The following is a 144,179-nucleotide window of genomic DNA, read 5'->3' on the forward strand; positions in this document are numbered from 1 at the left end:
CCTGGCAAGGGTTTGAAACTAAAATAATAAGAATAGGTATAAAAAAATCCAGGTAACTGGACACCGAATCCAGAAAACAGTTTTTAGTAAGACTAATTTCAAGTTTTTAAATTTCCTGTCAAATCGTGTGACCAACATATTTTATCTAAGCGTTGGGGAATCTCGTTTTCAAGCTTTCCTTCCTCAGATTTAAGCTTTTTTTGCCTTGAGAGCATAGGAGATGAAAGCGCTCAAATCTGAGAAAAAAAGCTTAAATCTGAAGAAAAAGCTTAAATCTGAGAGATGTGCACCACACGGATTGTATAACGTTGCCGAGATCTGAACAACACACCATGCATCCTCCACTTGTTCCTTGCGTTAGTGTGAGTTATGTTCAGCAGTGAAATCTCCCTCCGCTAAATTTACCACATGGGCTTGGCCACAAACAAAAGCAAAAACCAAAACAATGTTTTTGAATCAAACAGCCCGCTAAAGTGACCGGTAAAAAGCGAATCGAAATTTTTAAAAAAGTTTGTGATTGTATATTGTTAGTAAATTATTACAAAACAATTACAAAACATTGTGAATAATTTGATAGCGAGTGGTCGAATAAACGCCAACCAAAAATGTACGAAATAATCTCATGTGCCAAGGACAGTCAGCTGCACAGCTTCCCGGCATTCGAGTCGCTCTGTTCCAGCGGTCACGTAAACGAAGATGGAAGCGATCTGCAGTTTTTCACCGACCGACGGATGTTTGCCCGGGTCAACAAGAACTGGGGCATCGAGATGATGCGCATCAAAACCGTGGAAGGGAAACGTGAGTCCTGTCTGAAATTTAGGATTTCAATTTTAATTTCTATTTTTAAAAAAGTTCTTTAAAACATAGATCCTTGAACATCCGAAGGTATGAATTTAATCCATTTCATTTGCTTACAGCTGTTTTTGCGAATGTGAAGAAAATCCTCACCGACAACCTGTACTGTGTGGCCTGTCCGAAGGCGGACCGGGAGGAAATAGCCGTTGGGCTCACTTCCGGTGGCATTCGCTTGATGGGTTACAAAAAAGCGAGCAGCGCCAAACGTCTGGAGGCTGATCGCATAAACAACGGTGTCACGTTTATGGATTTCAATGCGACCGATGAGCTACTGGCCGCCGTTTACGAAAACGGCAGCGTTAACGTCTACGGTATGAAGACCTCCAGTCGGTTGTACAATCTGGCCTTCGATAAGAAGTAAGTACTCTTAACTTTATGTTTCTCTCTATCTATGGTATCCCAATTTCAGTAATAGAACCCCATAAAATTTAAATTACCTGAATGGCATAATGGAAGAGAAAATTTTTTTATGAAAGGTAGGTAGTCGAATACTGAAGCCAAGAAAGTGGTCACACATTTTTGAGATTTTAGAGAAGATCAATCTTTATTATCTTTTGAATGTAGGTCTAAATTTATATGTTTTTATGCAATCAAGGCCACGGATTATTTTTATTCTGTAGAAATAGTTTCATTCTTGTTGGAATATGCGTATATTCAAAACGCTGGTATCCACAAATGAAAAAAAATGCACAGACTTAGGTAAATAATCTGTTACTGTTATTTGCAAATATTTTATTTTTTCGGGCACTTTAAAATTTCGAGGAGCCCTGAACAATCACCTGAAACAACACAAACAAAGCAATTTGGGTTAATTTTAAATTTCCTCGTTTTCCTAACAGTACACAGGCAACATGCAGCTTATCACGGCAGTAGTAGTACTGTTGGCACTAACTTTAACTATAATCGACACCAAAGCTGGCCCGGATTCAAACCCGGAATTGCCTGGATTTGTCTACGACTTTCAATCGTGGTTGAAGGAAACGAAAACATTGATGGGCAATATTTTCAATTTCGTTAATAAATCTCTCTCCGGATAGTCGTTGCATTTTTTACTGTTTATAGGCAATCCGAAAAAGTGTTGCATTTTTACCGGATTCTTTTTTTTTCTTTATGGGCGGTCGAACATGGTTTTATCGAAGACAAAATAAAAAGCTTAATGTTCTTATTGTCATCTTAAAACAATAAATAAGTTAAAAGACAAGAAAAAACTCGAAAAAAACAAATCAATAAAAACAAGAGTAAAAATTGATTTGAAAAATAAGAAATATCTCGTTATATTATAACGAGGTAACATTATTAGTTATATTATAAGAGGAAAAAACAAGGTAATATGAAACAAAATTAACTATTTAGAAGTTAACATAACACAAGAGGCACAAGATAATACTAAATAAAATAGGATAAACAAGATAAAAGAAAATAAACCAGAATAAACCTAAAGGGTGATAAGGTCAAAATTTGGTCAAGGGAAAACGCGTGTAAATCGGTGAAATCGTTTATTTAAAAAATCAAATTAAATTTCTTTTTCAAGTTTAATTAGTATAAAATTCAGGAAAAATATTCAGTTAGGCTTCCGCTTTTCCAAATCCGAATTGCCGGGCCTTACCCCTGCCATCAGATTTTGTACAGCCACCTTGTCCACCTTCTTCGCCGCAGAAAGCCAGTTTGCCTTGAACTGCTGCTCGTCCTTAGCAGTTTTTTGGTCTTCTTTAGATTCCGCTTGACAATAGCCCAGTATTTATCAATTCGGCGGAGCTCTGGCGTGTTGGGAGGGTTCTTGTCCTTGGGAACCACCTGCACGTTGTTGGCGGCGTACCACTCCATGGCATTTTTACCGTAATGGCAAGATGCCATATCCGGCCAAAACAGTACGGTACAACCGTGTTTCTTCAGGAAAGTCAGCAGACGTTTATTCAAACACTCTTTCACGTAAATTTCTTGGTTGACAGTCCCGGAAGCTATGAAAATGCTTCTTTTCAAGCCACAGGTACAGATGGCTTGCAAAACCAGATATTTCTTCGCGAACTTTGTCAGTTTCATGTGCTTGAAAATATCTGCTACCTTTCCCCTTCCTTTTGCCGTATAAAACTCTTGTCCCGAAAGCTGCTTGTAGTCGGCTTTGACGTAGGTTTCGTCGTCCATTACCACGAAGTCAAACTTCGTCAGCATTGTCGTGTACAGCCTCCGGGATCGCGCTTTGGCCGTCGTATTTTGTTTATCATCGCGATTTGGAGTCACTACCTTCTTGTAAGTCAATAGTCCGGCTCGTTTTTTGGCTCGATGCACGGTTGTAGACGATACACCCAGCACCCAGCTTATTTGCGGCATCTCGGAGAGAGAGGTTAGGGTTTCGCTTGAAACTACCGGCAACTCTCTTTGTCGTCTCAGCGGCTCCCGGTTTTCGATTTCCCCCCGATCCAGACTTCCTGGCTATCGACAAACGTTCCCCAAACACTTTAATTACATTTGTAACGGTTGATTTGGCAACTTTTAGCGATTTTGCCAGTTTTGCGTGCGAGTAGCTCGGATTTTCGCGATGCAAAATTTTGATACGCTGCTCTTCTTCCTTGGACGGCATTTTGACAACTGAAGAGTGAATTCCAAAATCAAAATAGGAGCAACATTCTACACACACACACAACTTCAAAATGAAGGATGTTCAGGTTTTTTAAATGCAAAATTGAAAGAAATACTTCAAGTTGATATTGACCAAATTTTGACCATATCACCCTTTAGAATTTTGGACGGATGTTTTTATAGGAAAATCCTATTTTGTGTTTAACAACCAGTAAATCTATTTCAACCAAAAATTCAAAACAATATCGCGAGATTCTGATTTTAAAACACAAATGGATCATTTATTCCATTTTTTCGTTTCTTCATTGCTTTTGCCAGACACTTTTTGACTGATTTGTAGATGGAAACGATATTGCTCTCATGAATCGTCCAAAATTCTATAGGAATCGCATTTTTAGGTTCATGCCTGAAATATTGTACCTCGTGTAACTTTTTCTCCCATCGAAAGAATTTTTCAAAAACTTCAGACATGCTAACTCAATATTTCAACAACCACTCTGCAAAATTCCAATAAAAAATTTAGCGTAGTTTCTGAGCTATTGCAGTTTGAATGGTCAAAGTCCAAAAAGTCCGATTTTCGTAGAATTACTGCATCTCAGGCCACACAAACTCCAGAAAGCTCAAATTTTGTGCTATAATAGTGTGATAGTTGATCTATCTAACGCAGAAAATTTGATCAAAAAGTATCATCAGAGTAAAAAGTTATGAAAGTTCAAAGCCGAAGTGACAGTGTGCGTGCTTCCAATTTCTATATAATTATGAACGGTACTGTAGATAAAAATGTTAAAGCAAGAAAAAATAAGATACGAAAGATGAATTTATGTATATACAACAAGATAAAAAAAAACTTAATATACGATAAACTGTGATCAAATAATTTAAACAGATTACCCAAGACAAAACAAGGTGAAAAAAGGATAAAACGAGATAAATTAAATTTGTAACAAAATAATCAGGCTAAATCTAGATTCAAATGAAACAACATAACACATGATAAACAAAATAAAACAAAATGGAACAAAATAAATCAAGATAATCAAGATTAAACCAAATACCCGAGATAATAAGATAAAACATAAGATAAAATAAGATATGATAAAACAAAATGAACATGATGAAGAAAGAAAAAACAAGATAAAAGAAGACAAAACAAAATGAACCAGCATTTAGTAAGTGTTAAAAACAACAAGATAAAGCACGATGAATCAAGATAGTAAGAAACTAAAACTAGATTAAATGAGACTTCCTTCAAGAATATTTCTCACCTATTAAGTCGGTATAAAAATGCTATAACTTTACAATACAGTACTCGCTCGTTAATCGGACGCACACGACTACCGAAAACGTTCGATTACCAAGTATGTCATGACAGAAACATTATTTTGGTAAAAGGTTTTGACTCAAAATACTGTGACGATTTATCCGGGGGAAGGACGTATTTCGATTTACGCTTGAACCAACACGATACATGAGAGGACTCTACCGGATGTTAGAACTAGAATACCGGGAATTTCGGGTAAAAGATCCGCGGAGGCGTAGTGAATAAATAGCGTGGTTTTCGTTTAGCTTTTCAATTAACACTGTCTTTTATTTTTATCCGTCATAATGACATATCCCAACCGGTTTAACTTTTCGGTTCTAATCGGTTCTTCTTGGACTTACGGTTTATCTTTAAATTCCGTAACACTGTCCCCCTCTAAGATCCCAGTCGTCCCGACCTGGGTAGCGTTGAAAGCTGCTAATCTGTCGATGTGTACAATCTTCTTCCTGCCAACGGTTTTCTCGCGACGTATTTCGTACACCAAATCACTTATGCGCCGAAGAACTATGTAGGGGCCTTCCCAATCTCTTTGCAATTTTGGACATCTTCCCACTTTTCGCTGAGGGTTATACAACCACACTAAGTCCCCTTCGAAAAAGTTCGGTTGATTGGATCTCAGATCGTAACGCTTTTTCATCGATTCCGCTGCAATGCAGATGTTGTTTCGTGCCACTTCGCACACCGTTTGCATGGCTTCTAGCTTTTCCTGTACAAAGCTTGCAACTGGCCTGATTTCATCAGGTGAAGAACTTCTCCAAAGATCAACCGGTAGTTGTAGCTCGCGACCTAGGTTCAGAAGTGCAGGACTGAACTTAGTCACATCATGAATGGCTGATCGGTAGCTTAGCAAAGCAAGTGGGAGCAATTTGTCCCAGTTTTTCTGGTCATGGTCAACAAATTTAGCAAGGTAATCTAGAAGGGTGCGATTGAATCTTTCTGCTTGGCCATCAGATTGCGGGTGTAACGGAGTGGTCCTTGTCTTCCGAGAACCCAGTCTATCGAGCAAGCTTTTGAAGACATCACTCTCGAAGTTGCGTCCTTGATCGGAATGGATTTGCTTGGGCACTCCGTAACGGCAAACCAGGGACCGAAAACAGCACGAACACAGTAAGTGCAACACAATTTGATGACACGGCACATCCGAAACGAAACTGTGCTGTGTCTGTGTTGATCTTCTTTTGTTGCGTGTCGGTCGCAACACAGCACAGTACTGCATGCGACACAAAATCCGACACAGTTGACGACACAGTGTGTTCGTGTGCCGGTCCCGAAACGATGAGATTTTAATTGTTGCAAATCTGCCAGCAGGCGAACTGGATAGATTTTTTTCGTTTGCTTTCAAGCTTCTTTCTCGACACAATGTGAGTGAAGAACTTCGCCATGTGAAATACGGAGAAATGCTGTCCAATCAAGCGCGACGGGTTAAAATAGCCTTTCTCGTAAAACACACTGTGTTGCGTGCTAAGCACAACTGTGTTCTTCTCGACACGACACAACTGGGAACTGTGTCGTGTTGATTTGATGCAGCACAACACAATTGAAGTGCTGTGCCAAACCGAAGTGTCGCACACGAAAATTTATGTGTCAGCACTCCAGGATTTGTGTTGCACGATATGTACTGTGCTGTGTTTGTGTTTTTTGTCGGTCCCTGCGGCAAACGACAGACCCTAAAAGTTCTTCGGCAACAACGTCGGCGGTTTGAGATGGAATAGCTGAAGCCTCAGGCCATTTGGTAAAATAATCCGTCATTACCAAAATCCACCTGTTTCCTTTTTCGGTTACGGGAAAGGGCCCCAGCACGTCGATGCCTAGTTTTTCAAAAGGTTCTCCTACTATCGTTGGCTGCAACTCGCCCCGCGATCTTCTTGAGGGACCTTTCCGAGCTCCACACGTTTCACAGGTCATACAGAAAATTTTAACGTCTCTACTCATCCCAGACCAATAAAAACGTTGTTTCACTTTCACTAATGTTTTTGTTATGCCATAATGTCCACCAGTAAGACCACCATGTATTTGTTGTAGCACACCCTTAACTTCAGTTTTTGGAACTATAACTTGTAAGTGGTGACCAACATTGTTCATCAACTTACGGCAGATAACTTCATTTTGAATTGTCAAACAATCGAACATCGTCCAGTACGTTTTACAAAGGGGTGGAAGATGAGATATTTCTTCGAGTTTCGGTTGAAAACCCTGTGAAAGCCAGCCGTTCACAGCCTGTAAACAAGGGTCGCGTTTTTGAGCATCCCGCATGGAGTCGGACTCAGCAGCGACCAGGTTGCAAACTAAAACATCTTCGGAAGCTCGCAGCTGTTCGTCACTTGTTTCCAACTTGGCACAGTGTTTGCACCCCAGCTCCCGACAAGGTCGTCTAGACAATCCATCTGCATTGCTGTGCTTCTTGCCAGGACGATGTTCACTTATAAAATCGTATTGGGAAAGTCTTTCGATCCACCTTGCAACTTGCCCTTCTGGATCCTTAAAACTCCTAAGCCACGTAAGTGCTGCGTGGTCTTTTCGAAGTTTAAATCGTCGTCCGTAAAGATAATGGTGGAAATGTTGTACTGCTTTCGTAACTGCTACTAGTTCCTTCCTTGTTACACAATAGTTGCGTTCGGCTTTGGACAAAGTTTTGCTATAGAAGGCTATCACGCGCTCTGTTCCTTCTTGGATCTGTGAAAGAACAGCACCAGTTCCACAGTAAGAGGCATCGGTATCCAAGATAAACTCGACGTTTGTTTGAGGGTAAGCAAGCACAGGAGTTCTTACTAACTTGGCTTTCAAAGATTGAAAGGCATCTTCACATTCACTGCTCCACCCAAAAGGCGTATTAAGCTCTGTCAGTTTATGAAGAGGTCTGGCTATTGTCGAGAAGTTTTGGATGAACTTCCTGTAATATGCGCAAACTCCAAGAAAGCTTCGAAGTTGCGACTTATTTGAAGGAACAGTCCATTCGTCTATTGCTTTTGTTTTGTCAGGGTCGGTTTCAACACCTTGGGCTGATACAATGTGTCCGAGGTATCGAACTCTTTGTTGCATGAAATTGCATTTCTTGGGGTTCACTTTGAGGTTTGCTTCACGCAGTCTTTGGAACACTTCCGATAGATGACACAAGTGCTCGTCGAAGTCTTTAGAGTGAACGATTATATCGTCCATGTAGATTAAGCAAAACCTCCAGGACAACCCTTGTAGGACTAGTTCGACCAATGTGGCAGGGCTGTTACACAGGCCAAAAGGTAAAACGGAAAATTCCCAAAGATCTTTCCCTGCCGAAAAGGCCGTTTTCTCGCGATCTTTGTCGTCCATCGCTACTTGCCAGAAACCACTTTGGAGATCGACCGTAGAAAACCATCTTGAGCCGCTGAGCGCATCTAACGTCAGATCAATCCTGGGAAGTGGATAAGAATCTTTTTTAGTTAATTCGTTCAACTTCCTATAATCAACACAAAACCTTTGAGTTCCATCCTTTTTCCGGACAAGTACAATCGGCGAACACCAAGGACTTTGCGATGGTTGGATAATTCCATTCTCCTTCATTTCTTCGATCATTTTGTCCACGCATTCTCGTTTCGCCAATGGAATTTTCCTTGGTGGAACCTTGATTGGCGAGTGGTCGCCGGTGTTGATGCGATGTTTGACCAAAGTAGTTTTTCCAACATCTAGTGGTCCTGCACTGAACACATCGCTATTGTTAGACAAAAACTGAGCGAATTTTTGTTTTTCAGTGTCGTCGAGATTTTTGGTAGATTCCTGAAAAATAGCTTGCAATTGAGGTGACTTACACGGAATCTGATCAGGATTGGTAATTACCTCTGCTGTCCAGCCGTTTGCAACTAGAGTTCCCGCAGCAATGGTCTGTGCTGTCTCAGAAACGTTCATAATTCGCAAAGGAATGTATCGTTTGTTGACATTTGTCACAGCTCGAGCAACAAACAAGTCATTTTGTTCCAGCGCTCCCTCGACGATGATTGGTGATGATGATTCACTAGAACAGCGACCACTTATCACAGCTTCGCTCCACGCCGGTATCTCAACATCTTCTATCACACTCACTTTATACACACTTACTTCTTCTTTATCCGTTTCTTCCGTTTTTAATTGCACTGATTTACCGTCCGAGATATGCAAAGTGTTTCTTATGAAGTCGACGACACAACCTTGTTTGGTCAAGAAATCACTTCCTATTATGCAGTCTTCTGCAATGTCGACGACCCAAACGTCATGTTTCACTCGATGTTTGTCGAAATTAAAAACAACACTTGCTTCGGAATACACAGGTAGGAGTTCACCCGATACAGTTCGAATGAATTTCTGGCGAGATGGTGTGGGTTGCTGATTAAAGAGTGACCAAAATTTCCGACTCACTATAGTCTTTCCAGCACCACAATCAACAACCGCCTCACATGGAATCCCATTCACACTAACACGAGCGAGATAACTACCACGATGTCGGTTCAAAGAGTGCACAAATAGAATTTTGGGGGGAGCATCACTAACACTTTCAACCAGTTTATGCTCCTCTAAACTGGTGTGGTTTCGTTTCCCGAGTTTTTCTTCTTCCGGCGCCACTTATTTTTATCACTCCGACGATTTTCTCTCGTTTGCGTGGCAGTAGTACGCACACCATAAACGGGCTCCTCGCTACAGTAGGAATCTTCGTCAGATTCCGAACATTCCGCCTTGCAGCATTCGAACAGGTCTCGATATAGCTCGCGTTGCGGTGCGAGAGAGATGGTACTGCAAAGATGATTGCAATGCGGTTTCCAGCGTATTGGGAAGACTGAAACGGACAAGATCTTGCAGAGTCGGATCACTCAGTCCGTCGAGAAAATGGTTCAAGGCAATTTTATCTTGAGCCTGTGGACTGCAGTCGAAATAAGCAGACGCGACCAGACGACGGATGTCGTCAGCAAACCGAGTAAGATCTTCTCCCTTTTGCTGTTGTCGTGAGCGCAATTGAGCGTGGTGCAATGCCTGATGAAGTTTCCCGCCGAAACGTTTATCTAATGCGGATTTGAGAGCTCCGAAGTCATTCTTTTGCGGTGCTGGAAGTATGCGGTAAACTTCTAGTGCAGAATCACGCAACATTGCAGCCAAATATTTGCACTTCAAAGCATCGTTCCATTGGTTAACTTCAGCTATAAGCTCGAATGTTAACAGATAATCACTCCAATTTTTTGTACCATCAAACACTTCAGGAGTAAGTTTTGCACGCGCTCCAAAATCACTATTCTGCTGGATCACACTAGTTGTAGCCATCGTTTCGTCGTTCGTAATTTCAATTGTTTCGGAGTTGCCTCCAACAGTTACGCGACGATTGTTGGCTGCTGGAGAACTTCCAGCCACAGGATTATCCGAAAACTGAAAAGCATTCAATGCGGCGTTAAATTCTCGCTGATTCTCCCAAAGGCTGACTTGAATTTTCACGTTTTCGAGTTCAAGGCCAATGTCACGAATGCCTGTCCGAAGCTCTTGCACGTTTTGAGAAAATGTCATGCTTAATTTGTCCATCTTCCTGGACAGCTTTGCAGTCAGGTCTGTAAATTTTTCAGCAAGATCCTCTTTACCCGGTCGCTGATCTCGGTTCTCGGACCATTTGGATCCGGCGAACACATCCGAAGAAGGAGTTTCGAAACGTCTTGTCCCGGGCGCTTCGTCCATAACCTCAACCCCACTTCTGACACCAGTGTGACGATTTATCCGGGGGAAGGACGTATTTCGATTTACGCTTGAACCAACACGATACATGAGAGGACTCTACCGGATGTTAGAACTAGAATACCGGGAATTTCGGGTAAAAGATCCGCGGAGGCGTAGTGAATAAAACGCGTGGTTTTCGTTTAGCTTTTCAATTAACACTGTCTTTTATTTTTATCCGTCATAATGACATATCCCAACCGGTTTAACTTTTCGGTTTCTAATCGGTTCTTCTTGGACTTACGGTTTATCTTTAAATTCCGTAACAATACTATAATATTGAAGATTGAGTAATAAATAGTGAGAAAATCTAAGTCCAATGAGTTTTAAGAGCTACAAACATTTGATAACAAATAAGTATATGAAAACAAATATTGCCTGATAATAATCGAGCAAAAAAAAAAATCATCGAATAATCAAACTGCTTTGGAATAGCTTTGGAATCACCTCCCAAAAACGTCCGATTACCGAGGTTATTCGATTAATCGTCCGATTAACGAGCGAGTGCTGTTCAGGCCTTGTTCGATTTTTTCAACACGCTCGAATACTATGTGTTGCGAAAATGGAACGTTTTTTCCTAAACTTTTTAACTTGTTACTAAAAATAAACTATTGTCAATGTAATTAGTGTAATTTCTAGTCAATTTATGACAATTTTGATTGTTTTTAAACATATTTTAGACACATTGAAAACATTCTTTGTTTTGTTTATTTATAATGTTTGTTATCATTTTAATTTTTTGTTTTGTAATCTTATTTGTATTTGTATTTGTTTTTGAATTTTATAAATTTGTTGTCATATTTGTCGTTTTTGAGTACTATTATTATTTTTGTTGTTGTTTTTCTATTTTATCAACATTAAAGAACGTAGAAACTTATTGGTGATGTTTGTCTAACTATATTGGTCCTTTAAACTGGAAAATATATGGTATCTAACGTTGTTTCAAGTACTTCTTGAGCAGGATTCACACTACATAAAGCAGCTGAATATCGCTCAAATTTTAGTATTTATGTATCCGAATCTATGACACAACTTGAAAATAAGGTTTACTATGCAACGCTAAATCAACCATGCATTTTGGATTCAAGCATCACCTTCTGCCCGATTCAGTTGAGGTCAATACGCGTTTGAACCAGGCAGCCATATTTATAGCTGAATTGACTCATATTGTAACCAATGTTGTCATATGTTTCTCCGTGAATTTTAATTACGCAATTGGTTATCTCTATTCGCTATTTTTTTTTATTTCAAGGAGGTGTACAGTTCAATGATACAAACTGTTAAAAATCTGCAAAGTTCGTAAATCTCAGTCGTGAACAAAAAAGACGCGCCTTACACTGATTGATAAGGTAGAGTAGTTCAGATTGGATTTTATCATTTAAAGTTTAGTTTTAAAAGTTCTCGGAAATATGACAGGTTCTTAAAATCGTCGGATTTGTTTTTTGGTTCCGATTAGCGACATTTTTCAACGATCAGGTGGTGGACTGACATTGAAAACACATACAAAATCAGTTTCTCATATATTCTGAAAAAAAAAAAGAAAAAATATATTCTGAATAAGTAGGTAATAGCAATAGGCCCAAATTAACTGCCGATACCATGTCGCATTGGCTGAAATTTATACAACTGAAACAACAACCGTCTGTCGGGGGTTGATGGTTATAAATCTAACCAATCGCATTTCGGCGCAAAAGTTTCGGGCAACTCAACAACAACGCAAGCAAAAAGGATGAATTCGGCGGTGATTTTCTCGGCTGTGGTACTGCTGCTGGTTGCGGTCTCAACGACTGAAGCACAAACATCTACGTCGTCAACCATTTCGACTACCATCAGTACTATCATCTCAACTATCCAAACATCACTGTCCAGTTTGCTGACCACGATCAGTTCGATACTGTCTACAATTCTTACCTCGTTCTTCTCGCTGTTTACCGGATAAATCAATTCGAGTCTTTGCCTTCAACAGAAAATGTGACCATCAACAGATATTATAATTATAGTGTGTTTTTTTTTAATTTTCCATAATCCCTATATCAATCATTTCGTTCAGTCTTCTTCACAATGAAATAACCGGTAGTCGTTGTTATTACTTAGTTATTATAACCTACAATAATTGTGCATCTTTGGTTAAGTTAAAATTTTGAAAACGAAATATTTTTCTTTCAATAGAAAACCGTTTTCCAGAGTTAAAACCAAAGATCCTAAATTCATTAAAAGTTCAGGAGGCCGTAGAAAGATCTGTCTAAGGGTGAAGGTTTTTTTATGAATAAATTTCAATCGCTTTTTTATTATTTTTTACTTAATAAAAAGGAAGATTGCATTTAAATTGTTTTTGTAAAATAGTTACAATATTTTCGTAAAACGTTTTTCATTGAACACATTTAAAATTTATAGTTTAGACAAAATGTTTAAAACTATTTTTTTTTTTCATTATTGAATAAATATGTCAACGAATTCTGATTAAGTTCTAAAGCAAACTTAGAGACTATTTAACCCAAAAACTTTCTGTGAACATTTGCATTGAATTATCAATGGTAACAGTAAGTATGTACCTAATCAAAAATAGACTTAAATTTAATTAGGCTGGTTCGTCTCTTCAGTGCATAGTGCATTGTTTACATCCTGTAAGTTTTGAAGGCCTGTGATCAAAATTTGCGGAAATGGAGTCTAAAAAATAGCTCGTATGTGATAAAATCTTGCGCATTCATCGCGAGAACAAGGATCTCTCGCATCTTTCCATCGCTAAAACTATGGGAATTGCAAATTCCACGGTGTCGCGAGTGATTAAGCGGTTCGAGGAACGATTGACCACCGATCGGAAGCCCAGAACTGAAGGAAAAAGTATTCCGTACAACACCAAAAATCACAACGCGTAGTTTGGGGCCTTCAACCGAAACCCGAATGCCTCCGTTCGGGATGTGGCTAAGAAGCTGCACCTAAGCCGAAGTTTTGTCCAGAAGGCCAAAACTAAGGGGCTGTTCACTAATTACGTAAGCACATAGGGGGGTGGGGGGGTTTCACATTTGCTACGATCTCTTACTAGGGGGGTAGGGGGGGTTTCCAAAAATCTTACGTAAGAAATATTACATTAAAAATTCATCACAGCCACAGCCATACAAAACCATATTACTCAGGTCTTATTTTACTCTCTACCTATTTGTTGGTTAATTTTGATGTTAGGTTATTTATCTTTTGATGTCTTTGAATTAATAAAAAAAATTACATGTTCTATAAAATTTATAGAGAATCAATTATCAACTTAACTAAAAACACTAAATCACATTATTAAAAAAGATCGTCGCTTTCCGCTTTTCATCATAACAATCTTCTCAATTGAGAAATTTATAGAAACAACAGGAAAATAACGCGTTGTGACACCACGACTTGAATCCATCATATTTCGAAAATGACTTCATTCAGAAAAAATCTTTAAAAATCAATATAAGGTGCTTTAAATAATGAATCTCTAGACAGTTTTTTCAGTGATAGACACTACCAATTCTACATTTTACAAAAGATTTACAAAAAAAAAAAAACCTAAAACTTTATCGCTTACCACTGAATGAGTCTGAGCTTTTACGTGATTGTCGTTAAACATTTTTGCCTCAATTCTAGTAGTATAGAATGATATTTATGATTTTCTGGTAAAACACATAACAATTTTTTAGGGTGCATTAGCACAATGTACCTGACCTCTCTTTTAGAAATCGGAATTTAAATTTTATATCGTTTATTAGATTGTGGAAATTTATTGAAAATTATTGTTACCCCAAACATGTCATGAATAATGATTTCTTTAATCGTTTATGACATTTCATCTGTTGTTTTGTATAGATTGTGATTTTCAAATTCAGTTTTTTTAAATTTTACTTAAAAAGTGCTTTGCTTTGAAGTATGTATGTCACATTTTTAATATTTTCAAGCTATTTTTGAAAAAAACGTGTCAACGTGTCTACCACGAATGCCATAATGCTGGTAAAGTGCCAAAGATAAAACCTAAAAAAAAGTGTAAATTTCTCAAAGAATAAAAAACGTAAGATCTTACTAGGGGGGGACGGGGGGGTTTTGAAAAATCTTACTTTGTCTTACCAGGGGGGGAGGGAGGGTTGAAAATTTCCAAAATCGTGCTTACGTAATTAGTGAACGGCCCCAAAGGCTGGGCTTCGAACGTTCAAGGTACAAAAAGCCCCTAATCGCGACGAGAAGCAGAACAAGTCCGCCGAAACCCGTGCCAGGAAGTTGTACCTCAACAAGCTGACGAAAGTTGAATGCTGCATCATGGACGACGAAGCATATGTGGAGGCCAACTTCAAACAGATCTCCGGCAACCTGTTTTTCACGGCCAAGGATAAGTTCTGCGTTTTGGAGCATGTCCGCACTCAATTCCTGGTTTGACAAGCCTTTGCACGTGCGGGAAGCGGATTGCACCTTTCGTGACCCAGGACAAGATTAACGGACAGGTGTAAATGAAAGAGTGCCCCCAGAAGCGGCTGCCTTCTCTCCTGAAGGCCCACAACGTCTCAACAATCTTCTGGCCGGATTTGGCTTCATGCCACTACTCCAAGGACGTGCTGAAGTGGTATGCGTGAATAAGGTCAATTTCGTGCCGAAAATGTTCATCCCTCCCAACAATCCCGAGCTCCGCCCCATCGAGAAGTACTGGGCGATTATGAAGCAGCACCTTCTTAAACGACCTAAGGCAGTGAAGACAATTGAGGAACTGAAGAAAGTATGGGTTTACATACAAAAAACGGTTAATTCACAGGTTGTGCAGAATCTTATGGCCGGGGTTAAGGCCAAGGTGCGAGAATTTGCTTATGGACTGTAAATAAAATTCGTGTAAAATGGTAAAATGAAGTTCAATAGTTAATTTTGAATACTAGAAAGTTTGATGGTAATCGGCAAGGTTGCCGAAAAAAATTCTGTGTTTTGACGAAAAAAAATTCTGATTTTCTGTGATTTTTCCCAAAAATTCTGTGACGATTTTCTGTGAAGCTTTTTCCATTAATTTCATTCAAAAGTCATGTCAAATTGCGTATTTTTTACATTTTACTTCAGAAAAATCAATTAACATTATAAATTTTATCATATTTCTCCAATTCAAAGATAATTATCCAAAATTTAAATTGACATAAAAAAGTAATTTTGAAAATATGTATAAAATTTCAAAATTCTGTGAAATCTGTAAATTTTCCAAAAATTCTGTGTTCTGTGACACAGATTCTGTGAAATTAAAGATTTTTCTGTGATTTCGGCAACCTTGGTAATCGGATGATAACTCGGATTTTGCGAATAAATTTTGTGTGTGGCAATTTCCTCGTGGACACCCTTTATGGGACCAACTAATAAAAATCATGTTTAGAGTCTTCAGGAGAAATTTAGTCTTGATTGAAATTTTAATAAAATCACGATGTTTGTTTGAGGAAATAATAATTGTTGAAAAACCAGTTTTAATGCTTCTTCAGAACACTATGTCTCAGAATCACTGTCACATTTGAGATTCAGTGCAAACCCTTCCCGTTGTCAGTTATAGCTCAAATTTAGCAGAATGCCATCTGATAATTTCCTTAAATCATTTAAGTCTTTTTTTACAAGTATTTCGATTCTCAAGTAGGTACAGTACCGTTCATAATTGTATAGAAATTGGAAGCGCGCGCACTGTTACTTCGACTTCGAACTTCCATAACTTTTTACTCTGATGATATTTTTTGATCAAATTTTCTGCGTAAGATAGATAAACTATCACACTATTATATCACAAAGTTTGAGTTTTCTAAAATTTGTGTGACCTGAGATACAGTATTTCTACGAAATCGGAGTTTTTGGACTTTAACCATTCAAACTGCAATGTCTCAGAAACTACGCTAAACTTTTTATTGAAATTTAGCTGATTGATTGTTGAAATAAAAAGCTAGCGTGTCTGAAGTTTTTGTAAAGTTCTATCGATGGAATCAAAAGTTACGCGAAATACAATTTTTCAGGCATAAACTTAGAAATGCGATTTCTATCATCTACAAATCAGTCGAAAAATGTCTGGCAAAAGCAATGAAGAAAAGAAAAAAATGGAATAAATTTTCCATTTGTGTTAAGAATTTCGCGATATTGTTTTGATTTTTTGGTTGAAATAGATTTACTGGTAGCTTAACATAAAATAGGCTTTTCCTATGAAAACATTCGTCCAAAATTCTATAGAAATCGCATTTCTAGGTTCATGCCTGAAATATTGTACCTCGCGTAACTTTTGATCTCATGTGTAGATTTTTTCGAAAACTTCAGACAGCTTTATATTTCCACAATCACTCAGCAAAATTTCAATGAAAAGCGTAGCGTAGTTTTTGAGATATTGCAGTTCGAATGGTAAAAATCCAAAAAGACCGATTTTCGTAGAATTATTGTAACTTGGGCCATACAAACTTTAGAAAGTTCAAACTTTGTGGTATAATAGTGTTATATTTGATCTCATGGCCGTAGGAACGGGGTGGGTGTGTGTTTTTAGGGGTTAAACCCCCCCCCCCCCAATGAAGGTCCAAAAATGCCAAGAGAATTTTTTTTGGCTTAAGATAAAATTTAAAATTTCTTATTATATTTTGATGAACAACTTAAATGATTTATGAGTAACATTAGTGTACTAATCTCGACTCCAAAACCACAAAATCTCATTCCAGGACCACAATTCTACATCAGTTTTTTAAAAATGGGCTTGAGATATAGCTCAGTTGGCAAGTCAGTTGCTTTCTGAGCAGATGTCCGTGAGTTCGAGCCCAAGAGTAAACATCGAACACAGTTGTACCGGATAAGTTTTTCAATAACTTTCCGCCAACTGCAACGTTGATAAAGTCGCGAATGCCACAAAGATGGTAAAACGACTATAATCGAAACAAAAAAAAAAAAAAAGTTTTTTAAAAAATTTCTCACTTGTTGATTGTAATTCAGTCCCAAATATTGAATCCCAATGAAGTTAGACTAAGCTTACCAGATTGTCCGGATTTTGACCAGAATTTCTCACTCAATTTGCAAAATCAAACGAAAATTTCAATAAAGTCATTAGAATTATGAATCTTGCGTCCAATTATTTTTTTATAACAAATTTTACCAAAATAAACATAAACCATTTTTGGAAACCTTAAATATGATTCTGAAATGACTGATGTGTTTTAATTAAGGCAGTTTTCCACGTGTTCTTTTTTTATTTCGATATAATTCCGTAATTCGCATGCATATTGGCCAGATTTTTGGGAAAATTATGAAACAATATGTCCTCATTTCGCAAGGTTTTTAAATAAAATTGCCTGGATTTTTCCAGCCCAGATACATGCGGAAAAATATCTAGTAAGTACCCAGTTTATTGTTCTCGATTTTCAGTTTGCATCATCTTTGTTAAAGAATCCTGCTTCGAACCTTGGTGATACATTTCAATCTAAAATATGATGAATTTTTAAGATTCGAAACTCACAATTTCGGAATATGAATAGAAAATATAAAAATTTCAAATCATTTTTGGATCTGAAATATTTTTCCTCAATTTTTATGCAAAGTTGAAACATAAGAAAGTTCAGATTTGAAAAATGTCAAACAATTTCATCATTCAAAATGCTGTCTAAATTTACAAGTTCAATAACAAATAAAAAATTGAAAAAAAATCATATTGAAAACCATAGATTCAGAATCAAATATAAGATTTTTGGTTACGAGTTCTGATACAAATTTTGCTTTTTGGTTTCAAATTCTTAGGATTTCTTATCTGGAATTTAGATTAAGGATTTGATTTTGGGTTCAAAATGCAGAATTCAGACTAGGAAATAAAATCCCAGGTTTATCTTCAGATTTAGCTCAAATTTAAGTTTTTTATCAATATCAAAATATCAATGTTTAAATTTCACTAAGTATTCAAATTGGAGGAGATCGCAGTTTCATAACTTTGATTCTTGGTTCAATTCAATCAAAGGAAACACAAACCTGATGAAAGTCACACATAAAAAATAAGTATAGATTCATTTAAAAGAATGTGTATTTTCAAAAATCTAGATTTAAATTTTCACAGGATCACAGGATTATAATTATGAAATATTAAAAAAAATTAATGATAATTTTTTAACTTGGTTTTTATTCTCAGGTAAAATTTCAGCTGGTGATTTTATTTAACATTATTTACATATATTGCAGATTCTTTATTCTTCAACATCAATGGTTCTAACTAAAATCTTAATTTTTAATCGAGTTTACAAAAGTAAAAAATAAACCTTATTTGAACAGTTAACCTAATTTTTTACTTTTATTGCTTTGCTATTGCTTTATTGATACATTTTCACTCATGCTTAGAATGGTTATGCTTGTGGTTCAAAAGAATTACCTCCCTAAAGTAATGAGTAAAAAAGTTTTTTTTCTAAATGAAGCGTTCCAAATCCTTTTTTTTTGTTTCGATTATGATAGTAGTTCTTACAGCATTGTGCCATTCGCGATTTTTCTCAACAATGCAGTGGGCACACCAATCACTTAACTGTGTTCGATGTTTACTCTTGGGATCAAACTCACGGACATCAGCTCAGAAGGCAACTGATTTACTTGAATCATTTGTACTTAGTACATATGTACACATTTTTTCACGTGTGTATGCAATGTTCAAGCAAAAATGTTATAGAAATAAAAAATTGTTGTCCCGCTGACTTTCCAGCAAAATTTCCAGCAATTTAAATTGCTGATAAAAAAAACAGCAAACGTTAATGCTGGTTTCTAGCAATTCAAATTGCTGGTTTCCAGCAATTCAAATTGCCGGAAAATCAGCAATCCGGATGGCTGGAAACCAGCTATTTCTTTCAAAACAACCTGCTGTATTTAGTATCAAATTTATTTTTCATTCAAAATTAAGAATATTGGCTGTGCATATAATGAGCAATAAGAAACAATTACTTCCTTCCATTTTTCTTTCAAAACAACCAGCTGTATTTAGTATCAAATTTATTTTTCATTCAAAATTAAGAATACTGGCTGTGCATATAATGAGCAATAAGAAACAATTACTTCCTTCCATTTTTCAATAATGTTTGTATTTATTTCCAAGAACTTTTTCTAAAAATTTTACAACAACGGCTCTGGAGTGGCAGCTTTGTGCCAAAGTGTTGATCATTCGCCACCTGAGAAAAGAATTCTGATTAGTATCTTTTATGAGATATCAACCTTTCAAATAAAAACTTCCCCTTTATTTGATGTCTGGTGGCTAGAATATAGGGGAAAATGAAAATAAATACATTAATCTAACCGAAATTCGTAAAATAGAGTCTTACCTTGCATCAGCATACGAAAACAAACAGACTCCAATTTGACAACTGGATTGCTGATTTTCCAGAAAATTGCTGGAAAGTCCAGCAATTTGGAAACCGATTGCTGATTTTTGACAAGAACACAACCGAATGCTGAAAAATCCAGCAATTAGAAAACCGATTGCTGGTTTCCAGCAAAAATTTGGATTGCTGAACGTTTCCAGACATTTTTTTTTTGCTGGAAATCGAGTCAAAAATTTCCTGTGTACAGTCTTTTTTCTGAAGCATGTTTGTTCGGATTTTTTTTCTTAGACTTTGAATTACGGAAAATTGAATTTTTGTAGGTGAATATTGTTTGAAAAACATATGTGAGTTACATTACGATTTTTCCAAAACTATAAATTTTATAAAAAATTCAGGAGTGTATGAGGGTTAAAAGGTAATACTAATAACTTTTTTTTAGACTCCGTTTTTCGAAACAACCTTGTATTTAAATATTTATTCTACCGATCGTCACTTGAGAAATCCTGTTTTGTCGCTGCCGAAAATGTTGCTGAGGTCAAATCGTAGATCATCATAGTCATCAATGAAGCAACTATGAGAAATTTAATAACAACCAAACCTAAACCCATATTCAAATTAACTTCAATTAATATCCAACTCAAATGTCATATATCTCAGAAACTAATGAACCAAATTCTACAAATTTAATATCTTTGAGTTACCAAACGTGTTGTTTTCAACTTTGTCAAAATAGTTTCTTTGTTTAATTGATAACACAAGAATTATGCTTCTTAGTGTATTATACTCGCCCGAGCGAAAAAACGAGATATCTCGTATTTGGTCGGCAATGTGTTGATCACTCACTGGGAAGCGATTGGAATTGGTATAACGAGTCTATGAAACAAAAATTTACTATCGTTTTGAGGCTCCAAACCTTTTTTCGAATAAGTAGAATGTTTAAAAATAGCTCTTATAATATAAACTGTTGGCGTCAAATTCAACAAAACATAACATCTGAAACAACAACAACACTTGGGAAATATTGTTTCAGTTGTTGATATGTTCTGACCTATAATTTAAAATCAAATCAACTTCTGTTTATCACGAACGTTTCGAGCCAGTTAACAACAGCAGGATGAACTCTTCGGTAGTAATTTTTTCGGCGATCGTACTGCTGCTGGCTGTGGTTTCCACGGCAGAGGCGCAAACATCAACCTCAACCACAACGTCCGGCACTTCTTCAACGATCACGACCATTCAGAGTGCCTTCAACAGTGTGATGACCACGATTAGCACCATATTTTCATCGATTCTGGCGTCGATTTTGAAAATATTCAGCGGATGAATGTAATCTTCGGTTGTACTTTGCTCAGACATATCACCTGGGTAAAATATGTGTAATAATTTGAATATGTAACCATATTTTAAGCTAATTCCCTAATAAATCAATATCAAAACATAAAGGTCATTTTACTTTGGAAAAGCGAAAATAGAGTATTCAGACTCAGAATACTTCATACAATAAATAGAGTAAGTGTACTCGAAGTTGTCATCTAGGGCTATAGCTTTTCTTAAAGTTTAAGCATTTCTGTAAAATACACCCTTGGATATCCTGTAAAAATATTTTTTTATAATTATATAAATTTTAATTATTTGAGATAAAGATCTCTAACGGAGCTTCTTAAAATCTTGACACCCTGTTCCAAATATTGACAGTTTCGTAATTTCTTTAGTCGACTCTGTATGATATCACGAACCTAACCCAAAGAATTGAATCAGGATGCAATAAAATGATAAAACTATGCTTACGTTTTTTTAAATCTGTTTTTATTTTTATTTTTATGTGAATGAATGAAAATGTTAGTTTAGTAGAAACCAAACTATTCCACAGTATAATACATTCAAGTTAATAAAACAGATGTTGCCAGCAAGATTCGGGATAATCCCCCTTATCATCGAGCCACTGGTAGCGAATAGGAGAAACGTCAGGATTATACTTGCAATTATCACTATCACTTCATTCAACTTTAAGCACCCCATCAAACGTGCGTTTCAACACATTTCAACTTAGTTGTTAACAATTATATAAAAATTCCTAAAATATATAAATATTTTCTTGTGGAAGAATCACTATAAGGAAACATAATGTAAGTCATTTGGAAAAATTTGTTTAAAAAACTGTATTAAAATATAAGATTAATTTACAGCTTTGAGCTGACTGCAACTAAAACCACATGCGAGTTTGCTCCAAAGAATTCCGAAAAATAGTGTCCGCAACAACAGATATGACAACAGATAGTTTTTTTTTTATTTTAGTGCCATCAACAACTATTTCTTGAGAGAATTTAATCTAACATCTACATTGCAAACTGAGGAAACCCAAAAAAATTCTGAATCTTAAAAAACAGTAGTCAAATAAAAGGGCTAAAAAAACTCAAAATTCATCTATTTTCCGATCATCCGATTTGGGTTTTAATTTTGGTCATATTTTTCAACCCACTGCTGATAACGAAACTGATTTGCTGCAGTCCATTGATGAAAGCGTTGGCCAAGAGCCCCAGACCTCTATTGGTGATCGGGAACAGTGTGGTGGTGGTTACGGGCGCCGCCGTGGTAGCCGGAGCTGTCGTAACTGCTGCGTATCCAACATTCCCCGAAAGGAGAACCGCACCGAAGATACAGCAAAAAATTATTGCGAAGCGCATCTTTAGCCAATTTTACTATAAACTTGTAGAAATCAAGGAAAGATCTGTTTTCATATTGAATTTGGACCTATTTAAATATTTTTAAACGAATACTCGTTATTCTCGTTAACAGGTTATAAGTTTGGCTTTTTTTAAATAGTCTTACATTGTAGTGAACAGACAGCAGTTCGGACCTTCCCCAATACTAGAGCAATTAATATACTATTAATTGTTGGCGTTATTAAGTAATTTACCCGAAGGAGTTGATCACAACTTCTACTTTGGATCTATTTTTGGCCTCTGGACGATCTTATTGTTAGAAAAAGTAATTTAGGAATATTTGTGCGTTCAACATACCCCTGCCACTTTCGAAAGTCGATGTTTTTTTGTTTTGGATAAATCAATTGTGAGCTTCTCAATGCAGCCTTTACTCCAATCATGAGTATTCGATATTTCAACGTCATTGGCATAAGATGTAAACGCGATTGGCGATGATACGATTAATGAGACATTGCTTCGAACATTTTTTTTTGAGCAGGGAAAAGCTCCTGGGAGTGTAGGCCACTTTCAGGCCACTTCTCCCAAAGGCATAAAACCTCCTCATTACTTTATTATAAGATTTTTTTCCGATGATTTTTCTACAACATTTGGTTTTACAATTCAAGCTTTCATATAACGACAGATTGATATAATGCACTTTATTATTGGGCGATACGGTTTCGGTGGATGGCAGCGGTGTTTTGTGGCGGAGGGCGGTGGTGGTGGGCAATGGCGGCTGGTGGCGAGCACCTCGTTTGTTTATTTGGTAACAAATCAACGGATCACATGTTGATCCCAATGATTAAAAGTATATAAAACAAGTCTATTAAAATTAAATATTAAACACTACACAAACTACACAGTTCTCAACGTAATTAAAATTTTTCTCCTGAATAAATCCCTCGATTCATCGAATTCAAAGTGTTCAGAAAAACGGTTGAACGTCCTGATAACGCCGATCAGTGCACTATTACCGCCGTAGTTGTTCTGACGAAGAGGAGTGTAGAGCAGTAGATTCCGGTTTCGTAGTCCTTGGGGTCGAACACTTAGATTAACCGATTCCAAAAGCGAAGGACAGTCAATTCTCGAGGCCAGGATATCGGAGATAAGTAAGGCCCGTGTAGCTGCTCGGCGGGCTTGTAGCGTGTCTAGGCTTATGAGGTTGCAGCGGTTCTCGTAGCTTGGAAGGTGGAACGGATCAGACCAGTTCAAATGGCGTAAAGCATATCGCATAAAACGTCGTTGCAATGCTTCGATCCGATCAGCACCATTCTGATAGAAGGGGCACCAAACAGCCGACGCGTACTCCAGAATGGAGCGAACTAAGCTGCAGTAGAGGCTTTTCAGGCAGTACACGTCTCTATAATCCCTCGTCACGCGGAATATAAAGCCCAAACATCGGGAAGCTTTATCAACTATGTAGTTGGTATGCGTCTTGAAGTCAAGTTTCTGGTCAAGAACCACGCCTAAATCTTTTATGTGGTCCACACGAGCGATTAAATGGTCCGAAAGGAAATAATCGGCGAGGATGGGATGTCGTTTGCGCGAAAATGTTATGATGGAACATTTACTGCGGTTTAACGCCAGGCAATTGTTGTCGCACCAGGTAGCAAAAAGGTTGAATTGTCTTTGCAGAGAAACAGTGTCTTCAGGACCTTTGATTGCGTTGAACAGTTTCAAATCATCGGCGTAGGCGAGTTTTGGTCCATCAAGCAATAGGAGAGCGTCATTGAAATAAATAAGAAAAATAATCGGTCCTAGGTGGCTCCCTTGCGGAACTCCGGATGTGGCAGGGAACTGTCTGGATAACGAATCCGCGGATTTAACGGTTAGCTTTCTCCCAGTAAGGTAACTACGGAACCAATCTAATAAGGAACCACAAATGCCTAAACGTCCGAGTTTTGCAATAGCAATTTCATGATTGACCTTGTCAAAGGCAGCGGACAGGTCTGTATAGATTGCATCGGTTTGGATACCCGCTGTAAAGTTGTCTTGCACAAAAGATGTAAATGTTAATAAGTTCGTACTCGTTGAGCGCTTGGGCATAAAACCATGTTGATCATTGGAAAAATATTGCTTGGAAAAATAAAAAATAGGATCCAGGATTACCAGTTCGAACAATTTAGCAATGGCACATAAGGCGGAAATTCCTCTGTAGTTATTTACGTCCCTTTTGTCCCCTTTTTTGTGAACGGGGAACATATAAGCATCCTTCCACAGCGAAGGGAAAACAGCTCTGTCCAGCGATGCTTGAAATATTCGCTTGATAGGAAACAATAAATGAATCATGAAGCGTTTCAAAAAAGTGGCGGGTATTCCGTCCGGGCCAGAGGAAAGAGAGTTTTTTAACTTAGCAGTCGCCTTCAAAATGGTGTCCTCTTCTATTGCAATGTTGTTTAGAGATGAGTTCAGGGAAGGAACGTTCTGTGCAGCGTTAGTTATTTGATCAGCAGAAATAGGTCCAGAAGTGAAAACACTAGAAAATCTTTTTGCTAGTAAATTACATATGTCTGCATCCGAATTTCCCATCTCGTCGTCCAAGAACATGCGAGTTGGTAATCCCGATTCTCTTCGTTGATCCTTGACATGTTTCCAAAATGATTGAGGATTTTTCTTGAAGTTTCGTTGCAATCGTGTCAAATAGTTCTTGTAGCATTGAGAGCTAGCTTTTTTATACGCTGAATTAAGTATTCGGTAGTGGTCTTTAGTTCTTTGTGATTTGTTCCTATTATAATTGCGAAAGGCTTTGCATTTCAAAGTTTTCATCTGGCGTAATTCTTTGGTTATCCATGGAGCTCTAAAGTTTCCAGTTATCAAACGTTTTGGAACGTGACGATCAATAATGTAATTGATGATGTGAGAAAACGTTTCTGCTGCGGCGTTGGGGTCCGAAAGTACGAGCTCAGATTCCCAGTCGATGGAGTCTAACACAACAGAAATAGCGTGAAAATCAGCGTTTTTATAATCGTGAAAGAATGCAGCTGGTTTCTCGGAAGAAAATACCGAACCGGAAACCTCAATCGAGATAAGTAACGCAGGATGATGACGAACTAATTTGACCAACGGCGCAGGAGCTAGTTCAATCGTCGGCATACTAATTCCTTCATTCACAAAACATAAATCAAGCATACGACCGTTTTCATTTTCAACGCTGTTGATCTGCCGGAGAGTAGCTGTGCTCAAGGAATCAAGAATGATTTCGGAAGGTACCGAGAACGAGGAACGAGCTGGGTCAGGATATAAAAATACGCCATGGGCAGGAGACCATTTGATATTTGGTAAATTAAAATCGCCGATGATTAACATGTCGTCTTCAGGTGAGGCAAGCGACATAACTTTGATCAGGCACCTGGAGAAAGAATCGGCAATACTCACATCTCGCGTGCGATCTGGAGGAAAATATACCACACACACAAATAGCTTCCGGTTACCGATATCGATGCAGACCCACACTATTTCCAAATCATCCCAGGAATTGTCGTCGATAGACACGACGTGCAGTGTAGATTTCACGGCCAGTAAAACCCCGCCTCCAGTTGACTTCCGACTGTTGCAGGGGCTACGATCGCAGCGAAACACAACATAGTCAGAACTAAAAGCCTGACTAGTGAAGGTCTTGTCGTTCAGCCATGTTTCGGTCAGGGCAATAACATCGTAGCAGCAGCAAGAGGTGGCCAGCAGATACTCGTTTACGCAAGAGTTAATGCCTCCGACGTTCTGGTAAAAAATGCTCATATAGTCGCGACGCCCAGAAAGCAAACTGGGAAGTTGCACTCTAGAAGGTAAAATTTCATCACTAATAGAAGAACCATTTGGAGCTGTGTACTTGCCTGCGGGTGCAAGCTGGAGAACCCCGTCGCCGCTATCGATCTCAGGGCCGGGACGACTGCTGACGATGGCTGGAATCAGCGCGACTGAGTCGATGGGTTCAGGGGACTCCAAAATGCCTAATTCGTTGCGTCCCGGTGTAGTCAACCCAGTAGAAATGATGATGTTTTGTTCCGGCGTTTCATAACATTGAAAATGAAAATTTTCAATCGGCGTTAGTTCGGTTTGCCTAACAGGCAAGCCAAACTCAAATCTGCAAGGTGGAGGACGATGACTGGTCGAATAAGAGGGTAAGGGAGTGCACTTGCCTGCCTGCACAGGCTGGACAGCCCCGTTGCCTTCTTCGAACACAGGGCCGGGACGGCTGTTGACGCTGGCGGGAAACTGCGCGACTGTGACGAAGGGCTCGGGGGCGTCCATTGTGCTAAGTGCGGTGCGTCCCGGTGATCCAATAGTTTGACGTTCAGCATGTTGCTTTGATAAGTGGTTTCCACGTGCATTAATCGGCTCTTTTTCGGTACATTTCAGGTGAAGATTGTGATGATGAGGTCTGCAAAATGATGGGCAGTCACTGGACGAATCGAAAATTAAACTAGGATACTTGCCTGACTTCGGCGGTTGGAAAGCCCCATTGCCTTCTTCGAACACAGGGCCGGGGCGACTGCTGACGCTGGCTGGAATCTGCGCGACTGTGACGAAGGGCTCAGGGGCTTCCAAAAAGCTAAATTCGGTGCACCCCGGGGATCCAAACAGGAGATGTCGATCATTGGAATCGTGGGCGAAACTGATAGTTTCGGTCGTAGTTGACAAACTCCCGAAAACTCAGTCCATTTGGCCAGGTTTCAGGGTCCAAAGCTAAATCCTTAAGCTCTGGATTAACACCAACTTTAAAAGACACGAAGCGCATAGTGCTTGTATCGGTGCCTTTGGGTACGAGCTTAACCACGTGCGTGGTATCCGTTTGAAGGTTGGCCTTAACCATCGAGGCGACGTCGTCCTCACTCACATCAGTTTTGATGCGCGAAATGTACAGCCAAAACAAGTTCTCGTTTTCGTTGTTGCATATGGGAACCGAAACAACGTCAGCAGAAGATCGTTTTGCACCTAATTTGCACGGTTCGCTTATCGGTGCATCTGGAGCACGAGGTCTTTTAAGCGCACGACGAAAGTCAGGACGGGCAGGTGTCAGTGTTGGTATTGGGGTGGAAGGTTGCTTAGTGCAGATTTGCTTAATTTCCAAGCGGAGTTCAGAAATAGCTTCTGTCAGTTGAGCTATACCTTTTTGCTCAGGAGGGGGTGCAAAGGCGAGGCTACGAAAGTGAGCGTTTTCGAAAAGCCCAGCGCAGTCGTCGCACATCCAAAACGCGTTTTTGGAAAGCGATTTTAAGCTGCGGGCTGCGGCATTGCTAACGCCAACACAAGTTAGATGGAATTCCTTTCCGCAAATACCGCGGCAAACCATGAATTTGATCCCGTTGATCGTGCCGCAACAACTAGAGCATGCTTTCGCCACATTCGCCCGGAAGGTATGCAATAGGCAACGAAAAAAAAAATTGAATGCAAGATTTTTGCTTCCAAATTTTTACACAAGGTGTCGCTTCAGTTGCGGAGAAAAAGAAACCCGTATGAAGAAAACAAATGAGGTCTTCCTTGAACAGAATCGCCGCTCCGGGTGATATTCACAACACGAAATCAGTACACTTTAAAAGTTCATAGGGACAAACTAAATCAATATTTAGTCGAACACGCACATCTATGGTACCAAAAACACTTTTTCACAAATTAAAATGAAGTATTTGCATGAAAAATATGATGATTAAAAATTGATAAATGTATCACATAACAACATCAAAGCAGTGTTGCCGTTATGCCACCGCAGTGTTGCCGTTTGTGCATGAAAGTTTTGCAAAGAAATCCCAAACTGATGCCATCTATACCGATCTGTCTGCTGCATTCGACAAGGTGAACCATGATATTGCCATCGGAAAGCTCGCGCGATTAGGATTTTATGGATCTCTTATTGGCTGGTTCCGCAGTTACCTTACTGGACGTAAATTGACAGTTCGTACGGGTAACTGTTTTTCCAGGCAGTTCTCAGCTTCATCAGGCGTGCCTCAGGGAAGTCATTTAGAGCCGTTAGTATTCCTAATCTACTTCAATGACGTGCTGCAACTCCTCGATGGACCAAAATTGGCGTATGCCGACGATTTGAAACTGTACTACTCTATCAATGGCTCCGAAGATGTGAACTTCCTGCAGAACCAGTTAAACCTTTTTGCTTTCTGGTGTGATGCCAATCGCCTACCTTTAAACCGTAATAAATGTGTAGTAAGATCATTTTCCCGCAAACGACGCCCGTCCTCAGCCGTTTATTTCCTTGGAAACGATGCAATCTCTCGAGCTCAACACGTGAAAGATCTTGGTGTGATCCTCGACGCGCAGTTGGATTTTAAGAATCACACCAACTATATCGTTGACAAAGCCTCCAGAAGCCTGGGTCTTCTTTTCCGCATGACGAAGGACTTTAAGGACATCTACTGCCTGAAGAGTCTTTACTCCAGTCTGGTTCGATCGATCCTCGAATATGCTTCTGCGGTTCGGTGCCCATATTATCAAAACGGTTCTGATCGCATCGCAGCCATCCAACGACATTTTTTGAGGTATGCCCTTCGACACTTAAACTGGCAAGACCCTTTTCGACTTCCCAGCTACGAAAGCCGATGCCGCCTGATCGACATCGACACGCTGCAAGTCCGCAGGACCGCCACTCGTGCTTCTTTCGTCGCTGATCTGATTTCATCAAGAATCGACTCTCCCGCACTTTTGGAAGTTCTTCCACTTAGCGTCCGATCTCGTGGTTTGAGGATCTTCAGCTCTTCATTCCTGTTAGACTAAACAATTACGGGGCCAACTCTGCAATAATTGGCGTCATCAAGACTTTTAACAGCTTCTCAGAGCACTTTGATTTTGACGTCTCGAAGGTGGTATTCCGAAGAAGAATTCTTAGTGTTCTAAGTTCAGTATAGATTTGTATTTGTAGTTAGTCTCTTAATTTTTAAATATCATTTGGATCAATATATGATCTGTTGATTTAATAATAGTAAATAAATAAATAAATAAATTAGTGATGAGACCCTCTTTTAAGGGAACGCAGTCTGTCAGGTTACCGGAAACCGGACTATTGGCTTAGATCATTGGATGTACGTTTCTAAATTAGATCTAATGTGCCTCTTAATGAGCACTGAATTTGGCGATGTTTCTTTCAGATGGTATATGTGCCAGCAGTCGATTATAACAGACTTTACCATAGTAGGTAAAAGCTTTCTTAGAAAATTCTGAAGTGGGCTGTTGTACGTACAGGCTACTTTGATGTCTGAAAGAATATCAGTTGTCTTGACGATCGTATTGCAGATTATGTTGTGCAAGCCGTTTCTGTACCTAGGTGATTGTGGATGATAGATGCAGCTTGTAGTTCTCTCAATGCATTCAGAGGTAGAGTAGATTTTTCTGCTTCGTGGTAAAGGCTCCTATAGTTGGATACAGCCAAGGCCGCTTGTATACGGCCTTTAAACAGCGCTATACGGTCTTTGAGCTATCTGTAAGGGTTTGATACTCGTTTTGGATGCGGCTTCCCAGATAGGTAAATATCAGGTACTGTAGTTTGGATTGAACAAACGTCTGGTACATAATGGAAAGTTGCTTTTGGAGTACGAAGCTTTTTATTTTCCAGAAAAGCCCGCAAGCTGCGGCAGCTTCATTTTTGAGTGTTTTAATATGATGTGTCCATTTTAAAGCTGAGTCGATTGTTAATCCGTCACTTGTTCGATTTTAACTGATTCAACAAAAAGCTCACATTGTTCAGTTTCAGCGGTTCGAAATGGATTCAAAATCATGTGCTTCGTTTTGCATAAGTTCAGAGACAACATGTTTTCAATGAAGTATTCCTGGAGGAGTTTCATATCTTCAGCTTTGTGCTGGATCATATAATTGAGATTTGTTTCGGAATACAACAAACAGGTATCATCAGCAAATAATCGTGGTTTTCCGTAGAGCTGCAAGTTTGGCAAGTCATTGACATAGATGAGGAACAATAAGGGGCCCAAATTACTTCCTTGAGGCACTCATACTTTAAGGGGGCTAAGATGACTTTTAAATCCGTTCAGCATTAAATACTGATTTCTGTTAGACAGAAAGCTTCCGATGAGATCGTGCGCTTGTCAACGAATTCCATAGAGCACTCTGTCCTTTTTGATGATTGGCCGTGGCAGAAAGATTATGGCCAGTGACGATTGTCGATTCACCCAAGTCACTCGATTCCAGGAGCCACTTTAGATGACGAACATCACTTTGGAGAAACTTTGGGAATCAACCTCTGTCACTTCATTCACACCAACTAAATCTCAGCATCCTGTTGGCCTTCTCGAGTACCGCAGAGTAATGAGGCTTAAAAGTCATATGACTGTCCAATAAAACTCAAAGATCCTTTATCTGATCCGCGCGTTGCATTGACTCACCCAGTATGCTGTATTCATATATGAATGGATGTTTCCTCCGACCAAATGTAATAACACAACACTTGGCAACGCTTAAAACCAGTAAATGATCAGCACACCAGTTCACAACCATCTCCAGGAATCCTTGTAACTCGTAGCAATCAGCTAAACTGTGTATGACTAAAAATATTTTTAGATCGTCCGCATACACGAGAACTCCACAGCCAATGAGAAGCAAATTAATGTCATTGCAGAACATTGTGAACAACAGGGGGCCCAATTTGCTGCCTTGTGGAACCCCACACTTTGGAATAAAATCAGTAGATTCTGCAGAACCAATTCTAACAACTAAACGGCGATTAGTGAGATAACTTTTTATCCAAACACATAGTCGTTCAGAACATCCCAAACGTTGCAATTTTTTCAGGAGCATATCGTGATGTCTATAGCTATACCGAAGTGATATATTATAATCTGTTTGACAGTTTGGAGATGAAAAACGTGCTCAATATCATGAACTAATAAAGTAAAGAACCCAAAATTTGATGATATTTTTTTTTCATTTACTCTATTTATTGCGCTGCCGATCGCCGTGGTAAATTATATACCGTTGGATAGGCGAAAGCCTCATCAAAAACATATCTTAAAATCAGCTGCTAGTTTTTGCTATATTTTGTATACAATGTCTTTGAATAGAACGCTGTTTGGTTTAAAAATGAAAATTTTAAAGTATTTGTACAGAGTAAACCATGAATCGTTTGCTTCCATATATATATATGCAACTTCAACATAAAACATTAATTTAGTATTAAATAATCCAATTAACCTAGAGGAATTTTGGAGCTCATAATTAATTTTAACAAAAATATTCATAAATAATTGAAAAAAAAATCAATTTTCCAGTATGAAGCTCATACCCCGTTTTGGCAATTATAGGAAAAAAAGAAATTTTTAATTAAAAAAAATAATTTTTTTTATTTTTCTCAACTTTTCGCCTATAAACTTTAACAAAAAAGGTTTTTATAAATTTTTTCCATTTTTTTATTTTGAACCACTGTGAAGCGGCAAACCCTTACCCCCCTCCCCGGTTGTCCACGTGAACAGGTTTGAAATAGTTTTTTTTTCTAAATCTAATTTTCTAATCTAAAGAAAACACTGCTTTTTGCCTATTTGTTATTGAAATGGCTAATTTAGAAAAATGTGAATATGCGTTTCCTGATATAAAATAATTTGAAAATTTTTAAATTTCTAAATTATTCATATTCATCACTTGCTTTCAAGTGACTACTAATTGTTTAAACTTAAACTAGAAAGCTTTGCAATTTTAAGATTTTTTTTTTTGAGATTTTTATTTAAACTTCTTAATATTTATTTATGGACATTTCCCCACTCTCCCGCTTCTCCTAAGATGTCCACGTGATATATGAACGGCCCCTTATCAGAAGGTTGTGGTCTGTGGATCGATCTGTGGGATGAATTGCTATGAACCAAAATTATCAGTAAACGCTGATTTCGAGAAATATCTTCTTTAGAAATGGGTCAATCTGACCATAAAAATAAACATTAAAATTTTATTCTTTGTTTCTTCTTCCAGCACCACTAAAGCTCGCTTCCACCCGGCAAAACGGTTCCTACTCTCAGTGGCCTCCTACAATGGGTCGGTTCTGATGTACGACACTCACCAAAAGAAGGTACTTTTCAATCAGGTGGAAGCACACACCGCTCCCTGTCGAGATTTGGCCATGACAGCCGCCAGTCCGGATATGCTGTACACCGTAGGTTACGATAACGTTATCAATGTGTTCGATACCCGCAAAAAGCAGGCTCCCCTGCAGATCCGATCGAATTATCCGTTCGAATCACTGGCTGTTTCTGAGTGTGGTCAATTTTTGTGTGTAGGTAATTTAAAGGGATATTTGTATGGTTACGATGCTAGAAATTTGTCTAAACCGCTGAATACGAACAAGTGTCATGATAGCTCGGTAACCAGCATTCTGTTCGCAAATTCTCGAGATGGGGAGACGGTAAATACTACGGTGGCCGGAAAAAGTGTCAAAAAAGTTAGCATCGTTGAAGAGCCAAAGATTTGTCACAGTTCGGTGTCCGTAAGTTCGGTAGATGAAGAACACCCAGTTGTTGGTAAACCCGAACACGACAGTTTTATGAATGAAATCGATATGTTTTTGCAACGGAGAGATTCCATGGATTGTATGTCTCGTTTGAGTACATCCTCAAGAATGAGTTCTGGGTCTGCCCGTGCCAGTATGGGAGGAGGAAATAATCTGATGAGCTACCTGGATGACATCGATGACAACTTTGACTCAGAACAAAATGCTGAAGATACTCAAAGTCCAAATTTAGATGAAAGCTATATCAACACTAACAGACTAGTGAAAAGAAATGCTACCAAGAAGCAACCATCTTTAGAACGTCCTCAAAAGTCCAGTACCAACTTGGAGAACATAAGAGAAGAATCGGATGTCGACAGCAGTCGGGCTCTCAGCGAAATACCACCGGAGTTCAATGGAGACCAGTCCAAGCAAGGCTCTGCTATACCACCTTCTAAGCGTGTCTCTTTACGCCGTTCGACCAATGCGGAAAACAAAGAAAACCAATTCTCACCCGTTCCAGATAGAACATCTACTCCTCAATCGACTCAGGAATCTACCCCTGTGATACCCCAACACCGAGATAGTACAAAATTATCAACTGGAGATTCGCTACCGCCAACAGTGCAGGCCGCCTTCCAAGAGCTCAAACTAGAGATGGCAGATCTACGCAACGAAATGAGAGCAGAGTTGAAGGAACATTTTTTCCAGAACAACGTCGATCGTAAGTACACTGCCATGGCCACCCGAAGTCACCTCTGGATGGGTACCTTCAATCTGTGGCAAGAAACACAACAGAAGTTGGAACGCATTGATGAGGTTACTCAAGCGGGTTTTGGGTTGCTGCTCAGCAATGATGAGTTCACCCAACGGTATATGGCTCTGCAGAAAGAAAATGAACAGCTCAAACGAAGAATCTCCGAGCTGGAGAAAGAAAAATCCGGTTCGAAGAAATGAACATTAAGTGCGGGGTTTTAACGGTAAGTTTTATTACAATTATTTTCTCTCCACTCGAAGTGGTAAGCGTTTTTGGTGATTAGATAAGATCGTGTTATGGAACTGAATATCTTTACGAAAAGACATTAAACATATTATCAACTTTAGGAAGTGTTTTTTTTTTAATAGACCTATTGAGAACTAGGTTTCTATCGGGGTTTTTAAACTACAATTCGCTGGTTTGGATAAGATCTTTTTGTTCAGTTGGTCGTGATTGACCTTCGTCTGGTGGTGAGAGTTTTTCTTCTGAGATAAGTTTCAGTTTTTCCGAAAGCTTGTCCAGTTGAATTCCGGCATTCTCATCATCGGATTCCTGTGACTTAGAAAACGGATAATTATTGATTCACCTGAATATTAATAGCATTATTTCTTACCATGTAACCATTTCCTCCGTTTGTTACATTCTGTTCAGCTCCATCGAGGTCTCGCTCCCGCTCTTGTTCCATGTACTGGTGCACTTCCTCCAAAACTTCCTCTAAACGCCGAGCACTGCAAAGTGGTGTATCGACCGGTTCTACAGCATCAATCCTCTCATTGGCGGCAACGTATCGTTCACTCCGAACATCAAACTGAATAATATTTTCAAATCGATGTCCCCAATATATTTCCCCGGGTAAATACGAAGTCCTTGCTTCGTTCACCTGTCCGGTAGTCATAGTTCCTCCAGTCAGTGTTACCACGATCTCGAACTTTTTCTGTAGCAAATCTTTGGCAGAAACATCAAACAGCGGGCTATCTCTGTCGATCACGTGACATATCGTCACTGGCCACATCAACAGTATTCGTCCTTGATTTTCGAGCTTCATGTAGGATTCATGTTTCTCGATCAATTCCCCCTCCAGTGATCGCCGCTGTTCGAGCATGACCGCAGATATTTTCGTCTCAATGGCATGTTGCTGCTTGATATCGGACAGCCGAAAAACGAAACACAACTTTCCGTCTCTCTGACAAATGACAGCTTTCCGGCTGAATTTCATGTCCGAAATCTTCTTTGGTGGTCGCACCAGTTTTGCGTAAACAATTCCAACCATCGCAGCATCGATCACGACCCCTACGATAATCTGAACCGTTAGCAGAAACATAACTTCCGGACACTCTTCGGTGGGAGTTTTAGCACCATATCCTGTCGAAACCTGAGTCTCAATGCTGAACAGCAGGAAAGCGGCAAAAGTTGTTGCACCTTCAACGCAAGGCTGGGAACCTTCGCCCAGCCGTTCTCCTGTTTCGGGATCAAAGTTCAAATCTCCATGCGCATAAGCTATCAGATACCAAAGGATGGCAAACAGCAGCCAACTGCCGAAGAAGCTTAGCATGAATACGGTCAGCGTGTAACGCCACTGCACATCCACCTGAAATTGTGAAAATAATATAAAATGTTAAATGTAGGTATAAACTGAAAAATAAGAATCAATTTCACAGTTCAAATTCAGGTTTGTTTGTGGGTTGTTATCGGTTATCGAATCGAAATTACTGAACGAATTTCACTCTGAAAACTGTTTTTCTATAAAAGACATCTTATCCAAAGGATCATTAAACATACATTTGTCTTCAAACGACCTCTTTATTGACCTAGTAACAAAATCTGTCCCGAATCAGATGAAATCTAATATAACTCAACTGAATTTGGTGACTCCATGATATGAAAAACTCTGCTTCATCAATACTGAAAAACTTGATCGGCTATTTTTCCTCGAGCGGCTTGATAAATGCACCTTAAAGTATTGTTTGGAGTCCAAACTTTGGACTGAACACTAGCTCAGCTCTTTTGAGACGATGGGTGTACACCAATTTAACCCTCATCCGTCCCTGAAATTTTTAACCGTTACAGTCCCTGGAGTGTTATTTTGACACTCCTGACTTAAACCAATATAGGTCTCTCCTTTTTCTCAACCTATTTTTACAATATTTATAGTTTTGGAAACCTCGTAATTTAGCTCAAATATGCTTTCCGTTCAATTTTCAGTAGCAGACTTCAGTTTTCCGTTTTTCAAAGTCTGAGAAAAAAATCCGAAAAAACATGCTTCGGATAGACTGTAGATCAGCTACGAAATTCTCCAAAAATATATCACTTAGTGTCCAAGAAACCTGAAGTAAAAAGCTACACATTCCACATAGGGATATATTTCTTGAAATTTTTTCATGACCACAGAAAATGTAAAAATGTGGTGTAAAAACCGAACTTTTCAATCAAGTATGTCACACCAGATAAATTTTGAAAAGAAGATTGACGTAATTTGGCACATTTTTGCATTCGCAGCTTGAGTTAATATATTCAAAATCCAGTGCAAAGTTGTATTTTAGTGCGAGAAAATTTGAAAAAATTGCAAATTGACAGAAAGTTTGGAAAACAGCTACCTTTGAAAATTCGTCAACAATTCTGTGTTTCGTATTTTAACAATCTAAAATGCAAAAATGTGCCAAATTATGTCACCTTTTCAATCCTATTTTCACAATTTATCTGGTGTGACTTAAACAATTTTGACGGTCCATTGAATTGAAAATTACGGCTTTTTCACCACGTTTATTTACTACCACAAAGGTTAATATGACCTATAAAACAATTAAAAAAAAATACATCCATATGGGCACCTTATAGCTTCTAACTTCAGAATTTTTGGAGACTAAGTAAGCATTTAGTGGCTGATCTACAGTCTCTTTTCCGAAGCATGTTTTTTTGGAAAACTGAAGTGTGGTAGCTGAATATGTCTGAAAAACATATTTAATATTTGAGCTGAAAAATTGCTGAAAAAAATTAGAAGTTTTGGAAACCTCGTAATTCAATTGTAAAAATCGGTTAAGAAACAAGAGAGCTATAGCGGTTCTTAGCGAGGAGTGTCAAACTTAAACTCGAGGTCTGATCAGGGTTTTTTTCCTGGGTTGCGTCCGGGTGCGTCCATAAAAAAGTAATGATGCAATATTAAAGATTTCGAGAATTCATTGAGGGTCCCCCAAGAATTGTTTTTATTTGGATGCACCAGAGTGCCTCAAATGACCCGACTTTTGTAAAAGTTATGCGCTGCAGTCTAAAATTGATCCCTATAGGCTTAGTACCAGATCTCCTGTCAAATTTGGGCCAGATCGGATCACGGGAAGGGGTCACTCAACAAGTCTGTCATTTGAATGAGATTTTGAAACATTTTGTTCGGAAGGACATGAAAATTCAGTTTTTCACCAATAACTTTGGTCCTCGACCGATTTCTTTTGAATACAGATTTTCTTAAAGCCTAAATTATGACAAATATTTCATCCGAAGACTGCATTTCGATTCGAGTTAAGATAAAAAAGTTCTTAGACTTCAAAAATGGGCTAACTTTTTTTAGAGTGATATTCATCACTGTTAATACTGCGTGATTTTTTAAATATTTCAGAAAAAGCATGTTCGGACTTAAAAACTTGGAATCAAATGAGATTTATCTAATTTAATCCGAGGAATCGGATAATGGATCGGAATTTGAACCATCGCACGATTCGGAAAATTGAGTTATTGCTGTTTTGACTTCAATTCCCCAACATTTGTTTATACAATTTCAGAAAATGCATGTTCGGAATCGAAAATTTTGAAGAAATTAAATTATTAAAATTGCATGTTTTCATTTAAAAGGGCAACTTTTCAACATTCATGAGCATATTATCCTAGATCGACCAATCTGAACTCTGATTCTGAATCCAAAATCTTAATACTGAATGCTGATATGCAATTCTAAATTTGAATTGCGAACCTGAATTTTGAATGCTGAATATTTATCAAAACCGGTTATGCGAAATGAATTCGATTTTTTGTCAGATTTCGTCTATTACCTCTATTTTTGGTAATATAGCGTTTGCAATTTCTAAAATCGATATAAATACTGAATACTGAAAAATACTGATTCGAAATCAATTTATTATCTTCAATTCGAATTTTTCATTTCTCACTTATTACCACACAAACTAAAAAAATTGACTGATAAAAAAACTAAATTTTCAAAACATATCACAATGAAAGTTTAATATATTCGGTAAGTCATGATAATTTTTACAAAAAGATATACTTTATTCTAAACTATAAATTTGTTTGAAAAGAATTTCTAAGCAAATTTAAAATAAACGTTTCCAAAACACAGAGTTTAAAACAAATCTGAATTCCAAAATAAATGTCCAATCAGGTACAAAACTAACCATGATGAGTTGTTGGGAAAATGATAATAATTGATAATTGTTATTCATCTTAATTTGAATTCTTTTCTTCATTTGCAACTGAAGGGTTGATTGAAAAATGTCACTGTAGTATTTTGAATTTGAACAAAAAAATTAATCACCATTTTGAACAGGAGAATTTATTCAATGGTTGATGGTTTAATTTAATTTGAAAAAAAAGAAGAATATAATGATTATTATTTGGGATGTGCTAGTGATAGATAGCCAGTTTTAAAAAAAAATCCTTCAGTTATCAAAATAAACGGCCTTAACAGCTCATTTTTGAAATTACAAGCTCTGAGTATTTTGTTATTTTCGATTAAAATATTGGGTCCTGGAAAGAACTGAAGGTTGAAACTATGTTATTCTTATTAAAAATTTAGATTTATGTTTCTCTGGATTCAGTTCCAACAAAATTAAAAATCTAGTATAAGAGCTTGAAATTAAAGAAAAAACAAATAAAAATGAAGTTCCAAAAGCTTTATACCTAAGAATATGATTTCGATGATCTTATTTTAGAATTAAATTTATATTTCAAAACTGAAGAATTTGAACAAGCATTAATAATAATTCGATATTTTCCAACAATGATTCAGCAAAATACTTCAGAAAAATAATAAAATATTCAGTTTTTAATTCATAGCAATTATTAACACTAAACATACCGACACTTTGTATATACCTATTCATACCGCGAGCGGTCAAATGACGGCAAACACCGTTTTCGCTAAAACTCCCTTGTTTCTCAACCGATTTCTACCAAATTTATAGTTTTGAAAAGCTTATAATTCGACTCAAATATGTTTCTCAGACAATTTTCAGCTACAATCAATAACTTTAAAGTCATTTACAGTACAAGAAAAATTTTATGAAAAAACATGCTTCAGGAAAAAGGTTGTAAATCAGTTATTAGGTGCTCGAAAAAAATTTCACTTAGTGCCTGAGAAAGCTGAAGTTAGAAGCTATATGTTGCACATATGGATTTTTTTTTAAAAAATTTTCTAAGATCATGGCCACAAAAAATGTAAAAAAGTTGTGTAAAACCCGTACTTTTCAATCAATCAACTGCCAAAGCTGTTCCTGTTACAGTAGAAAATTTTGAAAAAGTGAATTGAAAAGTAGACGTAATTTGTCGCATTTTGGCATCTTTAGATTTTTAAAATACTAAATACATAATTTTTGACGGCTTTTCAAAGGTAGTTGTTTTGCGAACTTTTTATGAATCTGGATTTTCTGAGACAATCCCTACACCCAAATTCAGCTTTGAACTGGATTTTGAGTACGTTAACGTATAGTTTAGGCAATAAAACTATATGCAAAAGAAAGCAAATTTCATGCCGGTTCTAGTGATGTAACTGCATTGGCGGTGCAATGCTTTACAAAAATATAATAAATATATTACTGAAAGTAAAACTAGAAAATTTGAGCTAATGCTTGTTTGTTTTTTCGATTCTTTTCATCCGTCTTCGTGTGCAAAATAGCTTTGAGATATTACCACCCACTGCGCCCGTCTGCCAAGCAAGAATTTGTGCTGACTTCTCAAAATTCAGAAACTAGTTCACTGTTTTATTTATCATATTTTTGCCAAGCATTGCACCGCCAATGCAGTTACACCACTAGAACCGGTATGAAATTTGCTTTCTTTTGTTTATAGTTTTATTGCCTAAACCTTACGTTAACGAACTCAAAATCCAGTGCAAAGCTGAGCTTAGGTGTAGGAATTGTCTTAGAAAATCAAAATTGATAAAAAGTTCGAAAAATAGCTACCTTTGAAAAGTCGTCATAAATTATGTACTTCGTATTTCAAAAAATCTAAAGATGCCAAAATGTGACAAATTACGTCTACTTTTCAATTCACTTTTTCAAAATTTTCTACTGTTACGAGAACAGCTTTGGCGGTTAATTGATTGAAAAGTACGGGTTTTACACAACTTTTTTACGTTTTTTGTGGCCATGATCTTAGAAAATTTTTAAAAAAAATTTCCATATGTGCAACATATAGCTTCTAACTTCAGTTTTCTCAGGCACTAAGTGAAATTTTTTTCGAGCACTTAATAACTGATGTACAACCTTTGTCCTGAAGCATGTTTTTTCATATTTTTTTTTTTTTGTACTGTAAATGACTTTAAAGTTATTGATTGTAGCTGAAAATTGTCTGAGAAACATATTTGAGTCGAATTATAAGCTTTTCAAAACTATAAATTTGGTAGAAATCGGTTGAGAAACAAGGGAGTTTTAGCGAAAACGGTGTTTGCCGTCATTTGACCGCTCGCGGTATGAATAGGTATACCACATACGTTATTCGAAAACCGTAACACTTAAAAAAAATTTAAATACGCAAAAATACTTGCATTTCAAAAACAAAAATAGTCCTGTCGTTAAATTTGCGAAAAAACAATTATATAAGGCGTAATCATCGTTTAAAGTTCAAAAACCGTCATTTGACCGCCTCCGGTACGTTTAGTGTTAACAAACACTAATAATTGCTTATACTTTCAATATTTTCAAACTTTTTTTTATAATGTTTGAATTAAATAAAAACATATTGAATAAGGAGTTGATATCTGAAAGTTAAAAAATATTTCAATATTTCAGTGAAAATTCATAATCAATTGCAATTAAAATAACCAAACTTTCAGATTAAGAGTGTTTTTTTTTTAACCTAAATTATTAAGCTGGATGTCTACTCAAAATTTTAAATATTATTGTGAAGATGAGCTGAAAACAGTATCGGCGATATAATTGATGTGAATTCTGAAATCCAGTCTTGTTTGTCAAAAATTAGAAAAACGTCTTCCGAATGTTCAACTTGAGCAATTGCCTTGTTTCCGTGAAAGTAGTCGGGGATGACGTTACAGTTTCACCTGCGAAAATTAAAACATAGGCAAGATTTTGAGCCTATGCTTTAAAAATTGATTTCGGAAATAAATTTCTAAACTCGATTTTAGATTTTAGATTAGTTTCAGAAGTAGTATTTTCAGTATTTTTCGGAAATTGAATAGATATTAGTTTTCATTAGAGATGTACCGAATAGTGCGAATGTATTTCAAGTATTCGGTGAAACGAATATTCTGAACATGAATAATCGTAAATAAGTTTAAAATGTGTTCAAAAGTACCGTTTGCATCACTTAATATTCTGCAAAAAAAAACCATTGTGAGTAATATTTTAAAAGTGATGATAGAGTTGCAAAGCAAAAGTACTAATCAGAGCAGATCAAAAACACTATTTTTTCATGCTTTGTATAGAATTTGAAGCATAACTGTTATCAAGTTTCAACCAATAATCTTAGTTTCACATTAACTTTAATGTAATTTTTTATTGCCATAAAATCCCCATATCTAAATGAAATTTATTTTTATTATTTTAATCATAGTTTGGTCTCAAAACAGTTTTATCGTAACCATTTCTTACTAATTAACTTAATTTTGAAAGTTTTAAATTAAAGAATGGATTTTTTTATGAAAACTATTGATGATTATTGAAATAGTTTAGTTGTGAAAACGGCTCAAATTGTATGAGGCCCCAAAGGGGTATAAGTGCATAAAAGCTAATGAAAGACGTAAAATATCACAATAAATAAGCCTTGGAAAGAAAAATCAATGATATTTCTAAAAAAAACTTATTTCGAGAAAACACATTTTTAATTTGATGTGTTTGGCCATTTTTCATATATTTATCTAACAAATTTATTTCTTTTTCAAACTTAAAAGTATGTGTTAACAGATTATCACCGCTGGTTTTTATGATTTAATTGAATGATTAATGGCATTTCGGTGAACTAAACATTCTAATAGGAAGAATATCAAATGAAAGTAATGAAAATTATAGACGGATAGATTAGATAAGGAAGCATGAAAAGATGTTGAAAATGAGCCAAGAGCGTGATTTGAGAAAACTTCTTGCCGCACAAGACCATTTGTCCCACACCGTATTATTGTCTAGAAGAAGCAAAGTTTCCAAATGCGACAGTTTTCTCTGCAAAGCTCTTCGATAGGTCCCACAATGTTTATACTCTGTTTAAGTTGGATCTGGAATTGTGATATTACGCAAAAACGGTGGTGGAGTGATAAAAAGTCAAATATGTTGTTTTTGTGCCGAAGGACGACTATTGTCTAAACTGGTGTTGATTCTAAACAGAAATGGTCACTGTGAGATAAACGCCACGTTAGCCCCTTTGTATTGTTTTCTATGTTGTGATCTGCTGAGTGTTGCCAGTTCATAGTTTAAAGAGTTTTTGTATCCCAATTTTAAGCGGGAAAAACTGTAATGCTAAGCGAATGCAAAATAAATGCTCCTTTTTATTTCAAGTCGTTAACGCAAGAACAAGTCTTTCTGTCCATCCGCAATGGTCTGACACAACATTTGGTGCCGTGACCAGGATGGGAAAGTTTTCGCCAGGAGTTATCGTTCCTGACATTCCCGCCCGTGATTGCCTAGCCATGATTCGAATCATCTTGTATTGTGTGTGTAACCCGTGTAACCCTGAGCTGAACCGATCCGTAACTGACCATTGGCCACTGTTTGACCCAGTAACTGCTCATCCAGTGACACAAGGCCAACCCTGTGACCCGAGTAAGTTTTCCCCGTTCCCGATCAGTAATTCGACCCAGATGGGAAGTACTGGTAGGTCCAATACCAGCCATCTGGGTACTTGCCGTACTGTCTGCCAGGCAGTACTAACTTCCAATAGTACTCACCTGATACTTTGGAAGTGACCACGCCAATTGCTGATCATTGGTCAATGGTCCCACCCCCGTACCACATATGACACATTGTTGATTCTCAACACTGTTGGTCGCTCTAGAAACGAACGTCACACCAATCTTTAGTGAACCTTCATACAAGAGAAGCGACATCTGATCCCTTTTAAAATTAAGTATGTGGCAACATCGCCAAAATCTTGAACAAAAAAATCCTCAGCACTGTTTTCTGGCTCAATGTTCAAGCTCTAAAGTGAACGCTCCTTCAATCCAACAAAACAACTTTGAACTCGATGCACAAAGGATCGCGATAAACGGTATGAATGACTTGAATTTCGTTAACAATCAGATAGTTTTCTAACAAGAAACACGATTCACCAAAGCATTGAAAAAAATTGCACCTAATCATAAAGTTATCTGTTTGAACTATAACAACAATCACAATACCTTCCTTGGTTGAGTTTTCAATAAGAAAGGTAAAAGATCTGCGACAAATGCTCGGATCGATTGGAATCGATTTTGACAGTTGTTCTGTATCGATTGGAATTTTGTGTTTCAGACGTCGCTTCTCTTATATGTAGGTTCACTACCAATCTTGTAAACAACGCGCGAAGCGTTTGTTGTTCATTTTTTATTAAGTGTTGCCAGTTTTAGATTTAATTATTCGTTTTGAAATACAATTTGCGCGCGAAGAAATGTAATTATGACTAAAATTGAAATAAACGATCTCTTTAGTTTGGGACGTCCTACAAGAAACAAGTTCTTTATTTTTATCCGTAAAGGTCCTGAACAAAACAACTGATTATAACTTCGACCTAATTCAGAATTTTGAGTTCTTTTGAAGGTAATCACGTAATCACAAACAGCCTTGATTTGAAAGAAAGGTGGTTCATAGCATGCATTATAGATGGTACCAAGGTTGCCGAAAAAAATTCTGTTTTGACTTTCTGTGATTTTACCCACGTGATTTCTGTGATTTCTGTGACGGTTTTCTGTGATGCTTTTTCCATTAAATTCATTTGAAAGCCATGTCAAATTACGTTTTTTTACATTTTACTTAAGAAGCATCCACCAACATTACCAATTTTTTTCCAATTCAAAGATAGTTTTCAAAAATTAATATTGACATAAAAAAATAAATTAAAAAAAAACATCAAAAATTTTAAAATTCTGTGAAATCTGTGAATATTTTTAAAATTCTGTGTTCTGTGAGATTTTCCTGTAATTTCGGCAACCTTGGATGGCACACAAATTTCTTCATTGAACGCTATCTCAAAAGCCACTTGATAGAACATCACAAAAATGTGCAAATGTAAACGTTACATTACCAGATAACGTCGCTGAAAATTTCATCAATTTACATCCATGCATTCGAAAATTATCTACAAAGCAAAGTGTTGCATTTTTTTCGAATACACTCCTTATAAAGGGTGATACGGTCAAAATTGGGTCAATATCAACTTGACGTATTTCTTTCAATTTTGCATTTAAAAAACCTGAACACCCCTCGTTTTGAAGGTGGGTGTGTGTGTGTAGAATGTTACTCCTATTTTGTTTTTGGAATTCACTCGTCAGTTGTCTAAATGCCGTCCAAGGAAGAAGAGCAGCGTATCAAAATTTTGCTCGCGCATCGCGAAAATCCGAACTACTCGCAGGCAAAATCGAACTACTCGCTGGCAAAATCGCTAAAAGTTGTCAAATCAACCGTTACAAATGTCATTAAAGTGTTTGGGGAACGTTTGTCGACAGCCAGGAAGTCTGGATCGGGGGGAAATCGAAAACCGGAAGCCGCTGAGACGACAAAGAGAGTTGCCGGTATGTTCAAGCGAAACCCTAACCTCTCTCTCCGAGATGCCGCAAATAAGCTGGGTGTATCGTCTACAACCGTGCGTCTAGCCAAAAAACGAGCCGGACTATCGACTTACAAGAAGGTAGTGACTCCAAATCGCGATGATAAACAAAATACGCGGGCCAAAGCGCGATGCCGGAGGCTGTGCACAGCGATGCTGTCGAAGTTTGACTGCGTGGTAATGGACGACGAAACCTACGTCAAAGCCGACTACAAGCAGCTTCCGGGACAGGAGTTTTATACGGCAAAAGGAAGGGGTGCTACCTTTCCCCTGATATTTTCAAGCACATGAAACTCTCAAGGTTCGCGAAGAAATATCTGGTTTGGCAAGCCATCTGTACCTGTAGCTTGAAAAGCAGCATTTTCATAGCTTCCGGGACTGTCAACCAAGAAATTTACGTGAAAGAGTGTTTGAATAAACTTCTGCTGCCTTTCCTGAAGAAACACGGTTGTTCCGTACAGTTTCGGCCGGATTTGGCATCTTGCCATTACGGTAAATAGGCCTTGGAGTGGTATGTCGCCAACAACGTGCAGGTGGTTCCCAAGGACCCAATTGAGAAATACTGGGCTATTGTCAAGCGGAACCTAAAGAAGACCAAAAAAACTGCTAAAGCCGAGCAGCAGTTCAAGGCAAACTGGCTTTCTGCGGCGAAGAAGGTGAACAAGGTGGCTGTACAAAATCTGATGGCAGGAGTTAAGCGTAAGGCCCGGCAATTTGGATTTGGAAAAGCGGAAGCCTATCTGAATATTTTTACTGAATTTTATACTAATTAAACGTGAAAAAGAAATTTAATTTGATTTTTTAAATAAACGATTTCACCGATTTACACGCGTTTTCCCTTGATCAAATTTTGACCGTATCACCCTTTATATCCGTTCAGAAACTCGTGCGGTGTCTGAAACTATGTCCAATCGATCATCCGGATATTTTCACCAATGGAAAGTTTATTTTCATAGATTTGGTTTGTGTAGGAGGGAAGATATTGAATTTCTTCGCCGTTTATAGACTTTTTTCCCATGGTTCATTGTTAGTTAGTTGTGACAATTGTAAAACTCCGCCACTTTTTTGAAGATGTAAAGTCTGTAACGGTCCGTAGTAGACAAAATGGTTAATATCCGTAGAATTCCAATACATAATTTGTTCATGTAGCATGTAAGCCTTACTGTGAGTTGATCCCTGTGTAAGCGAATTAGGAACGAGCCGGTAAAATAGAATTTCCACCAAAGGACTTCAGAATAACTTATCGTTATTCTTACAGTCGTCATTGGTTACCAATGGTGACTTTCCTAAGCAGTGGGGGAAATGAAGGTTTCTTGGAAAGTGAAACAGAAAACCTGGGTCTTAGCCATTTTGGTCCTAAAGCTATTGAGTCGTGAATTTTAAAGTAAGTCGGGAAAAAGTATATTTTACAAGGCGGTATTTACTCGGTCTTCAATTATCTTTACCCGTGTGATTATTTTCTTAGTACGTGCGATAAGAATTCGGATAAAGTTACGGAAAATTCGTCCAATCAGTAATTCGACTGTCGGTGGTGAAAAAAAACCCGTATCAAGGCCTAACGGAAATAAACCCCGGTCCGTGGAAGTTTTCCGGCGGTGGCTCAGTGTGCAGGTGAAAGAACGATTTTCTCGGTAAGTGACCATTTCAATTATACTTGGTGTTACAAACTTTAAGCATTGTGTTTGCACTTTTTATGCTGCGGAATTCTACGGCTATTACCATTGCGTCTAAGTGCGTGTACCTGCACGACATACCCTCATTTCGCCAACCCCATTTTGTATAGTTTCGTTGGAATCCCACCCCTGGGAAGAAAGTCCGGGTTAAAAGCGACTTCAGCACATCAACTCCTTGAGTTGTTGGCGCTTAAGTGCTGGAAGTTCATTTGCGCAAATTTTGCTCAGAAATTTACTTTCTCATTTCACGAAGTGGGTGTAACAGTGGTTTAATAAGGGATTATCGTTTGCAGAAGTTATTTTACCATCTTATTCCAGCTTTAGATTCTGGAAAGAAACGAGACGGTACAAGTCATTATCTTGAAGTTTAATGGTACTTTTCGAGTAATTTCATTTTAAAATAGCTTGTTTTCAGGCATCAATATCTCAGAAGGTTGCAAACATTTGAAAATAAAAACATATCCATTTAAAGGGCACCTTTTTAACATTCATGAGCATGTTATCCTAGATCGACCAATCTAAACTCTGATTCTGAATCCTAAATGCTGATTTGCTATTATGAATCAGTATTGCGAATCTGACTTTTGAATGCTGAACATTTATCAAAACCGGTTATGGAAGATTGGTGTCCTGAATTCAAATCTTTGTCAGATTTTGTCTATTACGTATACTTATTGTAATATGGCGTTTGCAATTTTTAAAACCAATAAATTTCAAGTCTAAACATTAAATATAGTAACAGATTAACAGACAAATACATTTTATTATCTTCCTTTCGAAATTTTCCTTCTCAGGAAAAACTGCAGCACAGTTTTTATATTGAAAATTTCAATTTATTTAACAACTTTATTGAAGACAGAAAATCGTTTTTAATAATGCTTAAAGAAAAAACACAAACTTGTGAAGAAATCTCATTTAGAAACAGATTTCAAAATTTGAATTAAGTTTCAGATTTTCATAATCAGATTTTAGGGTCAGACACAGAAAGTAGAACTCTGATTCGTAATTCAGATGTATGGATTTAGATTTCGATTTCGAATGTACATAAATTTATGAAATATAAAGGTTTCTACTCACAAGCGTGGTCACCAAATCCTTGACGAATCGCACCGACTTTTCCGGAAGATTGAGGAACAGCACATTGCGTTCGCCAGCCTTGTTGATTAGCCGCCGACTTCGGATAGCCCGCGTTCCCTGGTGTTCCGGATCAGGCCGCAACCGGTGCCGGATGTGTCTCATGTTTCGAGCACCTTGCAGCACGATCGGAAACTGTAACCACCGGGTATCGTCGTGGTAGATTCCCTCTTCAGCAGTCGTTGGGATTCTACCGTCGTAGAAACGCTGAACCGGCTGATGATGATGATTGAGTTCTTCTGCTGCTGCGGGGGAAGATAGCGAACAGAATAATGTGGTTTCGAAATCAGTTCAACTCAACGTGTATTTAGTGTTTAGTCACTGGACGAGATAGGTTGATTTAATTTCTGATGCTACTGCCTCTTCGCATCCTCACTCTTGATCGCGTTTTTATGAACTGCGCGCGATGGATGGCATCTTGGATATCGTGCGACGGACAGTGCGTCTCTTTTTCTGGCCTAATGGTCCGGCAGCAAATGTGATTATCTCGTTCAACAGCCAACCTACATCTAATCTAAGTATCTAACAGCATCTTTACTACTGTTTGTTTTGTCTACTGGAGGATTAAAGTTTTATGTTAGCAGGCAAGGTAAAGGAACAGAGATAACTGGCGCAATAAGGAATAACAAGGAACGATCTAAGTTTAATTGATATGCGCTGATAACTTAAATTTCATTGATGCAATTTTTTCTATAAAATCCCCTTCCACACCATTCGAACGAACGAAACATATGGCAAAACATTAGAATACTTTTTAGACCCGAATGACAAAATTTGGATTTCAGTTCTCATCCTTAATTCTGCATCAGGCTTTGCGTTTGTTTATAAATAAAAGTTTTTCTTAATTAAATTCGTTAAAACCAGGCATTGAAATACTAACTCTGCGTTACACCTTATCAATTATAATGTCACCTTTTGACTGTAAAATGCTGAATCGAATTTAAACCTGAAATGATTTAAGAATTGATCTTTTGAATGATTTCAGACTAAAATTCGAAATTTCAGCATTTAATAATAATTTTTAATAATAATAATAATTTTAATTTTCCATTTTTTTGCTATTCTCTATTAGGAATAAAATTTCGTCTAAATATGTCTAGTTTGAGGAAGACTGCGCTTTGAAAAAAATCTACATTTTTTGAAAATTGAATAGATAACATTTTTGGCAACACTAAGATCTTAGATCAAACCTTAAATGAAACCGTTCCAATCGATGTGAGTGACCACAGTCTGGTGTTGACTACGATCAATTTAAAAAAAACCTAGAGTTTATCGAAAGTTGGAAAATGTGATTGTACAACATGAAAAGATCAACGAAGCCTTCCGAGTTGAATTTCATAACATACATGCGAACAGTCCCACAGAAAAGTTAGAGAAGCTCAGCATACTGTATAGCCATCTGAAAGACCGATATTCTAGAACAGTTTCAGCAGAGGTCAAAATCAAAGGTTACTGCCCGTGGATGTCACTTGATGTATGGAACTTGATTCGAATCAAAGAAAAGGCCATTACGCGTTGCAAAAGTACCCTGCAAACGATGAATTAAAGGATATCTTGTTACAAGTTTCAAAACAACTTAAACATGCCAAAACTGAAGCGAAGAAAAGCTATTATCATAAACTTTTTCAAAAATCATCCCAGAAAGAAACGTGGAAAAGTTTAAACAACTTAATAGGAGCACACAATGCGGAAAAGGTCTTGCACTTCTTGAAGCACCATAATATACTATACAGCCATCAATACAGTTTTCGCGAAGGGTCAAGTACTCTGACAGCAGCAACTGAGCTAGTAGACGCTATTCACAATGCCCTGGATAACCGCAAGCTTATGGGAGTGCTATTCTTGGACCTGGAAAAAGCTTTCGACACGATTGACAATGCTATTCTGCTTCGAAAACTGAATTCTTTTGGAATCAGAGGTAACGCATTGTCTCTATTTGCTAGTTATCTTGCTAACAGAAAGCAGTACGTCCAAATCAATCAGTCAACTAGTGACTTTGGAAACCTGCCTGTTGGAGTCCCCCAACCCCCAAGTAACCTTGGACCACTTCTGTTTATCCTTTATGTGAACGATTTGCACCAGCTACGATTACATGGTAAACCCAGATTATTCGCAGATGATACATCGTTGTCTTACGAGCATCACGACATCGGAGTAATTATCTCTCAAATGTCAAGCGACTTGGTAAAACTGAAAGCATACTTTGATGCGAACCTCCTTTCGCTCAACCTAGAAAAGACCAAATATGTCATCTTTAGTTCAGCTCATCGGCGCACCACCAACCACTGTCAGCTCGAACTCGGTACAACGGTGATTGAGCGAGTCAGAACTTTTAAATACTTGGGCCTTAATTTTGATGAACACATAAGATGGGACAAACATATAGATTGTCTCAGGAAGGATCTGGGCACCATACACAGTATAATTTGGAAAATTTCGTGGTTTATTCCCACCAAACAACTAACAAGCCTGTATCATGCATTTGTGCAATCGAAATTGCAATACATGGTCTCCATTTGGGGAGCTGCAAGGAAAACGGACGTTAAACCACTTCAAGCTATGCAGAATCGATGCCTCAAAGCTGTGTACAAACGACCCAGACTTTTCTCCACGTACAACCTATTCCACCAATCCGCGCCATCAGTATTACCAATAGCCGCACTAAGGGAACTCCAAAGTGTTATCCAAATCCACAATATGCTACACAACCCAGTTTTCCACCACAACCAACAAATCCACCAGATGAACCACAGATTTCCCACACGAACGAGGGAAAATCTGACACTACGAAGAGCAAACACCGAAAAAATGAAAAAGTCACCTGAATACTTCAGCAAATCAAAATTTAACACGCTTCCGGCATACTTAAAAATCATACCCAACAAAGTAGATTTCAAACGCCAAGTAAAAGTCCACCTCAAAACCAACTTAGCAAATTATTTAGTATGACCTACAAATAAAACAAACTGAATCGTGAACGAACCTATTAGCAAACCAGTTCGTAAAAGCCCCCTTAACAGAGAGCAATCTCACTGGGGGTTTTGAAGAAGTCAAATTCCTCACTCTGAATATACCTACCACTAATTCCCACAATACGACTGTTCTCTATATTCCTTCTCTGCCAGCCACCGCCGCCACATAACTGCCCACCACAAAACCACCCGCCACCAAACCGCCACCACCAAACCGCCACCACGAAACCGCCATCCACAATATCGCCGCAAATAACAAATCAAATAATGCAATAGTGTTAAAAAGAAGAAATGTCAAACTTGAAAATTATCATATTGTTTTGAAAAAAAATCAGAAAAAATCAATAAATATGTGAGGAGGTTTTATGCCTTTGGGAGAATGGTTTTTGGAAATAAACCAACTCCCAGGGGCTTTTCCCTGCTCAATGAAAAAAAAAAGTAAATTTATAACTTTTGATATTGATCTGTTTTATAAATTTGATGACTTATGCTTGAAAAAATATCTAATAACAATTTTGCTTTAAAATTTTGTTAATACAATGTCAAATTTGCCATATTTTTCAGAACAAAAAAAAAACAACATGAAAATTCCAAAAAAATTCCCGGGAGTCGAAATTACACGCAGACGTCGGGAAGGTTTATCATTATGTTAACACTTTTATTTTCCATTTCTTTTTTTGATATATTCTATTGTTTTACCGAAAAGTGCACAAATTTTTCAAACGAATTTTTCCCAATTTTCCAAAGTTATTCCGATACAAGAGTAGATAGAAAAAAATGAATCTTTTGATTCAACGCCTCGAAATGAATAAAAACCAGTTATCAAATTCGTTGCAGCTCGGAAAAATATGAATTATTTTGCCTTGTGTTATCCTTTCTCGATTCAATAAATGTTAACGCCGGAATCGGATTTCGAATTGTTTAAGATTTCAAAATTAAGAAAAAACCAACTCAGATTTCATCTTCTAAAACTTCAATAGAAGAATCTGATTGCATCAACAATATTTGAAAATTATGTTTTCAATTTGAATTAAGAATATTTAAAAATTCTATCAGTTTCCTTTAAGTTTGTCTAATATACGCCTTAATGCCTGATTTTGTACACACCACTCACCAGATCTATGAAGGATCAGACGTCGATCTCAATGTCTTCGTTTAAGAAACAGACTAGGTACGCAGTATACGCAAGCCATTTTTGTCCTAATAAAAGTGCAGCATACAAACATCAACCTTCCGCAGCCGTTTCTTGCCCAACATGACGTCTTGACAGCTCAGAAAGCTATGGTTCCGTCAAAAAACATGAGGTTGCCCGATTGCCCGGTTTTGTCCGGGTTTGCCCGGATATTTAATACAAAATTTGACAAAAGTCCGGTCCGGCCCGGTAGCCCGGATTCATTCACTTTATTTGCCAAAAAAAACAATTTGTGTTATAATTTTTTTTATAAATGCGTCTAAAACGAAATTTTTGAGCAAGTTTTATAAGAAATATCATGAAAAGTTTTTCGAAAGTCTAAATTACGAAACTGCTGATCAAAAAAATATTTTTTTTCAATTTTTTTTAAATTGTGTTGAGTAATTCCTAGGTTTTGACCAAAATTGGCCGGATTTTTTGTTGACATTTTGGAATCAATGGCCCGGGTTTTGACAGGTTTTTACATAAAATAGCCTTGGTAACCTTAATCTAGATCCACTGCAACTTGTCGAGATCTTTGAATAAATAATCCTCGCGAGACCTTATCCAGGATTTATTCATGAGCATTAAAAGGATTTTACCTATAAATTTTAAAATTATGAATAACATTAATTTCGAGCTCAAGATAAGATTCGGAGTCATGATTCGAGAATTTTGTTCAAAATCCCGTACCCAAATCACGAGCTCATCATAATTCCTAATCTGGAATGCTCAAGAAAAAAGTATTTTTGATCAGGAGAACAGATTTAAAGCCTTCATAAGAAAAATCATAAGAAATGTGGATTATTTAGTAAAAAGGGAGTGACGTTTTTGATTCAAAGTGAGTTTCAGTTTCAAGTTGAAGTTGAGTCACCGACGACATAAAAAGTTGCATGTATTTTTAAAAATCACAATCAAAGCACAATTTTATTTAAGCTTTTTCCTTCCTTTCCTTAAGCTTCCTGACGCAGCACTGCGACGCTTTGAGTTCTAAATAATAAACAACTTTATTTGCATCCCAGACCTTATAAGTTTCCATAGCTACATTTGGGCGCTTTACACTTAACTCCGTGATGGCGTCGTGTTACGTCACAATCGTTCATAAACGACTGCAAGGAAGTTTTTGGAAGTTTTTCTATAGATAAAAACCAAGGACAAGATTCCGATGAACAAAAACATAAATGTTGTTTACGAAATAACATGTCGAGGATGTAGTAAACCATATGTAGGAGAAACGAGCCAGTTTTTAGAAAAACGTTTGAAGCAACATAAGACAAATGTATCCACAAAACAAATAAGTACAGGTCTAGCACAGCACTGTCTAGAAACTGGGCACATTTTTGATTTTGAAAATACCAAAATGTTGGAAAGAGTTACTGGATACAATGCTAGAATAACTGCCGAAACATTTTACATCAAATTGAGAGGTGACGATATTGTCGTTAATAGGCAGAGAGACTCGTTAAATTTTAAGACCGCTTACGACCCCATAATCGCAAAAATTGACACAGACACTGACAAACAAATGTAAACGCAAAACAAAACAAACTGTCCAAAATCAAAATAGTTCAGACGATGGCCAGTCAATTGTAAGTTAAAATTAAAAATTTAGATTTAAAGTTTATTGTAAAAAAGTAAAATATAATTTTAGTGTCCACTGGGGAGGAGCGAATGCCAGAGTAGCTTGAAACGTATGGACAACTGGTAAATCTGTTTATTATTATTAAAACTCACCGAAAAACGTCGATAATTTCGAAGAACATCTATAGATAAGGTGACTGTACAAAATCTGATGGACTTCAAAAAGAAAGATACTTTGATATTTTTAATAAACAAATAAGGTACACCGGGGCAAGTGCAAACGGTTTTCACCAGAGTTCAACTTTCACATGTCCTAGAAAAATATGAAAATCTTCAAAAATTATCAATTATCGTTCGTTGCATCACTAAAATAGTTCTCAACAAATTCCCGTTGAAAGTGAAAAATTAAAAAATGTTGATAAAAAGCAACGGTACTTCTGTCAAAAAATTTCTAAGTTTGCCTTTGCCCCGTTTATGGGGGCAACGCAATGCTTTTTCCAAACTTATTTAAAGATGTGTCAGTGTATCGTTACTAAAACAAATTTAATACAGATACAACACTTTGGATACCCCTTTTGACCACTCTAATCTAATGCTGAACCATTTTTGAGATGATTTTTTTTTTAAAGTCTGATGTAACATGGCTTAAAGGTGCGTTTGCACTCAGGACCTCGGTAGTGTCGTTTGCACTTGCCCCGCAGTGTGGGTTGACAGAAGTGAATATTATTTTCACAATTTTCAGGGTCTACTGAAAATTTTTCATAAATTGACAGTCAAACAGTGCCGTGTTTTTAGTTAATAATTAAAAGAAAGTTTAGTTTATCTATGTCAGATTGTTTGTTTGGGCATAAACAACAAATTCTAGAAGAAGAAATGTTTTTAATTTTTTTTGTTTTCACTTGTACCGAGTTTGCACTTGCCCCGGTGTACCTTAATCGATTTACACGCAATTCAGTTTGACCCCTTTTCGATCCGAACACAGTAAGGGGAAAGGTAGCAGATATTTTCAAGCATATGAAACTGTCAAAGTTCGCGAAGAAATATCTGGTTTGGCAAGCCATCTGTACCTGTGGCTTGAAAAGCAGCATTTTCAAAGCTTCCGGGACTGTCAACCAAGAAATTTACGTGAAAGAATGTTTGAATAAACGTCTGCTGCCTTTCCTGAAGAAACACGGTTGTTCCGCACTGTTTTGGCCGGATTTGGCATCTTGCCATTACGGTAAAAAGGCCATGGAGTGGTACGCCGCCAACAACGTGCAGGTGGTTCCCAAGGACAAGAACCATCCCAACACGCCAAAGCTCCGCCCAATTGGGAAATACTGGGCTATTGTCAAGTGGAACCTAAAGAAGACAAAAAACTGCTAAGGACGAGCAGCAGTTCAAGGCAAACTGGCTTTCTGCGGCGAAGAAGGTGGACAAGGTGGCTGTACAAAATCTGATGGCAGGGGTTAAGTGTAAGGCCCGGCAATTCGGATTTGGAAAACCGGAAGCTTAACTGAATATTTTTCCTGAATTTTATACTAATTAAACTTGAAAAAGAAATTTAATTTGATTTTTCAAATAAACGATCACCGATTTACACGCGTTTTCCCTTGACCAAATTTTGACCGTATCACGCTTTAACAACAAGTCGGCTGGGAAGGGTGGCAACGCAGCTGAATTCATCAAAACGGTCCCGGACATGTTGGCCGATAGCCTACACAGGTTGATGGTCCGGATCCGGATCAGAATAGCTACCGGAGGAGTGGAAGGAGGGGGTAATATGCCCCATCTACAAGAAGGACGACAAATTTTGACAGTGGAAACTACCGAGCGATAATTGTTCTCAATGCCGCCTAAAAGTGTTTTCCCGAATCCTACTCCGCTGCCTAACACCACAAGCAAACAGAATCGTGAGAAATCATAAGGTCGGCTTCATGGAGGGACGGTCTGCGACTGACCAGATCTTTACATTAAAGCAAATCCTCCAAAAAGGCCGTGAAGACCATGTCCCTACGCGTCATTTATACATCGACTTCAAAGTCGCTTACGACACGATCGACCGTGACGAGCTATTGAAAATCATGGACTAGAACGGCTTTTCCGCAGGACCAGGCCGACTGATAATGCGATTATGGATGGAACGCAGTGCTGTTTACGAATTTCGGGTGAATTGTCCAGTTTATTCGAATCGCGCTGATTCGACAAGGCGATGATCTATCTTGCATAATGTTCAACGTGGCGGTAGAAGGTGTTATCCTACGAGCGGTGGGAGAAATGCGGGGCACGAGTTTTAACAGATCCAGTAAATTTATCTACTTTGCCGACAACATTGACAAAATCGCAGAGATCTGCGGCGGTGGAAGGGATCTAGAGAATATGTTGGCCTGCGGGTCCAAAATCGATCGAGCCCACTTGTCCGACAAGGTCACGATTAACGGCAACGAGCTGGAGATAGTCGAGGACTTTGTCTATTTTGCTCACTGGTGACCACAAACAATGACACCAGCCGTGAGATCCGGCGGCGAATGATCAGCGGAAGTCGTGCCTACTATGGACTCCACATTCTACAAGCAACTGTGGTCGAAAAGACTTAGTTTTCGCATGAAGTATAATCTGTACATGACACTCATTAGACCGGTTATTCTCTACGGACACGAGATATGGCTATTGTTCGAGGAGGACCTGCGTATACTCGGAGTATTCGAACGACGAGTCTTAAGAAACATCTTTGGCGGCGCGCACGAGTAAAGTGTGTGAAAGCGATGGATGAACCACGAGCTTGCGCGACTCTGCGGCGAACCCAGTATCCCGAAGCCTGCGAAGGCTGGCCGGATACGCTGGGCAGGATATGTTGCGAGAATGCCGAACGACTGTTCTGGAAAACAGGTGGTCTGGCGAATGTGGGATGTCCGAGAAATTCGAGACCACTTGCCATGGACCGAGTGAATTTTAGAAAATATCTTCATCAAATTATGTCGTGAGACGGAAAACTATGTCAATAAAATTAATAAATAATTTATATAGGTACCGAAAATGTGCTAAAACGTTCATTGCGCAAAAGACGATATGATCGGTTTCCCGACTACCAACATAAATACTCGAATTCTCGAAGATAATCTTGCAAAGTGAAATGACCACTACATTCAAGCTAAACAAGAATAACATTTTATGGGATGAAATACAGCGCTGGCTTTCTGGTATTTGGCTAGTAGGTTATTCCATCCTCCTGTCAAAGGAGTCCTTAGTCTTGTGAAGGGAATGGGCATAGGAATGGATTTCCATTGAAAGGGAATTGGACTTGAGAAACTAGTAGGCGGTGGTTTAAAACAAGAAAATGTTTTTTTTTATATCTGTAGTTTTTTTTAGCGCGCGCCGCCTTTACATATAGGTACACGCTCAGTACTGACCGAATGGATCAGTTCATTTCTAGGTACTATAGGGTGTCTCATTATGTCTAAGCACGATTTGATACAACACTGCTCATTCCGGATGACGTTCAGACAGCTGATTACTGCTGGGTTTTGTTGTTCAACTTAAAACTCTGTGTATGGTAAGTTCCACTTTTCATAATTTTCGTGAAAATGAAGTGCATTTCCCTGAAAAGAGTAAAAATATCGTGCACAAATGGTGTACTATCCCCAACAATTCGCTGAGTCAGTTGACGAACATGGAAGAAAAGCATTGGTTGGAGCGGTATGAAATTGGATTCAGAAGTATAGGGAGGAAAGTAGATTCGTGGACAAAAAAAAAATCGGGTGGAAACCGGGTTCGGTGGACAAAAATTTGAACCAGAAAGTCATGCGTGCTTACGCCAGTAAGAAAACTGCCTCAGTTTGGGATGTGGACAAAAACGTGGATCCTCTCTCAGCACTGTCTATCGTACCAAAGTGAGATTGGAACTAAATATACATATAAAAAGCAGAAGAAGCCGAACCCTAGTAAAAAACAAGCTGCTTCCGTCATACCAAAAGTGTAAAATACAATGAATACAGCTGATTAATTCCGTGAGTGCCTTAACCGTTTGTCTGCTTCCCATGATCTTGTGATGGGATAGGGAGGGACGTGAAAATGCTTTAATTTTGCTTCTTTCAATTATACGCAATGCGCTTGTGCTGAGAGGACAATGCCAGCGATCAGTAATCGGATCATTGTCAATCGCGTTAACATCTTATGGCAATTGCGTTGAAATTTCAAGAATTCATTATTGGAGTAAATGCTGAATTTTGGGTGTAAGGAATTCAGTTAAATTGTGCGTATTCACTTTTATTTTTCCTTGGCGACTGTGTAAAATAGGTTCAACTTGTTCTTTCGGAGGTTTTTAACCACCGATTGCATTGCAAAGATCTCATGATAAAACTAAAAAGCTGTTGGTACAATAAGTTTCACGTTGGCTCATTCGGCTCAATTGCTAACATTTATTTTCATCCTTGAGTAAAATTAATTTTTATCAGTTTTCCTACGACTCAACGATACTGAAATTCCACAAAAGAATTTGCGTTCGATGCCTTTAGGTTGACAAATCTCAGTAAAACTTGTAATTGCGTTCAGTGATTATTCTAAAACTTCTTTCATTTTTAGAAGACGTTCACCAATGAACCTTCAATACTTATATTGAATTAATAGTTCATTTTAAAATTTAATATGAATGCTTCCTAGCGTGTCTCTTGAATGTTATATTGTCTCAATCAATGATACATTTTTCCCTACATGCCACATAACAGCGATCGATATTAACTAACACAAACCTCGCTCCGGAAGATTGTGACGATGGAGCTCCCCCATTCCGAGCATTTCCCGTGAATAGTGCTGATTATGTTGCCTCTGCTCTCCGTACTGATGCTGCAGCAACGCGTTGTCAAGATACGCGATGTCATCATCGTTATCATCGTCGCCATTATGTTGCTGTCCACGGTGACGTTGATGTGGACTTTTTGAATTCAAATCCGACTCTTGGCTGCTCTTCCAATGGTCATCGTTGTGCCCAGCGAGATCATTGTCAATTTCTGGCGGGGACAGGTCGTGCCAGCGGTGTTTTTGTTGTTCTTCTACCCTGTTTTTTTTTGTATGGTGAGAACAAAAAGTATGATAAGATAAGAGATATAGGAAAGCGTTTAAAAGAGGCTTGGAAGGAAGTGATCTTGAGATTATTTTGAGACTGCGTCATGAGCAGGAGTATTTCTATTTACAAAACCTAAACTAATTGAATGACAAACAATTATGATTATGAATTTTCATTAATCCGTGTTCAAACTGACTCAAGCGACTTATCATATCCCATCGATTTTGAAGCGGTTTGGACGTCACAACAATTAACTGATAAAACTGTTGATATGTACATATATCAAAAGCATCATAAAAATCAAAACACACCACTGCCGGCTACGTTCGAAAGCCACCGGTTTCCGGATATGGTACGGAGATCTCGGTGGTTTTGTGGACATCTCGCAGGATTCCTGTCGATTGTAGTTGATGATATTTATTGGACGGGAATAACGATTCTCAACACCATCATCACCAAGCTGCGCAAAATTTGCCGAAACTGTATCTCCCTGACGACGCCACTGTTTCCCGTGAGCATACGGACTTCCGGCTGATGATGCGAGAGTACTGGGGTAAAAATTAAAAAAAAAATGTTTCAGCTTTTTTAACTTCTAACTTTGGAATTTAACAGTGTCCATAATCGACGAAAAAGAAAGTAAATGTCAAATTGAGAAAGACTCTCGTTATTATCCCTATTACTCTTTACGAATCACATGCTAAAAATAAAACTAAGAAATGTCTTCATTATGATTGATAACGGTTTTGTTGATATTATTAATATGTCATGTCAATGTCATAAATTTAAATCGTCTTGATTTAACGGTTCCACGGTGCTTCATTGTTTGTAGAAAGCTTAAAAATCACTGTTGTATTTCACAAGTTAAATCAAGAATCGTTAAGAATGTTCTTCACAATAAAATAAGCTTCTCCTTTATTGAAAACAATAAAGCCGATATTATTACGGCGAAATCTGTCAAAGCGGCATATCAACGATGCTTTATTTTTTTCTCCTTCCTCACTCCTTGGATACTCACTCTAAGCTCATTTCTTCAATAAAATTGTTTATTAGTTTGTGACTTAGTTCCTATATGAAGAACCCTTTGAAAACAGTTCATGACCTCGTACTTGAAATAGTCATCACAATTTACGAAAAAAACCCACCGGTTCTTCAATTCCGCGAGCGGATCTGTATGGATTCGCAAATTTCGAGAAACTGGCCATATTCGGGTTCGTTAGACATTTTTGCCAATCTTTCTGCTCCGTCGAAATGTTATCTACAAACTGCCGATAAGCCATGACGATAAAGGTGTTCCCCTACCTTGTGTGAAAGAACACACAAAATCGATAACCGCATTATCTTCCAGGGCGATTGATAGCAAATATTTTGGAACGCTTAGATTCAGATGTTTTTACAAAATGTTCGTGTATTCGGTCAAATTCTTATGTTGTAAAAGGCCCAAACAGTGGTAATATTTTCAGTTGTCTCTTCATTTCAATACTTACTTAATTTTAACTCTTCGCATTTGGAGAAACATTAAGTTCTTCAAAATCAAGCTAGAAACGTTATATAGTTCAATAAGACCCAATTTTTGAAAATCGCTTCAGTTATTTGCGAGTTAGATTAGATGTTTGAGCAAAATTGCGTATTTGGAATTTTCTTTGGAAACCTCTAGTCAGCTGTTAAGGAACTTAAAAGGACGTGAATTTGGCAACAGAAGAACTTTCCAAAAATGTTGTTGAAGTCCTACTTGTAGACAAAATAAATATACGATTGAAGCAACAATTCCAGAAAATGTTATTTAGATTTCTGGAGTGACCTGTAGGTCTTTGGACCCGTGTCGGTACGGGAAGTCTCGATCGCACATTCTAATATTGTTCATGCTTAACTCGTCAACAATAATTGCAGCACTACCAAGGGGTCCGTTACCACTGACTTGGGACAACTTTTATTAGCAGATGTGGGGACGCAAGTAATAAACGTGACTTGCTTTTAAGAGAGTTCAAACAAGAGTGAAAATTTTATTGATTGGTTACGCCTAGTTACATTTCCAAAATTGCTACGATCATTATAATTAGATCAGTGCTTACTATTCTAATACTCCTCCTTAAGCTGATCTATTCATTTTGATATTTGCAGGATACCCATCTTGATTCGATTTCGCTCCAATTTTATCCGCTGCAGGGGTTTTGTCAATCCGTCAGCAACTTGTTGATCAGTGCTTACGAACGACAACGCCACAGTTTTGCGATCCAGCACGTCTCGGATGAAATGATGCCGGATATCGATGTGCTTCGTCCGAGGTGTGTATCCAGCATTTTTTGCAATGCAAATGGTGCTCTGGTTGTCGCATTTCAGCTCGATTGCTTCCGGTTGATCGAATAGAGACAAAAGTCCGGACCACCAACAGGCTTCTTGTACGGCAGCTGAAAGTGCCATATATTCGGCTTCGCTGGTCGAGAGTGCCACCGTAGTTTGACACTTGCAGCACCAGGACACGGCTCCGCCTTGTAATAGGAAAATGTATCCGCTTGTAGATTTCCTATCGTCTAGATCTGCTGCCCAATCTGCGTCGGAGTAACCCATGAGTTTCGATTCGCCTTGCCTTGTATACCGCAGCTTGTACTCCGCATTCCCTTCAGGTACCTCAGCAGATGTTTAACAGCCTCCCAGTGTTTGAGAGAGGGATTGGTGTTGAATCTGCTCAGCTTGTTGACGGCAAACAGGATCATCGTCCATATTGAAATGCTTCAGTACAGTTCCAAAATATGCTTCCTGGTCTAGCATCACGGAGCATACCAAGACAACTTTTTGCTGGCCAGGGATCCTTCATGTGGAAAACACTACTAAGTTTCTTTCTAAGCTCATTTTTAGTTTGATTGTCTTTGCTAAAAAGATGAAATTAACCACTTAGATAGCAACAAAGAGAATTTAGCCATCTTTTATTCGGTGATAGAGACATGGGTCGTACCTTGAAGCCTTCAGATCCATCTTCTTCAAAGCTGCGTCTAGCTTGATGTTCCAAATCCGGCTGGATTGTTTCAGGCCATAGAGCGCTTTATTCAAGCGACACACCTTCGTTCGACTTAGGTCTTTGAAGCAGGGGTGCTGCTCCATAGAAATTTCCTGCTCCATTTCGCTTTGCAGGAAAGCGGCGATGGCGTCCATCTGGACCACGTCGAGGTTGTGTTTGGCAGCCAGGGCAAAAAGGTACCGGAGCGAATTATGAAGGACAACAGGAGAATATGTTTCGTCATAATCCACCCCCTTTCGCTGTGAGTAGCCCTTTATAAGCAACCTTGCCTTGTAACGGTCGATGTTCCCGCCTGCATCGTGTTTCGTCTTGAAGATCCACTTGCATTTTATCGTCTTCCGACCTTCCGGGAGATCCGTCAACGTCCAGGTGTTGTTGCTCATCAGGGCCCCGTATTCCTCGACCATCGCCTTTTTCCAGCGATCGGAATCATCGCGGGATAAAATCTGTGACCAAGACGGATTTGAAGATTGTCGCGGTGGGAGCACGGTCACGTCAGTTACAGTTTCATTGGAGGAATCACTTTCAATTAGTGAATCCTCGGAACCAGCAGCTGTGTCGTAGTCCGTGTTGAAATCGTCCTCGTCGTCATCATCGGCTTGAGGAGTAGAACCAACTTCTTCATCGGGGGACAACGGAGTACTCTCTTCTGGATCCAGTTGAATAACCGTTGTTTTTCGTACTTCCTGGGATGGCGGCTTGCGTTCACTTTTCGCTTCGTTGATGAATTGGACCTCTCGACTGACCACTATCGACCTGGTTTTGGTGTTGTACAGACGCTCGACTTTCGTGTTTTCATCGATCCATAACCTATTAGGATATATTGACAGTTTTACACGAACACCACCTTAGCAGGAGACCTCAGCCATAACCTCAAACCATAGGAGAACAGAATCGATTTTTGAGAAGGGCGCAAGATAAACGCGTTTTTCCGGTACTCATATCGACAAATTCGTCCTGTGGAAAAACGATACACGGTGTTCGTGTTTTGATTTTTTTGGGCGTTCAGGGTTACCAAGTGCATTGATATTTGGAAAATAATTAAATTTTTTAATTGCATTGTTATTGAAAATCCTTTTCAAAAGTACTGAGAATTTGCAATATTCCCGTAGATTTCTAGAAAAAAAATGAAATGCAATTAAATGCGTAGAAATTGATTGCAACGGAAAAACAACTGCCTGTATCGCACACTTAAACGATGTAGCGAATTATGTGGATTTGTTTAAAATAATCAGAGCATGCAGGAGATTATTTTCAAGGACAACATAAACGGGCTTTCATTAAATTTATTTTTTGTAACAGTTAATGATTTGGCATTCGTTTAGAAGATAGAAACAAATTTTGAATCTATCAAGCAGTATATGAAAACATATTTCAGATGTTTTAAATTCACCTTGAAAATTCATTAGAAAAATATGGCTTATCTTCATCGATTTTGGGACGCCTCATAATGAATTTAAACGTTTAGCTGTTGACATTTAAAAAATTTAATCAATTCAATCAATATTATAATTAGTTGAAATCAAACAAATACTGATTTTAGTAACGCACCTAGCATCACTGGTGAGGCCGCCAGCAAATCAAAGTTTGAGGTTATGGCTGAGGCCAATTTTTCCCCAATACTATCGTTCGTATATACCCTTATTAGCAGATGTGGGGACGCAAGGAATAAAAGTGACTTGCTTTTAAGAGAGTTCAAACAAGAGTGAACATTTTATTGATTGGTTACGCCTAGTTACATTTCTAAGATTGCTACGATCATTATAATTAGATCAGTGCTTACTATTCTAATAAGTTTAACCTACTTTACTCTCTTCCAACTGTCCGAAAGAGATTAGGAATTCTGAAATGGTGCTCAAGTACCTTCCATGATTAAAAAAATGGGTGAGATACTCCAGCTGGCTTAAATCCACTAGCCATTGTACATACATCAGTTTTCCGATCGCTTGATGACCCACAAATTCCCAATAATAGATATGGCCTTTTCCCAAAATGTCAGGATACCAAAGCCGGTCAAAACCCATGAGCTGGATGTAGAGGTGTGGATGAACTCGATTTGCCGTGGTATAGGTGATCGAAAAAACGTAAACATTGTGTGTATTACAGTGATGACGTCATAACATCATCGGGGCTGCAGTTCGTAATACAGTTTACTAGAAAAGTTGGTCAAATTAACATGATTAAAGTACTATAATACTGAAAATAGTGAACGCTCGTATAAAAGGCGAAACATATATCCTTGTTGAGTGAATTTCCCATCTCAAAATGAGTATTGAATGGCTTTTTTCAGCGTGATTCGGTTGTTACAGAACGCGTTTTTTTACCGTGGATTGTTCCGTCGTCGTGGAATAACCATCTTAGAAGATCATTTATTGTAATCGAGGGCGATGACTTCAACTGATCCCCAAGTTTGCATTTCTCTGTAGAAATTCTTCGACCACTTGCTTCCGGTTCCAAGGTTTTGCTCTGATGGATCGAGCAGACTCAGTTGGAGGGCAACGAACGGATGGCAAAGCTGAGAGAAAAAAACGAAACATAAAGAATATTGCGACAATGGCCCAAGTTAGAAATACTTACCAGATTTTATAAGAACCCTCCTTGCGTTTTCCATATAAACATTGAAAAACTCCGTCAATTCGAAATGCTGGGAGCACACGTATATGCCCATCCATCCTTAGGTCGAATTCACAGTGCGCGCGATGCGAAGTGCGAAGCGAATGTCTAATTCGCGCGAAAAACCGCTTCTCATTGAAACACGTTGAAAAAAACATCGACCGGCCACAGTGCAAGCGAATTCTTGTGCGAAGACCCGGATCGATCGCGTGAATTCATCCTGTTCACCCGGACATACACTGAAAATATTCTCTCGGATATTTTGTATCGCCAATGATTATTTATCAAAAAATTTTTTTCAAAAGTTTATTTATTTAATTATCATTGCCGAATCTGTGTTGGTTATGAAAAATGCACGGTTTTTAGCACGGATTTTCGAAAAAAACGCGGTTTCATTCTTTTTCAATTGAAACAAATTCTAACTGGCAATAAACGACCGGTGGTGAAACAAATTCGAACTGGTGAAACAAATTCTAACTGGCAATAAACGACCGGTGGTATGAAAGCCCCACAATATGTATATAGGGTGAAGGGGCTGAACGGATAGAAGTTGAAATTCGTTGTCCGACGCCATCTTGAAATCCAATATGGCCCCTTCGACTCAACTTTAAAATGCTGGAAGTGACTGAAAAGCACATGAAACTCCCACAATATGGGTTTTAGATGAAAGTGCTCAATAAGTAGAAGCCGAATTTGGCTGTCTAACGCCATCTTGAAATCAAAGATGGCGATTTCCGCTTAATTCAAAATGTAGTAAATAATTGAAAATCGCATGATCCATTCACAATATAAGAAATGAGTAAAAGTGATCAAAAAGTAGATGAAAAATGAATTACAGAAGTTTAACAAAAATTTTGAGAAAACTGCAAAAAATCACTGAAAGAAATAAACAAAAATATGACAAGTGTTATATAAATGAAGTAATATTGACAAAAATATAAGGGTCATTCCATGTCAAGTGTGCACAGCGAAAAAAAAAATCTTATCGAAAATTCGCCAAACTTGCCCTAAGGACTTTCTGAGGCCTACAAAACAAATCCTCAATTTTTGAGAATGAACCGCCCACCCCCCGTTACAGGACCCTCCCTTCTTTTTTTCAAGATTTTCAAAAATTCATCATTTCTAAAATACAATATCTCCGGACTCCGGACTGATCAGTCAATTAGTTAAAAAATGTTATTGTTCAGTACTCCATTCGGTGTCAACAAAAAAAAATCTGCTGTGATTGCTTTGAATCAATAAAGGCGATATACAATGAACAAATGCTGTGCGTCAATAGTCAGTATTATTAGATCAGTATCGCCATAATTCATGTAAGTTCAGTAGGTAATCAACAGACCAGCATATTCTTGACATTTATACATTTTCTGTGAATAAGTTTAACAGTTTTTTGGAATAATGAACCAAATCCTCACATTTATTCATCCGCAGCATCCGCTAAGGAAGCACTTACTTAATGATTTAAAACAGTGTGAAGAAGTAAACTTCAATATGTATGCTGATTTTAAATTAAATTCGTCCAGAAAATCGTGAATGGAATTACCAAAAGTTTAAGGGGATACTGTAAGAAAATATTAGATGGACAGTAAAATTTAAATCTTTCATAACTCGAAAACAAGAAATATTATATTGGGATTTTGGTTGGTTCTTACGTAAAATTTTCTCAAAAAAACAATGAAAACTGCGAAAACTAACGTTTTATTTTTAGAGCTATGTTTTGACGTTGAAAACGTCACTATTTCAGAAAATGAATAATATCAAATGATAGATTTTAATAAAATCTACACAACGCATATTTTATCATTTTGGTATGATTTTCCAGTCCGGAGATATTGTATTTTAAAAATGATGAATTTTTCAAAATCTTGAAAAAAAGAAGGGGGGGTCCTGTAACGGGGGGTGGGCGGTTCATTCTCAAAAATTGAGGATTTGTTTTGTAGGCCTCAGAAAGTCCTTAGGCCAAGTTTGGCGAATTTTCGATAAGATTTTTTTTTTCGCTGTGCACACTTGACATGGAATGACCCATAACAAAACTGTGGAAAAATATGAATAACTATTACTAAAATTTGAAATATGACAAAAATATGACAAACAATATAGTGACAAATGACAACACTTTGAATAAAACACTTCAAATGTGGTAAAAAAAAATATGACAAATATTACAAAATTAGACAAAAATATGAGAAAAAAATCACAAAAATGGCAAAACTATGATAAATGAGAAAAAAATATATGACAAAATTATAATCAAAATTTGACAATAAAATGACCTGACAGAACTAATTTAAGGATAAATATTTGACAACAAATAATAATTAAAAATTTACAAAATATATATATATATATATATATATATATATATATATATATATATATATATATATATATATATATATATATATATATATATATATATATATATATATATATATATATATATATATATATATATATATATATATATATATATATATATATATATATATATATATATATATATATATATATATATATATATATATATATATATATATATATATATATATATATATATATATATATATATATATATATATATATATATATATATATATATATATATATACACAGCAAATTTTTTTTTGCTGGAAACCAGCAAAATTTTGCTGGTTTTTGTCCCGCTGACTTTCCAGCAAGCAATTTCAATTGCTGGAAAAAACAGCAAACGTTAATGCTGGTTTCCAGCAATTCAAATTGCTGGAAAATCAGCAATCCAGATTGCTGGAAACCAGCTATTTCTTTCAACACAACCGGCAGTATTTAGTATGAAATTTATATTTCAATTCAAAATTAAAGTTTAATATTGGCTGTGCATATAATAAGCAATAAAAACAATTATTTTCCCCCTTTTTCAATAAGGGATTAATTTATTTTCCAAAAAAAAAACTTTTTTTCACAACTTTCAAACACCGGCTCTGGCGTGGCCGCTTTGTGCCAAAATGTTGATCATCCGCCACCTGTAAAAATAGTTTTGATTAGTATCTTCTATGGAATATCTACCTGTCCAATAAAAACTTACCCTTGACTTGATGCCTGCTTGCTAGAATATAGAGTAAAATAAAATAATTATATTACCCAACAAACATTTTTGCTGATTAAAAACGCCAATTCTTTGATTGTATGCTGTTTTGAGGTGCTGATTGCTGTTTCAGCTTTCTGGCTGAAGAAAGAAATATTTCAGCGCTGTTTCAGCGTATAAGGAAGTTTTATTTCAGCCAATAGAAAGTAGGGGAAAATTGGCTGAAGAATAACTCGTTCAGCCTTTGTCCAACCATTTTTGACACCTTCAAATTTGACAGCCGTCAGCTGTATAAGGGTAGCGTCGAAAGCGTCTTTCAGCAATATCAAACTTTTGTGTCATGACGAATCAAAATAATTATCTTTTGATTCGTCTAATGATTCGGAATTTCTCATTTGGCATGATAAAATGGCCTTGCCGGGAAATTTACATTTTATTCTCATAGCAATTTCAATTTCTTCATTTGAAATTGACCTTGGTTGAGAAATATTTTGGTCGCTTAAGAGCGACAGTTTTCTGTTCCTTCGCAGAATGCATGGTTGGTTGTGCCTTCTGCGGCATGAGACTAACAAGTCGTAGGTTCAAAGTTCGAGACGAGTTCAAATGAAGAAAAAATAACACGTGAGGGGAAAAGTAGCTGGCAAACATCGGACATACATCGGTCAACATTCTTTTTGTTTTTTTTTGTTGCTCCGTCAATTGACGTTTCATGTGGTTTCATGTCATCTTTGCTGATTAATTTCTCCAGATCTCGATGTTTAAGGGCTGAACAGCAGCTTCTCTCTAAATTTGGGTTGCCTTCTTTCAGCAAGATAGCTGATTTAAAATTAGAACTAAACAATGTTTCAGCGGTTGTTCAGCAAAAAATGTTTGTTGGGTAATTTAACCTTAATTCATAAAATAGAATCTCACCTTACTTCAGCGTATACGAAACAAAAACAAACTCCAAATTGACTCGATTGCTGATTTTCCAGCAAACTGGATCAATTGCTGGAAAGTCCAGCAATTTGAAAATCGATTGCTGATTTTTCAGCAAAAATGACAAGCACATAACCGAATGCTGAAAAATCCAGCAATTCGAAAACCGATTGCTGGTTTCCAGCAAAAATTTGGATTGCTGAACGTTTCCAGCAATTTTTTTTGCTGGAAATCGAGGCAAAAATTTACAGTGTATATATACACGCAGAAAAATATATTTTAAAAATAATAAGATTTCGGCCAAAAATAATAAAATTTTTGGTTGGGAAAAGGCACAAATATATTTTTGGCCACACTGAATAAAAATATCGATTTGATTTAAACTTATCGTTTGATTGAAAATAAAATACACCCTTTTTAAAAGTGATACATAATTTCTATCAAAATAATAAAACTTTGGTACGAAATTAAAACAAATTCGAATCGAGACAAAACAAAATTGTTATTCGATATGAAAGCAGAAATTTGATTGGTTTCTATTTGGATGCATGTTATTTATTGGATTTCGATGAATGATAAATAATTGAACAAAAATTTATTTCAATTTTTCAAATACGTTTAATGAAATTAAAACATGATACTATCACTAAAGCTGCATATGCGTTTTGTTGTCCACCAGTGCTGATTCCCGATAATGCTGCCCATCTTGCAGCAGCGGCAGGCGGCAGTTCCACCTTCATAACCGGCTACCTTCGGGAGAGCAAGAAGGTGCTGATGTCGGCCGAAGGTCGGGGCAAAGCGCCCATTTGCCGAAATCCGAATAGCCGGCCGGCATAAGTTCAGGACATTCACACACCAGCTAAAAAAAAGCAATTAGGAGGCATTTTCAAATCTAAATCAGTAGCTATATTTACCTATGGCCCGGGCCAGTTTAGCGTACCGGACATCAGCTGCAAATTAAGCCGACTGCTGTTGAACATTCTTGCCGTCACCGGGGTCTACGGGAAACGGACTTGGATGTTTTTGACATTTCATCCATCTCTGCAGCAGTGATGATAACTTCCAGACTTCATTTCGGCCTTGGAATCTACAAACCATTAATATTCCTGAAAACAAAGACGTAATTAAAAAAAATCAATAATACAGTTTACCATTAAACCTTACTTTAACTGGAAAACTTTAAAAAGGAATCGGTTCCATGAGCCGGCGGACCAATTTTCGGATATTTTTTTTTCTTGTTTCAACTGATCGTTTTCAATTCACACGATTATTGTAATAAAGCCTGTTTCGCTTGAAAATAACTCAAATTACAATTCAAGGTAATAAAAAATATGTGTGTGCAAATAACTATTTTTTATCATTATTTCTATTCCATTATTTTGTGATAGCTGTGAAGAAATCTGCATTTAGAATATAAAATAAATTAACAAAACGTTTTCTTGAAACGCCTCCCTGTTCTTTTTCTGCGTGTGTATATATATATATATATATATATATATATATATATATATATATATATATATATATATATATATATATATATATATATATATATATATATATATATATATATATATATATATATATATATATATATATATATATATATATATATATATATATATATATATATATATATATATATATATATATATATATATATATATATATATATATATATATATATATATATATATATATATATATATATATATATAAAACTATGAAAAAAAATATTATATAGGTGGTAAAAATATGTCAAAAATTTGACATAAAAATGAAAAAATACAGGCTAGAATATGATAAAGTTCTTAAAAAAATATGACAAAAATTTGACAAAATAATCACAAAAATCTGACAAAATTATGAAGAATGAGATAAAAATATAACAAAATACTTTCAAATATATGTAAGAAAAAAGATAAAATGACAAATACGACATTAAAATAACAAAATTTCACCAAAAAAAATGACAAATCCGAACATATAATGATGAATATGTTACAAATATTTGGCGAATATGACGAAAAAATTACAAAATCAAGACAAATCTATGGGCTTGTGATATGTGTAACTCAGTTGGCAAGTTAGTTCCCTCCTAAGCCAATGTCCGTGAGTTCAAATGCAAGAGTAATCAACTATTACTATAGTAACTATAAAAAAAAAAATCAAATGAACAAAAAATCTGACAGAACTATGACAAAAATACGACCAATGAAAACATGGTAAAATTATGATAAAAATTAAAGAAAATGACAAAAATCTTACAGTACTATAACAATCTTTGCCAATTTTGTTTTTTTGATCATAGTTTTGTTACATTTTTATCATATTTTTTTCAAAGCTTTGTTACATATATTTTTATTATATTTGTAATATTTTTGTCACCTTTGCCATATTTTATCAAAGTTTTGTCAGTGTTTCGTAATTTTTGTTGTTATAATATTGTAACTTTTATCACTTTTTCCATATTTTTATCAAAGTTTTTTCAGCGTTTCGTTATTTTTGTTGTTATAATATTGTAACTTTTTCCATCATTTTGTTATGTTTCTGTCATAGTTTTGGTAGATTTTGCGATTTTCAGTCATTTAAAATATTTTAAAGTTGAGCAGAAGCCGCCGTATTGAATTTTAAGATGGCGTTTCATAGCGTCAGACTGCAAAATTCGACTTTTACTAATTGATTCCTTTCACCTAATACCCAAATTATGGGTGTTTTTCGCGATTTTCAGTCATTTAAAGCATTTTTATGTTAGGCTGAAGCCGCCATCTTGGATTTGGGCGTCAAAAATCTATTCTCCGACGTCCTCATAAAGTCCAGGCACCTAGTATTCTTCCCAAGCAACCAGAATTCCCTTAAAAAGTTTCCATAGAAGCTTAATCAGCTCTCGTTTGTATCTGAAGAGAATGCTAATCAGCCCAAAATTTAAGTTCTTAAAGCTACTTTCAAGTTCGTTTAGGTGGCTGTAGAGAACGCTATTCAGCTTCTAAGAGAATGTCAAGAAACTTCTACGCGCCGAAAAAAAAATCCGATTGACAAATCCCAAGTAACCAAAAGTCTCATAGATACTTAACCCTGTACATTAAAAGTTCACATTTGGCTGAGTAAAAGGTCCTCGAGAGAATTGAATACAAGTGCTTGAATCGGACTTCTGAACGAAATTAAAAAGTCTAAAGAAGTAGCATAGATAATTTTTGTGCTTTCCAAGTACCTTTAAAAATCCAGGATTCAATTCGGACTATCGTGCTTCGTAACGAACTTCTTAGGAATTTTTTGGTTCCATGAAGAACTTCTTACGAACTTTTCGGTTCCATGCAGAACTTGTTACGAACGTTTTGGTTCCATGTGAAACTTCTTAAAAACTTCAATGCAAACGTATAAATTATTTACGAAAAATAAATGAATGATTTGTTTTACTGTCTCCGTCAGCGATTGGAACAAAAAGGATGTTAGGATAAGAACAGAATGGAAAGGTCCAGGTTCATAAGTAAATGATACTAAGGGAATACTTTACTAAATCCAAAATAAGTTTCTGCACAAGCTTTCCACAAATTCTATACTTTTGGAACATTAATAATCAACAGTTTAGTTTTTGAGCCAAACAAACAAAAAAAATCAAATTTTTATTCAAATTTTGTTTTTAAATTGTTTTCAATGATAGTACATATTCACACCTAATCATTTACATTGCTATGCTTCCTCATTTTCCTTAATTTTGTTCATGGAGGAGCAGCTTTAACAGAAGAAGCGGAGCGGCCTTGAGCAAGGTCTCCACTGGTTGGTACCGGGAGAAGCCCTCAAATGAGAAAACTGAAAACTATGCGACTTCTGATTTTTTTTCAGGCCCATTTTGAAGAACTTTGTTTTTTGATTTCATTAAAACAAGAATCTAAAATTTAAAAAATATCGTTAGTGGCACAGAACAAATAAAACTTATTTTAAAAAACCATAGTAATTCAAGAGCTCAATTTGGCTCTCCATTTGCTGTTGCAGAAAATTTCAACTTGAAAGAGATCTCGCAGCACTTCATTATTGGTTCTTCTTTTTTAAACTAGAACTTGAAACAAAAAAGTAAGGCACATTTCACAAAAAGAAAAATCAAACATTCAAAAATTTACGTTTAATCACGAACCATGCGAGTCCGCTTTGAAAATAAATGATGCATTATTTGATGGATGCAAATGTTTACATTTTAAATACTATGCCTACTCGGAAAAGGGATAAACCCGAGTTAACTTTGAATAGAAGTTTTAAATAACATCAATCTACTCGCTAACTTTCAGCTACTCAGTTCAGAGTGACGATTACTCAGTTGTCGCCAAAACCGCACCTACTCAGTTCTGACTAAACGGCTTTTACTCAGAACTGACTAACAGCCCTTTTCGCGACATCTGAGTCATGCTTACTCAGAATGCGCGAATGATTCTGAAGCGGTTTTTGGCCGCTTTTTTCATGCTAGAATAATTAAAACCTGTGTTATTATTCAGGCAAATGATGGATTTGTCGATTCGATTAATAACAAAAGTCGAAATATATTCATACACCTTTATTAAAAAAAAACAATATTTATATGAACATTTTGGCTTCAGTTTTCACCTGTCGGGTTTCGTCTCCCGGGTTGGGACCGATTATACCGTACTGGATTAAGATATGGCAAATGACCGCCTGGGTAGATGATTTTTGGTCATTCCTGCAGGGCTTTTCCATCACTTCGGTGGATGTTTTCTTTTGGACTTCAGCTCTGTATCCTGCAATATGAAGAAAATCGGATTGATATCTAGAAATAACGTTTAAAATATGCATTTTAACCATGTAAATTTTCCAGTTTATGTTGCACGAAAACTTCGTCGACCGCTTCGCACAAACTGATCAACATTTACTCAGTTGTCGCCTTCAAGCACTCGAGTTCTCTGAGTGGCGAATTTCCTGCCGTCTGAGTAATCTTTCCGCTGATTTCTGAGTTCATTAAGATCAGCCGTCGACTGCTTCATACATGTGGCGACGTCTGAGTAAAAGGTAGCCGTGCTCTGAGTATTTCAATTTTAGCGAGTAAGTATTGGCTGTGGTACAGAGGTAGCATGTTCAGTTTTCACCAAAAAGGTCCAGGTTCAAATCTTCATGAAAATTGTTCAAGTAAGTATAAAATTCATTAAGAGTAACAGGAATAGTAGGTATAATAAAAATGAAATGAATAGAATTTCAATGGGAGAGTGGGTGAAGTAAATACCTACAATACTTTTTAAAAAAATCCTTTTTATTCAAAGTCTCATGCAATGGCTGAATAGCCTTCTACTCAGCTTTGATTATGAACCTTTAAAGTATCGATAAGAACTTAAATTTTAAGCTGAGTAGAAAGCTATACAGCCCTAAAACAGGGCTGAGTAAGCTTCTAAGAGACCGTTCTATGGAACTTTTGGTTACTTGGGATTGCTCTGACAACCACATGTCAGATTGCTAGGTTGCCGGTCCATCATGGTCTATCTCATTGATTTTAATTATATTGTTTTCATTACAAAAGCTGCTTACACGCCTAGAGAATTGAACCGCTGCTCTCTAGGTTGCAATGAAGCTCACCAGCCTCTCGACCAATCCAGCAATAGCTAATTGCCACTGTAATGATTAGTATTTAAACTTAATGTCATTTGAGATGATTGAGTGGGTTGGTCAATAGAAGGTACCTTATTTCGTTCAAAGGACTTTCAGTACACAATATGAATCATAACAAAAATTTGCATCATCAAAAATTTATTCGAATATCTTATTTAACATTTATAAGAAAAATTCGAAAAAATCTTGAATTCCATTTGTATATATCAGTACAGATATAAAAAAAACAAATACCATGACAAACAATTGACAGACATTTTTGACATGTCGCTTAGAATTCCCAAATAAGTTCTTTAAAACACCTCCAAGTATCTTAATGGTGCGCTTTAGAATGTTACGCGAACGTTATCGACCTTCTTGAAAAACATTTTTGACATGTCGCTTAGAATTCCCATATAGGTTCTTTAAAACACCTTCAAATATCTTAATGGAACGCTTTAGAATGTTACGCGATCGTTATCGACCTTCTTGAAAAACATTTTTGACATGTCGCTTAGATTTCCCATATAGGTTCTTTAAAACACCTTCAAGCATCTTAATGGTGCGTTTTGGAATGTCACGCGAACATAATCGACCTTCTTGAAAGAAGTTCCATTAAAAGCGCTTAGAAGTTCCGTTATCGATAGTTTAACCTTTCAAAGGGCGATGGAAGTTCCTGAGTAACTTTTACGCGACAAGAGTCACCTGAAGTTCTCGTAAAACATTTTTTCAGCCAAATGTGAACTTCGGAGTTCCATCTTTAAGTAAAACGCGACTTTTGGTTGCTTGGGTTGTCCTTAAGATTCCTTTTCATAATCCCTGCGGTTCTAGAACGCACAAGGTTTTTTCCGAGGTTTTCCGGAATTAACGTTGTTTTTCAGAACTAACGCGGATTAGTTTTTTTGCGCGGTACATCTCGATCACAGTTTTGATTCTGCAAATTAATGTGCAAAGATTTTTTCACGTGTGATTAATTTTTGCAACACCGAAGGTTTTTTTCAGTGTTGAACCGCATCGCAATTCGCGTGCACTGTGGCCGGCCTTCAAAAACGAACTTGCGAAATTCATCCGGTGAATGAATATTTCGCTTCGCAGTTCGCTTCGCGCTCACTGTGTTTGTACCCTTAAGAGCAAACGCACCAATAAGTGAGTATACACAGTAAACTAAAATTACCGAGTTCGGTAATTCATTTTACAGAACTAGTTCTGTAATTAGAAAATTTTCGGTAATTGATCAATCTGACGTTTAGTTTTTACCGAGTTCAGTAAATCGGCTCTTGACTTACCGAAGTTCTTTTATTTTGATGTAAACAAATCTCAATGCCATCAATTTTCGGTAAAAAATTACAGAAATTAAACTGCAAACAGTGTAGCTGTCAAGACGAACGTCGAAATTCGATTGTCAATTTTTGGCACTCCGGGTCTTCCTTCTCATTCTTGCAACCGAAATTAATCGTTTCGACTTCTTTCGTGCGCTCGAGTGTGATGGTTATCTTTTAACCGGCCAGTCGTCGCCATTGTTCGGCATTTTCGGTTTCGCGTTTTTTGAGCAATGGAGCAGCAGTTTTTTTATTGCTTCGTTGGCCTACATGCATGCACTTGAACGCACATAGACCATCGGATTTGGGACATCACCAGCACCGCGGCTCTTCGCATGGAACGGATTGCTTATTTGATCGCAGCTCCAGTAAAGGTACATCGGATGAGTTTATTTTCTGCACTTTAGCAAAAAAAATTAACTTTACTTCCAGGTCCCGTGGCTGTGACAACCTTCCTCCAGTCACCTGTCATTGTCCACAGAATGTAGGGGAGGGGGGAGGGGATTAGGGGATTCCTTGAAAAGCCACGAGACGGTATCATGTTGCCATAAACAGAAAATAAAGTTAAAATTATTTGATTCAGCTCCACATTTTTATTTGTAGATTGAGCCTCTGCTATTGAGGCGTCTTCTAGAAATGCGATAGTATTTAGCAAAAAATATTTTTTTGGGTAATTTTTGACGAAAACCGTAAAACGTTTGGTGGTTTCAGCTTATACATGGTATTCAGGTTTCAGCATATTACATGAGATGATATTCGAAACTCAAATCATCTCGTGTAGTATGCTGGGTATCGTACACCGAAACTACGGAACGTTTTACGGTTTTCGGTGAAAATTAGTGAAAAATTTAGTTTTTGGTTCATATTATCGGCGATGCGGTAATAACAGATATTTCGGCGAAAAAAATCGGTTTTTCGGTGAAAACAACCGAGTTTTCGGTAAAAAGTAGTGGAATTTTGTGAAAATCACCGGTTTTTCGGTAAACATTGCCGAACTTTTTGAATTTATCTGGTAAAACTGACCGATTTTTCGGTAATAATTACAGATATTTCGGTAAACTCTTCCGATTGTTCGGTAAATATTACCGAACTTTTACAGTTTTTTCGGTAAAAGTTATCAGTATTTCGATAATAATTACAGGTATTTCGGTAAAAATTTCAAGTATTTCGGTAATAGTTTTAGGTATTTCGGTAATGGTTACAGGTTTTTTCGGTTAAGTCTACCAGTTGTTCGGTTTATATAACCGAGCTTTTTAGTTTTTCGGTTAAAAATAACCGGCCTTTCGGTAATAATTAAAGACATTTCGGTTCAACAATACCGATCGGCCGGTTATATAACGAGCTGTCATGTTGACAACTGTCAATATTTTGACAGAGGATCAGCCGAGTTTTGGTTATTTTTACCGACAAAGGTCCGTAATATTTGACAGCTGTCACTTCTCAGCCATGAAAAAATTACCGAACAGTTTAACGATCTCCACATGTTAGGATTTCGGTAAAATAATTACCGAACTCGGTAATTTTCGTTTACTGTGTACGCGGCCCGGTTTTGCTCATTTCAGCGGACCGGTTTTGGGATACACACTCTTTCGCGCACCGGGCGGTAGCATCCCGCTTAACAAAATAAATGCTTGGAATGCTTGAAAGAATGCTTGGATTCCAAGCATTCTTCAAGCATTCCTCCCATTGAATTCAAGCATTATTTGGCCCAACCGATTCTACTTGAATCAGTTTTCCCGGTTCAGAATGACAGCTCTCGTTGACATCTGTCATGGTTTGAATGTATTGGTGTGATTTTTCTTGCTTATGTGTTAGTGCATGCGTGCATTCGTGTGCGTGTTATTTTTATTTGCTGGAGGTAGTGGATAATTAAAAAAATAAATAAAAATGAGTGAATTTTATTGCCTCTAATTTTTATTATTTTCATTTAATATTTTTTAACAATCCTAATTTTCTTTCACACTTTTTCATAATTTAGAGTTAATTAATAAAAAAAATCACATTTGCATTTAACCCGCACATTTTTATCACCGCTAGCGAGTAATTGCTGATATCCGAACTGCAGGGCGCACCCGTCCGGAAGCTGTTGGCTTTTTTCATGGCGCTTCAGGTACTCAGCGGAACAGATCCTAACGGCTCGTACTCGTCCACACCTGATGGACGCAAATAGGCAGGAATCTTTCAGCTGCTCTAGAGACTTAATTGGTTTTTCCGTCACCTGAAATAAAAATTGAAGGTTAAAATAAAATATTCAATAGCAATATCTAATAAAAATTACCTCCATCACGATGCTGCTGCTGAGAAAACTTGTGGCAAAATGGCCGTTGAAACTTAAAAGATTATTTCAGGCCTGCTTGGATCACTAACACTCACAAGCAGAAAGTCGTTAAAATAATCGACCGTGTGTTGTATTCATTTGTTTATAATTTTAGGCGAATGTATGTGTGCAATCGGGCAATCGGCTGACTGGACAGATGCACGTTAAACGTTGAGACCCCAATTTTTTATATATAACGCCCCGCTTAATAATTATTCTACTAGGGCTACTAGAATTCTAGTAGCCTTTCTAGTAGAATTCTACTAGAACCTGTGCAGGCAGCCAAGTAGAAAATGGCCCACCCGATTCTATTTGGAGTGAATTTTACCGTTTCAGAGTGACCGTTTTCGCACACATCTGCCATTGTCGAGTTGTATTGGTGCGGTCAGTACGTGTTTATGTATGCGTGCTATACAAATTTGCAAATGCAAATGTATTAGTAAGTGTAAGTTCCAAAATACATTTCAGGAATTTCCTAGATTTCAATGAAATGAAATTCTATAATTTATCAGAAAATATTATTACTTTATTCAATACTTTCATATCTATCCTACCATACAATAATTTTTTCTTCTTAAATTCTAATTTGGTTCACATTATCACTTATCACATTTTGAAACACAAAACCAATATTTTCACTTTTGCCAGCGGGCCATGATCACAACGGAATTGAATGCTGCAAACTTCCGGACACTCGGCCATCTCCTCTCAGCTGATTCCGATAATCATGATCCTGTTGTAGCCACATTTTACCGAGACGGAAATTCGGGGGACCGCGCGACAGGCAGCCGATGACCTTTGACTTGGATTGCCTGCCACTGAGCGCACGAAACATGTTGGATGCAGCCTCTTATTGCATCAGGAAAGCGATGTTCGGATAGGGCTCGATGAAAGGCTGCAATTAACAAAGAAAAGACGAGAATTTACAATGGAATCATCATTGAATAAAAATATATTATTCAACTTACCTATTCCTACCACCTCTCTGGAAGACACAATCGATGGACGCGCTCAGACGCCATTCTGTTTAAAAATGATTGCTGTTTCAGATTCAGTGATGCCATATAAGATTGATTTCTTAAAATATAAATCATAAAAGATTTTTTTTAATTTTTTTGTTTCTTTTTTTTACAATCAATACTAAATGATGAATAATTTAAAATTTATAATCAAATCTATTATTCAATTAAAATTATCCATCAATTATAAATAACAAAAATGAAGAGTTTTTATATTGTGCATAGTAATAAAAAAATATTTAAAATTTATTATGTTTTGTAAAAAACATTGCATAATATAAAATGAATATTCAATAATTCATAATCAACAATTTACTGTTGATTATTGCTATCTATTTTAATTTATAAATTACAAATGATAGAATGAAATGATTTTTTTGTTAGCTTCAACTGCGCATTTCGAAAAGCTTAATGTATCAAATCGGTTGTTAAATGTATATTCAGTATACAGTTTTGTATGATGTATAATGAGTATACTGTAATATAGTTTTTCTGAAATAGAACGGCATTAATGTAGAAATTATTAATTAAATTAACTGCTTTTTATGAAAACATTTTACGTAATCTAACTTATTAATTAGTAATTTTGGTGGAGAACTTTACAAAACCCAACACGAATGATAATAACATGTTTCAATTATTATATTTGAGGCCCTTGGAGCCAAAGGGGTATAAGTGCATAAAAGTTAATTTCGAGAAATACTCTTCAAAGTTGTTGTGTTTGGCCATTTTCCATATATTTTAAGAAAACTTGTATTTTGCTTTCAAACCTAAAAGTATGTGAAAAAAATTTGAAAAATCTGAAAAGATTACCTAATATAGTTTGAAATATGAAGAATCGTTTGACATCATTAACTCAAGTTCGGTCATTTTGTCACTTATATACCCCTTTGGCTCTGAGGGCCTCATATGTGGTTAATTAAAAAAATCTTCCAATTCCAATATCACCCGAATTAAAAGTTTCTTAAAGTCGCAAAAAAATATTTCACTGGAGTCACTGCCACAGCCATGATTGTTTTTGAGTCTTGCAATATGGCCGACGGGCAGCCATGCTAAGATCACTCACACATGGAGGAAAAAACATGAACAAGATGAACAATCAGAGGGATGGTTCATCTTGTTTGAATAGCACACGAATGAACCATGTTAAGTGTAGATGTATGTGTGACAGGTTTTAATTGCAGGGTTGAAAACTCACAAATACTAGCAATTTTAACAGTTAAATTGTCATTTCACTGTCATAAATACACGTTTAGAAAAAGTCAGGTAGAACTTTTATTGACTGGGGCAGCCCTACGCGAGAAATGTTTTGCTCAACCACAACCCTACGCGCGAAATTGTTCGCTCAAGGTTTTAAAAGGGCCTGGGGGATAATTGTTTTTAAATTTAGCATTGCACTGAGAAAACTTTTGAGGAAAATCTTAATCTTAAATTAATACGGACCGAGTAAATTTTCGGAGTCGTCCACCAAACGGCTCTTCTTATGTTACATGATCATTTTTGGTCATAAAATACGATGCTTCGAGTTTGTTTATCTGAAATTGAGTGAGAGAGTCCTGAACAATATAAAATACAAAATAAATAACTCACCATCAGAACCAGCAATTGCACTTTCCCGTTCAATTCTTGGATAAACCCGAAAAAATGTAACGAAATTGCGAATTCAACTGGTTATTTAAAAAAAATCCATCCACAATTTTAATCTCATACACATTTTTTCTTAAAATGAATATCAACAAACATACACACGCTGCGACGTCGTTTGTTTAATTCTGCTTAAATCTTTAACTTCTTTTTCTGTCCAACGTGCTGACTGAAATAGTTGCTGTTCCGAAAAACTGGGTCCCATTAGTTGCAAACTTATTGAGAGACCTCGTTTCGAAAGCCGAATTGGTAGGGACAGTAATGGAATGCCACCCATACGGTTGGATACAAAAATCCTGCACAGCGCACTGGTCTCGATTATTATTACTCCGAGAAAAATCCTTGAAGCTTATTCACTCAAGGTTGTGAAAGTCAGTAAAATATTTACTACACGGAAGGCACAATCAAAATTTTCAGAAAGCAATCGTCGGACTTGAAGGGCTTTTCGGAAATATTTCATGGAATTAGTTTTTACGCAATAAAAAAAAGTTTCCGCTTTCCGTTCGTTTGTTTAATTCTGCTTAAAACGGTAGAATTTTTTCAGTGCATGTTTGATCTCGCCCCTTTCTATAGTGAGCAAATTTGGTGATTTTGTCGGTCCTGACGGCAACGGCCCTATTTTGCTCACCTTCATACTAACCCCCGGTGCGATATGGAAGTGATTAAACTTGTGAGCATTTTCACTTTGCTCGCGATTGCTGCGGATGCCCTAAGGCCGATGACATAGTGAATACGATGCGATGCGATGCGAATTGTTACGGAAAAGCGAATTAGCGAATTGCAAAGCGAATTGCGATCCATGACATAGTGACCGCTTTTGATCGCAAATCCGCTTCATGATTTGCATGCTCATATTTCTTACTTTGTTGATTTTTTGCTTGCAGTTTTTAAGATGGATTCGTCTGACGAGGAATACTTTGCCTCTCCTGGAACAATTAATTTCATTATGAACAACAAAAGAAATTTCGCTGTTCATCCAATAAATCGGAACCGAAAAAAAGATGGAGAATTTTATCGGCTCTATCCAGAGTTGAGGAAATATCCGAACAAGTTCCGATCATACACCAGAATGTCTATGGAAACATTTGACATGGTGTTGGATTCCATTAAAGGCAGATTGCTGAAGCGCTGGACTAACTTCAACCATGATCCGATTCATCCTTGCGAACGGCTGATTGTCTCCCTAAGGTATTTACAAAGATTAAGTTCTTTTTTATGTTGTGCAACAAAAATTTTTTTTTCCTTTACAGGTATCTTGCTACAGGATCATCGTTTCAGACCCTTGGGTTCTCCTTCCGGATGGGACGATCCACAGTTGCAAGTATTGTTCGGGAAACATGTCAAGCACTTTGGAAAATACTGCAACCAATATATATGCCGGTTCCTACACAACAGATGTTCTTAAGTGTTGCAGACGAGTTTTGGGCTAGATGGAATTTCCCAAACTGCATTGGCTGCATCGACGGGAAACACATCCGCATCAAATGTCCGAGTGGAACAGGTTCGTTAGCTTACAATTACAAGGGCTTCCATTCTACTGTTCTGCAAGCTGTTGCGGATGCCAATTAAAAGTTCCTGGCGGTGGAAGTTGGAGGATGGGGACAACAAAGCGACGGAGGTACATTCAGCGCCTCCGACTTTTACCATCACTTGAAAAACGGCACTTTGAATATCCCTCCCGATGCACCACTTCCAGATCCGAATCTCGGATGAGAAACGTACTTCGACCTTACCCTCGGGCACAACTTGATCAATCGAAGGAGTATTTTAACGTACGCTTGTCCAGGGCTCGAAAATGCGTCGAATGCGCCTTTGGTATTATGACAGCCAAGTGGAGAATTCTTATGAAACCTATTGAAACGACACTGGAATTTGCGGACGACATTATAAAAGGAATTTGCATCCTCCATAACACCATCATTGACCGTGAAGGAATCGACATGTTGCTAGATGAGCTTGCAGAGAACAGCAGGACAATTCATCTTCCGAGCCGTTCGATTCAAGATGACAACTCCTACAGAATGTCCACAGGATCCGGTTGTTACGTGCGTGATTATTTTTAAAAATTTGTGAATGAAAATAAACTTAATTGAGTTCTATTTGTTTGTGCCAAAAAACCCTTTTTTTTATTTTCCTCTCGATGCGATACAAAGTCACGTTATTATTGCAAAAACAAATTTAACAGTTAATATGAATGACCCCCTTTTTGTCGTTTTATACGAATATTGATATCTGAAATCGATTACCCTTCCCTCAAAACCCCCATGTGAAAATTTTCAAATCAACTCATTGCGTAATAACGTTGTTAGGCGACCATAAGGTGTACTAGCCAAATTTCTGATGACCTCTTTTTACAAATCAATCCCAAATTTTTATTATATGCTTGTTTCAAGTGGAACAATGTGTTTTATTCCAAAATGTAATAATTTATTAAAAAACGTTATATTTTTCAGATCACATTAGTGCACTACACTCGAACGAATCAAAGAAAAATGGTGGAAGGTCTGCTTAGTTTTTTTTGTCGGTGCTGAGTAGACAGCCATATTGGTGGTGGTTTAATTTAATCACTAGTTTATTGGTGATGATTGGCCTGTTGATTGCCTGTTTTAGAGCACCAGGACTGGCATTCTAGCTCGGTATTTGTCAAGGACCGTTTGTTTTCGGCTCGTAGACAAATCACCATCCGAAAGCCGCTGTTTTACCCTAAATTGAAGTATACGCATCAAAATCATTGTTCGATTAAATGATTTCATTAAATCTTACCAACATATTTTCAATCCGCCTCATCCGCACCCTTGTCAGCTTCTTCCTTGGGGCGAATAAACTCTCCTTTGAAGAATTCGTCAGCATGTGGAACTTGATGTGCGACCGGTTAGTTTAAGGGACTTACAGAGCTACGAATTTGCTCCGTCTACGTGCTGTCGGGGAAAAATTCTATAATCAATATTTTTCATATCGACACCCAAAACGAGCAGCTTTAAAACAAAAAATAATCCTTTCAATACTCACTTGCATCAGTTTCCTTTGTATTTAGGAAGCCCCGGAACATGCGGTCATGTAACAGCAGCGCTTTGGCTACGCGTAATTGCCAAGAGTTGTTTTGAATGGTGGTGGAAAAAAACTTCACTGCGGCACCTGCTGTTGTTCGTCATAGTTGGTCTGCCGTTGATAATTTTCTGGATTGAAATATATTCTAGTCGTTAATTGTTGGCGGCAGCTTTTCAATCCTTGCAATGCAATGCTTGTTGGTGCAAAGCACTTCCTTAAAAAAAAGTAAAATTCGAGTTTGAATTCGTTTCGCTTGGTGTTTTGATAAAACTTTGCTAAGCTAATTGAAGCAAAATGTAAGAAATATTTTTACCTTTTGTATCACCTGTCTCTGCACAATTTATTGATGAGCTAACCGGCCAGATGATGCACTATAGTTTTCGAGGATGTTTTAATGAATTCCTTACGCTGTTTATCTCGATAATTATCGTAGCACCGGTCGCACCAAGCTGATGAGAATTTTTGACTGTTGTTTGTTATTGTTGCTTTGCCAGCGGATATTTTACTATTTTGAATTTTACTGCACGCTTATTTTAATGTACCTACTGTTGAATATTTATATAAACTAAATAATTATAATATTATTTGAAGCATATGTGCACATGGCAACCAAAGTAAAGCCCGAATAGCACAGAACCATGGTATCACATTCATTTCCCATTCAATATTAATGTGACCATGTACTTCATGGTAAAAAGAACATCCAAGCGTGAATAAATAAGGAATTTACACTCTTTAAGTTTTTCGTGTACGGTTGATATTTTGACTGTCGCGCGGCACGTGTTTTTTTTTTTCAATCATTTTCGAGATCGGCCGGCAGTCGGTTTTCGTGGTTTTATATTTTATAATAAAATTGTAATCGTGGTCTTCGAAGATGTGCGCAAACGGTGAGTTAATATCAAAGGTAAATAGAAGTCAACATTTTAACACTTTTTTTTGAATATTCTAGCAAAATAACTCAACACTGCGAGTGGCTCGTGACACGGTGGCCAATAGATTCCGGGAGTGACTACGAGATGCTGGTGTGCAAGACATTCCAGTCCACCGAATAATCACCGTGTGGTTAAGTGTGTAAGTAAAATGTTGAGATTTGTTAAATAAATGCCATTAATAAATAAATATGTACATTCGTTTTTTTAATCCAACAAATCTTTGACAATGATGACATAAAGAATGAAGAAAAAAATCCCACCATGATCACAGATTTTTATTTCAGTGGGTGAACATTGAATACTATCGGGTTTTCATGGTTTTACCATGAAAAACTGGAAGCTGAAAGAACCATGAACTTTATATTTTTGAGCTTCCCAATGTATGGAAAATCGCCATTTTTTTCATGGTCACGCTGCATAACAATACCCCTTTTTCATGGTTATTTTCGTCAAAACGATGAAATGTATGGTCGAAAAATATGAATTTCAATGTACATTCACGGTATCGAGGACGATAATAATCATTGTGTAAACCATATAATTTACGATCTGTGAAAATGGATTTCATGGTTTTTTCACGATACAATCCTATTCGGGAGGTTTATACTGTATTCGTAGGAGAGTTGATTCAAGAACGATTTCCTTTTAATTTTCCAATATTTCGGAATAGAAGTAGTACTTTCATTTTAAATCCAGTTTTTATTTAACAGAAAAACAAATTCGAAAAATCACTTCCTGGAAGTTACGCTCGAGCTTGTTGGCGAAGTGATGACTGAAAACGAGCGCTGACTTAAAACTTCCACTTCCATATGAATGGTTCCGGAATGGACTCTTGCTGGAGTGTTTTGGTAGTGGTCCAACGGTGTGATGTCGGTAAGGGATGTCCTACTCCGTTTGTTTTGGTTTTCCGGTTCCGTGTGGGGTACCGGGACGAGTGGCGATTTTTTCTTACCATATGCGTATTTCTTCACAAGTGCTTGCACCTCCATGCGGAAGTCCATTTTGTCTTCGGGTTCCATGAGATGGACATGTGGAAGCAAACTTTTGAAGAAATCCGCATCGTCTTCATTTTCTGCATTCATCCTACGGTTCACTTTTCTTTCCAGAAGCTCTAGCTTCCTAGCCTCAATATCGACTAGCTGCTGCTGTGCGCGCTTGGTCGATATTCTTTCCTCGTTCCGTTTTGAAGATCCCGAAGCTTCCGGATATGGAACACTTTCGTCCAACCTTTCTTCCATAAACTCCACGTCGTCTCCGTCAACAGGATTACTAGATTCTCCTGAAGCTCTTGAAAGGTTCCCGCCGGACTTTCGGGGTTTCAGCTGATGTCGAAGGAACACCATCGACTCGAAATAAGGCCAGGTGGTATACGCTTCGAAGTTCAACCTGGAAGCGTCACCTGACCTTGATTCCGGTATCTTCCGCAATTCCTTCGAAAAAGTGTCACGGAGATTTTTCCACTTTTTCTTCGCCGAATCAGCTGTGATTGAAAAAAAAATTATATATATTTATAGTTCTGATGTGCACAAATATAAAACAATATTTAAACTTACATGTTGTGTCTCCTCCTAGCTCAGTAGCCACCGTTCTCCGCACAGCTTCTCTACTTCTATCCGGTTCCGGTGGAGCTTAGTGGTTTTGTCCCACAAGGGCCTTTTAGCAAACACGCAATTGATTAAATTTTCTGTTTGATCGATCTCCATTTTTTAAATTTCAAAATCAAACACGACTCGACCAAACAAAACCAACGCAACAGTTGATCAAAAAATAAAAATGTCAATTGAATAGCGGGGCAGTGTAAAATTTTGTTAGCGTGTTCAAAGCGATTGAAAGCGGTGAACCAAACACAAATCAGGTTCGCCGCGTCTGATCGCAAATTCGCATTGGTTTCACTATGTCAGGTTTATGCGATTCACATACAGTTCTACCAAATGTGGTTCACCGCATTGATTCGCATTCGCCGGTTCGCATCGCATCGCATTCACTATGTCATCGGCCTTACGGCCACAGAACGCGAGCCATTTTTTGCGTACCGCGGGTTCCTTCGGTAGCTGATGAAAACTCACTGCTTTTTTTTGCTTCTTAGCTTCGACCTGCGAAATTTTGCAGGATTTTATGCAGCACTTGGTCATTTTTTCATTAAACAAAAGTTATCTAAATCAAAAACTCTTCCGCAATTGCAACCCAAACAACTCTTATGACGTCATTGATGCGAATCAGACCGCATTGCACGCACACCAGTCTGAAGATACTGTTGTATTTGTGACAGCATCAAAATATCTCCGCACCTTATGTAAAGCTCATGGGGTCAAAACAGCACAGACAAGTCATGTTTCTTCAAAAATGCCAGCAAACACTTTTGATGACACTCTTTCACGTAAACTTCCAGTTTGACGGTCCCTTTTGCAACGAAAATGTCGCTTTTCAAGCCACAGCTACAGATAGCTTGCCAAACGAGATATTTCTTGGCAAACTATGATTGTTTAATATGCTTGAGAATGTCTGCCACTTTTCCTTTTCCGATTGCTGTATAATACTCTTGTCCAATAAGCTGTCTGAAGTTTGCCTTGTCGTGGATTTCGTCGTCCATTATCACGCAACCAAACTTGGTCAACAATGTCGATTCCCCACTCGATTTTTGATTCCCTGTTTTTTTTTTGATTTTTGAAGGTCTTTTTTTTGTTTGTAAAAAGGTTTGAAGTTTTCTAGTTCTTTAGTAGGCTCTTTTGTTCTTCCCCTGTCAGGAAGGTTTGCTCAATCGGGCCGATTGCAAAACAGAGATGCCAGCACTCGAATTCTAGCGGCTAGAATTCGATCCGTTTTCGGTTCGATTTTCATCCGCCTGCTCGATTGCTCGAAAACAGACGATATTTTTTGCAGTGCTGCGATGAAAAAAACCAAACACGGGCAGTTTTCAATCACAGTAATCCGGTGCGTGTTTGTTTGTTGTACGAAAACGAACCAACGAGAAAACTGTCAATTCGGTCTGGTGTCTTCGCAATTCGAAACTGAAAATAAATGGCAAATTAGAGTTTTCTTTATCGATCTTTGTAATATTATTGTCTGATAAGAGCGGAAAGTCTATCAGCTGGTAACAACGGGTCACTTCATGGAGTTTATAGTTCGTAAGCCGGAATAAATTAATCAAATTGGTAAGTCGAAGCCGCCATTTGCGTTTTTTTTAAATTGAAATCGAGTTTGAATATTTAAATATTGATATTGCTTCCGTTCGTATTTCGCGTTAAGGTTGGATTTGTCATCATTCGTCGGAATGGCTCAACAAGCAGCCAACGTACCACCGATAACCAGTAGCAAAGTCCCTCACTCCGTTATCAAACAACAGCAACAGGCATCCAACTCCGGTCGCAGGATAAGAGATCATTTGTAAAGTGAGGATGGCATTCATAGAATTCGTACATAAAAAGCTAGGTTTTGGTCAACGAAAAAAAAAAAAACAAAACAAAACAACATTGTATCACTGAATGCAAAATTAAAAAATTTAAATAAATGTTCACATAGAAATGATTTTCTTTTTTTTAATTCATTTGAAATTTTGAAAAAAAAAAACAACAACAAAACTTTTGACAATCGGCCCAAAAATGGTCCGAAAATCCGTTCGGTTTCGGTCCGAAATCGGCCCTTTTATTCGTATGGACGCTATGACAATCGACCCAGAAACGGTCCGAAAAATCGTTCGGTATCGGTCCGAAATCGGTCCTTTTTTCGGATGGACACTGAGGCAATCGGCCCAGAAACGGTTCGAAAATCGTTTGGATTCGGTTGGAAAACAGTCCGCTTGTTTTGACATTTAATCTGCTCGAACTGGTTGAAAAAATTTATCGTCGTCCGAAAAAGTGTTTCATTTTCGCGCGATTTTCTACTAAACTCGGCCCGATTTCTTATACGATTTCGGACCGATCGAGCAGATGAACGGACAAAAATCGGGCCGATTTCGGGCGATTTTTCCTGTCTGGGTCATTACTTAAATTTGAAAGTCTAATGGAGCTAAATCACAGCGATAACTTATAGTGAGAAAAATATATTTTAAGATAATCATCCTTCAACGTGGGACATAGAATCGTTTGTAATATAAACGAAATTTTTAGACTTAAATCCTTTTTGAATTCCGCATTTTCGAAAAAAAATGAAGTTCCGTATAATATCATTACATTTTTGCATATTGAAAAAAAAATCAAAATCACAAACAAAACATAATCTCAAAGATTTCTAAGCAAACTTTTTTTTTGTAAATTCTTTCTTTCAAACGGCTTATACCTTAAGGTTTTAAGGAGCCAAACTCGTTTTTTTTACAATTTCTTTCTTAGCTTAACACTTTTATTTTAGAGGAAAAGAAAGATAGAAAAAGGAACATGGAAAATAAAAAGAATCATGGGCGAAGATCGATAGCTTTAAGGAAAAGGTACATTTCGAACATGTAGACCAAGTCAAGCATAGCCAGCACATCCCTCACCGGAACGTTGGGTGGTTTTCCTCGGGCCCTAAGCAAACTTCTCAACAGTTATTTTACAGATTTCATGGATTTTCTTAATTTAATGTAGAATACCACTGGGATAAGCTTCCTGAAGTTGATTCATGAAAATTTTATGACATTGTTAATGTGGATTGCTTATTTTCAAGTAAAATTATCCAATTTATCGGTGGTTGGCATGATTTTTTTATAAAAATTTCTGAAAATACACAGGTACAAACCTTTTGGGCCGAATCACAGAATGGCATCTGAATCTGAATTCTGAATCTGAATTCTGAATCTGTATTCTGAATCCGAATTCTGAATCTGAATTCTGAATCTGAATTCTGAATCTGAATTCTGAATCTGAATTCTGAATCTGAATTCTGAATCTGAATTCTGAATCTGAATTCTGAATCAGAATTCTGAATCTGAATTCTGAATTCTGAATCAGAATTCTGAATCTGAATTCTGAATTCTGAATCTGAATTCTGAATCTGAATTCTGAATTTGAATTCTGAATTTTGAATTTTAAATTCTGAATTCTGAATCTAAATTCCTAATCTGAATTCTGAATCTGAATTCTGAATCTGAATTCTGAATTCTGAATCTGAATTCTGAATCTGAATTATGAATCTGAATTCTGAATCTTAATTCTGAATCTGAATTTTGAATCTGAATTCTGAATCTGAATTCTGAATCTGAATTCTGAATCTGAATTTGAATTCTGAATCTGAATTCTGAATACTGAATCTGAATTCTGAATCAGAATTCTGAATCTGAATACTGAATCTCAATTATGTGTCTGAATTCTGAATTTTGAATCTGACTTCTTAATCTGAATTCTGAATCCGAATTCTGAGTTCTGAAACTGAATTCTTAACTCAGAATTCTGAATGTGATTTTGTTATTTTTTTATTACCTTTCGTTACATTTTGATGAGATCTACTATCAAATGCTGAATTTTTTGCTTGATTTTGATGTTTGAAATCAACACTTGAAGAGCCATAAGGACAATTTTAGATGCATTTACAAATATTCTTTTTTTTTGTTTTGATTCAGTTGTTTATGTTTTTTTTAACATTCTTGAGCCATTTATCTGTGGTTTGAAAATTTGAAATTTTTTTTAGCTTCCCTGGTGGCAAATTTTGGCACTCTAGCGGTGGATAGCGCAAACACCGGTCGAAGTTTGACATTTGCGTTGTGTCTCTCTCTCTCCCTGCATAAAAATCAACCTCTTTTCAAACACGGTGCGTTTGTAGCCGTCGGAGAAAATTTTTCAATTTTTTCGGAAATTCTTGCTAATTCTAGAGCCAGAAAGTGCGGATTACTTGCTACCGAGTGAAAAGGTTCGCGCAAAGTGTACTGGGCAGGAAATAAGTGCGGAAAGTTGCTGAAATTCGAGTGATTTTGGAATGTTTTTGCAGCTCCTTCCCACGGAGTTGTGTTTGTTTTCATTTTTCAAGGAAGAGTAAAAAGTGCGTTTCTTGGATGGTTGCCGCATTTGTTTGCAGCTTTTAGTTGATTTTATTATAATTTCCGGTACCGGAGGTCACGAAACTATTGTGCGAAATAGTGGAACCGGATTCCCAGCTGATTGCGCTAGCAAATTCGTATCCGGTTGCTGACCGAGGCAGGAAGTTGACAATTTGTGCAATTTTTCCCGCTCCCAGAGTTTCTTCTTTTTCCGTGGCGGTGGCCTTGAAGAAAGGTTTATATGCTAGCGTCAAACAATTCGATCGTGATCCAGGGAGTGATGTGACCGGAAGGGGTTTCGTTTTCGGATGCGAGGGACGATGAGTGTGATTTTATTGAACCACTAAAAGGAGGATTAACTGTTCAACTAGCTACAAGTAAAGGAAGGCAAATAATATGTCCAAGACCAAGACAATTCCGGCGGTGAAGGGCGCAGCCAGACCCTCCGGAGGTTTAACCCAGATTGTGGGTGAGTTCGATGTGCCGGGTTTCGAGACGAAGCTTCGGGACCTGAAAGACACCCAGGATGGGATCCAGCAGATGTCGGCCTGGTGTTTGCAGCGAAGAGCGCACCACAAGAAGATCGTCACCAGTTGGTTGAATGTGCTGAAGCAAGGTAGGACCATCTCTTAGTTGTAATACAAATAACCTTTTACGATAGTTTTTTTAAAATTAAAATAAGCTTATCAACAGATCTACAAAGATTCTCATCGCTCAGTGTGCATAAAGGGTCCAACCGGTCCCAAGCAGAATAAACAAAATAACTTACCGTTAATTCGAAGTCAGGTCCTAAATTGATTTCTTTTTGCTAGGGAACTAAGAGCAACTAACAAGCCCGGGGCGTTAAGCACAACTGGAGAATATGTTATTGCTTTTGTATGATTGTACCTACTCCACAGAGAACAGACATACAAGCTAGCCCACGAAACTTGTGTAAAATTTCCAACGATAGTTTTGAACAATTTTTCTGTTTCTTTTGGCTGGACCTTTTCGAAAACTGGCGACCTGAAAATTTGATTTGTAACTTTTGAACGGCACAATAGATTGCACTATTTCAAGTCAACTTCTAACGTGTTTTTTGAATGTCAGCATTTAAAATTTTACACACTTTTTGGAAGATTTTTTGTTCGAGCTTGTACGTCTGTTCTCTGTGCCTACTCTCACTTTCCTCGACATTCAAAAACTTGGGGTTTCCACAGCGGCCAGAAGAATGAAAAACTTCAATTGAAATTCCCAAGAAAAGGGACTTCCAAACTCATCATATTCTCCCTCTTGCTCTTGTCGCACTGGGGTCAATAGGTTAACCAACGTCGCAGTACTCTCGTTGCCTACCTACTACAAGTCCCCGAATCAAAATTGAGATGCAATTAGTTAAAGTTACTCTTCAGTTGAGCTTCAGCAACAAATCAGTCTACGTTTTCGTAGGTGATGGAAAGAATTAAAGAAACATGAGCTATCAAAGAACGAAAGAACTTAAGCCGTAAATATAACTGGTCTGCTCGGAACCTTGAGCAGCACTGATTGCTTCTTCATCTGACCGTAAGTTGCGGCAAACCCGAAGCAATCGACCATGTGCTCGCTCGGCTAAAATCCCGAGTCGATGGCTGGGGTTAGAGAAACAAGAGAGATCAATAGCGGGAAAGATCACATGCGGGATGTACATGGTGTTTTCGATAGAAGGTCCAGCAGGTGATCGGCAGAGCTCGATTGCTCGTGTTGGCCGGTTTCATCATGTTCACCGTGGTGAAATTGGCTAACGCGCCGTTGTACTGAAGCGGAGATTGAAGGTTCAAGTCCTGCCGGTGAGCCGTTGTATCTTTTTCGAAAAATTCATGATATTTACGGCTTATGTTCTTTCGTTCTTTGATAGCTCTTGTTTCATTAATTGTTTCCATCACCTACGAAAATGTGATTATTTTCAGGTACAAAGAAGTACCAAGCGATTTCATAACATAAGTGTTGATTTCAGTCTACGTTGCTGAGAATAGTCTACTCCCGACCGTGGGAACCAGCGAACAAAACATCCTCTGATATCACCTTCGTAGGAGCTTATCAAAAGTAGGCCTAGATTCGCAACTTCAAGAATCAACGCGAGAGATGGCATCACTTCTACATGTGAAAAACTCATGTGGTTTACATAATTTTAGGATATTGCTGATCCACTCTTTTTTTCTATTTCTGCGATAGCTGATTTGGGCTCCCGTAGGGTACCACTGTAAAAAAAAATACAGTATTCAAGAAAAAAATGAGCACTGTTCTACATAAGGATTATTTATCGACTGAAATTAAATCGGATGAACAAGCGGAAAACATTGAAAGATGATTTAATAAAAAGTTGTCAAACAAACATGTATACCAAATATTATTATCGGATTATCTATTGTTTATAAAACAAAAAATTGTGTTTGCCTTGAGCTTGGTCAATTAGCGGTCAAAATCACGGAAAAATGAATAATAAAAAAAAACTGTTTGCGATGGGGTCAACCAGCGGACAAATTCATGAAAAAAAAATGAAAACCTGTAGTTGTTTAAATAAGTTTAGAGTTCAACGACACGGTAGCGATCATTCATTGAATATTGGATTTCGTGCTATGTTTTGCAGTCGGAGTTATCCGTATAAAGTTTAACTGAAAAGCGGTTAGCGTGTATAAAACTGTCAGATTTTATACTGATTTGACAGATCGCACAAATTTCGCAGTTATGAGTGCGCAGTTCTATTTTTTGCGATTTTGCGACTCCTTTTTTTTAACTTCTCATATACGATTTGTTACATTTTAACGACAACAAAATTGAATTCGACCAGCATTTAAAGTATCAAAGACACATTTATCACTAATCACTAATCACTAATCACTAATCGTACTTCCATAGCCAGAACTTATGAGTCCCAAAGAATAATAAAATTGTCTTATTATTCTTCTTGTCTTTGTTCATGTCTTTGATTATTTTAACATAAAAATATTAAAATGATCAAAAACACAAAGTGGTTGGGCCTACCATGGAGCAGAGAACGCAGAGACATCTGGAACACAGGAACAGGAAGAAACGTGGACCACCAGTACCATACGTTTCAAATGGGCAGTATCGTTGGAAGCATGCTAAGAAAAATGCTCCTTGATGAAGTAACCAGGCGTAATGTGAAAAAACTCTGTCGATCACTATATTTGACCATCCTAGAAGGGCTGGAAATGATTTATTTTGTACACAGAAATCCTAAACCTTAGATTGAAAGAATTTTCAAGATTTTTAATATTATAAATAAAAAGATTCCTAAGTCTAAACTTTTACTTTCATTGATGAACTGTTGAGGATTTCAGTGTACAATCATTTCTGGTCATCGACCAAGGATAAAGCGCCTTTACTCGCTCTTGAAAATAAAATAAAAAAGAGAAACGGAAAATATTAGTACATCATGAAACCTTTCGAGGTCTGTTTAGAGCTCGAAAGGTTTCTTTCATAAAAGTTAAAAATCTTGGAAATGTGCACCGCATGCCTTATAAATATTGGAAATTTAAACATTATATTGCAATCTTCTTGTACATAAAGTAGGCATAGATCGGGCTCACCAATTCCACCAATTGCTTAATAACTATATAAAAATCATACAATGCAAAAGATTAAAATCGTAAAAAGGTTGGATCTCACCAAATAGATCGACAGCACACACTCTTCGCCGATTTGAAACCATAATTCCAAAAACCACGATTTCTCATAGTATTTTCTCTTATCCGGTGATCGCACATGCAAAATATTAAGAAACCACATCACATTGTGGAAATCATGTTATTTTACTATCATATGAACCGAAACACTTTCTTTGAAACCCAGCTCCCAGCAGAAACCCAGCATATTCCACCTTGATTTCTCAACTTCTGTTTTCTGCGCTTTGCCTTTGTAACTCTGTAAACCTAAGCAGGCCACCGAAAAAACCACTCCTCTCCAGTACTGGAATTTGTATTTTTTCGTCTACCTCAACAAGTTTCTTCCAGTCACAAAACCCGAATCGGTGAACATTGGAAAAATAATTGAAAGTTCTTCCCTTTTCATCACTATCACAAAAGAAAATTTAGCTGGATCCGTGGATTCAAATCAACCGAAATTTCTTTATCTTTCACATTTGGGGCACGCGCATTTTCTTCTCGAATCTACACGAATGTAAGTGGGAATCCAGTGTTGACCGTCATAGCCGTGAACCATCAAAGAATATCGACATTAAATAAATATTCCGATTATAACACGATTGAGATAAAAGAATTCACTGCACTGTTGTAAAACTTATCTAAACTTGATCAAATAAATTTCGATGAATCACGACAAAAAACGCGACCGCGGAAAAAAAACGACCGCATTCCCTGACACAACGGAAGGATTATCTAAAGTATCAAAGACGCATTTATCGCATCAAAAATCTTCGTCATGCCAAATTAGTTAATTCTCAGGCTATGGAAAAATGTGTTTTCAATAATGTAGATTGTTTTTTGTTTTGTCTGGGATTTTAACGCTCGTAATTAATTCAATCTCAATGAATACTAAGAATAATACACAGAGAACAGACGTAAAAGCTAGCCCACGAAACTTGTGTAAAAATCCCAACACCCTTTTGAATTAATTTTTGTTTTTTGGCTACGATTACGCCTTTTAGAAAACTGGGCACTTTAAAGTTGATTTGTAACTCTTGAATGGCGCAATAGGTGGCATTGTTTGCAGTCAGTTTCTAACGTATTTTTTTGGTTTTGGTTTTGAAATTTTACACACTTTTTTTACGGTTTTTTGTTCGAGCTTGTACGTCTGTTCTCTGTGGAATAATAATATTTCATTCCGATGACTTCATGTTTTGTCCTCTCTTGCAAAATAATGATTTGAAGATTGATTCAAGAATTTACTTCTTAACTTTTCAATGAAATTAGTGAGTAAGAGTGAATTTTTTAACTGTGTTTACTGCTCCGGCTAGCCTACCGCACGGAAGGCTACCGTCGCGCGATTAGAAATTTTCCCAGTAACCGCAATACTGAACACGAATACGGCATACATTTGAGACAAAACATGATATTTATATGAAATAATTGAAATACACGTGTGGTTAAGTTAACGTGTGACAGTGGAATGAGTTTTATTTTCTGATTTTACGACACGGATTACTTAGATCTTATATTAATTCAACGCCTTCTACACTCCTCCCTAATCCGTGACGCCTACGAGTTTACAAAACTGCTGCTGCTTCTGTACGGCCAAAGGCTTCGTAAAACCATCAGCCGGTTGATCCGTCGTCGGGATGTATTTCACCTTTACCGCTCCTTCCTTCAGACTCTCGTGCACGAAGTGCTAACGAATGCTCACGTGCCGTTCGGGGGTTGTACTCTCCGTTTCCAGCGATGCTGATTGCTCCCTGGTTGTCGCAATGAATCAGCACTGGTTCCTCCTCGGAAATTTCCGACCGCAAGTTCGTCCACCACATGGCCTCTTGTATGGTTCGAGAAAGAGCCATGTACTCCGCCTCACAAGATGACAGGGCGACAGTCGGCTACTTCTTGACGTTCCACGAAATGGCTCCTCCCTGCATCGTGAGCACGTAGCCAGTCGTCGACTTTCGGTTGTCCGGGTCCCCTCTCCAATCGGCATCGCTAAAACCGACCAGCTCAGATGATCCACGCTTGCTGTACTCCAGCTTATTCGTTGTAGTACCCTTCAAGTAGCGGATGATTTTCTTGACTGCTTCCCAGTGCTGTCGTCCTGGATTCGAACAAAATTGACTCATTGCATTGACCGCATAGGAAATGTCCCGACGAGTTACTTGAGCTGCGAACGACAGACATCCCACCGCTTCTTTGAATGGCTTCTTCTTCATTTCAGCTTCTTCTTCCGGACCGTTGGGACCCATGACTTGCCCAACCTCACGCTCGTATCTGCTGGAATGGACACCGGTTCGAATCTGCCATGCCAAACCACTGGATAATCTCCTCGACGTACGCTTGCTGATCGAGCCAGAGCTTTCCCTTTTCTCGATCCCTCGTAATTCGGACACCTAGACAGTACTTGGCCTCACCTAGATCCTTCATCTTGAACTGCTCGCACAAGTACGCCTTCAGCTTCTGCTTCAACTCCGGTTATTGGTGAAGATCAAGAAATCGTCAACGTAGATGGTGACGAACATTAACTTTTCCTCGCGCACCATCCAGTACAGGCAGGGATCGACTGAAGAACGGTTCAGTCCGAACCTCTGCAGTACATCATCCAGCTGAGCATTCTAAACGCGGCTTGACTGCTTCAAGCCGTACAGCGCCTTTTTTGGTTCTTCACACAGTGCGGCTGCACCATGTATATTTCCTCGTCCTTCAGCTCACCCTGTAGAAACGCCGTCACGGCGTCCATCTGATCGATGTCCAGATCATAACGCACCATGATGTATTGGACCGTCGCGTACCGCACGACGGGGGAATACACCTCATCGTAATCCAGACCTGGCCTCTGGGAACAGCCCTTGACTACGAGACGAGCCTTGTGCCGCTGAATAACTCCATCGGGTCCACGCTTCGTTTTGAAAACCCACTTGTTCCGTGTAGCTTTTCGCCCCTCGGGCAGATCGGTCAGCACCCACGTCTCGTTTTCGCTCAACGACTGCAGCTCTTTTTCCATGGCTCGAACCCAATGCTCTCTGTCGGACCGACACAGAACCTCGTCGTAGGTAGTTGGATCGTCCCTCCGCTTCGCATCATCGGCCGTCTCGGGTGGCAACTGAGGGGAAACACTTTTACCAGAAAAGGATCCATAGCTAACGAAATCAGAATACTTGCCTGGATACCTGCGCTCCCGACCACTGCACCTCAACCTTTGCTCATTAGCTGGTCTTTGAATTTGCCACCAGCAACTTCATTTCCAGCATTATTGATACCAGGAAGGATAACGGCATCGCCCGGTTGTCGTGCGTCTGGACCAGCACAACCAACGCCTGACTCGAAGACTTGATTTCCTGTTGATTTCCATCGATTTGGTCTTTCCGACATTAACTTTGAGACCCGCTGCCTTGGAGCTTTCGGTGAGGTCGTCGAGTTTGCTCTGCATGTCTTGTTGTCTTTGGGCGAGCAAAACAATAACATCAGTCAGGCCAAGGTCGCTTGATGAGATGGACTAGGTTCTCTGGGACTCCTCATCGTCTAAGAGCAGCCTAGATGTTTTTCGTGGTTCGGCAGGTCGAATGCTTTTTCGAAATCAACGGACACAAGCTGAAAAGAGTCTTAGAATTCGTTGATTTTGTCCAGTATTATTCGTATCGTTGTGACGTGGTCCACGCATGATTGTCCGGATTGGAATCCAGCTTATTGCCGTCGGACTATAGCGTAAATTTTCTTCTGGATACTGTTCAGTGAATACTTTGAGAGTTGTACAGATCAAAGTTATGCCTTGCCAGTTACCGCACTCGGTCAGGTCTCCTTTCTTCGGGACCTTTACAAGTATACCCTGCATCCAGTCGGTCGGGAATGTTGCAGTATCCCAAATGTCAGCGAAAAGACGGTGCAACATTTGTGCTGACAAGACAGGGTCGGCTTTCAGCATTTCAGCAAAAATGCAATCGATTCCAGGCGCTTTGTTGGATTTCATGTCCTTGATTGCCGCTTCCATTTCAGCCAGCGAGGGCGCTTCCGAGTTGACTTACTGTTGGCGCCTCGAGCTGCGAGTTCTGTTGGCCATCGCTATTTGTGACTCGGAAAAGTTGTTCAAAATGCTCAGTCCAACGCTTGAGCTGATCTGTTCGATCTGTCAGTAGCTGACCTGCTCGGTCTTTCAGCAGCATTCTAGCATTAGTCCTTGCAGATTGTATCCCATTTACCCGAAAACCATTGCCCAGAATGAATTTTTCCCAGAATGACAAATACCCGAAATCAAACCCCAGAATGAACCATTTCCCAGAAAAAAATTAGCCAGAATGCACCATTTACCAGAATTTTTTTCGCCAGAATGGACCATTTCCCAGAATTTTTTTCCCCAGAATGGAACATTTACCAGAATGGCACAAATCCCAGATTTCTTCCCCTTGTATTTTTATTTGTTTTTTTTTTTCTAATGACTTCTTGTATATTTCATATGATTCGAAATTAATTTTTTCAAAATGATTTTTTAAATGAAACTACGACTTTGAAATTTTCCAACTTAATTTATTTTAGAATCAATATTGTGCTTTGTTTATGGTTTGAGTACTTTAATTGATTCAATGCTTACCATGGTCCTTTAAAAAACTGTTTTGGTATCCGACTCCTCACGCTGCGCGTTCGAACTCGAAAGACGTTTTGTCCTTCACGCTGTCGCGTGGCGGACGAGGCTAAGGGATCACCCCTAGCTTTCACGCAGACCTTGGAAGCCCCGGCAGACCTAGACCAATGTCTTAGGGCCGCCGCTTCCGACGGCGGGTCGGCGGCCTCCTCGGATTTGGGAGCTTCGGCGGCTTTGTGCCGCCTCAGCCCCTTCATCCTCGTTGGTTGCGGCTTTGCCGCAAAAGCATAAAGTTATGAAACCCCATTTTTTTGTAACAATTCCTGTTTTTTTTTTAAATAATTTCTAGTAAGGATAAATGTTTTCAATTTCTGGGAAATGGTTCTTCTGGCGAAAAAAATTCTGGTACATGGTTCATTCTGGTGAAAAAATTTCTGGGAAATAGAACATTCTGGCGAAAATTTTTCTGGGGAATGGTTCGTCTGGGGAAAAAAATTCTGGGGAATGGTTCTTTCTGGCGATTGGCATTCTGGGGATTTTTCATTCTGGGCAATGGTTTTCGGGTAAATGGAGTACAACCGTCCTTGCACCACTAAGGCGGCAAGAAATATCATATAATTTATTTATTATTTCACCTTCGACTATGTCGCACAGATGTGTACTTATTAACTAATCCTTAATCTAAATGAACACTTGCTTAAATTAAAGTCGAAAAGGTGGTAAACATTATTAAAATGGCGACGTGAATTTTCCAGAGGGTTATTAAGGCCATATTGTGTACGATGAGTTGGGAGTCTTAGGAAATAGTAATGGCGTAATGTTCTAGACGGCGCACTGATCTGTAGTTTCTCGAGCAACTCCCTGCTATCTATGTTGCTCATCAGAAGATCATAAATGAACAAACGTTGTAGAAGAATTCTCCTTTCAGCGAGTGTCGGCAGTCCAATGAGCCTGCACCGCTGCTCGTATGGCGGTAAGTTGACAGGATTGTTCCAACGTAGCGTTCGAAGTGCGTAACGTAAAAAGCTTTTCTGGACTCGCTCGATGCGGTTAGCATGGACGTCATGGTAGGGGGCCCAGACTTGAACACAGTATTCTAACACGGTCCGGACAAGAGAATTGAATAGCGTTTTCAAACAGTAGATATTCGTAAAATCTTTCGTATTACGACGTATCAATCCTAGAGTAGCGAACGCCTTTGCTGTGATCGCTCCAATGTGCGTTGTGAACTTCAGCTTACAGTCAAAAACGACTCCCAAATCCTTTATCTCGCTCTTCCGTTGAAGCGTAGTTTAATCCATTCTATAGTCGAATAAGATTGGATTTCGTGCTCTAGTAAATGACACAGTATTACATTTCCCTGCATTTGCTTGCATTCCGTTTGTGTTGCACCATTTCAACAAAGTGTCGATGTCTTTTTGAAGAACATAACAGTCTAACGGACATGTTATCGTTCTGAATATTTTCAGGTCGTCAGCGTATAGCAGTTTCGATGAGTGTATTAGAGAGCATAAGTCGTTTATAAAGAGAACGAACAATAAGGGGCCAAGATGACTTCCTTGTGGCACACCTGAGGATATCTTAAAAGTTTCGGACACAACGGTGCCTATTTTAACGTAAGCTGTTCTATTCACTAAGTACGATCTTATCCATTTTGTGAGCCAAGTAGGAAGACCCATCTTCTTCAATTTCTCTACTAACAGTTCATGTGGAACTCTATCGAACGCTTTTGTGAAATCGATGTAGACTGCATCAACCTGTTGTCGTTTCTCTATTTTATTTATCAACGTTGAAGCATAACACAACAGGTTACTCAATGTTGATCGTTTTTTTACAAAACCGTGCTGATCAGGTGATAAAACATGTTGAACACTTTGATAAATTCTCTCGTGCATCAAACTTTCCATTAATTTCGGAATACAACTCAGTATAGATATACCTCTAAAGTTCTCGACATTTTGAAGGTTTCCTGATTTGTGTATCGGTGTGACGCAAGCTGATTTCCATAGAGACGGAAACGTACCTTCATTCAAACAGCGATTGAAAAGCAAACTGATGGGCAAGGCAAGTGAAATTACACAGTTCTTCAACAGTAACGTAATTTCATGTAGACCTCATTTTCCGAGAAATTCATCATTGGCATGAATATTTCATAACCAGGCAAACTGTTCAAATATTCATGGCCTATGGGAGGTGAGCAAGTTCCCATAGCTTTTTCAAAAAAATTAGCAAACAAGTTAGCAGATTCTCGGGGAGACTTTGCAAAATTTCCATCTAGCTGAACCTGTTTGGGAACCCCGTTCAATTTCTTACGATCTTTCATAAATTTCCAGAAAATTTTTGGATCACTTTTTACCTGTTCTTCAACTCTGCTGATGTAACTCCTGAAGCACTGGCTATTTACGGCGTTGTACTCAGCTTCTAAGTCGCGAAGAATTTTTTTTTCTGGTGTCATCTTTATGCTTCAGAAAACCTTTTCGGGCTCTACGAACACGGTTCCTCAAATTACGCAGCGCAGGATTCCACCATGGTTGTCGATTGTTGTTCGTTCTGTTTTGTCTCTTTAATGGAACGTGGATTTAAATAAGATTAGAAAGTTCGGAATAAAATGAGGAAACTGCTGCATCGAAACTCTCAGTAGCTATACGGTCGTTCCAATCGATGTTCGAGATGGCAGTGTTCATAGCGTCGAAGTCACAACGATTATAGTCGAATTCACGATGATAAACGTCAGAGAGAAGCTTAACTTCCGTGACGAGTTGAACGACGAGCGGTCTGTGGTGACGATCGATTGGAAGGAGCGGTAACGGTGGATCCAGAATCTCGGCCGAATCATCGTTGTTGATGAAAACAAGATCGAGCAGTCTAGAATTTTCATTTGCTAGATGGTTTATTTGTCGCATACCAAAAGACAACACAGCTTCTATTAGGACTTGCTCCTGCTCGGATGATGCGTTCAAAGGAAGAAAACTGTTCGTATCTTCATCGAACTCCCACCGCAAAAAAGGTAGATTATAGTCTCCTACAACGATCATTTTGTCAGTACCTTTCATACTATCGCACATCTGCTGGATGCATGAACAGTGCCTTTCATACAAAGATGTCTCGGTGCTTGGCGGTAAATACAATCCACAAAGGAAAACGGAGGATTCTTTTAACTGTACGGAGACCCAAACTTGTTCCAGAGAATCATCATTAATCGAATTAACGAACGCACTTTTCAAATGTTTTCTCACACCAATTAAAACTGTCCAAGCACCAATTAAACCGTCCAAGCTGTACAAACTGTCCAAATCGTTCAAAATAATCCAGAAACTTAGAAATTCAATAAAATTGTTGTTAAATAATACTTTTTCTGCATTTTATAGATATAAATGAGAGCGAGTCAAGATTCCTCCCTTTCGGAACAAGTTTCGTTAAACTTATTTCACTTGTACCAAGATGGGTGCGTATCATTTCTAAAACTCTATCCTCAGGGACTCTAGGTCCTATCCCAGATAGATACAGCGAGAATGAATTTGAATTTTGAGGAATGTGTTGCTGAGCACAAATGTCAGCATCAGTTGAATTTGTGCCAACCGCACAGAGACGAGGCGTGGGGCGCCGATTGGGCGTTTCATTTCGAATTCCTTCAATTCCTAATAATCGGGTATCTCCAATGGCGGCGGCTCTTTCTCCCTCTTCGGCTAGGGAGTTTGTCCAGACTCTCTTGTCTCGTCTACAAGCTCGTTTAACAGCCTTTTCCAGCTCCGCATATAGTAAGCGGGCGGCTGCTTTGGCTGACCCGGCACATGCCTGCTCAATTCCGACTTTCGCCTTTCTCCGATCATCGATCATCCTCCAGGTTACATCCGACAAACATTCACTTCATCTTCCGAGGCTCGGGATTCAAGCTGTTAATGTACGCCCTTTTCACCTCTGGATTCTCCAACCGGCGGACGTCGTATCGACACCCGACTTTCGCGTGACTCTTAGTCGTATCTCACCAAGGACGAGGTGATGGTCAGATGCAATTTCTGCGCTTCGTTTGTTGCGGACATCAAGAAGGCTACTTCTTCATTTTCGGCTGATGCAGATGTGGTCAATTTGAGTTTCTTTTCTGCCATCTCGGGATACACGGGATGTGCTGGTCGATGAGGGAAGAACTTGCTGTTTATCGGAGCCAATCTTTGTGTTGAATCCGCCTAAGTGGATTTGAATGTCACCCTTCGGAATTTTCTCAACCACGCTGTTCAATTGACAGTAAAACTGGTCTTTCTCTTGCAAATCGACAACGTCAGTTGGCGCATAACACTGGACCATTGTAAGTTTTCTAACCCGTATTTTGAATCTGACTACGATTATTCTGTCGTTTATCGGTTCCCATCTTATGAGGGCGGCATGGGCCTACGGGCTTATTAGGAAACCAACTCCTCTCCCTGAGTAGCATGTTCTCCTCGTATGCCAGAGTAAAGCAGTTCTTGCCCGGACTGTTTCTTGTGTTTTCCACTGTAAGGCCAACGGACTTCGCTCAGTCCCAATATCTCTAGCTTGAGGCATGGAATGTCGCTTAACTGCCTATTTTCTACTTTCAAGGTTCGTACAGAGTTCAGAGCTAGTTCCAAGAGGAAAAATGTTTTTCCGTTTGGTACCCTTTACTCATCCAAATGTGAACTTTGAATGCTACTGTTTGAGCAGTTATGTGACTTTTGATTACAACAGTTGTTGATAATTCGGAATAAGTTGAGATTGGTAATCTGAATGATGCTAAATATGGTGATCCTGGAGATCGGGGATTTTGAATGAAAACCTATTCCTGATCGTTTTTTAAACCATTTCCATTTCCAGTGAAAGTAGAACATCGGCTGACGCTGTTCTACCTGGCCAACGATGTGATCCAGTACAGCAAGCGAAAAAACTACGAATTCGTAGACAGTTGGGGGACGTACCTGCAGAAGGCCACCACCATGGTTCGCGATGAGAAAGTCAAAAACAAGATTCTTCGGATTTTCAAAATCTGGGAACAGCGTGAAATCTACAACGACGAATTCTTGGCTGACTTGAATGGTTTACTGAGCGCCACGACAGCTGCTGCGGCTGCCAAGAAGAACGATTCCTCCGTTTCAGCTTCCACCAAAAGCATTAGTGATCGGGCTGGTTCAAGCTCACCCTCGTTGAAGGCGACATTGGGAGCCCAGATGCCCACCGGTCCAACAAAGTTGGCGGAAATCAAACAGGCCACTGCTGTGCTGGACGTGGAAGACTTCCAGACTGGGTCACTCGTCAGCAGCATCAAGGAATGTGTGAAAAACGAGAACGATACCGATACCACGTTTAAGAGTTTGAATAAAACTCCGTTGATTGACGTGGAGCTTGTTAGGAGTTCCATCAAGGGAAAAGGTGTGTGATTTGCGGTTTGTTAGTTGATAATTGTTAATCTGAAAATCCTATTTTACGCCTTTTTTTAGAACGGAAAAAAGTCGAAGAGGTTGAACGGGAAATTGAGGAAAATTTTGTCCACTACCAAAGCTACGTGCATAGTCTGAAAACGGAGATCAAATCTCGTAAACTGCTGCTAACGCTACTGGAACAAGCTGAAACGTTCTACCACAGTCAACGGGGGGAGGTTAAAGTCGTGGCCAATGTAAGTTATATTGTATCAAGTGTAAATGATGGTATTGAATACGTTTTACTTTATTTTTTCAGGCTTATCGAAATTTCGGTAACAGATTAAAAAACATGAAGAAAAAACTGGATGAACTGACGACAACATTGCCCAGTCCGATTCCATCGCCTGATATCAATGCACCTTCGCCCGAGCCTGAAGACTTAGATCTGCAGCTACCGGATGATCAGGGATTCTTCAATGTTAACGGAATGATGTCTGGTTATATGGATGGCAATCTACCTTTCGATATAAGCGATTTCCGAAGGGACTCTCCGACGTCCAGTGCTGGTGAGTTATTTTTCCCTCAAAATTTATTGATCAAATTATAATCTACGGTCTTCATCCCACAGTGCAATCGATACAAGTGATAGGCTCCCGGAAGGAGGAAACCGAAGGTGTTGATACGTTCCTGAAATCATTTTTTCGCGATGCTCCCGAAAGCCAGCATTTTCCATCAATCGGGGCCCCACAGCGAAACAGCAGTGGCTCTCAGGCTTACGTTCCATCGCAAAGTAGCAGTTCATCGCTTGATGATTACAGCAATGGTACCGGTGTAGGTGTGACGGCTGCTGCCAATGGCCCAGATTACTTGGCTCCGCTGAATAGCTACGGAGTTTCGTCGATGAATGTGGGATCCTCCGAATATGGGATTCCAACCCTGAACAACAGTCGAGCTAATAATCATCATTCGAGGGGCTACAGCGGAGGTCCCCCGGCACCGGTTCCACCTGCAGGAGGAGGTTCCCAGTACGGTCAACCAATGCTCTCGGACTATTCGGCGGGGCGAGCTCAACCACCGGGTGGCAGCCGAGGTCCACCACTGTTGCCTCCGCCTGGTCCTCCGGTCAACCTCGATAGATCTGATGAGTACAATTCCACGTGGGATATGTCGATGTCCTGGGATGGACCGCATGTAAGTTATTCCGACTAAACCATTTTTATAAGATTTTTTTATGAGATTAAGATACGTGCGATTTTCATGTATTTCAAGCTTTGACGCGAAAAGTTTCCTCAGAACTTAAATTATGTTTATCTTCTTTCTGTCTTTGCAGGACACCACCGGTTTTCAAAGTCTCGACACACCGGTTTCTCCTCCTCACTACGAACGGAAAGGCGCCAATTCGAACATGATCGAGTACATCGATGGTAGCGTCGTAAACGAAGATGGTCCTTTGCAGGACGTGGACCACAGGCAACTGCCGGGGGGAATGATTTCGTTGCCGTCGGCCTTCATGAAGGACAAAGGTCGGCTAATGGATGTGGATCATCGAAATCTGATTTCCCTCACTGGTTCTCCTGGTCCTCTGCTGGCAGCAATGAAATCCTCCGATGAACAGGGTTTGGAAGATGTGGACGCCGATGAAGATGATGAGGATTCCGAGATTCTGCTGACCGGTCAGAAGAAAAGCAAAAGTGATAGTCCTATGGGAGGTCCGAGCTCATATTGGATTACCAACAGCAGTGGAGATGTAGATCTGAGGCATTCCAATCTCAGTGTGGTCGCTCCAATGCCTGTTCCTGCCCCGAAAACTGGTTCCACGACCAGTAGCAGCAGCAATAGCATAACGGTTGTTCCCATCAACAGCTCAACAACGGAACAATCGGAATCCAAAGATCTTGATATGCGAATTCAGTCAATGCAAAAAACATTCGACTCACACTTCGGAGGAGAGACGAGTGAGTCTGAAAAAGCCAGCGATGGAGAAACAGCCAAAAGCCTACAGTCATTGCAGCTTCCCTCATCGTTGCTGGAAATTGATGATTTTCTGGTAAGATTATTTTGAACAATTTTTCGGTAGCTTTTTCATTGATCATCTTCTTATATCAGCAAAATTTTGAACGAGAGAATTTCGAGAGGGAAAACTTCGACCTTAGCAAACCGCCTACGCTCTTAATGAGCAACCAATCGGAGGTGTCGCTTTCCCCTCCACCGTCTTTGCCAGAAGCCAATGCATCCACACCGATGCGGTCGAAACCGTCGGCGGAAGAAGGTTGGTTAATTAAAATATGTTCCTTAGATCAAATACCATTGTCTGGTTTTATTTTTTCTTAGAAACTCTAGAAAAGAAACCAACCGACAACAATGAAAGTGTAGATATGGAGTTGTCCGACGAAGACGGTGGTATCCTCCCCGAGCTGCCGGATGCTGCATTGTCCGCGATAGGTAAGCCAAGTGCGTCTCCGTCTACTACTAATAGCTCGTTGTCCTCGTCGACGGCAGCGGAAATGGTGGTGGCAAATACTAAAAAACTTCATTCATTAGCACCTAGCAACAGCCCTACTATGCAAGGGCACCAAAAAATTGGTGTCCACACTAGTTGTTTAGATCGTCAGAATACGAATGATTCTCTTTCAGCGGGTGGCCCAGCAGAATTGATCGAAGAGCAAGATTCAACCGAGCCTTACGAACCATTCGAGGGGGAAGAAATCGACGATGAGCCAATTCGAACAAACCTGCATTCGGAAGTTCCAGAAGTGATGCAGCGAGCTATTTCACCTCTGCGGCCCCCTCTTCTTCCGGATCCGGATTTTGCTCCGTTCTTGTTTCCTCCGCAACCACCACAGCATCAACAGCAACAGCAACAACAGTCACAACAAATGTCACCCATGCAACAGCAACAACAGAAACCTTGGGAAATGCCACCACATCAGCCGCCAAACAACAACTTTTCAGGTTTAACAAACCTGATGGATCTCGCCCCCTTTGGAGAGTTCCCAAATGTTGCCCCAGGGATGAACAATTTCAATCACCAAGGCACACCGACGGCAATCCCTCCGCCGATGCCACCCATCTGGAATGGGCCACAGCAGCAGCAACAACAGCAACATCACCACCAGTTTGGGTCCCCGAATCGGGCGCCCTTCGGTGGCGGCGGAATGCCTCAAGGTGGTCCGCCATTTAATAACAACTTTCGACAACAGAACAACTCTTGGGGGCCAAATCGTGGTGGCATGGGCGGTGGTGGTCCACGGCATGGTTCGCCTGGAGCGCCATATTTCCGTGGAGGCCGCGGTGGAGGTCGCGGTAATTTCCGTGGCGGAAACAACAAATTTCGAGGAGGCGGCGGTGGTGACAACTATCACAATAACAATAGGGGAGCCCAATGGTAAATAGGTTCATTTTTTTTTCTTCTTTTCAGTTTTTTGTGTTTATTTTTTTTTTCATTCAATACTGTGTGAATGTGTGGAATGGATGCGAGCGCCTTTATTCGAAAATTTATTTCTCATCTGGAAAAAGATACTAAAAGTTTAAAAACTTGACTTTTGTTGAATAGATACTAAATATTTGCTCCATTTAATTTATTGCTTGGCCAAATTTTATTGAACAAATACAATCTGTATGCACATAGATGCATGTTTTTCTTAAATTTCTCGTTTCATAGGAACGCCAAAATGTCATAAATATGGGACGGATATAGTTTTGACTGTTTTAATTTTCAGCTAATTCTTTTGAATGGAAACATAATGACAAGCAAACAAAAAACTTACATTTAAAAGCAAACAAAATTTAGAATTGTTCTAATCAAATAGTAAAAATTTCTCTAAGGCACATTCTTTCGGTTCTAATATCGACCATCAACTTTCCAAGCACTTTATCCCAAATCACTCATAAAAAATGCCATCGTTTCACATTCTTTTCCGATAATTATCAATATTTACCTACATTTAGAATTACATTCAATATATTCAACACCGCACTAAATGGATTGTAAGTAACAAGTTGCCCGATTCATTTTCAAGCTTGAAGACATTGCTGACAGTATAAAGTAGGTATTAAAGGATTGCAAAAATCCTATAAATGTGTCTGATGATCATAAATACATTGTGTTTGAAAAACAAAATGGATGAGTTTTTATTTTATGAATAGATTTCAACAAATCTATTCCTAGTTGAATTATTATTTTTCCAAGAAATTCCGTTCGTCAGGCTCATTTGTCCCGATTGTTGATGGTTGTCGGCGATCCATCTTCTTGTATTGTTTACTAACGGCGTGTTCGTAAATTGATTTTTTCTATCTAAGTGATTTTTTTTATCGATGCTGGCGTTCGTAAATTTTAAACAAACGTATGCAAAGGCATTGGAAAGTGATTTGAAATCTACCAAAAAATCGATCGACCTTTCCATCACTCAAAAAATCTATTTACGAACGCACCGTAATATGTAGGCTGGTAAATAGTTGGGAATACATTTTTCAATTGGATGAACAGCCCAGTGGGATGATAGTCAATTATTTCCTCTGTAATTTTCAGACCTCTTCTTCCAAGTATACGTTCCCTTCACCTAAACCGACAGAATAAAAAACGAGGCTGCGTCTTTCCAGTTATCTACTTTGAGTCCATCGGAATATCTGAGTCGAGTATTCACATTTAAGACATTCCAAACCTCATAAAACTCAACCTAGAGCCTTGATCTCACGAGGACGGTTCTAAAGCTATCTTTAGAACCACTGAGCTCTGCTCAGTTCGGGAGATCTTTATCCTGAACACATCTACCGATCGAATTCTAAGGCTACTCCAAGTAGGGGTTCCCGGTAACGAATTAATTCTACATTTATTACGCGATTTCCATGTTTAAGATAAGTTTGTGGCCAAACGGTTCAAGTATTTCGCAGTGTTTCGCACAGAGAGCTATGGATCCAAATCGTGACGAACGGCATGATACAGAAACGTCATCAGAAACTACCGTGTCAGTAATCGAGATCTACCTCAAGGTGTATCTAAAGGATCGTCGGCTCCCTCTGTAGGAGTAATGTAAGGGCCCTGCAATCTTCTCGTCGGATCTAGCTTCGTACCACTATTCGGAGAATGTCCTGGTTTCAATACAGGGAAACACAGATGGCACATTACTCTTCGTGGCAGCAATACCACGCAAGAGCTCCATGTAGACTTTTTCCAACTTCCTGTTACGGTAGGCCGTTTAAACGTTTACAGCAGCAGTCAACATTTAACGCAACGTAGTTTTATTGATTATACTTGCGAATAAACCTCGTCGTAATCAAGAGGGCTATCGCCGTTGCCCTAGAGATCGTCAAAACCATCATCCTCGTCAGTAATGCGTTCTTCAGCCACTCCAATTGAATTGAGCACCATCGGTGACAGTTTTTTGACCTGGTTAATTTCGAATAACAACGTCTTCCGGAAAGTACCTTTCGTTATACGGACAACTCATTTGAACACCACCTTATAGATTTTCCGGTCGATGGAACGCTATGCTTCGATATAGTTAGGTTGCGCTTTGGGTTCCGATTTTTCTAATCTTTCATCAGGATCGTTATCAGGAATGCGCCTTTGTGTCGATAACTTAAAGAAGTTCCACACAAGAATTGTTCTACAGGACACCAAAGTTTTTATAGATTTTTTTACAAGATGGAAATTTGAATTCAAACCATAACATCCGGATGTTCGCCTCCGTGAGTGGGTTCGTCCCACTAAAACCACCTTGGGATTCGTGTGCCAGATGTGCCCCTTGGTCTCACCCTATGATACTACATCAAGGGGTAGGCTGTGCTCATGCACTTGTACATCTCACCCTTTTCCTCTTTCTCAATTTTGGTCTTTCTCCTTTTTCCTCCTCCTCCTTTACCCTCCTCCTCCTATTTGCCAACTTCAGACTGGTACGGAAGACCCCGGGACGTGTGCCGGTTAGATAACGCTTTCATAGTAACTCACGCCCGTCACAGCATCCACTGTCGCAGGATTTCTACCCACCAAGGCATGGCCGATTGAGAAACTACCAAGCTAGAATCCCGCGATGAACACCCCGAATGGTATCTCCGCTTCCTTTTGCTGCAGGAAAGATCGTAGCTGAATACGTGAGACCTTTTAAGTTTAAACCGATAAAGGTATTGCTTAAAGCACTCATAACCCGAAAGGAACTGCGTCAGGTAGAAGTTGACCTCTCCATACTTTCGATTTACCCAGTCTCTTGCGTTGTTCGATGCGTCCCAATGCTCCTTTAACTTGAGCATTGACGCTGCTCGTTGAATTTTACGCATTCTTCTAACAGCTCTTGCTTTTTAACACTCCATATCCTCCGACAGAGTTATGGGAATCATGCCCGCGATGACAAAAGCTGCATCTGCTGATATGGTCCTGTATGCACAGGAAACTCGCATGGCTATCAGCCGATGTGTGCTCCGTAATTTAGATCTGTTGCGCTCTACCTCTATCGCGGAGCCCCAGGCCGCTCCCCCGTATCGTAGTTTCGACAGTGCTACGCTCCAAAGAGTCTCTTTGTACTCTTTGGACCATGGCAGTTTGGCATCATTCAGGCCAATGAATCTATGACTTTCGATGCACTTTCACAACAGTATGCGTACCAAAACTTAAGCGATTGTCTACCATTACTCCAAGGTATTTCAGCTGCTGTTTTGAAGTTGTCGTGTGCCCTCCAATAGTAATTTCCGTATGCGGCACAACTCTTTTGTTGGTCACGAGCAGAACTTCGGTTTTATGGTGAGCTATCTGAAGCTTAACTCCCTCCATCCAGATGCCAACCGTTTCTACGGACACCGTTGCAAGGTCTTCTACCTCCTCGATTGTTTCGCCGGTGATCATGAGCATGATATCGTCAGCAAATCCGACTATCTGCACGCCTGCTGGTAGTTTCAGCGTTAACACCTCATTAGACATGGCATTCCAAAGCACAGGTCCGAGTATGGAACCCTGTGGAACACCCGCTGTTAAGGCAGTAGATCGTAACGCAGTTTCGGTTTCGTACGTCAGGACTCGATTTTCGAAGAAGCTTCCTATTATCCTGCAGAGGGTATTGGGAACACGCATCCTGTGAAGAGCTTTGGCAATCGCTTCCCAGCTGGCATTGTTGAAGGCATTCTAAATGTCTATTGTCACAATGGCGCAGTGCCGAACACCTGTCCGCTTCTTCACTGTAGATCTCCCTTTCCGAAAACCAAACTGTCTGTCCGACAGTCCACTTTCGCCTTCTGTGTTGATAATAAGTCTGTTAAATATTATCCTCTTCAGTAGCTTACCAAGGGTGTCCAGCAGACAAATGGATCTGTATGATGATGGATGCCCTGGAGGTCAGGCTTCTTCGATTCTCTTGATCTTTGCTCACTTTTTCTCATTTGCTTGTCAAACGCCTAAGAGAAACATGCTTTCTCACACTTAAACCGATCAAAAAGCCCACGTTTTGTTGCAGAGCATTTAAAAAACGCAGTCACCCAATTTCATTCTCCAAGGGAGAAATGTTCATCAGCTTCTCAGTTACTGGCTGAGAAATCAACGACCGAACAGAGATGGACGCTTCGGTTGTGGTTTATTTCAGCACTTGCACCAAATGTTCGGGCTCGGCCGATGGGGGGGTTCGGATTTCGAGGGATTTCTTCCCGTCTCCAGTCGACGGCATCAACCAACACAGGAATCCGGGGTAAGTCGCCGACTCTTGCTGGCAGAACAGCTGATCACCCGCTTGGGGGGAGATTTTGTTTGCACTATTCGGGTTCGGGTTCTGCTTGCGAGATAGCACCACACACTATGCAATCGATAGTTGTTGCCACCAAATACTTTTCCCAATGTTCCATAATTTCATATAGAAAGAGGACGGTTCAATCGCACATTAAAGCTGTCCACGTGATTTGGTGAAACGGCCAAATTTCATATGCGATTTGCATTTCTTTTTCTCTTAGGAGCGATGAGAATAGTAAAACTATGCCCTTGCCTTCACTGAGCAATTCATTTCACTGATCACACGTAGCGCTGATGAGGTGTCTTCAGAGTCACAAACCAACAGTGCTCTGACAGTAGAAGAGTGATCATTCGTTAGAGAAAAAAATTCTCTTGCATGGCTCTCTCAGGAGCAGATGATAAAATGCTCATTTAAAATTTCCTCACAATTAATAGGAGCGTGAAAGTTCACTGTCTCCTTTTGGGCAAGATGAGCAAAATGAAGCCTGCTGGAGGTTTTCCAGGTTTCTGTAGTAGCACCAACTTTGCCGTATTCGACGAATTGGGAATCCCTCGTCGAGGCACTTGTAGCACCACTCTGAAAGTGGTGCTACAACTTTCTTAGCGATAGCCACAAGCTCCTCGTTCATTACTTGCTCGATATCAAGGGCACCCGCGTTGTACGGAGTACGTGGCCACTGCGTCGGGCCATGCTGCGGGAAAAGATGTGCAACGATCTCTCTCAGTTTTTCCGGACACTTTTCGATCGGCGACCTTGGGCCCCCGAATCTCGCCAGTGCAACTCTATAGGCTTGGCCTCATCTACGCTCTGGATTAACGCTCTGTAGCAGTTCTCTTTCCTTGCTTTAATAGCTCGCTTAAGTGCCACCCTGGCTGCTCGGTAAACGGCACCTCTCGTTTCTCTATCGGTTTTTGTGTGGCTTTTAGACAGCTAGTACGAAGCTCAGCTATTTCTGAGGTCCACAAGTAAGCTGGTCGTCGCTACCATTTCGGTGTTTTCCTGCTGGGCATGGTCATGTCGCACACCACTACCATCATTTTTGTCAGCTGCTCAGCATTATGGACCTGCGATGCTTCCTGCATGTTAATAGCTTCGGTGTACACTTCCTTATCGAAAACTTTGGTCTTCCATTTTGGCTCATGGGCTTGCAGTTGCCTTACTGCCACCGGATTTCGATCTCCTACGCTATAACGTATCGCCTGGTGATCGCTGTGCGTATAATCGTCACACACTATCCAATTCATGTCAGTTTTTAATGATGGGCTCGCAAAGGCGATATCTATCACTGACGTTCTGTCTGGAATTCCAAGCTTGTGATAGGTGCTGATAGATCCAGTGTTGCACAGCTCAACCTCCAGTCTCGCGAAGGACTCTAGCAAACTGTAGCTCCTATGGTTGTTGCATCTACTACCCCAGTTAACCGCCCAAGCGTTGAAGTCTCCTCCTATCACTACAGCGGCCCTTCCTGTCAGTTCGTGAGTGAGTTCATCCAACATTGTGTTGAACTTCCCGATCGTCCATCTTTTTTTCACCAAAGTTTTTATAGTGTCTCAGGGATTGATTGCTTTGATAGCCTGTTCTGGAGGTAATCGTCCTTGTTCACGGTCTTACCTCAGTATCGATACTCCCGGGATCATACATTTTGCCATCTTGATCAGCGAATGGTTCCTCCGCTCAACGTGTCTGTTCTGTTCTAAAAATGAAATAAGTTTATTATTTGAATTTTTCATATTCGGTTTATTGAAGCTCAGTATGATTAGAAACAATATCATGGTTAACGTAAGTCAAAAAAATATGTTCTAAAGAATGATCCCACTTTTTATTAAATGCCTTCCATCGGGTTTTGCACAGTAGCTTTTGTGCATTTCCTGGATGCTGTCTTTCATTTTTTCTCGAATTCTTCCATGCTTTGAGAAACTGTCTCCTCATTCCTAAAGATCCTCTTCGCAATCGCCCAGTATCGTTCGATCGGTCGGGGATCTGGAAAATTTGATGGATTGATGTTTTTTGAGGAATCGAATGCTATTTTCTGAAAGCAACTGCTTGGCGTAATGTGCAGATGCCAAATCCGGCCAGAAGAGAGGGGGATACTGATGCTTTTTATAGAGGGGCAGCAATCTTTGTTCCAAGCATTCATCTTTGTAAACTTGAGCATTGATTGTACTTTTCGTGAAGAAAATACTTGACTGCAGACCATAGGTATAAATAGCTTGCCACACTAGAACCTTCTGCTAAAATTCTTCGCAATCGTACAGTCGGCATGATCCAGCTCCTCGTCCGTCGATTTCGTGTAGAATTGTGGCCCGAGAAGCGTTCCTGAATCCTGTTTGAGGTAGGTTTCGTCATCCATTAAGATGCACCTGTTGCTTTTGTCCAGAATCCGCTCGTAAAGTTTCCGTGCCCTTAAGGGGGGGGTAGGGTCTAACGGGTAAAAAAAGACACCATTTTCACGATTTTTTTCTAGAGCTATCGTTCAAACAAATGTATTCAAATTTTTTGCATTTTACAAAGCATTGTTAAAACAACATTTAGTAATTTTTTCGTAGAAAAATATTGAAAAATGAGCCGGTGACGGAGCACTTTCGAGGATGCCTTTAAGAAAACAGGATTTGCGGTGGACACTGTATCTCAGCACAGAATCATCTGAAGTCAAAAAATCAGAGCAATATATTTTTAATAGATGTTTTTCTGGACCCCAACGTTTTTGTTTAATTAAAAAAAAATTTTATGAAATTTTTGTGGCTGTTTGAAGTAAAAACTACGATTTTTCACGAAAAAATCCACCATTTTTCACCTGTAAAATCTCCCCAAAGTAAAAAAAAAACAAAAAAGAAAAACGTTGGGGTCTGGTATTTTATATATAGAAAACATGTTCCAAATTTGAAAAGAATCGGATAAGTAGTTTTCAAATGACGATGTCCACGGACTTTGAAAATGTGCTTTCGAGAAAAACGCGTTTGAAGTTTCTGCTCTTGCTTTCTTGCTGTATTAGATAGGAGGAGATAAAGGCCTATAACTTCTACAGTTTTGCTTCAATTGACTTGAAAATTTGACACAACATTCTTGAAATGTTTTACAATAAGAAAATAAAAAAATAAAAAAATCGATTTTTTGAAAGTGTTAGACCCTACCCCCCCCTTAAGGTTGCTTTTGCTCAAGATTGTTGCTCTACTTTCTTATGAACCTTCCGTTTCGTGAACGTCTTCAAAAAATTCCTGGCCAAGATTCTCTGAATGATCCCAATTTTGTTTTTGAACTTTTTAGCCAGATCACGCGTTGAAACCGATCGGTCACGTTTGATATGATTGACTACTTTAGCATCCAACTGGGGCTGACTGGGACCAATTTTTCTTCCGGATCTAGGCAGATACTTCAAGGACGACTCGTTACCATATTTGTCGATGATATTTTTGCATCTACTACCCCAGTTAACCGCCCAAGCGTTGAAGTCTCCTCCTATCACTACAGCGGCCCTTCCTGTCAGTTCGTGAGTGAGTTCATCCAACATTGTGTTGAACTTCCCGATCGTCCATCTTTTTTTCACCAAAGTTTTTATAGTGTCTCAGGGATTGATTGCTTTGATAGCCTGTTCTGGAGGTAATCGTCCTTGTTCACGGTCTTACCTCAGTATCGATACTCCCGGGATCATACATTTTGCCATCTTGATCAGCGAATGGTTCCTCCGCTCAACGTGTCTGTTCTGTTCTAAAAATGAAATAAGTTTATTATTTGAATTTTTCATATTCGGTTTATTGAAGCTCAGTATGATTAGAAACAATATCATGGTTAACGTAAGTCAAAAAAATATGTTCTAAAGAATGATCCCACTTTTTATTAAATGCCTTCCATCGGGTTTTGCACAGTAGCTTTTGTGCATTTCCTGGATGCTGTCTTTCATTTTTTCTCGAATTCTTCCATGCTTTGAGAAACTGTCTCCTCATTCCTAAAGATCCTCTTCGCAATCGCCCAGTATCGTTCGATCGGTCGGGGATCTGGAAAATTTGATGGATTGATGTTTTTTGAGGAATCGAATGCTATTTTCTGAAAGCAACTGCTTGGCGTAATGTGCAGATGCCAAATCCGGCCAGAAGAGAGGGGGATACTGATGCTTTTTATAGAGGGGCAGCAATCTTTGTTCCAAGCATTCATCTTTGTAAACTTGAGCATTGATTGTACTTTTCGTGAAGAAAATACTTGACTGCAGACCATAGGTATAAATAGCTTGCCACACTAGAACCTTCTGCTAAAATTCTTCGCAATCGTACAGTCGGCATGATCCAGCTCCTCGTCCGTCGATTTCGTGTAGAATTGTGGCCCGAGAAGCGTTCCTGAATCCTGTTTGAGGTAGGTTTCGTCATCCATTAAGATGCACCTGTTGCTTTTGTCCAGAATCCGCTCGTAAAGTTTCCGTGCCCTTAAGGGGGGGGTAGGGTCTAACGGGTAAAAAAAGACACCATTTTCACGATTTTTTTCTAGAGCTATCGTTCAAACAAATGTATTCAAATTTTTTGCATTTTACAAAGCATTGTTAAAACAACATTTAGTAATTTTTTCGTAGAAAAATATTGAAAAATGAGCCGGTGACGGAGCACTTTCGAGGATGCCTTTAAGAAAACAGGATTTGCGGTGGACACTGTATCTCAGCACAGAATCATCTGAAGTCAAAAAATCAGAGCAATATATTTTTAATAGATGTTTTTCTGGACCCCAACGTTTTTGTTTAATTAAAAAAAATTTTTATGAAATTTTTGTGGCTGTTTGAAGTAAAAACTACGATTTTTCACGAAAAAATCCACCATTTTTCACCTGTAAAATCTCCCCAAAGTAAAAAAAAAACAAAAAAGAAAAACGTTGGGGTCTGGTATTTTATATATAGAAAACATGTTCCAAATTTGAAAAGAATCGGATAAGTAGTTTTCAAATGACGATGTCCACGGACTTTGAAAATGTGCTTTCGAGAAAAACGCGTTTGAAGTTTCTGCTCTTGCTTTCTTGCTGTATTAGATAGGAGGAGATAAAGGCCTATAACTTCTACAGTTTTGCTTCAATTGACTTGAAAATTTGACACAACATTCTTGAAATGTTTTACAATAAGAAAATAAAAAAATAAAAAAATCGATTTTTTGAAAGTGTTAGACCCTACCCCCCCCTTAAGGTTGCTTTTGCTCAAGATTGTTGCTCTACTTTCTTATGAACCTTCCGTTTCGTGAACGTCTTCAAAAAATTCCTGGCCAAGATTCTCTGAATGATCCCAATTTTGTTTTTGAACTTTTTAGCCAGATCACGCGTTGAAACCGATCGGTCACGTTTGATATGATTGACTACTTTAGCATCCAACTGGGGCTGACTGGGACCAATTTTTCTTCCGGATCTAGGCAGATACTTCAAGGACGACTCGTTACCATATTTGTCGATGATATTTTTCACGCTTGTGTAGTGTATTTTGAACCGTATTGCGATTTGGTTGTAGGTAATAGACTTTTCAGTGCACCAAATATGCAGAATTTTCTTTCTGGTTTCAAGATCAATACGAATCATAGCAAATATAAAAAAACGAATCCGAACAAATGGATTGCACTACACTTTTAAAGCATGTAAACAAACTTTTGCTTCCATACACACAGAAAAAAGTTCACCCATTTTTGAGTAAATTAGTTTTTAAAAGTTACTAATGACTTTTTTATACAGTTTTTAGTTATATTGCGTTTTCGAGTTATTGACAAAATTAGTTCATTTCACTGTCATTTTCACGAGAACTGCAAAAGCAACCTTCACAGCGGAGCTGCCAGTGGAGAAAAAAATCTTTTACTCGTTTACTAAAGTTTGCCAGGTGAAGAAGATGTCACGTTCCTTAAATGTGGTGGATTGTGTACCCCATAAATCCGAGGTTGAAATAAGGTTAACAGTCATGTTTCATCTCAGTAAAAGAAATTGGAAAAGCCGTTACATAGCTTAGAGTTATATAGAACGACAAGTAAAGAGCAGAGCATACATTTTTCAAACAGCATAGTTGACATGGTAGCTGATTTTTCTTCACCATCACGTTTCAGATCTCATTTGACTACTAGTCACGCTTCAAGGGACTGAAAAAGCTAGACTATCGTCATGGATTTCTGTTCGCGTGACGGATGTTATTTTTCAAACGACGGTCGTCAAAGCAAGTTCTCGTCTCTAGCGAATTCTCTTCGGTCGAGATAGTTGATGTTACGTTCGATTATGTCCCGGTCCCAAACTATCCTGGATTGATCTCCAAAAACGGAAACGATGTCCGTTGTTTTCGGATTTTGTTTCAGTCACGACCAATGACAAACTTGTCTTTATCGGCGTCGTCTTAAGATGTTTTTATTATGTAAACATTACTCCGTCACCGTCAAAAAGACGACGACGGACTGAAGGTGACTATGATTATTCCGACGCTTCATTTGACTGAAGGTTGAGGCGAGAATGTTTGCTTGGTTACCTATTTGCAGGCGTCTGTTATGAATACGACTAGGGTAGGTGTACCCTCCTCCGTCGTATCCCTCTGATTCGTCGCAATTCAAGAATGCATGTTTTAGAGCCGAAAAATCACTTTCCACTTTAATTGGCTACTTCACATGATAAACTTAAGCTTGTGAATTTATTTTCTATCACAAATTTGTCACTTTTAAAACTATTTCTAAATTTATTTGATATTGAAATCGCAAAGTGAATTGAATTATTGACACACTCCGCCATATTGTAAAACGAACTTAGTGATCCCCCCAACGTGTTTCTTTGTTTTATCGCTTCCTGTCAATGCATATAACGATCAAAATCATAAAATTCGACAGAAAAGTGTTGAAATAAAATTAGAAAAATGACATCATGATAATTCGTCGTAATTTTGCGACAGGAATAGGAAACCGTTTTGCAAGAATTGGAACTAGACCGGTTCATTTTTACTATTTTTTGCTGAACACAGTCGGACTCATAGAGAATGAACATAATGAATTTCCAAGTAATCACAACACAATACAGTAGTTTTGTTTATTTTGAAACTAGGAATTTGATGCGCTAGGAGATAAGTGCAAAAAGTCTATTTATATTGATAAATTACTTGAATGTATTCAGCATTGCTTATAATGCATGGTTTCAAATGAACAAAGAATTGATGGATTTTTTAGCTTAGTGGTTGGTGTTTTACAAATTATTTACTTACAGTATCGCGATAATTAAATAGACGTTTCGGTGCACGCAAGAATATCTCCAACTTTCACATTTCTAACGTTCAACTCCAATGAAATTGTTTCTTCAAAATTATTTCATATTTTAAGATTTGATTATTTTTGGTTCTATTATCTGATGACACTAAACCTTTCTCAAGTGTTTGAAACATGAGATACATAAATTATTTGAAAATTAGACTTTTTAAGCTTCTTGCATTCAAACTGCAATATCGCACATAAGACCAAACGCTTTGCTCTACAGAATGGTCACTGAGAGATCCTTGAAAACTAAAACTAAAACTTCTCCAGTTTTCAGAAATTCTCTAAATGGGGATCAACTCGAGGGAAAAATATCAATTCCTGGACCGAAAACCTCGATTTTTATTGAATCTTTACGATGCATGGAAAAACGATGCAAAAAATTCCCGTTGAAGGTTATAATGACAAGAGAATTTGGATGAATGGATCATTTAAACTTTGAAATAAGAGTTTATGAGTCTCTGGTTTGGATCTCAATACAAGTTTAAATAAAAAATCGGTAGATATGATTTTTTGTACATATAGTCGTTCAAAATTCAACAAAATCAAACCCGCTTATATTCTAATTTCTACCATATAAGTTTCAATACTAGACTCATGTTTGCTGCATTTTTATAAATTCTCAGTGAATTTTCAACAAAAGACAAAATGTTAGAATAACGAAGCGTCAATTTCCGAAAAAAAACATTTTTGCAAAAACTTTTATCGCTCCCAAAAAAAACTTGAATAGATGAGCTGAACCAGTCTAATGTACATTACCCGCATCAACGTGGATTTGCTTTGTGTCGATATCCTTCGCCAGGGTTCCCACATGCATAAGAATACACATGTTGACAAAACGCAAGTGTGATTCTGCCTCTCCTCAAATGGCTTACTATTCAGTCTCATTGCGTAGAAAAACATATGGTACTATTTAAAATGTTGATGTTCTTTAGGGGAGAATGAGGATACTTGATCCCTGGGGATACTTGATTCCTTAGCTATATCTCGAAACTGGAATGTCTTACAAAGATCAAATGTTCTAGAAAAATGTGCCAAAATGAGCAAAATAACAATGCTTGTAGTTTAAAAATTTTTAACAAAATAATTGTTTGAGTAATTGAACTTTGTTTGAAAAATTTCACAAAATGTAACTTGACGATCTTTTTTCATCACTTTAAAATGTTCCTTACATGGGAAAATTATGAAAAAAATATTTGTTCAAATGTATCAATCGTTCGAGCGTAAAATGATCTTCATAATGCCATATTTTCAAAGCAATGGAAAAGTCTCAACTTTTTTCAGAAAAAGTTTTCTAAAATGTTGATTATGGGTACAATTGATCCCCTAGAGTTGGGTACAATTGATCCCCCTTCCAAACGGCATATTCTTCTTCTGAATTGATCGTTATGACTGCTGATTACGAAATTACTAATATTTATCCAAAAACTAATATTTATCAAACAATTGTCTGAAGAAAAGAGCAAAAATAATTAATTTTCTCTTAATTATAAAAAATAGCGCCTTTAAGTATGCAATGTGAATAGCGTTGAGACAAAGTTATAGAATTTTCGTCATATGTCTGCTATAAATTGTGAAATGAGAACAAACATGACCAAAATAGTCAATTAACATTCTATCTTGGGGTTTTGTTTGATTTTTATACAAGGATTAGGGCTTCCTGAATAAAAGATCAAGTCTCCTTCAATTGGGGATCAAGTCTCCCCTAACTTCAGAAAAATCGCAATTTTTTTACTCCCACGAAAATGCTTCTAGTTGATCAACGGGTTCAAGTATCGTTCTAATTTTTGGAACATAGAAACTTGAAATTACAAACTGTCAGAAAATGTCAAAGACGGCGAGTTGCTAAATTTTTCCAAAAAGATATGGTGAAAATAAGAAAAGGGGATCAAGTATCCCCACTCTCCCCTAAATATATGCAATTACTTGTAAATTTGAGCCATGTAATTTGTGAAAAATGTCTGTTTGAATGTTATAAAATCTTATTGTACAGACAATTCCTGGTTCATGGCAGCCCAGTCCGTTGGAGAGTGTGTTGGTACAAAATACATTTGCAGGGTGGATTCAATTTGTAAGGTCTAATATTGTGCTGCCTGCAATTGCTTTAGCCAAGCAATGGTACCTAACTACAAAAACGCTACCTTGGGATTTCTTGGCAAGTCCATTTTATTGCGACTTAGATCTCATTCGAACTTTGCAGTTATCCTGCGCGGTTGATCCGTGCGAAGTAAATAATCGCATTTGTATGAACCGCAACCGCAAAATTTCAAATCTATCCCTCATGAGAGAGGAATAGTTCCAGACAATTTCGGTAGAATTGAATAGAAGGTATAATACTTTGCTGCCTGCAGATGCATTAGCCAAGCAATGGTAGACCTTTTTACAATAAAGCTATCCTAGTTTCATAGCTTATTGCGACTGGTTACTCGAGAGAACTTCTGCTGTTATCCTGCGCGGTTGATCCGTTCGATGTAAGCTGATGCTAATTGCATGAACCGCAACCGCAAAATTTTAAATGTATTTCTGAAGAGGGTGGAATAAATTGAGACAATTCCGGTCTCCTTGTACGACGGAATTAGGAACCTGGTACGACAATGGAGGAACTTGAATGAGAAAAATAAATCATGAATTGACTCAAAAGTACGTAATGGATTGATCTATTTCCTACATAGTTTCATAAAACAGTATTCGAAATATAGTTCAATGAATAAATATCAGTTTCAAATCAACATGCAAGGCAATTCTATTGAATTAATGAAAAAAGCTTCCCTAAGCCGTTGTCTTAGGTACACTTACCCTACTTTAACTCTTTCACAGTCACAGTTTTATGACTGATGGCGGTGAATTTTTTACGCTCTGGTAAAGAGTCTTCCTACGGATACAACCCCAGAAGACTTTCTTATCAGTAGAGATGTACCGAATAGTGGTATTCGGCGAACGGCCGAATACCGAATATTGGCCTTTTCAACTATTCGGCCGAATATTCGGTCGAATATTCTATAGAGTTTTCAATGAAAAAACCTTAAGAGATTTTTTCAATGCTTTCTATTTCTTCCATATTAATGCCCCTAATGTTTTTGTCGATTATTTTCAATCAGATGATATTATCGGATGATGCATTACAAGATATTTTTTAAGTAGGGGTCTTTCTGATTTTTAAAATGTCACCAATAACTGACATCAGATAACTAGTCGTTTATCACCAAAGCGTTTGCGTTCCTGTGAAATCTGGCATAAAACTTGTCGAAACAGGGCCAAGCTATTTGAAATTGCTTCTCTGATATTGAATTAGATGATGGTCGAATTTGAGCAAGATATCTTTAAAGTAGTTGTTGAAAAGATTGATTATCTTTAACCTTAATCATACCATACTGTCAACCACACGTATCCAGACGGTCAGGCAACCATAAAGATTTTTAAAAAATAAAATTTAAAAAGGTCAAAAAAATTTATGTATATTTTGACATTTTAGAAAAACTGAACACAAAATCAGAATAATTTTAAAGAGGAATTGGAGTTTTTTATTTGATTTAGCAAATAATCTGAAACCTCGGGAAGTATTAAACAATATCTGGACATCCCGTCCAGATTTGACTTAACTGGGCTCTTTACTGGATTTATGGGCAAGTCTAAATCTATCCAGAAAATTTGGAATAAACTTTAATCACAGTATAAAGCGATACAGTTCAGCATTCTCCTGTACGATCTACAGTGAAATATACGCGGATACACTTTAGATGTTTTACTGAAACCGTAAGTTTTTAATGATTGTGTAGCTTTTAAACCTTACTTCTGGATATTCCATACATGATCAAAAATTATTTGAAAAATTTACAAGTCTGTAGTAGATATTCGGCCTATTCGGCGTATTCGGCCGAATACTTGGCTCAACTATTCGGTGGGCCGAATATTCGGCTTAACGGTTTTTCGGCGATATTCGGCGCCGAATATTCGGCCGACCGAATATTCGGTACATCTCTACTTATCAGCGTCACGATGAATTCATGTTTTATGTGTTGAAACGATAATCTACTTGGATTAATCTGCGCCAAAATTTTGTATCTCTTTTGTATCAACTTTAGAAGTTGAACACGTTCAAAAGTGTGCGATAGAATTTTACAAATTTTAGAAGGCAGTAAAATTCCATGCTAGATAAATTTATAATTATCGGAACAGTAAGTAAAATCAAGTTACGCTATTGTTTACATAGCTGATTTATTTTCTTAACTTCATCGAATTATTGTAGTACAGCGAAGCTGCCGGAAAATGATGCTCATATGGTTCAGAATCGAATATTTTTCAATCATAATTACTGTAAGACAATGATTCGCAATTTATAATGTCGAGATATTGACCAATTGACTAAATATGTTATTCGACATTGACTAATAGTCAACGTTTGGTAACCAAATGGCTTCGAATCTATATAATCAAAACTTTTCGGTTCAATTCCGTTCCACCCTTTTTCCAAAGAGTGCGATGACCTTTAGACATTTTCAAATGACAATGAAATGAGGTTTAGCCATTAAATTATCAATTAAATTTGTGGCATGAAATGTTGAGGAAGCTCATTATAATGAATGACATTTAATGGTTCAAATCGATTTAGTTTATCAGTTAAATTGTATGAATTTTTATTTAAATATTCGAAAGGCGTGTAAACAGTTATAGTGGACTATTTGGATTCGTATTCATTATTACTAAATAGTCTATTAATGTGTGATTGTTTTGTGTGAATGGATGTGTTTTTACATTTCGTTTTTTGTTCCTTTATGTTTAAACCTAAGCAAGACAAACTCCTTTCTAAGTAAGCATAGTATCTTAAAGATGTGATGCTTCCGCATCCCGTATTCTGAAATCTAGAAATCAGTAAACAACAGGAAAACAAAGTTAGGTGTACATAGCAAGGATGAACTCGTTCAAAGAGAAACAGGTTTAATGTGTTACAGAGTGAAGAAGATATGAATACTGTTTTGCACAAACTATTGCTGCGTTTTGTGAGGAAGGGATTCGGTATCAAGGAAAAATAACAGCAGGACAACAATCCTGAGAAACAGCTTATATTAAGAACGTTTCGTTATCTGTGCGAAAATGTTTACATTGGATGGTTCGAGTTGCCTATTAGTTTTTCACATCCATCCTCCTTCATTCATTCATCCATATAGGTTAGACAAGTTCTTAGCAAGTGGAGGAAACGTTCTTGACCTGATCAATAGATGTTCCGATTGATGGGAGTCGTGGAGAGATCAGTACTACCCGGAAATGCTCGGTGGAGCAAAGACGAGCTGTTGAAGTAATAGTGAAGCATACGAACGAGTGAACTTATTTAGTTGTATTCTTTTGATCTGAGGAATGTATTGCAAAACTCACAAAACAATAACATTGAAGGTAATGTTTGTCTAGTTAAGAAACGTCTTCTGCAAATAAAAAAGAAACAGAAAGCGACGTGTGTAAATAGAAACTGAACTCTTAAACCCTTGTCGCTGGACTATCCTTAGAGTTGTTTCAGACCAACAACACAAAATCATGTATTTTAACGATAACTACATGACGCCCTAGTTCATAGTTCACCTCAAAAGATGTAAGAAATTAGATTTTCACAAACGAGATATGATGCTATCTCTTGGAGCAGTAAAACTAACCGAGTGTAGATTATGTCCAGTTAACTGTAGGTCACACTATCATAAAAAAATGATAAAACAAAATAGAAACAATTTTGAAATTATAAACAAAATTGAGTTGAAACACTAGAAGTAGAATGAAATAAATTTCCCGACAGGTTAAATATTCCCCATTGTTGCAGGTACCCAAGCTTTGTTTCGAAGAGTATTGTTCTTCGCAGTAGTCTCTTAAGCAATCACTTTCAGTTTATTCTTCTTAGCTGTAATAAGGCCAATTGCCTGGTGTAAATTCTACAATAATACTTGATTTATTTTTGTGAAATAAACTAGCTGTGCTTCAATTTTGTGTTACTGTGTGTCGGGTGAGACGTTCAGGTGATCTATCAATTATTTTAAATCATGTTAGCGTTAGTTAATAATCTTTTTTCTTAAATACGCCAGAAAGTACCTATAAAGTCTGAAGATTCGGAACAGTTCATCCCCTACGGTAGGCAGGGCTGGTAGCGAGTCACTTTTTAGTGACTTGGTCACTTTTTTTGGGTCAGTCACTAAAAAGTCACTTTTTTCATCATTTGGTCACTAAAGTCACTATTTTCCGAAAAATGGTCACTTTTATCACCAAAAGTCACTTTTTTCACCGAAAATATACCAATGAAAGAGTAATTTGAATTGCGCGTGTTAATATTGACGGTTGTAACGGTAAATTACTTGATCAGTCATTTAGAATTTTTTTTCGCCTCCGGCGGAATTTCGGCATAAATCACCCTTGGCTTGAGACATTTCGATCTACGACATTATTTGACGTTCATGAATTGAAACTTACTTTGATTGTAGATTTTAATTTTTAGTTCAATCAATTTTTTGTATTGAAACTCAAAACTTGATATACAAAAACCCTATCTCGTCTTTAGAATAGGTTTTTATTAAGAAGTGTAACTAAGATTGAGATTGAAACGAACCATTTTTTTTTATTAAAAAAATCTTTTAATGTCATAACAAATGTTATGTTGATATGAAATACTCTTTAAAAAAAACAATTTCATACTCAATTTTATTTCGTATTTTTTGTTCTTCTAAATACTTAAAAAAAGGGTTTTTAAAATTTACACAAGGCCACAAAATTTACATTTTTCTTAGGTGCAATGAATTTAAACGGTAATATCAACTAATTTGGGTTCCCCGAATCTAAATATGTATGCAATATTTCGATCAGCTTTTGTTATTGAAATGACTTTTGAAAATAATTATTCAAACGCCACAAAAAAAAAAGACTTTTGAAAATAATTAAAAATCTTTAGAGAAGTTTCTGCACTTTTTTTTAACAAAAACTCAAATCAAAATCATTGAATCAATTGATGAGTTTTAAATAGAATCAGGTTTTTTACACTTTCTGCTGTGATGTCAAAAATACTTGTAATGACATTTTTCCATAATCAGTTATCTATCAATGTTTGATTTTACTAGTAATAAACTCTTTATCACCAAAACTAAATGTGTTCGGCCGAATTTGACAAAATTTCTAGTTTAAGACACTATTTACCAAATCAATAATTAAAAAATAAGCACCAAAATGGTTATAGTGAAACATGTTTATTGAAAAAACTCTTCCTGAAATGTTTTTAAAAACTAATCTTTTTTATTTCCATATTGTTTTTTCAATCTTCAAATAAATTTACCGAATTTTACTAATCAACTTGCCGAATTTTTTTTAATCAAACTTTTGAAATTTTTCAGACATATTTTTAACAATTGTTTCCTTGTTTTTAAATTCTGAATTTTCGTGTTCTTCAACCATAAGCCTTTAACTCCAAATTTTTAATAATAAAACATAATTTCAACCTTCTGTTCTTTCAGGACCCAATATTTTAATCAAAAGAGACAAAATACTCAGAGCTTGTAATTTAAAGCTTAAAAACCTGCGATTGAAAATTTAAAAACTTTTTATTAATATTTTTTATATGAAATCATGTTTTTTGGATCGATCATGATTTTTTAAATTATTCTAAAAAGTTTGAAAAATTGTTCTAAGTAGCAACTTTAAAAATAAATTTTAATACGTAATTTTAACTAAATTTGTACTTGATTTGTGCTTTCAATATTAATAACAAAAGTTTTGAACTCATTATTTTGAATTTTTCATCAGTTTTAATCATTCACGTAATTACTCATTTTCTAACATTTCTGTGTCAGTGTAGTTGAACATAAAGTTATTATTCAAGCTTCAAAAATGACATTTTGATAACTGGAGGATTTTACTTCATTAAAGGTTTTATGTCTGGCTTATATAACTGGCACTTTTAAAATAATCATAAATATATTCTTCTTTTTATCAAATTAAATTAAACCATCGAACATTGAATAAATTCTGTTCAAAATTCATTTCTTATTCAGTAATCGGTAATTCACATTTTAAATCGTGATTAAATATTTTTTGTTCAAATTAAAAAATTACAGCGGAATTTCTCACTAAACTTCCAGTTGAAAATGAGGAAAAGAATTCCAAATTTAGATGAATAAAAATTAACAATTATTATCATTTTCCTAACATCTATTCATGGTAAGTTTTGTACAAGATTGGACATTTATGTTAAAATTCAGATTTTTTTAATTTTAAATTTGCTAAGAAATTCTTTTGAAACTAATTTATTTCTTACTTTCTTGACTTATCGAAAATTTGAAACATTTATTGTAATATGTTTCCAAAATTTAGTTTATCAGTCCCCCCTGGACGGGTCCTTCGCACGGGCCTGTTTTGGTCACATTTTTTGTACTTCAAAGTTACTTTTTTCGTTCTACATAGTCACTATTTGGTCACTTTTTTCGGTCCTCAAAGTCACTATTTGGTCACTTTTTTTCAAATTTTGGTCACTAAAGTCCCTACTTTTTCATTGTCAAACCGCTACCAGCCCTGCCTACGCCAACCCACACTTAGTTCGTTCCACCACCTAAAAAGGAGTGCATATTGTGAATTTTGATGTGGTAAAATATTGGTGACTAGAAGCTGATTAAAGGGTGATACGGTCAAAATTTAGTCAATATCAACTTGACGTATTTCTTTCAACTTTGCATTTAAAAACCCGATTTAATACACTTGACAGTGGATTGTAGCCTTTCTTTCAGCCTGTAAATGATATTTGGGTACATATAAAACAAAATGAATTATGAATTATGATTAATGAATTTCATACGCAATAAATCCAAAATGAATTTAGGAATTAAAGATTCAAAGTTTTTATTAGGATAAAAGTATTTTTATATGATCATAATTTTCATATAAATAACCTTATTTGCAACTAGTTGGAGATTTTTGAATGACTAGATTCTGGAATATCATGTATGATTCCGTTTCTATGACATTATAATCTAACTCAATTTACTCCTTTTGGAGTTACAGCATATGATATCTTCAAAATGGAAGGGGTATAAAAATTAAGAATACAATTTGAAAAAAGGTGCCTGACCATGTATTTCAAATAATTCAACCTCTCAAGTAGAGGAATGAAATACATAGATAAAATTATTGGAACAAAATTTCAATTGCTAGAGTAAAATACAATACCAAAATGCAGAAAATCGGTAGAATAAATTTTGAAAATTAAAAGTATTGAAAATTTTGAAAGCGTAGTATTTTTAATTTTGTTATTTTGAGATTTTTATTCTGTTTTGTTGATTTTGTCTATTTTGTTAATTTTGTTAATTTGGTCATTTTTTCAATTTTCATAATTTTGTCAGCATTCTTAGTTGATAAATTTTGTCAATTTAACCAATTTTCTAGATTTTGTCAATTTTGTCGATTTTAACAATTTTCATGATTTTGTCAACTTTTTCAAATTTGAAAATTTTGTCAATTTTGTCAAATTTGTCAATTTGGTCAGTTTTGTTAATTTTGTCAATTTTGTCAGTTTTATCAAATTAGTCAATTTTATCAAATCAGTCAATTTTGTCAATCTTGTCAATTTTGTCAATTTTGTCAATTTTGTCAATTTTGTCAGCTTTGTCAATTAAGTGTATTTTGTCGATTTTGTCATTGTAAATTTGGCCAATTTTCTCAATTTTGTCAATTTTCTTCGATTTTGTAAATTTTGTCAATTTGTCAATCTTGTCAATTTTGTCAATTTGGTCAATTGGGTCAATTTTGTAAATTTCGCCAGTCAATTTTGTCAATCTTTTCAATTTTGTCAATTTTGTAAATATAGTGAATTTTGTCAATTTTGTCTTTGTCAATTTTGTGAATTTTGACAATTTGGTCATTTTGGTCAATTTGGTCAATTTTGTCAATTTTGTAGATTTTTGTCAGTTTTATCAATCTTGTCAATTTTGTTAATTGAGTGAATTTTGTCGATTTTGTCATCGTTAATTTAGTAATTTTTTTTTTCAATTTTGTCAGTTTTATCAATCTTGTCAATTTTGTCAATTCAGTGAATTTTGTCGATTTTGTCATCGTCAATTTTGTCAATTCTGCCAATTTTCTCGATTTTGTCAAATTTATAAATATTATCAATTTTTATGATTTTTTCAGCTAAGTTAATTTTGTCAAATCAATGAATTAAGCCAAGTTTGTCAATTTCGTCAATTTGGTCAATTTGGTCAATTTAATCAATTTTGTCAATTTTGTCGATTTTTGTCAGTTTTATCAATCTTGTCAATTTTGTGAGTTTAGTGAATTTTTTCGATTTTGTCATCGTTAATTTAATCATTTTTTTCAATTTTCTCAATTTTGTCAGTTTTATCAATCTTGTCAATTTTGTCAATTTAGTGAATTTTGTCATCTCTTTTGTCAATTTTGTTAATTTTGTCAATTTTGTCAATTTTGTCGATTTTGTCAATTTTTTCAAGTTTGTTAATTTTGTCAGTTTTATCAATATTGTCAATTCAGTGAATTTTAATCCAGTTTTTCATCGTCAATTTGGTCAATTCTGCCAATTTTCTCGATTTTGTCAATTTTATAAATTTTGTCAATTTTATGATTTTTTCAATCAAGTGAATTTTGTCAAATCAATGAATTATGTCAAATTTGTCAATTTCGTCAAATTGGTCTATTTAGTCAATTTTTTTTCTGTTTCTTCAACTTTGTCAATAATGATTATTAGCTTTTTAGCTTTATATGCATGTTCCAAAAAAAATCCCAAATGCTTCAAACTCTACTATGGAGGGTTTGGTGGCGCTACTGTTTGGTTGTCATCTTCCATTGGCTTCAGCAAGTGAAAGTTCAGATTGACCTCCAAGCCGTCATCGTTTTTCTCTAGACACCAACCCCAACAACAACAACGCAACGTTAGATCTGAAGAGAGGAAGAGAAAAGGGAACAAAAAAACAAGCTCGAGAGCTTAAAGCTCGAGAGGATTCAGTAGCATTTGTCTTATTAGATTTAATTTGCTTTCACGGGCGAAATACTCTCCTGTCGTTGCTGCTTAAGAAAAAGCTTCGTAAGCACGAACGGCGCGTGAGAAGATGAGATGATGTGCATACATCGTCCGCGTACCCGTGTTGTTTTCCCCTTCTCAGAGCAATCTGTTCCTGAATATAATGTTGGGCGAAGTTACTATCGCTTTCGTACCATGCAGTGTGGGCATGACGTACTCACCAACGACTTCATAAATTTCGGGGTCGTACCCCTTGGTGAAAATCATTTTTAGGTTCAATAATTTGGAGCTTTGGTTCCGAAATTTTTGAAATGGTTCGGTTTCAAACTGAACCATTAAAATGAAAAAATACAACCATTAGCTGGGAAAATTAGAACTGTCGTCTTCCTCCTACACGGTTTCTGTCACGATGACATCAAACCTGAGTGGGAGTGAAGCCTGTCTGTTCTCCCTTCCACACATCGACAGGTCCATACTTTTAGATAGCAAGCGCGTATCTATGACGTCACGTATAATTTGACGTCATATATACGATAATCTTGATTTTAGTGATTGCTGGTTGTGGCTAGCAAGGCCAATTGACACGTTTTTTGGAGTGATGATTTGATGATAATTACTATGAAAATTTATTTTTCAAACTATTTTGTTTTTATTTCTTTCTTTTATACATTGAAGAGGGAAAAAAATCAAATTTTTTAAGACAAAAATCATTTTTATTGTACTTCCCAGTTTCGCAAAAACGTAGTGACAAAGTTTATAAAAAATCACACCAATACATACAAATACACTGACATCGTCTGAACTCGTCGAGCTGATTCGATAGGTACCTATAAAGGTATATCTAAGACCCATAATTAATGATCTCCCAAATCGACCGATAACTATACCTTTCTGAAAGAAAGGCAAAAACCTGAACACCCCTCATTTTGAAAGTGTGTGTGTGTAGAATGTTGCTCCTATTTTGATTTTGGAATTCATTCTTCAGTTGTCAAAATGCCGTCCAAGGAAGAAGAGTAGCGTATCAAAATTTTGCTCGCGCATCGCGAAAATCCGAGCTACTCGCACGCAAAGCTGGTTAAATCAACCGTTACAAATGTGATTAAAGTGTTTGGGGAACGTTTGTCGACAGCCAGGAAGTCTGGATCGGGGTGAAATCGAAAACCGGAAGCCGCTGAGACGACAAAGAGAGTTGTCGGTAGTATCAAGCGAAACTTGACTGCGTGGTAATGGACGATGAAACTTACGTCAAAGCAGTTTCCGGGACAGGAGTTTTATACGGCAAAAGGAAGGGGAAAAGTAGCAGATATTTTCAAGCACATGAAACTGTCAAACTTCGCGAAGAAATATCTGGTTTGACAAGCCATCTGTACCTGTGGCTTGAAAAGCAGCATTTTCAAGCTTCCGGGACTGTCAATCAAAAATTTACTTGAAAGAGTGTTTGAATAAACGTCTGCTGCCTTTCCTAAAGAAACACGGTTGTTCCGTATTGTTTTGGCCGGATTTGGCATCTTGCCATTAGGGTAAAAAGGCCATGGAGTGGTACGCCGCCAACAACGTGCAGGTCCCAAGGACAAGAACCCTCCCAACACGCCAGAGCTCCGCCCAATTGAGAAATACTGGCCTATTGTCAAGCGGAACCTAAAGAAGACCAAAAAAACTGCTAAGGTCGAGCAGCAGTTCAAGGCAAACTGGCTTTTGCGGCAAAGAAGGTGGACAAGGTGGCTGTACAAAATCTGATGGCAGGGGTTAAGCGTAAGGCCCGGTAACTCGGATTTGTAAAAGCGGAAGCCTAACTGAATATTTTTCCTGGATTTTATACTAATTAAACCTGAAAAAGAAATTTAGGGCCCTAATACATAAGACGATTCGAGTAACTCGACTCGACTCCAGTCCCTGTCGAGTCGAGCGAAATGTCGTATTACGATAGTCGAGTGAAACAGCTGAGTCACGAACTTTCAAGCAGTCGACTCAGTCGAGCTACTCGACTGAAATTCTACTCAACTTCACCGATTTACATGCGTTTTCCCTTGATCAAATTTTGACCGTATCACTCTTTACATCTTTAGTTGTTACTGACGGTAACCGCAAGTGACCTTTAAAAGTTTGAACAAAAATCAGGACTCAAAGACTGCAGAAGCAGACCATCGCATTGGCTAGGAGCTTTTGAACTGTTTTCACAAAGCCGGAAAAGGTAGCTCGGTTGTTACTTGGTTTGACGCATCGTCTACCGAGAAGTTAACATGAGGCCAAGAATCGAGCACGGTGAAGATGGCTTAGCGACCGGAAAAGCAGAGTTTGGATTACAAGTGTATCAATACAATCGACAAGGTGCAAAGCTCGGACGCTTAGGATTGTGTGAATCTTTACTGGGGTGGTTCCAGAGGGATCTAACGGGACGGAAGTTATCCGTTCGAACTGGTGAATCCTTTTCCAGGCAATTCCCTGCCTCCTCAGGAGTGCCCCAAGGAAGCGATTTAGGACCGATTTTTTTTTAAATATGTCTTTATTCGTACCAATTCATCATTGCATTTATATTACATTATTACATTAAATTAGGTGTTTAGTTCAATAATTAACTGTCCAGAGCCCTATAATTCACTAATCACTAAAATATATTTATTCGACTTAAATTTGCTGAGCACAATCAAGTTTTTTTTTTTGTAGGAGAACATCCTGTAATGTCAAAAATATTTTAACCTTACAACTAAAAACTAAAACTATCCTAAATTAAAACTAATTATAGAGAGAACGAATCTCTGCAATGGAAGACTGCATCGATTTGCCTCTGAAGTTGGAGATGATTTTGTTGGCCATCTCTTCGATCGATTCAATGCCCGCAACCCGATGAAGATCTTCGGTGCTGTGCCAAGGTGGAAGCCGCAAAATCATTTTCAGAACCTTGTTCTGAATCCTCTGGATAGCTTTCTTCCTCGTCGCGCAGCAGCTAGACCAAATCGGAACTGCATACATTATCGCTGGTCGGAATACCTGCTTATAAATAAGCATCTTATTCTTCAGGCACAGTCGGGATTTCCTGTTGATGAGAGAATAAAGAGATTTAGTGTATTTATTACATTTAGATTGAATATCTTCAATGTGATTTTTAAAAGTAAGTTTCCGATCAAATGTAAGTCCCAAGTACTTCACGTGATCAGACCATTCTAATGAATCCCCATTAAACGTTATAGAATGGTTTTCATTAGGTTTTAAAAATTAAGCTCTTGGCTTATGGGGAAATAAAATAAGTTGAGGGAAGCGTTAGGAGAAATTTTCCACATTTTCAAGTAATTCAAAAAGGAATTCAAATTTTGTTACAATCTACTGCGTACCACCCGTAAATTTCGACCTTTGGCTGAAAGTAAAGTATCATCAGCAAATAATCTTCTACCTTTTCCTTCTGGTACATCAGGAAGATCAGAAGTAAAAATATTGTATAAAATTGGCCCAAGCATACTGCCCTGAGGGACACCAGCTCTAATGGGTGTCCTTTCAGAGCATGAATTTTGATAGCTTACTTGTAAGGTTCGGCTAGTCAAATAATTTCGAATAATTTTAGTGAGATATACAGGAAATCAAATCGAGCTAATTTAGCTACTAAACCTTTGTGCCAAACACTTTCAAATGCTTTTTCAATATCTAGAAGAGCAACACCAGATAACCTTCAGATTTGCTAGCGTTAATCATATTAGTTACACTCAAAAGTTGAGGTGTAGTAGAATGCTTATGACGAATTGTTCATCAGGGAAAAAAGAATTCTGATAAATGTGAATAATCATTCTATTCAAAATAACTCTCTCAAATAGTTTACTTAAAGAAGGGAGCAAACTAATTGGTCGGTAACTTGAAGGCTCTGAAGCACTTTTTCCAGGTTTCAAAATTGGAGTTACTTTAGAATTTTTCCATTTATTGGGAAAATAAGCTAAGCTAAAACATTTATTGAAGATTTTAACTAGAAAAATGAAAGTGCTTTCAGGCAACTTTTTAATAAGAATATAGAAAATCCCATCTTCCCCCGAAGCTTTCATATTTTTAATTTTTTTGAAAATCAATTTAAGTTCATCAATATTTGTCTCACAAGATCTTTCAAATTCATTTTGTTTAGAAAGAATATCATCAAATTCTAGGAAAATTTGAGCATCAATTGGACTTACAACGTTTAAATTAAAATCATGAGCAGACCCAAATTGTTGCGTTAATTTTTGAGCTTTTTCTGCGTTAGTTAAAAGATGTTTATCTCCATCTTTCAAAGCAGGAATTGGCTTCTGGGGCTTTTTCAGAATTTTAGTTAATTTCCAAAATGGCTTTGAGTAGGGTTTTAGGTCCTCTACTGATTTTGCAAAATTTTCATTACGAATAAAATTTAAACGACGTTTGATCTCTTTTTGAAGGTCGCAATAAATAAATTTCAAATAAGGATTCCTTGTTCTTTCATATTGGCGTCGACGAATGTTTTCCAGTCGTATCAAAAATTGAAGATCATCATCGATCAAAGGTTGATTAAATTTATGTTTAACTTTAGGTATTGAAGCGACTTTAGCATTGACTATTGAGAAGTTATCAAATTCTCTGGAGCCAAATCAAAATCTTCAATTGAATTCAGTGGAACGTTTACATCTAAATTACGTTCAATAAAATTCCTATATCGCTCCCAGTTAGCTTTTTGAAAGTTAAAAGTTGATTTTAAAGGGTTTTCAATGGGACTTTGGGATGAAGAAAAAGTTACTGGAAGGTGGTCTGAATCGAAGTCCGCATGAGTAACTAATTGACTATAATGCTCGCCTAAATCCGTTAGAACCAAATCAATTGTGGAAGGATTTCTTATCGAAGAGAAACAAGTATGCCCATTAGGATATTCAACAGTATAATAACATGCAGAGCAGTCATTAAATAAAATATTCCCATTAGAATTTGATGAAATATTATTCCAAGATCGGTGTTTTGCATTAAAGTCACACATAATAAACAATTTATATTTATTTCTGGTTAGTTTTTGTAAATCTCCCTTCATAAAATTTTTCTGTTCACCGCTACATTGAAAAGGCAAATATGCGGCAACAATTATAATTTTCTCCATAAATAGAAGTTTCTAATTCAATTCCAATTGTTTCTAAGACTTTTGTATTGAAAGAAGGAGAAGTCTAAATTTGAGACGACTATTGATGACAATAGCTATACCCCCACCTTGATCAAGTCGATCATTTCGCAAAATTTTAAAGGAAGAATTGCTTGATGATAACTTGAATATTATCCGGCTTTAAAAAAGTTTCAGTGATGGCAGCAATATGTATGTTTTGAGTTTTCAAAAATAAAAAGAATTCATCTTGGTTAGCCAGCAAAGATCAAGCGTTACAATTCATAATATTTAAACATCTATGTGGATCCATGAGTAAATCGTAAAGTCATAATAATTTTGTTAACATGATTAAAAGAAGTTTGGAAAGCTTCAAACATTGAATTTGCTTTCAACATAAGTTGCATCATTTCCATTATTCGTGTCTGCTTAAAAACATGTTCATTGCTCTTGCTTTATTGCTCTTTATTGAAATTGAACTTGGAAAATTTTACTTGGATTTTTTTTCAGTTTTAGAGATATGAAAATTAATTTTTTTTTTTTTAGTAATATAAACGTATATTTCAGGCCTTTTACTCATAAAGTTTTCTGTGCCGAGTGTATCCAATTACATTTAGGTATTTATTTATTTAATTTTGATTATTGTTAGTAAGGAAAAGGGGGCCGTAATAGTCGCGGCGACTCAACATGGTTAAAAAATTTAATATTGGGAATGGAAGGGGTTTATTAGGAAAGATCTTAATAACTATTATCCATTAGAGTTCGCTGGCGGTCTGTCGTAGCCATGGTTTCGAGGCTACTGTTGGTCGTCCTTAATCGTTATTGGCCAGACATCTTTTCGATATTCCGAACTCGTTGGAATTAGGAGTTTCTAATGAAAAAATAAAAAGCATAAAATGTGAAGAAATTACAAGCAAACAGGAAAGGAAAGCGCTAAACAACCAAATTAGCTAATTTTAGAAACTTGTAAATAAGATACAAGTATTGAAGATCAAGGTTTGCCAGAACGTCACGAATGGGAATTCCGGGTAGCCTACCTCGGGCCCTAAGGTTGTCCAAGAGCCAAGCCCTCGATCGACCATGTGTCTCACACGTCCATACAACATGATCGATGTCGTGGTAGCCATCCCCACAGATACAAACATTGGTGCTAGCAAGTCCTATACGGAATAAGTGCGCGTCAAGCCAGTAGTGATTTGACATGAGCCGAGAAACCACGCAAATGAAATCGCGACTCAAGTTGAAATGCTTAAACCATGCCTTCGTTGAAACCTTAGGGATAATCGTATGGAGCCAGCGTCCCAGAGTGCCATTATACCAACTAGACTGCCAATCGTTTATCGCTAAATGGCGAGGTATTGAAAAATATTCGTTGTACGTTAAGATCCTCTCAAAAATTTGTCCCTGTGTTCTGCCCACCTTGGCAAGCGAATCCGCCTTCTCATTACCCGGAATCGAGCAATGAGACGGGATCCACACCAAGGTAATTCTGTACCAATTTTCAACCAAAGCGCTCAATACTCCTGATATTTCCTGTAGGAAATATGAAGAGCGCTTTATCAGTTTCATCGATCGGATTGCCTCAACTGAGCTGAGACTATCCGAGTAGATGAAATAGTGGTCTACGGGCAGTGAGCGAATGTGTTCCAAGGTACAATAAATAGCGGCTAGCTCGGCAACGTAAACAGAGCATGGCTCTTGAAGCTTGTACGAAGCTTCAAAGCCCTCGTTGTACACTGCAAAGCCAGTTGCATTGCCAATTTTAGAGCCATCAGTAAAAAACATTTTTGCGGATTCAATTCCACGTACCTTTGAAGCAAAGATTCAAGGAATAACGTTTGAACGGATATGGTCTGGAATGCCACGGATTTCCTCGGTCATTGATACATCGAAACTTATCGAAGAACTGCTTGACGGATAAAAGTGATTCGTATCTGAATTTAATACAGATGAATTGATTTCTAATTGAATGAATGTGTGGTAGATATTCAAATATCTTGACTGTGGATTAATATTCAAAAGCCTTTCAAAATTTTCAATCACCAATGGATTCATAGATTCACTTCGAATCAAGAAACGTAGCGATAAATCGAAGAACCGATTTTTCAACGGCATTATTCCCGCCAGTACTTCGAGACTCATCGTATGGGTCGATTGCATACAACCCATGGCAATACGCAAGCAACGATACTGTATTCGTTCAAGTTTGATCAAATGGGATTTCGCGGCGGATCCAAAGCAAAAGCTTCCGTATTCTAGAACTGACAGTATCGTTGTTTGGTATAACCTGATGAGGTCATGGGGATGAGCACCCCACCAGGTTCCAGTAATCGTTCGAAGAAAATTGATTCTCTTTTGGCATTTTTGAGTCAAGTACCTAATATGTTTTCCCCAGAGGCATTTAGAGTCGAACCAGACACCTAGATACTTAAAGGACATTGATTGAGTTAGTGTTCTACCCATCATAAGGAGCTCTATTTGAGGAGGGGAATGCTTCCTTGAAAAAACTACTAACTCTGTTTTACTAGGCGAAAACTCAATTCCTAAGTTTTGTGCCCAATCCGATAAATGATTCAGGGTATCCTGTAACGGAGATTTAAGCTGGGTGTCTTTTTTACCTGTAGTGTAAACTACACAGTCATCTGCTAGCTGCCTAAGCGTACAATTTGCTACCAAGCAATTGTCGATTTCTCGAACATAAAAATTGTACAGCAGGGGACTCAAACACGAGCCTTGCGGAAGGCCCATAAAACTTGTTCTGGTTATTGTTGTTTCTTCATGTTGAAAATGCATTACTTTTTCGGACAGCAAATTTTTTAGGAAGTTGTTTATTATTGGCGACAAACCGCAAGTGTGTAGTTTTTCCATTAAAGTTTCTATTGATACTGAGTCAAAGGCACCTTTGATATCCAAAAATACTGCAGCCATCTGCTCTTTTTGAGCAAATGCTAATTGGATTTCTGCAGAAAGCATTGCTAAACAATCATTCGTACCCTTGCCTCTACGAAAACCAAATTGAGTTCTCGACAGTAAGTTATTAGATTCGACCCATTTATCTAACCGAAAGCAATCGACCTATACGAATTGTAATCAGAAACTGGTTTTCCCGGTTTTTGGATGGCGATGACTTTCACTTGTCTCCAGTCATGCGGAACAATGTTCAGCTCTAAACAATTATTGAATAAATTCAATAAGCGTTTCTTAGCTGAATCTGGTAGATTCTTCAACAAGTTGAATTTTATTTTGTCCAGTCCGGGAGCAGAATTGTTGCAAGACCAGAGCGCAAGTGAAAATTCCATCATGGAAAATTTAGCATCTTCTATGTTGTTTTCCGAACATTCCCGATAGGATTTTTTAGCTGGTGCTGCATCCGGACAGACCTTTTTAGCAAATTTCATAAGCCATTGATTCGAATTTTCTTCGCTCTCGTTTGATTGAGTATGGTTTCGCATATTTCTTGCCGTTTTCCACAGAGTGATTAAAGATGTTTCTCAAGACAATCCCTCTACGTACCGTCGCCAGTATCCGCGTTTCTTTGCCCTGATCAAGTTCTTGAAAATGCGCTCCAAGGCCAAATACCGTTGAAACTTTTCAGGCAATCCAGATCTACGATAGTGTACAAACGCTTTGTGCTTATTATCGTACGCGAACGATCATTCCTTATCCCACCACGGCGTTAGGAATTTTCTCTTAGTCGAGTTCGTATCACGTGTGAATTGTGCGCGAATTGCACAGTCCGTTATTGTGCCGGTAATAAATGTGTATTCATCCTCCAGAGGAAGTTCTTCCAATGAGTTAATAGCCTCGTTAACTTCCGTCGCATACTTTTTCCAATCTATGTTTCTTGTCAGGTCAAACGGAATATCAACTTTTTTTAGAGATGCGCGACCACTGGTGATTGAAATATGAATCGGCAAATGATCGCTTCCATGAGGGTCTTGAATAACCTTCCAAGTATAATCCAACGCCAAAGAAGAAGAGACTAATGAAATATCTAAGACACTGTGCTGTGATTGAGATCCGTTGATTCGAGTCACTTCTCCCGTATTCAAGACTGACAAGTTGAAGTCATCACATAGCTCGTATATATTTTCCGCTCGATTGTCATCGTATGAACTTCCCCAGACCATGCCATGAGAGTTAAAGTCTCCTAGAATCAGTCGAGGTTCTGGAAGTGATGAAACAATGCCTGGTAGTTGATGACGGTTTATGCTGATATTCGGTGGGATGTAGATTGAGGCAAAACAAATGTCTTTTCCTTTAACTCTCGCTTGACAAGACACGATTTCAATACCAGGAGTCAACTGATGACGAATACGATAAAAGGGGTAGCATTTCATTATCCCCAAAAGAACACCACCTCCTCTTTGAGAATCTCTGTCTAAGCGGATTATGTTGTGACTGTTTAAATTGAAGTCGACATCTGGGGAGAGCCACGTTTCACATAATGCAAATACATCACAGTCCATTTTGTTAATTAAAATTTTTAGGTCATCTTGTTTTGGGATAATGCTTCTGCAGTTCCACTGTAAAATGGAAATCGTATCTTTTCCCTCATAAGATGAATTATTCATCGAAGGATACAAAGTCACTAATGAGGGTCAAAGTAAGAGCTTTCTTTTTTAAGATTTCTCTTAATAAGGGAACAAACATATTTATAATTCTTCTCCATACTTCAGGTATGTTGAAAAAGTCCAAAATTAACGATACAATCTCCGAAAACTTCATCTTCCCATCACCAGAAAAGCTAGGAATTTTTTTTGATGATGAGTCCGAAGCAGAATCTCCGGAGATTGTAGGACGTATGTGATTTATTGATGGCTCCAAATTTTCACTGAAAAGGGGAGCCTGGGGTTTTGGCTTCCCAGAAAGTGGAGGAAAGTCCTTTGGGGAAGGTTTGAAACCCAAAGAACTCTGAATAGGAGTAACTGAAGGCCTACTTCCACTTAGAGGATTTTTAAAATTTTCGATGGCAGTCTTTCTTGGTTGTTTACAGGTTGTGTGTTTGCGTTTTGGAGCCTGTGAAGCCCTTTTATGGACAAATGGTTCAGTAGATGTACCTTCTCCGGGATCCTCCCCTTCGGATTCAATTTCATTTAGAAGGTTGTACTGATTTTCTGAGACGACTGGCAAAGACTCAAGAACCATATCTCTGTAAGACTTTTTAGTTCTTAGTTTAAGTGAAGCCTTGATTTTTTCCTGACGTAATTTGTACTTCGGACATGATGAGAGCGCATGTATTGAAACCCCGTCACAATAAAGACATTTACTCTCTGTGGTTATCTCACAGGAGGCTTCGTTATGCTTTCCCTTGCATTTTGAACAGCGTGCTTGATTGTCACAGAAGGCGGCCGTGTGTCCAAACTGTTTACAATTGTCGCAGTACATGACCGAAGGCACAAACAGTCTTAAGGGTAAACGAACCTTCCCGATCGCGAGGTAATCGGGGAGGGCAGTGCCGGCAAACGTGACACAAAACGAGTTTGACGGGATAAATCTGCGTTTCTCCCCCTCGCCAGATGCTGTATTCAATTGACGCGCGTGCAACACTTTAACCTCGGGAAGATCGGGGTCCTTGAATCGGCCGACCCCGATCTCCACAAGGTCGTTGACGTTCAAACTTTCTTCTGTCACGACACCCTCCACCTCCACATCACGAGCGGGAATGTATACGCGGTACTCATCCGTAAACTTCCTGGAAGCAGCAATGGCATTTGCTTCCTTCAAGCTACCAACGACAACTCGCATTTTGTTACGACTCATCGGTTGATAACTGATTATGGAGGCAAATGATCGATCGAGGTCTCGGGATATGGAAACTGTATTAAGACGTTTCCCATTTAATTTCGACCGGAAGTAGACTACCCATGGTCCCCTCGATTCGTCCTGGTAAACACGATGACGAGGAGCAGATGTTTGAGTTTGTAAACCGGTAGAAGAACTGAGTGTAGGATGAGACATAGGTGTAGAGGGAATTCTAGGGGTGGATGAATTACCGAACGTAAATGGGGATTCTTTCGTTACGTCAGATGATAAATTATTATTCTCCGCAGTTACCGGAGTTGTATCTGTAATGTTGTCCTGCTCACATCGTATGTTATGTGGAGAGAGATCATTTAATAGAAAGTCTTCATCGGAAAGCATCTCTTCCGAAATGACTTCCTCCACTTCTCCTTCGTCATCGTCCGCCATCGATCAAACAAATTTTAGATCAATAAGCTTAAGTAATAATTGCAGTCTATAAATTTTCAAATATGCAGCAAAAGAGAAGAAACTAATGATAAAGTTTAGAAGCAGAAAATAAGGTAGAAAAAGAGGATAGACAAAAAAAAAGGATACTTAAATAGGTTGGCAACCCTATACCAAGGGTATAGTCCGTCTGAACCAGGCACGTGTTTTCGATGATGGTGGCTATTGTTATCGCCACAAAACAGAAACAATCGGAGGTATCGACCGATTGTTCTTCCTAGACCAAGGCCGATGATGATAATTGGCTGGCAGCTGTGCAACCAAAATGGACTCCCAACTGACGATCAACTTAGCACCACGAAGCACTCAAATTGGGAAAGCACTTAATCACCCCGAAACAATTGTCCGTTTCACTTTGGATGAGAAGAATCGTAACGGTCCCAACGGTATAAATACCCGGATATAGCGACAAAAAACGCACTTGTATCACTTTTAACTGCACTAGCTAGAAAAATACGACCGTCTACAGCGAGTGATAAGGGACGAATGATGAAAATTAAATGTTTTTTTTTGAAGAATTAATAAGTCCCTTATAATTACAGTCCCCCCACAATCATGGGTCACACACAATTATTAGTCACCGATCATTAGAACTGCTAATATCTACTTAACAAAAGAAATTATATCATATTATTATTTTCAGTTAATCGACAATATCATAAAAATGCATTAAAAATATTATTCGTGCGTCTGATTACAGTAAAATTTCTGTTTGAATACTTTCTATCAAAAGTAAACTATAAGCTGTGGAACTATCGCATAAAATTCCATTGTTATAAGGTTGACATCTTAAACCGTTAAGCCCCTTATGCGGGTATTTCAAAGATTCCAATCAAATGAATTGGTCCCATATAAGCACAAAAGAAGAGTTTACATTTTCCAAATAAAACTGAGCGAATGAAATGCGAAAATTAAATAATATTTAGTAAAATAAAAGTGACCCATAATTGTTACAGAATCCACCAAGTTCCACACAATCATGGGTCACCTTTCCGCAAGCAAAACAAAACATTTCTTGGTTGCTAGCTCAACCCAATTGCCCCTCGAACGTATACTAGCAAAGAATGCCCCTGAATGTTTGCCAGAAACTTGTTGGTTTTCATGTTGATATTTGGGGTGTTGCCCTGGACTTCTATGTGACTAATAATTGTGGGCAATATGACTAATAATTGTTAGAAGCTTCAATTTCGACCCATAATTGTGGTTTTGAAAAACGTTGATTGTTTCGGTAAATTATTTTATTTTTCAACAAAATTGGAAACAAAATCATGTTTGAAATCAAAGAGGGGATATTTAATGACTGAAATTTATGCAAAGCTTGATGTTTGATCCACTAACACCCGAATGAACGATTATTTTGTGGTGAAATGATACGTTAAGTGACTAATGATTGTGGGGGGACTGTATTTCTGAAATCATTGGAATTTTTCTGAGTTATATGCAAGATTTTAATTTATGTGTTTAGCTACTTTGATGAATTATATGCATAAATTTAAGATTTAAATATTGTAAAAAAGTCAGAAAAATATGAAAATATGCCATACGAAATTTATTCTTAAACTTTAATGACATTTGTTAGAAATAGCTTCTATGAAGTTCTCTACAAAAAGTGGCTCCAGAGAGTGGAACCAGTATGTGCTCGTTTGTTCATCTACGAAACAGTTATATATTTGATCCAGTTAGATAAATAAGTTAAATTACTCGTTGTCTGAAAAAAAAAGATTACATTTAAGAAATCTTTAAGGTCAATATGTAATACATACTCTACAGTATTGCCAAAAAAGTTGTAAAAATGAATTATTACCATAAATTCAAATTTATCACCTAAAAATGCAAATGTATGCTATCGAGTTAACATTTAAATCGCTTCTATCAACCTAAATTTCATTTTAAGTACAATTTGTCTTAAATAAACGTTCTTCTTCGAGATGAAGCTTAAATGCAAACGCCATCTGTTTGTTTTGGGCTTTTGGACTACATGATTGAGATTTTATTTCTTGTAGGGGAGAGTTCACTGCGACCAGTAGTTGATCTATTGTAATAATTACTCGGGCTATTATATACAAACAGGCTCACCTGCACTCTTAATTGAAGTGATAGTTGATTGATGATTGAGCATTTTGTTTCATTCGGGTGTGATATCACAGATGATTTGAGCTGGGGGTTACAAAAACGAATGCTCTCCATGAAAACCCACTCCATTTATCTAGGTCTTAAACTTCATATTACCTTAAAATCTTAACCACCTTCTGACACCATATGAAATCTGCGTTAAAATTAAGCAACATTGTCAATTGCCAAATTTAATTTCTGGATTGGTGATGTTTAACTAATAGACCAGGGGTGAGCAACCTTTTGAACCAACGGGCCAATTTAAATTTGAAATCTTGTCGGCGGGCCGCACTTAAATTACATTTTTTTTAATAATTAGCAGAGTAGAACAAATATAGAAAAAAAATAAAAAAACGAATTCACGTTTTTTAAAACAGAAATTCAACACGACTTTTTGAATACCCGATATTGAAAAGGTAAATCACTTTATCTTTGTAATGTTTAAATTCTCTCCATTTTTTTATAGTAGGTACTTCTTGGCAAACTTTCGTTCTTACAACATTTTTGTTAAAACCAATGGTACTATTTGCCATCATTTTCATTTAAAAATCTTCTGGAGCATACCACAGTGATAACTAGAGTGTGAAAAATATATATTCAAAGAAATAAATGTCTTCTTAGCTTAGTCTTCCACAATTTAACTTGTCCTCAAAGCCTAGATTTTTTTTCCTACAAACGGTAAAACCCCGCTTTTTTTAATTGAAGGATTTCTAAAGCTTTATAATGACTTCGGTATTGTAGAATGCAAATTATAAGTGAAACAACTAAATATATTGATGATTGTTATAAACTTTCTATCAATTTTCTAAGAAATGGCATCACGGATAAACGTTAAAGACCTTTTGGGTCGAATCACAGAATTCCAGATATCTATTGTTTTTATCAAGAGCTAATATTTTTCGTCGGTAACTTTGATGCCGGATGATTCATGTTGATGGGAAATCTAAAATCGTTCCCCCGGCTTTATAATCAAATTTTCGAAATTTTCGTCAATATTCAGAAATAAAAAAAATCCATAAGGTTTTGTTTTCAATTCTTTTGCCAGTATTTGAATGCTAACAGAATAAGGCTTTTTGCCGAATTGGGCAGAATAATCTAAATATAAATTTTTTTTTTTATAAAACTTTATTTTTGTTAAACACGATAATAATGACTTCACTAACGGACTTCAATTCCTTTGATCATGTGTAGCTTCCGATTTTTGGCTGCTCTTCCGACTTACTTTAATGGATTTTGCTTTTCAAAGTGGTAGGAATTAAATAATTAGGAAAAAATGTATCATGAATAAAAAAAACTCCAATATTACGTTTTGCCAATAAACAATATTGAATTTATGCCATAAACAGAACATCATAAATGCTTGAAATTGCAGAAGTTAACAATCTGAATGATTGTGGTGGGGCAAATGCAAATAAGTACATATTAGATCAAGTCATATAAATTTTCCTAATAATCCATGGTAAGAAAAAGTTAAGGCATAAAAATTTGAAAAAAAGCTTCGCGGGCCGCATAAAAGGGTCTCACGGGCCACATGCGGCCCGCGGGCCGCGGATTGCTCATCCCTGTAATAGACGATGGTTAAAATTTTACTAAAATATCACAGTGTTTTTTTCTGTAATTGCACGAACCGTCATTGAAGCATTTCGGGCTTAAGATAAGCTAGGCGGAGCCTGAACAGGACTCT

General features: G+C 37.7%; 4 protein-coding genes and 2 long non-coding RNA genes across 8 annotated transcripts; 3 read left to right on the top strand and 3 right to left on the bottom strand.

Annotated features, from left to right (window-relative positions):
- Window positions 1-337: 337 nt before the first annotated feature.
- On the top strand, window positions 338-33,965 carry LOC129747446 (uncharacterized). Its single transcript, XM_055741679.1, has 3 exons — window positions 338-798; window positions 918-1,212; window positions 32,349-33,965. The coding sequence occupies exons 1-3, from the start codon at window positions 606-608 to the stop codon at window positions 33,817-33,819; spliced, it is 1,959 nt and encodes a 652-aa protein (XP_055597654.1). The 5' UTR covers window positions 338-605; the 3' UTR covers window positions 33,820-33,965.
- Window positions 33,835-63,839, bottom strand: LOC129747445 (ATP-sensitive inward rectifier potassium channel 12). Of its 2 annotated transcripts, XM_055741677.1 has the most exons (7): window positions 63,750-63,839; window positions 63,497-63,687; window positions 58,471-58,707; window positions 57,846-58,150; window positions 47,338-47,639; window positions 34,233-35,207; window positions 33,835-34,177 (listed from the first exon to the last, which is right to left on the bottom strand). In XM_055741677.1, exons 2-7 carry the CDS (start codon window positions 63,526-63,528, stop codon window positions 34,025-34,027), a joined length of 2,004 nt encoding a protein of 667 aa, XP_055597652.1. In that variant the 5' UTR covers window positions 63,529-63,687; window positions 63,750-63,839; the 3' UTR covers window positions 33,835-34,024. The 2 variants fall into 2 exon arrangements, with proteins under 2 accessions (XP_055597652.1, XP_055597653.1); XM_055741678.1 differs by lacking the exons at window positions 63,497-63,687; window positions 63,750-63,839 and adding an exon at window positions 59,175-59,272.
- Window positions 63,840-76,561: 12,722 nt separating this feature from the next.
- LOC129744185 (uncharacterized) lies at window positions 76,562-77,008 on the bottom strand. Its single transcript, XR_008736844.1, has 2 exons — window positions 76,948-77,008; window positions 76,562-76,887 (listed from the first exon to the last, which is right to left on the bottom strand). It is a non-coding gene; the product is annotated as an uncharacterized LOC129744185 (long non-coding RNA).
- A 3,533-nt stretch (window positions 77,009-80,541) lies between these two features.
- LOC129749586 (uncharacterized) lies at window positions 80,542-81,696 on the top strand. Its single transcript, XM_055744609.1, has 2 exons — window positions 80,542-80,837; window positions 80,900-81,696. Exons 1-2 carry the CDS (start codon window positions 80,542-80,544, stop codon window positions 81,216-81,218), a joined length of 615 nt encoding a protein of 204 aa, XP_055600584.1. The 3' UTR covers window positions 81,219-81,696.
- A 753-nt stretch (window positions 81,697-82,449) lies between these two features.
- LOC129749587 (uncharacterized) lies at window positions 82,450-83,124 on the bottom strand. Its single transcript, XR_008738094.1, has 3 exons — window positions 83,011-83,124; window positions 82,659-82,911; window positions 82,450-82,567 (listed from the first exon to the last, which is right to left on the bottom strand). It is a non-coding gene; the product is annotated as an uncharacterized LOC129749587 (long non-coding RNA).
- A 6,213-nt stretch (window positions 83,125-89,337) lies between these two features.
- LOC129743639 (nuclear receptor coactivator 6) lies at window positions 89,338-124,041 on the top strand. Of its 2 annotated transcripts, XM_055735717.1 has the most exons (10): window positions 89,338-90,189; window positions 102,606-103,157; window positions 103,226-103,401; window positions 103,464-103,713; window positions 103,776-104,338; window positions 104,478-105,194; window positions 105,254-105,416; window positions 105,479-105,589; window positions 105,782-106,532; window positions 123,245-124,041. In XM_055735717.1, the coding sequence occupies exons 1-10, from the start codon at window positions 89,970-89,972 to the stop codon at window positions 123,306-123,308; spliced, it is 3,567 nt and encodes a 1,188-aa protein (XP_055591692.1). In that variant the 5' UTR covers window positions 89,338-89,969; the 3' UTR covers window positions 123,309-124,041. The 2 variants fall into 2 exon arrangements, with proteins under 2 accessions (XP_055591692.1, XP_055591691.1); XM_055735716.1 differs by having other exon boundaries at window positions 105,479-106,532.
- Window positions 124,042-144,179: the final 20,138 nt, after the last annotated feature.

Source organism: Uranotaenia lowii, chromosome 2, assembly GCF_029784155.1.
Source record: "Uranotaenia lowii strain MFRU-FL chromosome 2, ASM2978415v1, whole genome shotgun sequence".
Lineage (NCBI taxonomy): Eukaryota > Metazoa > Arthropoda > Insecta > Diptera > Culicidae > Uranotaenia > Uranotaenia lowii.

Bases quoted from the DNA above. Each gene is read 5' to 3' on its own strand.
- LOC129747446 (XM_055741679.1), top strand. From the start codon at position 606: ATGTACGAAATAATCTCATGTGCCAAGGACAGTCAGCTGCACAGCTTC. The intron at 799-917 runs GTGAGTCCTGTC...ATTTGCTTACAG, and splicing joins CAAAACCGTGGAAGGGAAAC to CTGTTTTTGCGAATGTGAAG. The intron at 1,213-32,348 runs GTAAGTACTCTT...TTCTTCTTCCAG, and splicing joins AATCTGGCCTTCGATAAGAA to CACCACTAAAGCTCGCTTCC.
- LOC129747445 (XM_055741677.1), bottom strand. From the start codon at position 63,528: ATGGTTATTCCACGACGACGGAACAATCCACG. The intron at 58,708-63,496 runs GTAAAAAAACGC...TTTTTACCCCAG, and splicing joins CGACGACGGAACAATCCACG to TACTCTCGCATCATCAGCCG. The intron at 34,178-34,232 runs GTAAGAAATAAT...CCGTTTTCTAAG, and splicing joins ACGGAGGAAATGGTTACATG to TCACAGGAATCCGATGATGA.
- LOC129749586 (XM_055744609.1), top strand. From the start codon at position 80,542: ATGGATTCGTCTGACGAGGAATACTTTGCCTCTCCTGGAACAATTAAT. The intron at 80,838-80,899 runs GTATTTACAAAG...TTTCCTTTACAG, and splicing joins CGGCTGATTGTCTCCCTAAG to GTATCTTGCTACAGGATCAT.
- LOC129743639 (XM_055735716.1), top strand. From the start codon at position 89,970: ATGTCCAAGACCAAGACAATTCCGGCGGTGAAGGGCGCAGCCAGACCC. The intron at 103,158-103,225 runs GTGTGTGATTTG...GCCTTTTTTTAG, and splicing joins GAGTTCCATCAAGGGAAAAG to AACGGAAAAAAGTCGAAGAG. The intron at 104,339-104,477 runs GTAAGTTATTCC...CTGTCTTTGCAG, and splicing joins TGTCCTGGGATGGACCGCAT to GACACCACCGGTTTTCAAAG.